General features: G+C 42.5%; 3 protein-coding genes across 7 annotated transcripts in view; 2 read left to right on the top strand and 1 right to left on the bottom strand.

Moving 5' to 3' along the window:
- ACCS (1-aminocyclopropane-1-carboxylate synthase homolog (inactive)) overlaps nt 1–45291 on the top strand; it is a 62334-nt gene extending 17043 nt beyond the window's left edge. The window contains exons 2-16 of one of the 4 annotated variants that reach the window (XM_049825796.1): nt 12300–12508; nt 28889–29502; nt 31042–31101; nt 33811–33881; nt 34433–34502; nt 35666–35732; nt 36191–36288; nt 36867–36944; nt 37962–38062; nt 38777–38866; nt 39924–39969; nt 40109–40250; nt 40878–41020; nt 41403–41556; nt 41782–45291. In XM_049825796.1, coding sequence (XP_049681753.1) covers nt 28906–29502; nt 31042–31101; nt 33811–33881; nt 34433–34502; nt 35666–35732; nt 36191–36288; nt 36867–36944; nt 37962–38062; nt 38777–38866; nt 39924–39969; nt 40109–40250; nt 40878–41020; nt 41403–41556; nt 41782–42080 — 2016 coding nt within the window. In that variant the 5' untranslated portion in view covers nt 12300–12508; nt 28889–28905 and the 3' untranslated portion in view covers nt 42081–45291. Of the gene's footprint in view, nt 1–12299; nt 12509–27026; nt 27739–27876; nt 27948–28888; nt 29503–31041; nt 31102–33810; nt 33882–34432; nt 34503–35665; nt 35733–36190; nt 36289–36866; nt 36945–37961; nt 38063–38776; nt 38867–39923; nt 39970–40108; nt 40251–40877; nt 41021–41402; nt 41557–41781 lie in introns of those variants that run through there. The other 3 variants (XM_049825795.1, XM_049825794.1, XM_049825797.1) reach the window with 3 other exon arrangements.
- A 4847-nt stretch (nt 45292–50138) lies between these two features.
- EXT2 (exostosin glycosyltransferase 2) lies at nt 50139–130177 on the top strand. Its single transcript, XM_049825295.1, has 14 exons — nt 50139–50249; nt 52115–52674; nt 52850–52939; nt 58011–58127; nt 62274–62469; nt 65825–65964; nt 66821–66914; nt 87749–87880; nt 99545–99734; nt 111668–111834; nt 118959–119102; nt 119650–119778; nt 120963–121045; nt 127338–130177. The coding sequence occupies exons 2-14, from the start codon at nt 52139–52141 to the stop codon at nt 127474–127476; spliced, it is 2157 nt and encodes a 718-aa protein (XP_049681252.1). The 5' UTR covers nt 50139–50249; nt 52115–52138; the 3' UTR covers nt 127477–130177.
- A 9806-nt stretch (nt 130178–139983) lies between these two features.
- ALX4 (ALX homeobox 4) overlaps nt 139984–143393 on the bottom strand; it is a 38838-nt gene continuing 35428 nt past the window's right edge. For both annotated transcript variants that reach the window (XM_049825893.1, XM_049825894.1), the window contains 2 exons: nt 142304–142432; nt 139984–140467 (listed from right to left, as the gene is read on the bottom strand). In XM_049825893.1, the coding sequence (XP_049681850.1) occupies nt 140144–140467; nt 142304–142432 (453 nt within the window). In that variant the 3' untranslated portion in view covers nt 139984–140143. The remainder of the gene's footprint in view (nt 140468–142303; nt 142433–143393) is intronic.

Raw genomic sequence — 143393 nt, 5'->3', positions numbered from 1 at the left:
TAAAATACAATGTATACTGAGGTTTACTTCCACACAGGCTCTAGAGGCTCATTCAGTGGAGACGAAGCGCAGAACATGTTTGGCCATTTCTAAAACTCTTTGCAAGAAAGAAAATTGTTTTACAGGCTCTGATAAGATATTGCTGTGTTTTGTCTCTACAGAACGAGTTTGAAGCTCAACAGCAACAAAAGAAATGTTAGTATTTTCTGTATTCAGGAGGTGTTGCTTTCTTGGGAATTTGGTCACAGGTACATTTAGTGCTTAAAAAAACCCTCCCAGCCTGGAGAACTGAAACCTCTGAGAAAGTTTGAGTGTTGCCTAAAGAGATCCTATGACCAATTCTCTGCAGTTTTATCCTATTACAGACTGAAATCAAAGCTGAGATATTATAACTCTAAAGCCATGGCATGTCTAGCACCTCCACTTCCAAGTGGCTTCACAGGATATTGAAATTATACTAGCTGTGGGATTCTTCGTTTCTCTGTGCAGCAATTCTGCTGCCCATAAGTAAACAGAGACTGAGATCTTAATGAGGTGAATTCCAAGAACTGCAATCCTGCAAGATAAATACAAAACTCACCCACATCCATCAGTATTTACCTTCTAGATGAAATCTCAGGTCAAGCTGGGAGAAAGGTGTGAAGGATTAAAGTCCTGACTAGGGACAGGCCAACTGGGTTTGAGTCAGCTGCTCTGCCATCAGTTTTATATGCACATTTGGGCAAACGGTTTTATTTCACCTATTCTTGGATCCTCATTTTCAAAGCGGTAGTACCTCTCTGTCTCACAGGACTGGGAATACAGTAGAGCTTGTGACGCACTTGGTCATTACTGGTTTGGAAGTACAATAAATTCACCTGTTCTCCTGATTATACAGGTGGCAAAGGCAACACAGGGAGTCGGCTTTGTCTGAGGCTGTACTAGAAGTGATGGACTAGTCAGTCTAGTCTGGGAACAGCATGTTTTTATGCCAGATCTCTGCTTTGGCCATCGTGTTGCTGTCTTTGCTATGCTTGGGTTTGCATCTGGGGTGCTGAGGAGTTCCACCTAGGGGAGTGTCTGGAGGTAAAAACCTCTAGTTTCTCTCCTTTTACCAGCTGCAGTTTTTTCTGGAAGTGTTTCAGATTAGCTCAGTCATTAGACTCCTTAATTCCTTCAAAAAAAGTTTGTTTTTGCTTTCATATACTGACAACATGCTGATGCTTGTCACTTGACTTGGCTGCATAGCACTTCCCATGACCCCAGTAAGATATTTTGGAAAGACTATTAAAACAAGCACAAACTGGCCCTGAAGGAGAGCATGTTCAGTAAGCGTGTGTTGCAAGCGCTTACGTCAAGGAAGCCAGAAAGCTGTGCAGAACTGTTCTCTCCCCAAAAGCCTTGTCATGACGTAATTTTCTGAGGTGCTGACTGCTGACACAAAAGGACCTTGATGCTGCTTATGCAAGATCTGGTTGGCCTTCCCTCTACTATTTGCAGCACCCTCGCTGATGCCACATATCGGTGGAACAGAGGAGGTTTTGCTCCCATCTCTTTGGGAGCATTGCACGTCTGCCTGGTACCGTGCAACTTAGGGATCTACCACACAGTTGATTTGCCGTGTTCAAAGGTTACTGACAAAGTCGCATGTGGTCAACAAAATGTGTGTCCTTTGGTCACTGGCCAAAGGAAAGAATAACTAATGCAAAGCAGTGCAAAACTGGAAATATGTGCATTTTTACCTCCATCTTGGCAGATTTTGTTTTCTTTTTTTTGCCAAAGACTGCAGTACCTGATTGCTCAAAATCACTGATTAGTTGAGGTAAAAATAAGCAGATTGTTTCAGCTATCTATGGCTGAAATGTAGTCCGACCTCTTTTTTGATGTGTCTGTAACAAGATGTTTCAGATTGTTCAGGCTGGGATCCTAAGAGGAACTGGCTACCAGTTACTACCGGGCTTTCCTGCCCACTCACTAGGGCAGGAGACCCTTTGGTGTGCGAGACCCACGTTGAAGCCTCCTTGTGCAAAGACTGATGCCCAGTTGCTTCAGTCACCGGGCCGTTGCGGTACGCCGTCTCCATTACGTGTTGCGACAGATACGGTAGGATGGCTTCAAAAGAGAAGCCTGAAAGACCTACGTAGCATATCCAATGGTTTGGTGATTGGGACTCTCTAATGGGAAGGGCAACAGGGGTGTAAGCAGAAAAAAGTACACCTTCTGGCTCACATACATGAGGTTTGAACTTGTGAATTCCTTCTACATCATGAACAACCAGTACCAGGGCTACTCTGCCCCAATTAGTAGGGCCCTCTAACCTTCTCTGCTGAAGCTGCTCTACTTCATTTCCAGTAACCCCTGAGGTCAGTGTAAGTGTGGTTCCATGACCAGCTGCTTAGTGCAGCCCACGAAGTACCACCTCCCTTCTGCAGCTCAGGGAACAGTCTCTGCTCCCTTGGGAATCCAGCCATTTTGTCTGATTCCTTTGGCTTTTGTAGAAAATGCCCCCCAAGGGAAATTATTTGTTTTCCACCTAATAAAACATTTCACTTAATCTGAAGCCAAATGTTTTCAATTTGCCAGATATTCCAAAACATGTCAGTCTCGGGGGGGACCTGCAACAACCCTTCCTTTTTATTTTTTTTATTTTTTTTTCCCTGTTCCATGACAGAACAAAATTAATTAATTAATGCCCCAGCCCACCTCCTCTCATGCTAACGGCAAGGCGGAGAAAATGTGGCAGCACTATCTCCCCTTCTCGGCACAGCCAGCCACGCGAAATACGCTCAGGCTGAGGGAAGCACTGTGTCTGGGGCAGGGGGGGAGCGATATGAGGGCACCCACCGACCCCAAGGGCTCGCTCATGTTTGAGAGGGTAAGTCACCCCTTCCCAGTGACAAAGTCCCCCAGCAAAACGAGAGGCGAGCGGTTCATGGGTTCAGGGCTGTCCTCAGGCAAAGGGGTGAATTTCACAACACCGTCTGTCCTTCGGGCACCTTCCTCTTCGCCCAGTGACAGCCAAAAAGTCTCAGTTCTCGCAGCCCAGGGCCGCTGAGGTGCTGCTGCTTGTGAGTTATCTGTCTTGCTCGAACAGTATCGGGGATCACAGGTCCTGCTGTCACGACAGCGACCTTCCTCCAGGCGCCAAAGAAAGCGTCCAAGGGACGCGGCGATGCCGTGGCCTCGGTTACTTTCCTCCCCCTGCAGCCGCTGCCGCTGGCTCTCTTGTCTCCCAGCAGCTCTGCCTGCAGGCGTGATGCCTGCGCGTTATGGGGATACCTTCACCTCCACCTCCAATGTCAAATCTGTGCTTTTACTCGTCGGTCTTTTCTCTCCTCATCTGTTATTCAGCCCGTGATAATGCCCCTATCCTCCTCACGAAGGCTAGATGGGGGGGAAGAAGGAACAAGCTGTCTTCTAGCAACGTAGGAACATAAAGCTGCAGCCGCAATTGCAGTTACCAAGAGCATAAAAGCCGTAATTTATTTGCCCGTGCACAGTCCCCATCCAGAGACAAAGCCTCTGCAAAGCCCTGCTGGCAACCGCCCCAGCCAGAGACATCTGCGCGGCACATCCCTACAGGGGTGTAGAGCGGAGGGGATGATACGTCTCTACTCTGCAATTAAGGCTCTCATTTTGTCATTTTTATTCCCTTCTTGTGGAAGCCGGCAAAGCTCTTTTTGCTTCTTCCCGTCTCCCAGCCCCACTGCTTTATGGCGCTCGGTCCCCCTCTGCGGAGCGGCTCCCACCGCGTCCCGCTGTCCCCAGCCCCTCTAGCAGGGCTGGGTGACCTGCCACCCTGCCCGCCTTCGGGTGAACGATGCACCTCTTGCTTTCCTAATCGCTGCTGCTCGGCACAGGTCCCTGCCACTGGGAAACCCCTGCGTGCAGCCCTGCTCTGAGGCGTGCTGCAAAGGCTTCAGTGTGTTTGTTTGCCTTTCCGTGCTTTTTGTTATTTTTTTAATTTTTTTTTTTTTTTTTTGATGAATCCTCTCTTTCGATGTCTGTGACTTAAAGTACCTGGCTGCAGGTCCCACGCTGTAATCAACTGCCTGCCCAGCTCTCCTCTCCCACCTAACGCTGTGCTGCCAGTGCTAAACTCTGAGCAGATGGACTGAACCGCTCAGCTGTTTGGGTATGCACGTAGGCTGCTTTCGGGATGTTACTGATCTGGTGCGATTCAAAGATTTCCCAGAGAAAGAATTCTGGACAGATCCTGGGAAGAAGTCAGATGTGCTGCACTTCACTGTCCCATTACACAGATGTGTATTACAGGTTTTCTCTCTTCTTACCTGAGAGATGGTGTTGTACGTCCTTCCTACTGCACTCGCATACAAAGATTATCTCCGAGCAGAGCTGTATTTCTCGGTGTCCTAAACGAGGAGTCACCAGGCAGAATGAGTCACTAGTGCAATTTTCCATAGTTTAATCTAAACTTTTAGAGCCTGATTTCATTATTGTTGCTTACACTGAGTGGTTTCTTCCTGCGTGCTGAAATCAGCAGGATTGCTTGTGTCGCTTGGGTGGAAGATTTTTGTAAAAAACACAGGTTGTTTTAGGTCAGGATTCAATTAGGGGAGTGAAGTACAGGACAAGTGCTGGGCAGGTAAACAGGATTGGTGATGAAAGATGCCTTCACGCAACCTTTCCTCTGTCATGTTTACTTTTATGTTACTTAAGCACTTGAGCTGTTTAGTAACTTCTGTGAGCTCCAGGCTGGAGCAGACGGGCTGGCATGGAGCGAGGCGGAGAGGTGGGATTCAGTGGGCAACTAAGAAATTCTTAGTCTCTTAGTCCTTTGTGGAGACATGCAGGTTTTTGAAGAGCAGGGAGTTGGATGCAGTGCTGTTCTTTACATTTTCTTTCCCCAAAAAACCTTGCTCAAGAAAAGGAATAACTTCCCCAGACCATCAGAGCTGAGTACTCAGAAAAAGCATTTAGGTCTTTGAAATTACCCAAGGACCTGACGTCCTTTCCTCACACACCATGAAACAGATCTCTGATGTTTCCCAGAATCACAAATCATTCCTTTTCCCTCCTGTCCCTTCTGCTAAAACAAACCCCATCCCTCTGCAGGATTTCTTAGTATCTTGGCCAGTCTAACTTGAAAAATACTCTTGTACTTAAGCTTTCAGACCTACTGTATTACATGATTTTTCTTTAGTCACGTCTGTCTTTTTTTTTTTTCTTTCTAGTTAAGTCCTCCTTGCATGCATAAAAAAATCTTCTGCTTATTTTTGCCGTATTTGCAGACTTAATAGCATATCTGTTTTGTCTCTCAGCCAAATGGCAGAGACAGCTCGGCTCTGACAGTCTAGCTCAGTCCTCTCTCTCCCGTTTGTTTTCCTTCTCTGAATTCCCACTTTGACAATGTCTTACTGGTAACGCACTACCCATAACTGAGCGAGAGTATCCCAGAGGACATCACCCACAGATGTTAACCAAAAGGATTGTCCCATCTCTCCTTCAAGACGTGATATATTTTCTCAGATTCTGTCCAAAAAATCTTTTGCAGCATAGCATCCCTTCCCCCACTACCACAGATTTGACTCTTTCAGGATTAGCTGAGGAGGGCTTTGACCCTGCCAGATCTAGGGCAAGAGACCCCCAGGGACAGCAAATCGGGTCCAAGACCCCCGCTGCACTCGTGCCAGAGTACTGGCAAGTCAGGTTGGCTACTGTGCTCCCCAGTGAGCTCTGTCCTACTTCTTTCCTTCCTTTATCCCTTTTTCTCTGTTCCTTTTCTCACGGCAAAAGCAGTTCAGCCCCTTTTTCTTGAGTTGGTAACTTTTTTTTTTAAATTCAGTTCAGTCTTCCCACGCTGCAGAGATTTTTTTCCATGCTGGCTGTGATATCGCTCTCTATGGAGACCTTTCTTTTCCTGTAACCCCTGAAAGTGTGGGTAACAACTATAGCATATATTCAAATATTTTGAGAAAGCATACGATAATAAAAAACCTAACATGGTTACCAGAGGCTTCAAGTTCTAATTTTCAAAGCAATTAGATAATAGAGTAGGTCAAGAATATGCTTGCCCCACTTTTTCACTTTCCACTTTCCTTATGTCCTATTTCTATAGCTTTTAATCCTCATAATAGCTAATCCTTTGGGAGTCAGGATGAATCCCTTGAAACTAGCTTACTTGGAAGGCCTGGAGGAGCTTTTCCCTTTGCAAGCACTAGCTTTACCTAACTGCATAATCTGAGTGTGTATTCTCTCTGGCAGCCTGTGTAACCCATAGGACCTCTCAGATCGTTATTTGTGGAGCTGTGTTTCAGATCGAAGGAGTCCTGGTTGTTAAGCTGAGGCACATGGGTGATGAATAAGAATTGCCCTTGCACGTCACCCCAGCTACTTAGAAGCACCGGCTGGTATTTTCTGTGAGGCAGTAGCAACGTGAAGGTGAAATCCAGAGCAGAGGAGAAGGGAAGGAGAGCAGGAGTTGAACAGAGGCTGGGTCCTGAAGAATAGCCTAGAAAAGCGAAAACGTTTCCCACCCCGTTCAGCGCAAAGCGAACGAGGGATGACGAGGGGGTTGAGCACGGGCGGCCGAGCTCCCCTTCCCAGCTCTATGGGTGGTACCTGGGACTTTGGCAGGTCCCCTGGGGACAGCACCTCTCACTGCCTCCTCTTCGGCTCTCTGTAGGCTCACTCGCAGCTGGAAAAGTCCCATGGGCTACTCGGGCTCCATCTGCTTTTCTGTTTATACCGCGATACGCTCCGCGGGGCCATACGTGCAATGCACCCATCGAAACACAGAGTCTCCGCGGAGCAAACGTCCCTTCGTGACTCGGCTACGCGGGATGGGCACAAAGCTGCTGCCTCCTGCCAGAACCTCCGTGGGCTCAGACGTCCCCTGAAAATGCAAAAAGCTCAGGCCAGGGGTTTGTTGTTGCCGTAGGTCTGAAAAACGTCTGTTCTTCTCAGTATCTGGTATCTTTGGGGATCTGACACAGAGCTGTGAAACCGTACGTGGTGCACCACCTTCTACAAGATTTACCAGGCTACAGAAAGCTTAAAGTCTTAGAGGAAAGGTCGCCCTCGCAGAGCGAGTGCCTTAGGCCAGGCAGGTCCCAGAGATGGGGCTGAGCTTGCCAAGCTCAAAGCCTCGTCCGGGGGCTTCGTTTGGCTTTGTTATCGCTCTGACGCAGTTGTATCTGGAAGGGGGCTTTGGGCAGGTCCTCCTTGCTCGTTCTTATCGAGATCGGGACTTTCAGGTGCCTGTCGGAACTGGGACCTGAAATTCCTGCCTTGTGACCCAGCCCACCCATGGAAATGGGAGCGAAATTCCCGACACCTCCGGCTGCCTGGATTTTCACTGAGTTCTCCCCCACAAAGTCCTCTGAGAAAAAAACCTGGCTCCGGATCTGTTCGCTCCGTACATTTTTTTTTTCCTCTCAAACCAGTCAGACTCGATCAAAGCCTAACACAGTTTGACGAAGCGTTTGTGAACTCGAGCAGACCTGGCCTTCGCTGCAGTTTCTAACAAAACCCCAAAGCAGCAGTGCCTCGCCTGGTTCCAGGCTGGGTTTCGCTCAGCTACTGGGATCAAAGCAGCCTAAACCAGTTGGGTTTAATTGCTACAGACGCCGCAGTCCGTGCAGTGGGACGTAAAGCGGAAAACAGGCTTTTGCCCCCTCGTGCTCTCGACAGACAAACAACGAGACGGGCCCGGTGTCTCCAAAGGGCAGAGGGTTTGGATGGGAGTCACGGGGAAGTTGCAAAGGGAATTCTGACGGAGCTGGGTTTGCACGGGGGCCAAGAGCATTCCTGGCGCAACGCTGTTGACGTCAGCGCCCCGTGCCTCGTTCGGCGTCGGATCCTCATTTGTATTTTCTCCTAAGCTCATACGGCCTGGCATCTGGTTTGTGCTTTTGTAACTGCAGCTGTTTGCTGGTCTGGATGCTTCAATAATTCCCCCGGTCCCTGGAAAACCCACCCGCGAGCCCATCTCTAGAGCTCTGTGATTGCTCTGTTAAACACACACTTCCCAGATTGGCTCCCTCTCCCCAGACTAATTCATCTGACTAATTATCCCCTTCGTCGGTGCTAGTTTGTTGTGAATGCAGAAATTTGGTCATTACAATTTGTTCTATTCTTGAAAATTCCAAAGTCGTTGAATAATGATGAATAGAAAAAGCCTTTTGTTAATTCAAATTCAGCGGTGAATAGTGGCAGCCCCTCTGATGGAGCTGGCATGTGAGGCTGTCTCTCCCGAAAACATGAGGCTGCAGCAGCAGAAATTCGGCCGCTTCAGCACAGGAATTGCCACTCTGGCTTAGACCAAGGGCTCATCGCTGTGCCCAGCCTTCGTTGCTTCAAAGGGCAGCATAAAATAGTATTAAAATGGACACTGGGTAGCACCGTGTTGGTAACCGTGTTTAACTATGGAGAGTACTTCTGCTGTTTGCGTAAATCTCCACTGGATTTTTTTGCATTCCCGCGAGCACTTCCTCTCAAGCAAGTTCTCAAGACAAGGGCCGTGTCTTTCCAATTCCTGCGGAGCCATCTGTGCTCTGCACACCGTAACTCAGAAGACTTTGCTTCAGCTCTATGTGTTTCACCCGTGAGTGGCAAGCTCTGTCCGTGCGTGGGACATTTTTACACTTGGAGCTTCTTTAACTGGGTGCTCTCTGGGTCTTACATTTTAAAGTGAGGTCATTAGGTGTGCCTAAACGATGTCTTCCACAGTTATGCCTATGTCTGCGCTCTCGTACCCCTGCTCACCTGCTTTCTTCCTCTTCTAAATGAACCACTTCTTTGGATCCCTCCCTCTGTTTTTATATGGATAATTTTCCAATCCTCCTAGTGCCTCCTTCGTCATTTTCTATTTTCTTTTGGCTGTTTCTTTTGAAAAAGAAAACTGAACACAGTTATTTCAAAGGATGGTCTACTATCATTCCTATAATTCTACTATATTTTCAGTATTTGTGATCTTTTCAGCATGCCTTAAGATTGGGTGGTTTTGACCACTGTTGAAACTTGAGCAATATTTTTACTGAATCACTAGTAAGTGGTTCAATTTTGGTTTTAAAACACCAGTAAAGGCAGTTTGCCTAGTCTCCCATTGCCCAGTTCTCTCTGCAAGTTAGGACCTTCTAGACTTTTATAGTTGCCTTTTCTTGATGTCAGGGGTAAATGATGCAAACCCTACTTCAGGTACTTCTATGCCAAAAATGGCTGCTTATGCCAGATTTCCACCTGCTGCATTTCTGCTGAAATGGCTATTTTTAATTTATCTGGATGAGCATTCCTATCCCAATATCACCTAATTATGGGGAAACTGAAGGAAATAATCAGCACCTATTTGTGCATCTCCGAGCACAACTCGTAGACATTTCTGCTTTCTAGAAGGAATACGGCTGCAGTGATATTTTGGTTTCATGGAAAGTAAGTTAGAGCTATAATTCCCTGAAAGAACGTAACACAATGACTCAAAGTCCATGAAAACACTGTTATCTTAGGACACCTCTGGAATGAAAGCAGATCCTTTTGCTTCTGTTATCTCCTTGACTCTTTCTTGAGGCCATAGCAATCAAGTTCTCACCTGGTGCTTAGTGGCAGATCTTAATCATGGTCTTAGGGGGCAGTTCTGTTCCACCCAGAAATCACCACTACAGCTGCCATCTCATTGACCACATCAGAAAGAAAAGTGAAGTTTGAAAGAGACATGGAGTTAATTGCCTTCTGATCTGTAGATGAAAGATTGCAACCTTTTCCACTTGCCTTAAACATTCTGGTTTAAAAGAGATCATTTTATTATTGAAGTAAATCTATTAGCTCTGGGACTTTTCTTGGTAGGTCTCTGTTAGGTTTCTTCTCCAATATTGTGTGAGATGCAAAGTGACTTTTTTACTCAAAATATTTGCTGTGGTTAACTGCAGAGAGGACTTGTGAATCCAGAATCAGCCAACAGTGGGAAAAAAGACCAGTGAGACGTGGTCATGCAGAAATGAAGAGAATTCCTGTGAAAGGAAGATTTCCCATAAAAGGCTGCACACTGGTACCTGCTTATTCCCATTTGTCTCCCTAGCAGGCCTGAGACTGTGTTGCAGCACACGCGTTTTCACATTCTTTTCTGTGTATCGTTTTCTCCTCTTCCTCCACCCCCTTCCCCCCATCTCTAATATTTGTGCTTGAGTTAAAGCTGTGCGCAGCGGGAAAAAGATTTGGGTTCCCCCCTCCTCTTCCCCTCTGAACTCTCATCTCTTATTTATGTCTGTAAATGTTTTGTTTTATTTGATGTACATTTGCCAGCAAAATGCTGGGCCGAGCTCCAGGCGGTCTCATTTCCCTCTTCCATCTTGAGACATTCCAGGCCTGAACAGCACGAGCTTGCACAGCTAAATATTTAGGAGAAAGCAATGAAGCTGTGTCACCAAAAAGCTCTGAATAGCTCTCAGAATAAAATCAGATTATTTAGTATGTGCAGAAAAAGATTTATCACACCTTTTCTACGCAAAGTCTTGGAGCAGACTGGGAAAGGCCTATCCTTAAACTATCAACCACTGTGATCAACATAGCACCTCACTTGAGTCTTGTATCAGAGGAAAGGTACCACCAGACCCGACTCCCTTCTAACCCCAGACCACCGAAAGATCACAGTGTGGTGGTGACTTCTCAATCCAGTAGTTTCCCAGACCCCTCCTAGTACAGATCAACTTCTTTCACCGAACATCAGCATCTTTGTGTTTCTTCTTGTTGTTCCTCTTTTAATCTTTAACTTCTTTCTATGAACATGGAGGGAAATTATGGCAAAGCACGCTTCACTTGGAGCACAGGCACCGTACTGCTCGTCTTTGCTGAGATAAACGTCACCTACTGCTATGCGTTCTGAATCTGGCACCGGTGACTCTGTCTGCAAAGGTTTCAGAGATTTCTAAACCTCTCTTAGAATTTGATGCAGAAGTTTGCCAGAGGGTACCACAACCCATAGGAATGATGCTCTTCAGCGGAGGAGTAAAGCAGACAGCTAGGACTGTTGCAGCTAACTTCGACAGAGGCTGTGAACCAGAGTGCAAAGTCTGAAAAGAGTACCAGAGGTCTGGAGTAGCTTCTGGACATTAGCGCTTGTATGAATCAAGCTCCAAGCCTTCAGGTTGGACGTGTCCATGGAAGCAGCTTTTTCTCCTCCATTGCCACGTGCCCTGGATGTGACGGCAGCAGAGGAAATGGAGAGCAAATGGGATTCTGGAGAAAGAGGTCCAATTTATCCTCAGTGATGCCAGAGTAACTCCACATGGAAGCTCCTTCGTGTCCAGATGAGCGAGACAAGACAAAGACGGGCTGGCTGCCTGTATACACCTGCCCTGCCTGGTAGTGACTAAACCATGCTGCATCTTCCAGTTGCCTCCTGCCCATCATAAAGGTATTTAACACTTCTCTGATCAAGTAAGGACAACACCGTATTTAATCAGTGGCCTGTCAGCTGTCACAAGCCCTTGGAGTGGTTTGGGAGAGGGAGGACAAACACTGCATGCCTGCTCCCAGCCTCTGCCCAAGACACACTCAGCAACATCGAGCGCTCCTGTTCTGTTTGGTTTTGGGTTACAAGTGAGTATTAAAACTGGCCTACTAGTTACACAGGCATACAACGTCTTTGCACCAGCCTAGTCCCGACATTTTACTCGTTAGCTCATCGATCCCATGGGAAACATCTGAAGCTTGGTCATAGGTGAACAAATATTCCCAGTGGATGAGAGGGAGGGAAAGGAGAGCTAAGCCAACAGATTGACTGAATGCAAATGGGAGAGAAAGTGAACCAGCTCTGCATTGCCAAAGTCTGGATTTTTCTATCAACCTTGTGACTGTTTTCGCTTTTCTTAATGCCCCAGCTCCATGGAGATCTGTGTTTATTTATTCATATTTAAATAATGCATTCCTAACTCTTGTGTTTGTAGCATGAAGCTAGAAGTGGAGTGAGTCTAAACATCCTGAAAACCCACCAAATTTCTTATTATTTCTCAAAAATCAGAGCTGGAAAAGGGGAAGTCAGGATGACTGGGTTTGAGTGTTATCTAATTCAATATACTGAAAATAAAAGCTTTGGTGGAAAACAGATGCTGGTTTTAATTTCTGGTTTTATTAACTGGAATGGGGGATACACAGACCTCAGGGAATTACGTATATTCCTGTATATTAATGTACACATTTTTGGTTTAACTGAGCAGCTGACAGAAAAAAAGCTATGAAAGCTGTAAATAAAACTTCTTTTCTTCCTCCCTTCTTGCAAATTGTTCTGTAAATAACTACGATTGGTTTTGGACCAGAGGCCAGACCTTGACCACTTAATCAGTGGATCACCTGTGCTTTTTCCCCAGCATCACTTGGGAGCATCTGGCGAGTTCTCCACGTGGGACAGGCACGTGGCTTGTACCTGGGTTTGCAAGGGAGACGGCAACCATCTCTCACTCTTCCTCCAACGCTTTGGAGCGCAAGAGAGCGCCTGGTGAGACAACACGGCTAAGAGGTGACTCCTGCTTTGGCACAGGAGGTCTTCCACACCAGCGCCTTCGGCTCCTGGAGACATGTAAGTGATAGACGACGCTGCCTCCTGGGTACCGAGCAACCCCTGCTATTTAGCAAAGCCCCTGCCTCAAAGGTTGGTAATGCAGATGGGATTTGGAGTAGCTACTATTATTAAAGCAGATTAATATGAGCTTAAACAGACTCCGGTGCTTTCTGAAAGAGGTATCCTTCTGCCTGCAGACAAAGAGGTTCGGAGTACGCTAATGAGGAGCGCCGGTTTGGAAATCTGTGCTGTCTCTCTGAACCTAACTATATTCTGATTTCTCTCTTTTTGCATATTTGAATTTAGCAAAGTTTAAGGAGTTCATGGAGGTAGAGGGAATGAAATCCCATCCATCAGACTGAAGCAGCCTGGGCACAGGCAGAACACGCTTCCATGTATGCTGCCTCTGCTTGCCAAAATATTTCTTGCTTCCAATTGGAAAGAGGCAGGTTTCCCTGTGGGACAAACAGCCTGCTTCAGCCATGACCTCTGGGCCAGTTACAGACTTAATGTTTTATTTCTGTGAGGTATTCATCATTTCTAAATAAGGGGCTTGAATGTAACTGATTTCCTCCATAAAAGTTACTGTAATTTTGGTCACTTCCGAACCAAAGCAGTTTCAGTCAAACTGAAAAACAAGAAAGCAGAGGGCAGAAAGATGGTGATAATGCACACATTTCAAAGAGGAGGTTTATGTGTGTCTTCCTTGATAATTACCCTGTTCGGTTGCAATGGATCCAAAATTGCAGAGGAGAAGGGGTGAAGGGACATGAACTAAATCTGGCCAGTAAGATAACTTTTTAAGGGTAGACTCACATTGGGGTTTGGTTAAAGCAAAGCCTCTTAAGGGTGGGGAAGATACTCTTGGAGTGTACAGTCAGATGATGACGGGACAGACGGAAAGGCTGAGAAATTGGGAATGTGATGTGAAGGCTCTTGTTTGTAAGCCTTTGATAGTACTGCAGGTGGGATCATGTTTCCTCTCTCCCACCTGGCCTTGATTTACAAAGGATGGAGGCTGCTACTACAGTCTTGGTTAGAGACACCTGATTCAAGCTCAAGCCAAGCAGCTCACATCTTTAATAGTGGTGATCTCCACCTCCTTTCCTGTGTCAGCTCGGGTGGTGATGGTCCTGGACACGTTCCAGTAGTCTGGGTGGGAGGTTTGGGTGGAACTGGCCTCCGCTCAGTTTCTGCTGCACAACTCCCATGGCACAAAAGCAGTTCCCTTTCTGCAGCCTTGCCAGATGCATTGAAGACTGAAATAGAAACTGAAAAAAATGTCTTTCACCTCTTGCAGTCACCCACCAGTTTCAAGCTGTGCAACCATAGCAGGGCAGCATGGGGAAAGTCTCCTTTGTCAACTGAGCATGACGTGCCCCTTCTGGCTGTATTCAGGGCATGAGTACCCTGACTCAGTTCACTGGCACTACACTTACCTACAGTTTTTTAAAAATTACTTACAAAACCAGAGCAGATTCTTTTGCTCCCACCATGTATCATACTTGGAAAATGATGTCAACACGTCAGCAGCAGAGGTTGACTTTCGGCAGGCTTGAGAGACCCTGCAAAGGGTGCTGGGCCTCAACTTGCCGGAGATTTATTAGCTTTGGAAAGAGGGGTCTCAAGTATTCCCTCAGGCTCTGGGATGGGAATTTGCTGTGACAGTCTCAGGTTAGGAGGTGATCTCTGCAGAAACCCTCTAGTCTTTGCAAATCTGACGTTAGGGGTTGGAAAATGTAGTTAGCATCGGCATTCTTCAAGGCACCCATATCTGATTGTTATTTTCATCTGGACCATTAAGTAGCTGAACAGCCTGTCACCTGAAGATCTAGAAGTATTTTCTTAAATGTTCTGAAGTGTTAATGCCTTAAATGTACACTTCTTTTGTCAAGTTCCCCAGAATGAATCACTGTTTAACAACAGCTCAGTAAACATCATACAGTTAAAATGACTGAACACAGTACAGTCTGAACTGAGATTGAGTTGTCAAAGAAAAGGTTTGCCAAAAACTGCAAAACAGGCTCTGTTCTTTTCCTTAATGTAATAACCCCCCTGTCAGCCTCGGAGGAATCGGATTTTCAGAAGAAATTTCGAGCAATAGCTGTGATTTCTGAATGTTCTCTTCCACCCCAGAAGGCTCACACCCAATGATTGATAACCAGTGTACATGCTGCTCTTTAAATACTGCAAGGAAGGCATGTGACCCTGGCCAAGGGCACAAGGACACGGCCTCTGATTGGGAAAACCTTGCAGGGGGGGTGTGTGATTCTCACACATGCTTTTCTGGGAGCTCCTTGATGCAATCTGAGTCTAATGAACACACCTGACAAAGTAAACAAACACAAAGGAGAGCACTTCCTCAGCCTTTTTGCCAGAGTTATAACTGCAGCTGTGCCCAGGTTCATAAGGCAAAAATCTGACTGACTGCCTGCCAGCTCATTTCTTTTTCTGCCAGCAAAGTCCACAGGTAAGAACAAAATATTAGTATCTTCTTCCAACTGTGTTTTGTTTCAGCTGTAAGGTATGGGAAATACTTTTGTTTGCTTTACACAATGGGTGTAGTTCATTTCTTGGGTGTCCTAGTTCTGGATAAATGATGCTGCTGTCGTTGTGGGGCGCTGAACTCGGAGAGGACAGACAGCATCTCTTTTTGGTACTTTTCCACACATGTTTTTTTTTTGACCTGTGACAAGTCACTGAATTGCTCCGTGCCTCTCTTTCTCAGATGTAAAGTGGGAGCAAGCTGTATGACTGTGTCGTAGGGTTACAGTCATAAACATGTAAGGCATTTGCCTATTCTAGAGTAGAAAACAAGATTGGGATGATCAACAGCTATATTTTTAAGAGTAGTTTTTTTTCCCTCTGCCAACTTTTTTGGAACTGGACCAGTGTAGTGGGATGACTCTTAGTCAGCTCACCGCTATTTGGCTGGTAGGGGAGAATATGCTGGATATTGGGATGGAGGAGCTGTATGTTGGACCAAACCAGCTCAGGACCATCGGATTTAATCGGCTTTGGGGCAGCCTCCTGAATGGGTCTGCACCACTGTAATGCCCTATGATGCTGGGAGTGAGAAGAAATAGTGGGGTCTGGCAGAGGTAATGAGGTCAGACCTGGCATTGCAGGGATGTGGTTGCTCTGCTTTGAGGACTGGGTTGGCTCAGGACCAGTGTCAGAGGGAACGGACCTCTGAAAGATTGGAGCTGGCTTTGTGTAGCACCGCTCAGCACATGGCGCAACCCTAGGATTGCTCAGGCTCTGCTTAAATACGTGTCTTAGTGTTCGCTTGATGAAGTCCAGGGTTGAGGGAACTGGCTAAGACAGCTGCATCAGTGTTAGGAATTATTTCTGAGATATCATGGGAAACGGATGACATCCCCAAATGTAGGAAAAAGATGCAGATAATGATGGTCTTTGAAGAAAGGAGAGAAAGAGGTGAAAAGAACTGGGTAGTAGTCACCCCAGTTCCAATTCCTGGAAAAAGTGGAACAAATGAGCCGTGCGTAAGCACATAGAAGATAACAAGGTGATAAATCGCAGGCATGCAGGCCTGTCAAGAAGAAATCCTATCAGAGCAGTCTGGCCTCTTTTTTCTGACAAAGTAACCAGCCAGGGAAGAAAAAGGAGATGTCCTATATTCCAAGTTGGGGAAGGTTTTCCATGCTCCTTCACATCATGCTCATAAGCCAGCCGTGGACACACACCCTAGGTGAAACTCGTGGAATATGGGTGCACAGCCCCATGGAAAAGCTTATTCACTGAACAGCCCTCGGAGCTTTGCATCAAACGGGGAGGGAGCAGTGAGGGGGCTGCAGGGTCTCTCCCCAGTCAGTCTTGTCATTAATGGCTTCGTAGGTGCAACAGAGATAATGTTTATCAAACGTGATGGCAATGTCATGCCGGGGGGCATGCAAGCACGCGGGAGAGCGGGGTTGGAATTCAAAGGGGTCTTCAGGCGCTGGAGGACCAAATGGAAAAATATTCGATAGGGACAGGCACAAAATAGGAATGAATAATCCACTGCACAAATACAAGGTAGGCAATGGCTTGCAGGACAGCAGGTAGGGAAGGTTTTAGTAGTTATAAGGGATGACAGAATGAATGTGTTTCAAATGCTTTGCTACCGTTAAGAGACCAACATTATCCTAGGACGAACAGACGTAAGTGTTCTCTCTGAAACAGTCTCTGTTCTCTGCTTAGCGCTGGTGGGGTTTTGGCTCGAGTGTTATGCTTAAGTGTGGATGCCAGATTTCCCAAAAGCTGTAGGTCGGTTTAAGAGAGTTGAGAGAAGAAAAACAAAAATAAACAGAAGTCCAGAGAAGACATTCTCAGCATTTTTTGAGTTTAAGAAGAGGCAGCTGTATGCTAATCTCTCAGCTTGCTGCAAAAGAAAGACGACAGTTTTCCGTGTCAGTGGTAGATAGGACAAGAGATCTCCCTTACAACGTTTATTGTAGCAGGGGAGATAGGGTTGGGCATTAGGAAGCCCTTCTCATGCCAAATGTGGTGAAGCACTGAATAGGTTACTGAGGGAGGCTGGGAGTCTTTTATAGGAGATTTCAAAAACATTTCAAAAACTTTGCATCTTCCAGGAATTATGTCGTCATAGTGCTGCCACAGGTAGAGATGGAAATAACAGAAGACAACAACAGAGAAGCCAGACAGTATAGCTGTGAAAACTAGACAAACCTTTGGGCAAATAAGTTTCTCTTCCAGTCTCAAGCTGTTGGTCGTCTTGCTGTGGGACAGACCAGAGACTGTCCCTGCCAGTCTGTGCCAGACAAGCAGCAGGGGCAGGAGAAATGGCTCAATAAGAAAAGAAAAGAGGAAAAGGGGTGCTTGGCAGCCCTTTTAGAAACAAAGGTAGCAGCAGCACCTGCACACTGTTGTTGACTGTTTCTGCCTTATTTTATTCTCCAAATACTAATGACAGGTTGCACAACTGTCAGGACAAGAGGATCCTCTCTCTGGCTTCAATTTAAGTGTCTGGGGGCCACCAGCTTTAAAGGGATTTCAGGTTCTGGGTCCATGTAGGAAATGGGAAGGATTTCCAGTCTTGGGAGAACTGACTTCCATGCCGGCCACTTCCATGTTTCTTTCCCTGACCAATAGTTTTTCATCCGTACACTACTCTGAAGGGAAGATAGACCCTTAACAGCATTGACAAATATCTCCTTAAAGGTATCAGATCCTTGTGCTATTCTAACTTCTGGTTATGTCTCCTTTCCAGATAGTAATCAATCCAATGTGGTTGTTTGAATTTTAATGTTAGCACAAAATTTCTGCTAGCCTTACTTAATTTATTTCAGGCAGCTCAGAAACCTCCCTGTTGTTCACTCCCTTGCACAGCCAGACAGCAATGATTTCCCCAGCCTGTTCTCAGGAAGTTTGCGTTAAAATAGTATTTAAAAATTGGAATTTCTTCTCCGGGCCGCATCAAGTTCAGATAAACATAGCATAGCTGGATGAGGCACCAAAGAGTTGTACAGCTAAGGCAGCTGGCGTTATGCAGTTCAGCAGGACTGATGTTGTCCCATAGAGTCTCAGGCTGTTTCCTGAGTGTGCTGGTAGTTACACAAGGACAATCAGTGTTCCTGGGAGCAATTACTGACTTTTTAAGGGCAGTATCACTCAAGCTTTTGCACAAGGTGGGGAGAATGAAGGAAGGAGAACAGAAAGGTCTCCAGCTCTCATGAACTGACTGCAAAGGAAAGCTTAAAAAAAAAAAAAATTATTAGCAGTTACTAAGAAAGAATAGACAGCCCTGACAATATGCGATGGTAACGTTCCCTTTTGAAGATTATACTTGGTTCAGCTAAGTAGAAGCTGAGCACAGCTGAGCTGGATGGGTACACTGATGCTGCCTTTGTAGCGCTCTGTTCTAGGCAAGCAGTGCTCTAAGTTTTGTGGCCTCAGCCTCAGACACAAGACTACCAGTAAATGTTAGCATCATTTGTTTTTCTCAGGCCTGGCAGAGCAGAAAAAAAGGTCAGGATGAGGACAAGGATCTGCTGTCAGTGCAGCGAGGCTGGAGCAGAATAGCTGCGGGGCTCTGGCACGTTAGGATTGAGTTGCACTGGCAGAGCCCTGTGAAAACCAAGGACAGCCGTGGCAGTGGGTGCTGCAAGCCAGCCTCTGTGGGAAAGTCGTCTTTGCATACGTGGTTTCCCACCCTATGTAAATACTTAATTTCTCCTGTAATTGCAAAAAAACCTACGCTGACACCCCCCCTGCTCTCCCGGTTAGAAAAGACTCGGTGTGAATGAACAGGTCTTGCTGGGGGCATATTAGAAGTATCTTGCTTGGCTTTTAGTCGTGCTACAGGAAACAAGATCCCAATTTCAGCTCATGTAGTTATTTCAGGCAGAAGCGGTGTAAACTTCTTACTATTATAAATGAAAATACAGAAGAAGCCTTACCCATGGTTTTATCTAGAAATTGAATCCCGACTGTTTTGTGTTTCAGACCAAACATGGAGGTCTCTGTGTCTATCTTTAGCATCAGATAAGAGACAGTTAGCCTGCTCTTTTCCTTGCCTTTGGCTTTTCTCTTTTAAGGTAAATGCTGACAGATCCTGAATACACCTTGTTTAAAACTAGAGGGACAAAAAACCTTATGGCAACTGAAGGGCACAGTCCAACCAGTCATGGAGAGGGAAATGGGTCGATGCCTAGTTTTGTTGGGTCATTACTTGGGGAATTTTATCTCTCGTATTTGCCTCAGTGATGCAATTTTGGTGTTTGCGTGTCCTGATTTTGCAGAGTAATATAGCAACACATATATGCCTGCAGTTGTTGCTCTGTTCCTGAGCATATTAGCTATTGTTTTAATAGCCCTTTCAGGATAAAGGGTAATACCATCAAAATGCATAACTTTCTGTGATAAAAACAGTAACCTTATCTTATCAAGCTGAGATTTTTGTGATCTGCAGATGTGAGTTTGGAGGCCACAAAAGGGGCTGAGGGGTTCTTGGCTCGGTGTCTGTGGGTTCTGAAATGACCCATGTCATTTTCTGGCAGCAGAGAGGGAGAAAACATTTGCACGGCTCCTCACAAAGAACTCGCAGTACAGACCAGAGCCAGCCCAAGAAGCAGCAATGGCCAAAACAGAAAGAAACCAGACGAATAAAAATGCATGACTGGCTAATATAAACAGCATGTCAAGAGGGAAGCAACTGTGAGAGCTCATTTTCCAGCTAGATCCAGTACCTCTTCTTTTCTTCTACTCTCTCCAATGTGTTTTTCCCCTGCAGTCCTCTTCCAGTGTCAGGGACTATGAAGAAGCTGCAAACAGAGGTCGCGTCATCAGCGGCCACAGTGTGTCCTTCGTGGTGAAACCTCTCAGGGTTTCATTCTCTAGGGCAATGCAAAGTCTGTGTTTGGAAAGGGAAGGTTTCGACCAGCCCTGCAAGGAAATTAAATGTACTTTTGAATCCGCAAGCGAAGAGTGCCCAGCAAGCCTTAGCAGAGGGATACTGCAATGTGAAGCACTGCAAGAACTTTCTCTACATATAGTATGACAAGGGTCAGTGTCATATGGAAAGTTAAATTTATTTGCCCTAATAGACACGCTGGGTTTGATTTCTTGTCCGGGGCATCAGCCACTGTTACTTCACCCTGAAGAAGAAAACACAAACCCTCCCTAGTTAACCGCTCATCAGTTTAGTAGAAGTGCAATCTGCTCCTGCCCTGAAATTTGTCATCATTTCATTTGTAGCACAGACACTTATTCAGTCATGACTTACAGAAATTCTATTATGGCAGCTGCATCAACAGGAATTTAGATATCTTTGAAGAAGAGAATTGGTCTCGCTTCATTTTAGTCCTGTCTAGGCCTGAAATTGCAGAAGTAGGCTTGGTACTAAGGATCTGGGTCCATTCCCATGCTTGAATCCCTCTCACATAGGAATTCAGACACACAGATTCACTTTATCTCTGTTTGTTATTAGTCACAGGGTTAGCCAGTACTTAAAACACCCCCAACCCAATCACTGCTTCCTGCTCCAGGGAGTACCATTAACTAGTTGCATGGGATGAGTAAGCAGGCCTGGCTCTTAGCACAGTAATTTGCACAGAAAGTAGGAAGAAAACAGTTTCTGGGTTGTTTGTGTGGATGTTATACTGACTGTGAGGGTGGAAAACACTCAGCACTTCTAATAGCTCCCTCTGCCCACAATGGGACAGGTCCTGTGGGTCTGCCCAGAGTTTTACAGAAAATGCAATGTGCTGTTTAATCAGTTACAAAATTGACACCTGGGGGGGGGGGGGGGGGGGGGGGGCGGAATCAGTCCCAGAAAAACTAGGGGCTTAATAACCAAACTCTTCTTTTCTTCTGCAGTTTTCCTTGTCCAGCTCTGCTTTACAAAAGGTTTTTGAAGACCGTCCTACTGCCCTCTGTGGGCTTTCCTGTAAAGTATCTTAAATAACCCTTTGGGCACGTGTTGGGAGCTCCTCGAACTTTTGCTTCTCTTCTCTCACGTTTATGTGCTGAAGCTTCTTATTAAAATGATGTCTTAATTTAACAAGGCCAACTGTACCCCCTCTGTGCCTGCCCATGCAGCGAGAAGCCTAAGGGAAGGCATCCATAATGGTTATGGGGGCTTGCTTGCTCTGAAAGCCAGTGTGTGCTGGGTGGACCCTGGCTGGACTCCAGGTGCCCACCAAAGCCTCACTCCCCACCCTCAGGTGGACAGGGGAGGGAAAATAGAACAAAGAGCTTGTGGGTCGAGATAAGGACAGGGAGAGATCACTCACCAATTACTGTCATGGGCAAAACAGACTCAGCTTGGGGAAATTAACTTAATTTATTGCCAATCAAATCAGAGCAGAATAATGAGAAGTAAACCCAAATCTTAGAACACCTTCCCCACACCCCTCCCTTCTTCCCAGGCTTAACTTTACTCCAAATTTTCTCTCCCTTTTCCCACCAGTGGCGCAGGGGGACAGGAATGGGAGTTGGGGCCAGTTCATCACACGTCGTCTCTGCCGCTCCTTCCTCCTCAGGGGCAGGACTCATCACACTCTTCCCCTGCTCCAGCGTGGGGTCCCTCCCACGGGAGACAGTCCTCCACGAACTGCTCCAACGTGGGTCCTTCCCACGGGCTGCAGTCCTTCAGGCACAGACTGCTCCAGCGTGGGTCCCCCGCGGGGTCACAAGTCCTGCCAGAAAACCTGCTCCAGCGTGGGCTCCTCTCTCCAGGGGTCTACAGGTCCTGCCAGGAGCCTGCTCCAGCATGGGCTTCCCACAGGGTCGCAGCCTCCTTTGGGCATCCCCCTGCTCCGGCGTGGGGTCCTCCCCGGGCTGCAGGTGGAGATCTGCTCCACCATGGACCTCCCTGGGCTGCAGGGGGACAGCCTGCCTCACCGGGGTCTTCATCACCACGGGCTGCAGGGGAATCTCTGCTCCGGCACCTGGAGCATCTCCTCCCCTCCTTCTGCACTGACCTGGGGGGCTGCGGGGTTCTTTCTCTTACATGTTCTCACGTCTTTCTCTGGCTGCAGTTTCTGTACTCACTGCAACTTTTTTTCCATCTTAAATATGTTCTCCCAGAGGCACTACCACCATCGCTGATGGGCTCAGCCTTGGCTGGCAGCGTGTCCGTCTCGGAGCCGGCTGGCACTGGCTCTGTTGGACTTGGGGAAGCTTCTGGCAGCTTCTCACAGAAGCCACCCCTGTAGCCCCCCTGCTACCAAAACTTGCCACGCAAACCCAATAGACTGTGAGATACAAACTTATTTCAAAGAACCAGGCAGAGATGGAAGAATTAGTAATGAGTTAGGAAGGAAGATCCTGGTACATGTGAGATCCTGCCTTAGTTTTGGTTTAGGTGCTTTATTTCAGTCATCATTTTGTGGTTTTCAGGGGCTGGGCTGAGGATTTTTGCAGGAGGATTGAATGGATTATCAGTATTACTAATAAGATTTATACATCAAAGACTCTTTGTGAAGCAGAAAGGGTGTTTTCCAGCACTTCTGTACAATGGTCAGTTTTTAAAGAATGTGAAAATAAATGCTACTTGATGGCTTCAGCTGCTCAGTGCCTCTTGGCAATGTGGGGAATGAGATGCAGAACTGACAGTGCCTGTGGGTTGTCTTCTGCACCACCTCTGGCCAGGGCATCCGCTTAGATCCAGAGAAACTAAGAGAATTAAGAGACTTTCAATTTGTTGTGGTTTGCCCAATAACACGGCAAAATCTCATATTAATTTATACTACCTACCAAACTAAGGAGATGTAAGAATGTTTTTGTTTCAGTGGTCTATTTGGACTTTAATTTCTAAGCTGCAATTATTGCAAAGAACTTTTATCAGCGTCATCTCTTAGGAACTAGACCTGAGTCTGCTCAACTCATCTGACTCCAGGTCAGTACAGAAAAAGGCATCAGATGGTTGTGGTTTTGGTCATGGTCCTGCTGGGCTTTAAGTAAAGCGCTGCCAGCAGCCACTACACATCCCAGGGAAGTAACCTTCCTCTGACCTACAGCATTGTAAGAGTCAAACCGTTCTCATTCAAACGGGGTTCGTTTACCCAGTGTGCAAGTCAATAACGCACAGAGTCCAGGTATTTTCAAATTAATTTCGTTGATGCGCGTGAATGGGTGCCTGTCTCAAGACAGCACACCTTTGTCTCAAAAATTCCTACATTTATATACTTAAGTAATAGGTATTCATTATTATTTCCCTTAATGATTGGCTCTTTCTTCTTCACCCCTCATGTAAATTAGTGCACAGACTCTGTCTTCTTCCTTCATTGTCTTCTTTTGAGTACGTGGTATCATTTAAGTAGGCGGTCAATGAGTCGGTGGTCGTGATCTTCCCTGGTAGAAATTACCTTTTACCTACATCTTACTCTGTCTTGGCAGTTCCAAGCGGTTCTTCAAGGTTTGTTGACCAGACCACAATCCATCACCTTTTCTGACTTAAACACAAAGCCCCATTTTCTAGTAGTTAGTTCCTAAACCCTAAATCATGTTTTGTTATTGTTTCCCTATTTTAAATATTAACTGATGGGGGCTGTACACGGGGCTTTAGCAGTTTCCTGGTTACTTCAGTCATATTATACATATTGATAGCAAAACCAGCATCCTTTTCCACGTCAGAGACTGTTGAAAAGAGTTGTGTTTTATTTGACTGCAGCAGAAACTTCCTTTTTCTGTTTTGGAGAGCCACGTACTGAACTTCTGGAAAACTTAACCCGTTAAATCTCTCGCTGACGCATTCCCGGCCTGCCGAGGTCCCTTTGCTTGCACGTCCTCCTTCCCACCCGTGGGTTTCCACCAAAAACCCAAAGTAGGTTGCAGACCCAGCGTGGCTTGCACCAGCTGGAAGAAGGTAGCCAGGGCTGGAGCACCCTCTGCAGGGACCTTTCTCCCATCACTGCACCCACTGTCGAGCTGCCTGCCCGGGCAGGAGGGCTGCCAGAAACACCTCCATCCCACCGCTGTCTCCTGCCGCAGAGTCGAGACGGGCTTGAGGCAAAAGGCCGGAGAGGTTTTGCTTTGCGAAGCTTCAGCTCGGGCTGCGTCAGCAGTGGGAACCGCTAAATGCCTGCTCGGCACTGGGAGGGGATGCGGATGGCTTGCTTTGGGAGAGGGGCAGGGAGCAGACTGATTGTAGAGACGCTAACCCACATGGCTGCTCATTAGTAGCCATCCTCTTTTGCAGCATGAAGGCCTCTCTAATTTTACAGCCTTTTTTTTTATTATTATTATTAAAAAAATAAAGCTGCTGTAGTTACAACAAAAGAATTTATTGTTACCATCTGACATTTAACTGAGTTGCAAGGCCTCCATTTGCTTTTGTGAAAGTATTCCCTACCAAAACCACTGTGATGCTTGTCACATTTCCCAGTTGAAGGCCTGATATTCAGTGGGGCCCTTCTGCTCCGCTTGCAAATGCGCTGTAAATAAACAGAATTTTCGGCTTCCAGGGCTCTCGTTTCAGTGCTGTCTGTGACCATGCCATTGAGCTAGACTCCAAATTTAATGAAAATTTCTTTTGAATAACATTGCTTACAGGTACTGGCAAGAGAGCACAGTCCCCTGCTCTGATGCTCTGCAATGTGTAGAGCTGGCTGACACTGTTGTCTAAGATTTACCTGATCGTTGACTAGTCACATCAATGACTTGGACACCTGTAATAAACTAAACTTAACAAAATAGTGAAGCTTAACACAATTTTTCAATGGGGTGTTTTCAGGGTCACGTGTCACGGCTTGTTAGAAAAGGAGTTGTGGCACGCGGTTTGTTCAGCGGAGGAATGCCCTCTAACTGCGGTGCTCGGCTGTCATCTGCCGAGATGAAACCAAGGCATGAAATTCTCTGAGAATAAGGATGGTACTCTGACAGCATTCGGTTTTGCTCTCCTGAGCTTGCTGCGTGAAGAGGAAAGGTAGAGAGGGTTTTTTGTCCAATGAGTTTTAAAAGAATTGGCCTGTCTTAGATACGTCAAATTGGGTGGCACCTACGCTTTTGTCATTAAAATAGGTGTACAAACCAGTTCAGAAAACAAAGTCTGCCTTTTTGGTTTGGCAAAGTGGCTTGCACTGTGCATGTTTCAACACTGTCACTTCTTGCACTTTGGGAAGACAGCCCCTGTTAGTCCTCTTTTCCAGCTGAATTGGAAAAGCAGCTCAAAGAGCTGGCAGCTCAAACAATTATCTCGGCAATAAAACAGCATGTGATATGTTTGTTCCTGATGCCATGCATGCCTGACACGTGACTGGAAGGGAAGCTCTTAATTTCATTTTAAAAAATGAACTTTCCACTTCATGTGACATAAAAAGGGGCAAACAACTGAACCGTGAACAACAGTTCAAGATTTATTATTATTGTTTTATACCACGAGTCTAGGTTCCATCCCTTTTAATGCTTGCGTTTTGAAAAAGTGGCTCTTTCTGAAGCCAGGGCATACGTCGAGTTACTTTTGAGGATGCTCTACTGCTGCCTGGCTAAGTTATGGCCCCCGGGTATACCAGGCTCCCGGGCTCCTTTGAAAAGCTTTTTAAAAAGACTGTTTCATGCTGCCTTTAATCTATTTATATTTACTATTAAACATCTATCATCAATGGCTCTCCTGATTGTTGCCCGGTCTTTGTGTGCTCCAGTACACAGTCAATGTAAATGTCCTTATATAATTAAGTCTGTATTTGTAGAAGGTAAAGCGCCGTTCCCAGGAAAAACCCTAGGAAAGTAAAAGCACATCTTTCTTACGGGGGTGTGGAGGTACAAACTCTAGTTAAGCAGACCGCTGGAAAAAATCTGAACTACGATCTGATCATAAGTTAAGAAAGGTAACGTCTTTTTTAAAGGTAAGCCTTCTCTTCTCCGCCATAGAGACAGTACTCAAAGTATTTCATGAGGTATAATGAAGATTTTTATTTCCATTTCACAGACTGAGAAATGAGTTATTAAAAATGAGTTATTAAAATCCAGCGGGAGGTTAATAAGAGCTGGATAAAAAAAACCCAGCGCTGCGACAAAGCAGCTCGTTTGATCTAAAAGGAAAATCGCCAACCTAGTACCTGCTTCACAACCTGTACGTCGGCCGCGAGAACGGCCACAGAGGATACGCACGCGTGGCGTCTGGTTCCATTTTTTTCTCCCCAATCGCTCTTTTTTTACGTTCACACTTGCCGCCTTAGGGCTCAGTCCTTGTCCTGCCGGGCTCAGGCCTGGACCGAAGTTTCCAAAACCGACGGGTGGGCCACGCTTGGTCCCGCGGTGGGCCAGGGAGACTCAAAATCCCGCAATGACAAAAATTCTGCGATGACAGATCCCCTGCGGGGAACCTGACCCGGTGCTGTGGAGGGGAAATCAGAAACCCTCCCCCCCGCCCAGGGCCGCGGCCGGGGCCGGTACAAGCACAGCCCGCCAAGCTCTTCACCCAGCCCGGCCCTGAGGAGCAGCTCTGCGGGGGCAGCTCGGCTTTTTTTTTTTTTTTTTTTTAATTTCTCCCCCCCATTCCACGCCCTCGGCGAGCTCCCGAGGGCTGCGTCCTGGCCCGGAGCCCGGGGTTGAGTGCGGGGGAAGGCGGTGCCGAGCCGTGCCTGGCGGTGCCGAGCGCCGTGAGGGGAAGGGCGGCGGGGGGGAGAGAAGGGAGCCCGGTCGGTTGGCCCGGACTAAAGTTATCCCGGAATAAGGGCCCGGCACGCATGTGCGTCACCCCGGATGTGAACATGCCGGCCCGGCTCCCCGCTAGCTCGCTCCGCCCGGTTCTAGCGGATGGGCTAAGCCGTGCCGTGCCGTGCCGAGTCCAGCCGGCGGCCGCCGCCGCTCTCGGGGCTGCGGGGAAGGGGAGGGGGGGGGGGGAGGCAGGGCAGAGCCGGCCCGGGCGCTTTCGAGGGCCAAGGTGCGAGACCCCCGTCCCGGCGGGGGGCCCGGCCCCCCGGGCGGGCCGGGGGCAGGTGGGCTGCCCCGGCCGGAGCGGGCCGGGCCCAGCGGCGGGCGGGATCCCCGGCGCAGCCCGCCCCGGCCTCCCCCGCGGGGCCGCCGCCGGGGCCGGGGCCGCCGCCGTCTCCCCCGGCCCTTCCCCGGCCCCCCTCGGAGGTCCGTGGCGGGGAGCCGGCCCCCGTCCCGCCGCAGGCAGGCGGCGGCGGGCCCGTCGGGAGCGATGGATTTTCGGGGGAAGAAGTACGAGCGCGGCAGTAACTGGTCGGACCCGGAGGTGGTGGAGCTGCTGCAGCTGTGGGCCGACGAGTCGGTGCAGCTGGAGCTGGAGAGCTGCCTGAGGAACCAGCACGTCTTCAACCGCATCGCCGAGGTGCTGCGGGAGAAGGGCATCCACCGGACGGGAGACCAGTGCCGGGAGAAGATCAAGAAGATGAAGCTGGAGTACCGGCGGATCAAGGACAACAGCAAGGCCCCGCGGGGCGGCCGGACGTGGAAGTTCTACGAGGTGATGGACCGGGTGCTGACCAGCCGGCCCGCCTTGGCCTACGGCTCGCTGAGCGGCAGCATGATGGCTCAGCAGGTGCTGCAGGGCAGCATGGTGGAGAGCTACCATCACCAGTTCGCCTCCTCGGCCCTGCCCTTTGGACACTCCCAGCACCCCGAACTGATGGAAATCAAATGTGAGGAGGTGAACTCTGATGAGCACTGCTTGACCCCAGAGCCCCCACCAGCCATGTCTTACCAGCAGGGCTCCCCTGAAGATCATGAGATGGAGAGAGCCTTCTTGGAGAGGGCCCAGAACGACTCTCCCATCTCCAGGGTGGAGATTCCCATTGAAACCAGTGTTTCACCTTCAGGTAGGGATAGCCTTTTACATTCCAGCATAAGGTTTCTGCCCGGTTTCCCAGAAAGAGAGATATATTTTTTTCTGGTGCAGAGATAGACACCTGGTTTTCGCACTGACGTTTGGATCCTTATTTTTCCACGTCCCAAAAAGCTTTAAAGTAGAAGGCTGGTATCTGCATTCATAGTCTTCCGGCCATTCCCGAAACGTATCTTGCTGCAGGTAAATAAAATCTAAAATTACCGTGCTAGGCTAAATGTCGTGTATGAAATCCAAAGGGCTGGCGTGTCTGCCATAAGATTTCTGCTAGATTTCTGCACGTAATGCTGACGGTACTCACCCTATCGGGGAAAAAAAAAAAAAAAAAAAAAAAAAAAATTGCATGCTTTTTGGTATCATTTGAGCATCACCAGGGCTGTCTGCAGTCCTCATGCTGAATTGTATCAGGAGACCCTCTTCTGCCATGGCTACGCTATAAACCTGCAGGTGAAACTTTTCTTGCGTTCTTTTAAAATATTTTCCGGATCTAATCTTTTAGGACGCTCGACAATGAAGAATACTTGGGAATAATCATTGCCTGGCCTCCTAAGCTATTCATTAGGACTTGGAAAGAAGATGTTTTTGAAAGTCACTGGCAGAAACAGCCTATCTGTTCGCAGGAGATGAGGCTCCTGCACTGAAAGTGCGGCTGGCTGTTGCTTGGCTGCCAGGAAGGGTACAGTGTGGAAATCCTGGGGATTTCGAACCGGTCTAGGACAGGCTGATGGAAGAGCACGCCGTGACGGGGAAGAAGAGAGACGATAACCAGTGTGAGCTTAGTGCCTGCGATAGGAAGAAGTGCTATGTCCTCTTCTCCGTGGTGGCTGTCTAGTTAGGCCAGCGGAGGGAACTGACGATCGCTCAGGTTAATTCGGAGGCTGAGTAAGGGGCTGGGGCTGGCAGCATAATGGGGTGCCCGATGCGTGAAGTTAAAAACAGACTTCAAAAAAACCTCACAGACTTCAAGATGTACCTGGCAGGTTTTTACTTTAGTTTTCCTGTAAAACCCTACAGTAGACTGAAGGGTGTTTCCTAGGAGGGGCAGGGGAAGGCAGCAAAGCATGTCCGTGCCACTGTACTTACTGCGCGTCTAATTTTTCTTCCTCGCTTTTATGTATTCACAGGTTTTAGTGAGCCCAACATGGCAAACTCATCACGGATCCAGAACGTGGTTCCCCGGCCTGGCTTCTCCGCCTTGCATCGGCTGAGAAAAAAGCGGAAAGGCCAGCGCGTGAAGGACCCGCTCGACGATCTCTTGCTGAAGACCCTGACATCTCAGCGGGCCATGGAAGAGCGCTTTCTGCAGATGGAGGAACGCCGATATCAGCGAGATTTGGACGTGGAGGAGCGTCGGATGCAACTGGAGCAGCGCCGGTTTGAACTGGAGCGGGAGCACGAGTTCCGCATGTTCAGTGTCTTTGCTCAGATGCTCAGCATCCTAAAGCAGAGCCATAGCGGCTCCTCCTCCTCCGTCGCGATGCCTCGGGGCGTGGACTTCAGCCAGGCACTGTCCGAAATTGCGGGAATGGGAGGAGGAGGGGGTAACCTGCAAGAGATGAGGGCTCGGCTGCTTACCGAGAGGAGGGTTGACATCCACGGCTTCTGTAACCCCAGCGACTTCCAGAGAAGCCCCTACCTCTCTGCTCGCGGCAACATTGCCAACATTTTTCGGGGCTCTACCGAGGAAGGGTACAAAGCTTATCATGCTGACAAGTATGATGAAGACAAGAACCCCAATGTGAGTGAGAACCTCAGCATGTTTTCCTGGCTTTCCTGCTAGGAAAAAAACTGCCTTAGAGGTTTGCTGACAGATACGCTAAAAGTGTGTGTGTGTTTGGGGGGGTTGATGTCACTAAGACATGGTGGGTCAAGCTGTTTGTTTGAGGAAGAGAAATAAAAGGTAGCGTTGCAGGTCCTCTATGTATCAAAGATGAATGCCCAGTCCAGCTCAGGTTTGCACACTCTTGTTTTCCCTGTCGGGGAAATAATAGCACTAGTAGACCTTGAAAGATATAAGAAATCTGCAGCAACAAACAGAGCTCCTGTTCCTCCTTTCACCTCATCACCTCTGTTGCGCTCTGAAGACCATCTCTGATTATCTGATTATATCTGATTATTGCAGGTGATGGGTGCAGGAGGTACAACAACTGAGTAGTAGACAGGGTTTTTTTAATACTACTTTTAACTAACACTCAGCACTTTTTCTCCCTGTTTATGCTGGGCTGCTCAGTTGTAAGTAGCTCATCATACCCCCCCTTGTGGCACAAAGGCCAAGTGTTAATTCTTCACGGCAGATTATTACTGAGTAACAAGTATGGTAAATATAGGTAATGATTTATATGTGGATTACTTTTAAATAGATCCTGCATTCAGATACTGAACTGCTTGAAACTTTAAAAATGTTTTATTATTAGCCCTGACTGTGGTCACATTGTGTTGGGAGGTGAAAACTAGATTTTTAAGATAGAAAACCACAGCGAAGTTTTTGATACAAGGTGCATTATGAGATGCAAACTGCCTCTTCTACAACCTGTTGTCTGTGCAGGAGGTAGCTTTTTAAAGAGATACCTAAAACTGGACTTGTACTTTAGTAATATCATAAATGTACAGTTGCTTAGATTTCTTTTCACATTTTAAAAAATTTAGTTACCCAACCTCTTCCAATAACGAAAATGTGCTAGTAGATTTGAACTCTTCAAGATCTGATGTAGTGCTGAATAAGCAGGGCCAAATCCTCAACCTGGAACTGTAGGGGCATCTCTCCAGAGTGGAAAATTTAGTGTTTTAACCACTTTTCATGATGACATTGTTATATGGTTTCCAAGCAAATCAGTGGAGTGGAATGGTAATGACTGATAAACAAATGCTTTCAGGTAAAGAAATGTATCCAAAGCCTTGTTTAAAACTGCTACAGAAGGGTAAACCTTGGTTTTCACAGAATTTTTTTTGGGGGGTTCTTCTGTAGTTAGATATATACCAGTGAGTGAATTCAAGGTTAAGTTGAACATATTCTGTAAAGAAGTATAAACCGCTAGTATGTATTCATTTACAGACAGTTTATTGACTAAGAAGCTGAGTGCCTGAGATATCTATGTGTGTGTGTATGTTTACATGTATATGTGTCTCGAGTTATATATGGTGAAGCCTATGCAACCTGTGTTTTGACTTGTCCTTGGTAGGGTTTTTGGAGGCAATTTAGTGAAGCGATAGCTGAGGTGATGTATGCATGTGTTTTTTGTGCCTTTAAACAATAAACTATTTCTTTTTCTATATATAGGGTATAATAAACTTTGGCACCAGTGAGAATAAACTGTGCTTTGACCTGATGTCTAAGCGGGTAAGTCCTGTTCCAAAAAGAAATACTGAATTTGCTGTGTAGTTCCTCCTCAGTGCTTGCACTTTCCTAGAGTTATTGCTGTTGCTTAGGTTTCTCTCGTAAATTTTTTTTGTCACGAAATTTTTATTTGTTGGAAGTCACTCTTCAATCCAGCTATTTGTACATTTATTTATGTTATTTTTCCAGGAGGGTAGGAACAAGGGTGTTTTTCTGTTCCTCTTCATGATGGGTTTCCCTTTGGGGATGTGCTTGGCTCAGAAAACTAAATGAAAATAAGATGCATTTTATTTTCTCCTGCTGACAGTAGTTGATTTGATAGGGAGGTTTTGAGATTAGTTTTGAACTCTTATTTAATTTCAAGGATCTTCACATCTGTCCATTATAAAGTCACACGATTTGGACACCCAGTTCTGAACTTACCTGAAATGTGCGAGGGTGGCGGCAACCGCAGGGAACGGTGGCAGCTCTTGAAATCGCTCAAAGTCAGACTGGGTCAGCTGCTACCTGCTCACTGTGTTCAGCTGCACCAGGGAGAGGCATGAAACACACGGCCCAACTCAAAAAGTAGAACAAGTCAAAAGAAAAGAACAGGACCGCGCTGTAGAGGAATGTTTCTTGATTTCCATTCAAATCACTGCCCAGGTGCAGCCCGCGAGGCAGGCAGGTGGCAGTTTCTCCTACCTGAAGTTGTCTGTGGGGAGGGAAGGTGGCTCAGGGTTGGAGAGTCGACCTCTGTCGTTTGAAGTTCATGGTTGCTCCCGTTCCACCAGTTCCCACCCTCAAAATGTTCCTTGTTTTATTTCTGCCTGCCACTCCACTGCCTTGGGGGGATGCTACCCCGCCGCTCCGCCTTCCAGCTAAAAGAACAGGTAAGGCAGAGCTGCTGCCTGCACGAAAAAAGGTGCCTTCTAGGCTGCGTAGGTGGCACCTTCTTTCCTTTGCTGTCCTTTCCCCTTAAAACTAACACCAAGCCTGCAGTAAGTAGTGCAGAGGGAGACGGTAGTCAGCTGCATCTTAATTAGCCTTGTTATGAAAATGAGTTAAGACTTCATCGACTATAGCGAGGTGAGCCATCACGCTTGTGGTAACAAGCTGAACAAAGACTGTTGCCAGCTTCAGTCATCGCAGCCTGGAGTTACAGTATGGATGCACTGAATGCAGCACCAGCTGGGATTGTAGGCAAATAATTTGTTGTGATTTGGGATGATAAAGACTTACTGTTTCCACTGAATAAAGTAATGTATCAGACTTCTGTCTTCAACTTTTGACCCTTTAAATTAGAGAATATTTTGTGGCGTGAGGTCTCAGATGGTCTTCCTTTCAGTTGGCCCGTCTGGTTTCCTTAGCCCTTAATGCATTACCTTTAAGGGTTCTCCTCTTTATTTTTGCATAGTCACTTTTGGCCAAGCCTGCTGATACCTTTTATGTTGCGTTCTCTAGAGGAGTTTAGGAGAGAGATCTAAGGAGGCACAGTTCTGTGCCACATAGGCTTCGAGAACATCTACAGCTGAATAAAGGAACTTTAATCCTGTAATATCAGGTTGTAATTCTGCATGGGATAAAGACAGTGTCTTTAAACTCTCGAGCTTGGCACCAGTTATTAAAACACCAATACAGAATGTTGTGGGTTTGTTATTACATGAGAAACTCACTGCATGTTGAATTTCCCTCCTCCCTTGCACTATTACCTACGTGTCGTGTCCCCCTACCCTCACCTTTTTTAATATTAACTCATAGATTTGGTTGCCATTAAATATTTGGAAGGTACATTGTACATAATATTTGTTTATTCCCTTTTTGTTTATGTAAAGTGTCCTCTTCTCTCTGCCTGTATCACCGCTGTGCTTTCCCTTGCAACTTCATAGAACTGGATTATGTGAAACCCTGATATTTACAACCTTGAAAATATTCAGATAAAAGCAGTGTGCATACTTTATCTAAATATAAACATTAAAAAGGGCTACACAGTTCAGGTGAATCTGTCTCTGAGATCAGAATGAACTCCTAATAAGGAACAAGGTGCCTGCCCTGGGGAGGAATTATCAAGAAGATAATTTCATTTTTCTCCTGTCTTTTGAAAGCTCCTGTTACACTTTAACACTTATCAAAACTTATCAGAATTCTAGATCTGAAAGAGCTGTAGTAGCTTGGAACCGAGACATAAATGAAAGCTAGACTTCATTAAAAAATTAATTTATTGAAAGTTTATTACAGAAAATACGTATCTGACTGTGATGAAAAATCCTTTCTATCTCTTTCTGACAGTCTAGATATGAGCTTTCACAATTGGGACTGACTTTCCAGCTGAAAGCTGTTATCCTCAGAGCTTGGGCGAAACACTCTTTGGGACTCTTTGCGTTGCTTCATTTGCTGAGAAAGTCTTCTGCAGGCATCTTGGTTACGGGCATCATGTGTATTGCCCTGTTCTGCATCCTTTTTGTAGATCTCTGTGCAGCAAGGTTTTGGCTGCAGTAACTTAGCAGAAGCCCGTATGCCACATAAAGTTATCGCTGATCAGTTTGCTGGTCCTTGCTTCTCCCAGCTGCATTAATTTTGATGGTCAGTGGCTTTCTCAATCCAGTTTTACAACTGTTGAAGTTGCACGTGTGTGTGTGTCTATGCAGGTATGTGCCTGTACATGGATCCCATCTATCTGCATGTTTCTGATATCAATGATTGTGCTTTTAATGGTTGTTCTTGTTATCCCAGCTGACACAGACCGATATGAATCTGATGGAGCCTCCACTGCTTCAGTACCCTGACTGGAAGGGACATATGTTGTAAGTCTTCTCTTTTCTGTAACGCTTCTCTTTTTGACTACTTGTCTGATAAGCAGAATGGATGAATACAGACTGCTTCTGCCACACTCTCTAGTTAAAACTTTTCTAGTCATTTAATAATTTTTTCCTTTGCAAAACTGTAAATTAGCTGCCCTACCAGTTCATCCAGTTAAAAATCCTTTTATGTGAGAGAAGGTGGAAATTTTCTAAAGCAAACACAGTTTTAAGAGCACTGATTACATTAACAAATCAGGTAACTCAAAACAGTTCTTTGAAACATAGTGAACACTTGGGGACTTTAATCCTCCTTTTCTGTGCCTTGATTAAATAAAACTCATCAGAAGTGTATGCACCATTATGGACATTGTCCGTGACACCTTTGCCGTATGTAAAAGTCATGTCTGTGGCATGGGCCTGAGCTATCCTGTTTTCTAGCTGTTTTCACCAGACTTTAATGTGCCCTGGCTTTATTTTCCTGAGATGTGGACCTGGGGAAGCCCAGCCTCTTGGAGAATAAGCTGAATCAATATTTGCTTTTGTGTCTTTCTCAGTTTACGGGAGGAAGTGGCTCGATTTTTGACCTATTACTGCAAGGCCCCTGCACCTCTTAAGGCAGAAAATGTGGGTAACCCACTTTCCATTGGTGTCTATTCTAATGTATTGCCATTTGTTGTCAAACACTTTCATCTTCTTTTTTTTTAAACAAATGATTTGGTAAGATGTCAGCCTTTATCGTGTAAATGAGATTGATTCATAGCCATTTCAGTAGCTTTTGATGCACACTTCAGCCAAAACACATGGGGTCTACTGTATATTTGCCTCATGCTTTACTTCTGTATGCCAACTTCTTATGCCAGTGCTCTCAGTGGGGCTTTATGTTTTCATCTCCTTATTCAGCTCTGGGACCTACTGTGCCTGTATCCCTCAGCCTTGACAAAGAGCGCCCGTTGTTTCAGTGGAGTTTAATTTTGTCCCATATTGCTGTTACACCTCAGGACAAAAATCTGTAATTGAGCCAAGAGTAGTTTTAGCCCACAAGAACGGACCTTTTCAGACTTTTTGGCAGTGTTGTAAGGAAGGGATCAGGACCCGAGTCTCTGCAGGACTTGCTGACTTGGGAGAGATGCAGGCTGGGCGCAGGAACCTGTGGAGATCAGGGACTCCTGACACTGTTGAGCACTGAAGGCAGCAGGAGCTAGTGCAGCCATTGCTTTTCTGGCTGCAATAATTCAGCAGAAGCCCATACTTCCCGCAAACTGAAGTTACCGCTGATCAGTTTGCTGATCATTGCTTCTCCGAGGCAGCAGATTCTGCCTGATATTTGGAGTGAAGCTCATAGGACCGTGAGCAGCTGTCTGCTAGAACCAGGAGTCAGACCTGCTCCTGTACAAGACAGTGGTTTCCACTTTTGCACTGAGTTGGCAGGAGGTTGGAGCTGCTGTTACCACAAAGAGATGATAACACAGATTAGCTGACGAAAAGTAGTTTGCTTTTCTAGCAGTTCAGAACTGCTCCCCAGTTTATTCCCTACTTAAAAGCCTACTCTTTTTCTAAATTGCTTATTAGAATCGCGAACAACAGCAGGACAAAGTGTCTCTCAAGCAAAGAACAGGATTAAAGTTACTTCCTAGTAGAAGTGGGATTTCAGAAGGAAAATTCAGGGAACATCCGTGCTAGAGAATTGGGAAGAAAATTTATTTCAGTGTTATGATTAGAAATTATTATTTTATAGTGTTGTCTTTCTATGGACAGATTTATCACTAGCCTCTCTCTTTCTTCTGTAGGTGATTGTTTTAAATGGTTGTGGCTCGCTATTTTCTGCGTTAGCTACAGTCCTTTGTGATCCAGGGGGTAAGTGGATGGTTGGAAGATGTTTCTAATGTTTATTTTTGCTGGAAAATAACGTGTTACTCTGTTTAAATATTGTTTGACAGCAGCAAAGTAGTGGAATTGTCATCAGCCTACTGCAAAGTTCTTGTTCCCTGCAGGATTATGCTGTGAAATTCATCATCTCCACGGTCTGCAGATGTCATGCATTCACGCTGGTGCCTTACCCTGTCTGCCTTCGCTGTTTTCGTGGTGCCCTGCTTTAGTTTGTTAGACTAAATGTGGGCTATGCTCATGTTTACCTGAGTTCTTGCAGAAGATTAAAGAATTAATGTAAAAATAAAGTGGAGGAAAAGGCAGTAACATGACAGTGTTTCCAGAGGGCACAGCTGTAAAAAAGCTTTCATGTTTAGCTGAAGTACATTAGAAGAGAGAGAATGACTGTGACCTGTTGATAACCAATTTTGTTTTCTCGGTTCCAGAAGCTGTTCTGATTGCTACTCCCTTTTATGGTGGTATTACCCAGAGTGTCTTCCTCTATGGTAATGTCAAGCTGGTGTATGCCTATTTAGACAGTAAGGTAAGATCTGAGTGAAGGGGATACCAACCTCTGTAGTTAAAAAATAATTGATACTGGAAAGTGCTGAGCTTTGGAAAATTCTGAAAGCAGTCCTCAGGACAAGGATAGGCTGCAGCCTGTGGACAGTTTCCCAATTTATTGCTGGGAAGCTGGGGACGTAATTTGCAAGAAAGTTGTTCACACCATAAGTCTGGATTCCGGTCTTGATCTTTTCTTGTATCTTACTCCCAATAACAGCTCTTGAGAGGTAAAAAATGGCCATTTTGAGCCTTGGAGACAGAAGTAGGTACTGTCCTAATAAAGATGGTCCTAGGGGTGGAAGAGGAGATAGAGATTTTGCATTGGTTTAGTTATTCAAGGATAGCCAGAGAGTTCTGTGTATGGCCATTCTATGATGAACAACTCTTTAATTTTCTAATTTTTTTTATTCATTCTCTCTGTAGTATAAAAGGATAAGGGTTGCTAGGTCATTATTGTTGGCTTTTTATTTTCTTCTGGGGTATATTTTTCAGAGGATTGGCTCAGGGCAGACTCTATTGAAATAACTTGGCCTTTTTTATCTTTGTGATGTCTTTCAGATTACTGGAACAAGCACTCGGCCTTTTCAACTTACAGTGGAAAAACTGGAAAAAGCCTTGCAGGATGCCCGGGCAGAGGTGAGTTTAGCTGACCTTCACATCACCAGTTAAGTCTACAATATGTTTGAGATGGCACATCCCAAAAGTGGCCTGCAGATCAAAACATTTCCAAAACCTAGCACCTGGCTCTCTGGTTGTCCCTGTAGACCACCTGAGATTAGGCTGCTTGCAAACTCAGGGGCAGTCTTAGGGGGACTCCCCTGGTGTCACATCTGTCCAATTTTGGTCACAGCAGACAGGATAAACCGGGAGTACCAGACCATTCACAAAGCACTGGAACCCCTTCATATCACAAAAAAAACGTACTTGGGCATGCACTGAAAAGTAGGGACTACCTACCCAGGGTTTTTCCTTCAGGAAGGCCAGCTGAGTTACCCCAAAACTGACTGCTCTACACAGCAGTGCAGATGAATTCACTAAGAACACCGAGAGTTTTTGCAGGAGGGAGAGAGGTGCAAATCTAGAGGATAAATGCAGATGGGTATCACCTTTCTGAAGAGTTAGTCTGGAAGTTTTGACGTTGTCCTGAGCCCTATATATGTTTAGCTGCATCTTTAGATCATTAGCAGCTCTGACATCTTCATCCCAGTGTGCTCTAAATGAGAACAGTTTGTGTCCACATAGCTCAAATTCCTATCTTTCTTGCCTCATTCATGGGCAATCTTCAGTAATTTGTTATTTCCCGATTACTGATACAGCTCAGAGAAAGTTCTCTTCCATGCTGAGAACGTGTGAGAGCATCTTTGTCATTAATTGGTTGACCAGATAGCAGTGGTTGTGGCAGACACCCTCTTCAAAATCATAGATTCATTCTATAATATTTTCCTCAGTTGACTTTGCAAGTGATATAATTGTAAAAAAAAAAATCTTAATTTGTGGCTAAAATTCTTCTCATACAAATCTAACCTCTGAGGTGAAAAGTCACGGTGGAAGCTTCAGGGGAATGTTGCGTCACACTCGCTGCTCAAGTAGAGGGACGAAAAATTTATCCCACGATGGGCACTCGCTTAATACTGCATTATTTGTGTTCTGCAGGGTGTCACTGTAAGGGCCTTAATTCTTCTGAATCCCCAAAATCCCCTTGGCGACATCTACTCCTTGTCAGAGCTACGGGATTACCTGGAATTTGCTAAAAGGTATGTCAGTTTGGGAGACTGAGGCATCCTGAGTCAGATACGGCTTCCAGAATCTGGTGGACTACTCGCTGTCCCTGAATTTATCTGTGAATATCTTTTGAGTCAGGCAAACAGTCTATTCTTCACACACAGCAGTGGGCTTAAGGGAGGGGAGAGGGGAGTGCTGGGGACAAGGGAACATGGACTATGCAGTCATCTGGAGTGGCAAAGCGACTTGCATCAAGGAACGCAAGTTTGTTTGTTGGCAGTCCGAGCAAACACTATGGTGCTGTGCTTCCCCAGTAGGAAGCTGAGTTCCTTTCCTCTCAGTTTCTCTGTATGTGCAAAGACAAATAAATATGTGAATATGGGTTCCCAGCTTCATCATGGATCACAGATACTCTCTGAGATTCAGAATCTGTGAGATTCTGAGTGGACGATGATACAACTTATGCTAGATGGGTAGTACATACAGGAATTAATTTTCACTAGTGCATTGGAAATGACTGAATTTTTATCTTGTTATATGGTTGCAGTGGGTGACAGTTGGATATATCTCAAATCACTTCAATGTACACATAGTAGACCTTCGGAGTTGTGATAAAAATGCTTTACTTCTGCAAAATTTGGTGTCCCTCTTGTGTGTATAAAGCGAGTCTTTGCAGGCCTGAATTTATCTCTGCTTCTAAACCAGAAGCAGCCTTCTTTTGTAATCTCCATTTTGTCCTTTTGCAGACATGAATTGCATGTGATAGTAGATGAGATCTACATGCTGTCAGTTTTTGATGAATCAGCCACGTTTCACAGTGTCCTAGGCATGGACAGGTAAAATCAGCTCCTACTTCCCTGGCCATCTTCCAGTGACAGTTCAACATGATGCCTTGCTGAGAACTTGTGACTGGAAGTTAAGTCATGAGCAAGCAAATTCTGAATCTGCCTTACGCTGATTTCTTTTTTATTTTTTTTGTAATTTCTGAATGGCAAACACAGTTTGTCAAGTGCAATCTAGCAAGTAAAAAATGGTAGTTAGTTTTCTGTTGTGGTACACTTTTCAATGTGTGCTTTGGTATTTGCTTGTGACAGTGCCCAAAACTAGAAACAGATGTTTCACTTGTTCAGAGCGAGGCTTTTCTTCCTACATAAATATTGGTACCTCTTCCCCTTGTTTCTGTTGATGCCTGTGAAGACTTTCTGTTGCTGTTTACTTTCTGTTTTGTTTTGTGGTTGGTTTTTTTTTTGTACAGTAGTCATGGATCACAGTGTTCTTACAGACTGGAGAATGGGTTTTATTAGGTATTGATCTAATGAGATGAAAAACTTTTCAAATCTTATCTTATAAAAATATGGTGTGGTTTTTTGTTGTATTTTTTTTTTTTAATTTCTAGTTTTCACCAGTGGTGCGCGCTCTCTTTTTGTGCTCAATTGTAAGGAAATAAAATACACTTGGTTAAGTGTTAGCCCAGTGTTGCTGGGCTTGAAGGTACAACATTGCAAAAGAAGAACTTTATCTCCTTCTGCAAAATATTGGTGTTTGAAAGAAACAAAATTACTTTTAATTCTTGGCAAATACATTGGCACAAGCCTCATTTCTAGCATTATACGTACAAGCTTCATACGTGCAGGAAATCTGCGTGTGAAATATAGCACTTGCAAGTATCTGTATATCTGAAATATTTTAAATTTGTGTCTGAAACTAGTTCCAGGGAGTTCCTAGCTTCTAAAGCTAGGTCGGATTTGAATTTTCCCTACTTGACTGATGTTCCGTGCTGCACTGTCTGTCATTGTGTAATGCTGCCTCTCTGTTTCTGCAATGCTGCACTGGTGATCCAAAAGCTTCAGCACCTATGATACTAACTGCCCATCTGCATCCTTCTACATACAGATTGCCTGATCCACAGCGGACTCATGTGATGTGGGGAATAAGCAAGGTGAGTGCTGGTTGCCATCGTGCTGAGATTCCTGGCTGGTGGGGTTGGCCTGGTGTCCTCATGCTGGAAGGAATAAGGCAGTAGTAATAGGATCCTGGTCTTCCTGTGTAATAAAGCAGTCTCCCTGTGTCTTCTGCAGGATTTTGCTGTCTCTGGGATTCGTTTTGGTACTTTATATACAGAGAACCAAGACGTTGCTAATGCGGTGGCTTCTTTGTGTTATTTCCACGGGGTTTGTGGACCTGTCCAGCACAAGGTTGCGCAGCTGCTTAGAGACAGAGGTGAGTCAGTAGCTCCATGAATGATCCTCTGCCGTTCTGTGTGTCTTGGTACCTGGGGGATGCCCTCTCCTTACTTTCCCAAGTGGTCTCCTGTTTGTACAGCTTAATTGACAGTCTTCTGTAATTCTGAAGCTGCCCATGTCACATGAGGCTGAGAGCTCTACAGAAAAGGACCACTTCTGCAGAGCTCCTGATCAGCAGAATTAGAGGAGCAGCTTTGACAAGTGTGATAGCTATTTGTATAGAAATAACCAATGTTGTGTAGAACCAGCTGAGCAGAAACAAATAATACAAGCTTTCTTCCCTCGTACAAGTGGGATGAGGGAAATGGAAATGGATTTCTAGCTTTGTCCTGGATGGAGTGCTAACAGTCCACATCAACTAAGAGCTATGAATGTAGGGGAGCATCCTCAGGATGGTCAAGAAGATACTCTTCTGCACAGACATGAAACTGCTAAATAGTTCTTGCCCCTCTTTTTGCTATTTGAGGAAACAGAAAACAAAAAAACGGAGTTGAAGGGTCAAATGGAAAAAGGCACTGTGAGTGTTTTAGAAACTTGAACAGATCTGAATTCTTTCTCAGTTTGTGATTTTATTTTTTTTTCTTTATCTTCTCCTTCTGGTCAGACTGGATCAGCCAGGTGTACCTGAGGGCCAACCATGCCCGCTTAAAAGCTGCCCATACATATGTGACAGATGAGCTGAAGACACTTGGGGTTCCTTTTCTCAACCGCAATGCAGGCTTCTTTGTCTGGATTGATTTCCGAAAGGTTGGTAGTCTTAGGAAGGGAGGCTTGTCCTGGACTTAGGGCAGGCACATGGTGCAACTGTGTCTAGAGGAAAGTTTAATGTTGTGATAAGCATTTTGTTTTAACAAATCTCTTGTCTGATCAGCAGAGGGAAGGGCTGCCTGCTATTTCTGTCCGTTCTTTTCCTTTCGTCTGTCTGTGCATTTCCCTCCTTGCAGGAATCTTACTTCTCTCAAGCCACTTTCCTCCCCATTTCTTCCTTTATATCACTACTGCTGTACTTCAGAGGTAAAAGGTGTCTCCCCTGGCCTTTGCAGACCTCATGGGAATCATAAATTCATGAGGATCTCAGTGATTTAGCCTAAATGTTACTAACCTCTGGCCCTTCTGCTGACTCTCCTAGTACCTTAGGACAGGCACATTTGAGGAGGAGATGCTGCTCTGGAGGCGTTTTCTGGATAACAAGGTCCTCCTGTCCTGTGGTAAAGCCTTTGAATGTAGTGAACCCGGATGGTTCCGCATCATCTTTGCTGACAAGACCCACCGGCTACAGTTAGGTGAGTAATGTTTTCTTCTGTTTTTCCTTCCACCAGAATTTCTGCAGCACTGTTTCCTCCTTTGCTTAATCCTAAAATTATCCTATTATTATTATTGTTATTATACTTGTCTTCTCTGTTTTTCCTCCCTTTCCTTCCATCCTCCAAATTTTTCTGAATCTGACTGATTTGGGGACATTTGTGGCTTAAACTAATCCAGTAGTGTTTCTCCTTGTACCACGACAGGTATGCAACGGATCCGCAAGGTTTTAGAAGAGCGGGAGCAGGAGATACTGGCTGAGGAGAAGGAGCGGCCTTGTCAGTCAGATCAGGATGGCAAAGCAGATAGCACAGATGAAGTCATTTTTGTGTCCCGCCACCAGGAACCTACCTGTGCCAGTAGCTCCAACCTTGGTGACCTCATTGGCCTCCTGCAGCAACAGATGCGTTCATCTGACTGGCTACAGAAAAATACAGCCGAGCAGTTTGCACAGGAAAAGCCAGAGATCTACGATGTGTTCAGCAAACTGGTGGGGAAGCAGTAGGGGTCAGTGTGCCTTCAGGGGGGTTTCCTGAACAGTGACTGACCCTGGGCCCCTAACAGCTCAGCAGTGACTTCCAGCAAATAATATATTTTCTGTATAGCAAGAAGATCACTTTGTAAAACCCCTCCTCCCCCCCCCCCCCCCGTTTGAGATCTCTAATTTGTATTATATAGGTGCATTTCTTGGACTGGGGTGAGGGTAGGGAATGGTGGGGGTCTTGTTCGCCTGCTGCCCCCTGTCCTGCGGCATCATTGTATTTTGTATTTCATTTCTAATGAATATGCTCTTAACTCTCTTATAAGGTCCTGTGGTGTCATTTTTTATGCTTCTTATTTCATGCTTTCCAGGAAGACAGAGACTTGAGATTGGTAAAATGTGTAAAGTTTCCCTTTTTCCTGAATGATGAGCAGATGTAACTACCATTTTGGGGCCAGAAGATGCCTGCTTTTGCGAAGAGGTGTTTTGGGGAGATAGAGCAGTGTCAGCCCTAACTTAGCCTCAGCTAATGGTAAATAAGCACGAGTACGGGCTCATCTGCATGGGTGAGGCTCTTAGGACTGTGGTCATCTAGTCTGAGTTCCGTAAAGCTTTTCATTTTGAGTTGGTTTCCAGCGTAACCTCAGGTCAGACAGTATCCACACCCTCGGTTGGCGAAATGCCTGTTTTTGTTTCTATCCTTCTTTTTTGTATTTGTATAAATAAACAGCATCCATTGGCCTCTTGGCACAGCGTCCACAAAAGACCTAAGGACGGAGAGGCGATTGAAAGTAGGTATTCTTTCTGCAGCCTTCCTATTCCTGGAAGTCCATCCCTTCTGGTTAGCAGTGAGGTGTATTGGCAGGACAATGTAGAGAATGCTGCTTCTGCCACTGTGCTAGGTGTACCTACTTTAAGCCCACAGGCTTCCAAGGTGACACCTTCCACCATTATCAGGGTAATTAAGGCAATTTTTTAGCTATGGTTGCCAATTTGCAGGGTAATTTTTTGACTAAACAGTATTTTTCAGTCTCCTCTCCGTCCTCTCTTTTCTGTTTTAAAAGACACTGCTTCCTGTAGGATGGTGATAAAGTATTTCAGTTGGAAAGCTTCTTCTACAGATACAAAGCTCTTTAATTTCTGGTATGGTAAAATTTTTGGTATCTTAAAGAAATTTAAGCTGTTTTTTCTGCATACATATTAATCCGGAGTTCAAGGAAATTGCTGATGAAAACTGAATGGAAGTGTGCCTTTCTCCTCCGGTAACTTGTTCTGATAGTAACCAAGTTTCATCCTGGTGGCATTATGGAATCTCTATATAATAAGTTAGAGAGGTGAAGGATAAAATTTAGGCTAAAGTCTGTGCTATCAAAGCAGTTGGAATTTGCTGATCACAAGTGAAGAACTGTCTTCTACTCTTCTGATCAATTCTCCAATATGAAATTGGAAAGGCAGGAAAAAAATTCTTGGTCCCATGGAATACATGCATCTTGCTTAGATTTCTTCTTTGTAGATCATTTAGGAGAAAGGTAGTATTGAGAATGAACAGGAAATTCAGATTATTCCTTGGTTCAACCTTCAGGTAAAACAGCTTTCATTTTGCAGTTACTTTGTGAGGTGGGATGTCAGTGATTGATGGCTCACAGCGGTACCATTGTGGCTCTGTTGGTTTTGTTCTTGGGCATTGTTGATTTGGGCAGATGGGCATGTCATAATGAGTGGCAAAAGCGTATTTCTGTATCGTAAACCAAATTACCAGGGCATAGCTAGCAAATAATTAATGCAACTGCACTTTGGTGAGGTGACGGTGGAGAATTGCCTGGACGGTGAGAAGGAAAGTCTGACCAGTGGCGGAGGAGAAGATGGTGCTGCTTGTGGTGGCTGTTAGAAGTAACTGGTCCCTCTTGCAGATGCCAGCGATGAGGCAAGGTTGGTGAGGTGATTCGTAGGATGAGTATAGGGGATAGTTATAAGCATCATATTTGCTTATTTGTTTGGCATTTGTCTGTATACAATATTTTTAAGTACATTCTTTGATTATTATAATTTATTTTCCATTTGCTCTTGGGTGTCCACAAAGAAAGCTATAGCACAAGACACGTCTCCTTGATGAAATGGGAGATAAGATGTACAGCCAAAACACAAAAGGACTTACTGGTTTGCCCCCTCTTATTTATGTATCCCAAGGAGGGTCTGAGCAACCAAATTTAGGGAGAAAGCTCTTTGAAATGAAGAACTGGTTAAGACTGTGTTAGTTGAAGTGGTATTTCAGGGGATTCCTGTAACAAACTCAACCCATTAATTACTCCCGACTTTCTTTTCTTTTGGTGTTCTGGTCACTCCTATGGTTGGAGTATGTTAATATACAATAGTAACAATTAATTTAATATGTTTTTCACCCATAGATGTTTACTGCTCAGAAAGTGGGTATATTGTACTGTCTCTGTGTGGAAGCAGCTGGTAAAGCACACCTCTCTTTAGGAATAAAGAGTGTAATACACTTTCAAAATCCTCACAGCTAATATAATATGGCCCAAAGTCACTTCCATCTGAGCTTGCTGTAACTCAAAATCACAGGACAGACACACACTTTGTTGCATGGAATATTTTCCATGTTTTTTTTTCAGGTTTAACACCTGCCTGAGGAGCTCTCCACTGAGGAATGTTAGCTTGGTCACAGAAAATCAGAATATGACTGGAAATGAGACTAGAGAGAAATGTGATGTTACAAGTCTGCTGTTGGAATAAGGAACATTTGTTTTGAGTGTATAAACCCCGTAAATTTTGAAAATGATATTTACTGGTTGAAAAGAATTGGTAAACGTTTAGAAACTCACGTGTATATGTATACAGAAATTGACTCTTATTTGCTGCCAGAGTACCCTGACAGAAAAAACACAGGCTCTGCCTGTACAAATTGTTCTTTCTGCTACCTCCATGTTACGTGTTCTCTCTTCTCGCTATTTCTCATCAGTGTTATTAATGGCCTTTTTTTTTTCCTGTGAGGCAAATCTCTACAGGAAAAAAAAAAAATATAGAGAAATTATTAAGGACTGTCCCCCTGCATGTCCTTCTTTTACCTGTTTGTCAAGCAATAGGCAAACACAGCAGTACCTGAAATGATGAAGCCAGTCAGATCTATATTTTTTGAAATTGCTGCATTTCATCTATAATAAGAAATGCTGTCAAGATGAGTATAACACTGTGCCTTCTTTGCTTGTGTCCATTGTAATTAAACAAGATGATAAAATCCACTTTGCATACAATTTTTGTGTTCAGGTTGTATCATTCATTTGAGCATAGAGAGGATCCTAGATGATCTCATGGTCTTTGCCATGTTCCAGTCTTTTTCCCGATTTTTCCCCAATTCTCTCTCTGTTCCAGATAAACGTACAGCTTTTTTTAGTTTAGAGGTGGGAATTTCCTGTACAGCACTGCTCTTGGTCATAGAAACTTCCCTAACAGACATTTTGGGTCTATCCTTGATGTGTCTATGTTTGGGGGGGGGGGGGGGGGGGGGGAAGAATCTGTGAATCTCCAAATTATTAACCTGTGTCACAGTGTGCAGTTAAGCGAACAGCATAGGTAGGGCCCGCTCTAGATAAATATTTATGAAGATCATGCATGCTGAAGGGACGGCTCTGTGAAGATGAGTTTTCCCTTACAGAAACTGAATAGGTCCCAAGCAAGATATTGGTAAGGGAAAATATTTACTAATAATAGTTCTCTACCTTAACTGAAGAAGGGCAGCTGCTCAAATGTACTGTATGATAGATATTTTTCTAAATAAATGCTAAATACCTTAATTGTTGTCTTTCTCTATTAGAATGCATCCAACAGAGCATACAGCCGGGCTGACTGCTGTGTGCTCCCCCCATCCCTGTAACCACCCAGTTTCTTAAAACCGGCCTTGGGGTCAAATTATCATTTATATTGACAATTTCTCTGCAGTACTCCTCCAGTTACTTGGTTACAGAATCCCTCTGTTGCTTTCGTGCTGCTGGCAGAGGGATGATTTCATTTCATCAGAGAGATGGTAGCACACAAGAGCTGGATAAAAAAACCTTCTCATGGAGGAAGCTGCATGAATCACACCCCCCGAAAATTTCTGCATCTGAAGTATCAGGCGTGCAAAAGGGTAAAATTGCTTTTGCGCTTTTAATTGCATATGCAGCTGTTTTTGTAAGACTGACTGACCTCACAGGGGATTGTTTTGGTTCTTTCTGAAGCAGTTCAGACTGCATCATGAAGAACAGGGCAAGGTAACCTACAAGGATATATATATATACCAAAAGATGTGTATTCCATCCGAGAAAATCAGAGTGGCAAGATACACTCATTCTTCATTCCAATTAATGCTTTATTTATTACCAACTTACATAAAACACTGGCAACGGACCAATGCCAAGATCCTAGATTATCTGCAGCTGACAAATGTACTAAAGAGTCTGAGATGGTTATAAATACTCTACTTTTTGTCCTCAGTTTGCCAGGATTGGTTATTTTTAGCAAATAGCCAGTCGACCTTATCAAAATGAAGAATCAAAAATAGTCTGGAAAAACACTGCAAGGAAAGGCTATTTTTAGCTCTCTGTCTATTCCCTGCTGCTATCCAGCAAGGTCTGATGGCACAGCTCATGCACGAGCGCTTAGTTATTCTAGGCGAATGCTTGTCATGACCTGTTCTTTCCCTGAATACCTCACTGCAGAAAGCATTCAATTGATTAAAGATTAATGCATCTGCAAACCGTGGCAACTGAAAGCTTTAAGGAGGGGGGAACGTACACTGACAGAGTGTTTCTATCTGCATGTTTCTGCAACATTATGGTTTCTTTGAAGGGAACACTTGCCTAACTGAATCTCTTCATGTCTCACATCCTTCAGTGGGAGCTACAGCAGCAGACCTCCGAAGTGTACTTACATTTCTTTCTCCTTTCGATGCAGGAAGGCAGTAGAGGACATAGAGTCACAGACATCAGGCAGATCACTGTACTGACCAGCGCCATCAGTCACAAACCAGGAGCACTAGAGGTGTACGATGGACTGTCTCGAGAGATAAAACCATGCAACTGGCTGCTAGATACAGTTTATTGATCGGACTAGTTATAAACTCAACTGATTTAACGAGGGTATCATTTGGTTGTAAACCATAAACCAAAATAGTGAATCAAGGCAATGACCCGGCTGTTGCATTATCCTGCTTTCTCTTATACTAGAAGCTCTTTCATTTAGTCCAGTACCTTACCTATTGGTAGTAGCCATTAACAAATTTTTCAGAAGAAAAACCTGAGCTATGCTTTTTAGTTATGCAATGCCATAGGTTGAAAATAATGTGGAAAAGATGTCCCCAAGCCATTAGTTTTCCCCTTCATATTTGCTTTTTAAAACTACCTCCTTTTATTGTAAAGGCGTTTTCAGAATGTGCTGCTTCCAGCACTGATTGCGTAAGGTGCACCATAATCTCACATGCAGCTGCTTTACGTGTGTGGGGAGACACAGTAGAAGGCGTCTCTCTGAGCATTTCTTTCTCTTCTGTATACTGATCATCCCAGCAGAAAATACACAATGCTGTATGCAACAGCAGGCAAATGTATGGCATGATGGTAAAGCCCCTAAAAGACAAATTCCCAGATGATCCCCCTCCAAAGAGTCATGTAAGGCGGGACATAAAAGGGCAAAGCAAAGAGAGGTAAAATAGCTGATTTCTCTTGTGCATTTATAAAAATTGATAGCCTGTTATCCAGATGCTGATGAATATTTTTACAAGCTATAAATGGCAACCTGGAGTCTAAAAATAGATGCTGCGCTGCAGACTTGTCTGGCTTAGCTACATCACTAGAATATAAACAGGCTCCCTGATGTGGTTTCAGGGAAATCTCTATCAAAACAGACTGCATCCTCAATTTTTCTTGCTATTTTGAAATAAAATAGCTGATGCTGCTTGCATTTCTTTAATTCTAGCTTTTAATAAAATTGCACTGCTTTCCAAATTTTCCTACAGGGATGAAACGATCATCAAGCCTCCGTGAATATTTCAGCTACAATTGATTCAATGAACTTTCTTCTCCCTGGCAGAGCAGGGAGGCAGAGGAAGCGCCTGTGGGCACCGCATGGGCTGGCACAGGCTGCGTTCGGCGGTCCCCAGCTCCCCCCCCCCCCAGCTGCACGTGGACCAGCCAGTGTCCCTGTCACGCGAGGCGGCTGCAGACCCCTCTCCCCGGCTCCATCACATCCAGGCACGGCTCACGCTGATGAGTCCCGTGGCTGCGGAGATCCAGTGCTCATCCCAGCAGCCCCAGCATGTGAATGGTGCCCCTTCTGATTCACAAAATCAACCATGGTCCATTCACCCTCCAGAAGGAGAGTTCCTGCCTCTGATTTATGAACGGGGCAGCTCGCAGCAATTTCAAGCTGGTGGGTTAAAACCAGAAACATGATATGCTCTGACAAACCCTAGTAACTTGTGCTAGGGAGGAGGAAAGAGCCATTACCAGCGCTCAGAAAGGATGCTTTAAGATCTATGCGTCCTTTCTGTTGTTGGCTTTGAATGTCACGGACAGGATGAAGAAGGTAGCAGCGAGTCTGAGGAGAATGCTACATCACCTGCTATGCAACGTGTGCGAGAAGAGCTTGAGAGAAAGCACTGCAGTGACAGCGTTTCGCCTTTCTTGTGGGAGTACTGAGCTGTCTCTGTGCGTGCATGAGGACGGCTTTGCAGAAAGCGGTTTTTCCCAAGGGCAGGTGAAGTGAAAGAGGACTAACCCATTGCTGACAGTCAAGACTGCTTAAGGACACTGTACTTTGCGAGACAGACTCAGTTTAGAGTAGGGACAGGTACAAACACCCCATCCTTTCACAAACACACATTATAGGATAGTACACCATCACCTCACCATTGCACGTGAGCTACAAATATGTAAAAATGGATACAAGAAAAACTGAAGAGGGGAATAATACACTTCAGGCCAGCAAAAGCTGTCACTCTGAGATACACGTGGTAAGAGTCTTTTAAACAACCAAGGACTACAGGCCAGGACCAGAGCTGGCCTGCCTTGTATCCCAGGTAGCAGACCAGGGATGCTTCTGGCCCAGAAATTGGGCAACTGAAGTGGCTGCAGCAGGAGAAGTTAGCGTGGCAGGACGTCGCTGAGCTCTGGTAGCTCCATGGCTATTTCAATGTTCCCTGGAAACCTGAGGCTTTACAAAACCGAGGACTTGCTCCTCAGACAGCCCGTACCTGTCCTCAGACTGGCAGGAGAGGCGAGCTGGTAAACAGGTGAGAACGGTTTACAGGCGAGAGATGTTACTCTTGAGAAAGGTGTGGGTTTGGGGTTTTTTTTTCCCCTCACTTAAGTAGCGTGATCCAGCAGGTTGGAAGTGACACACGACCCAAAAGGCCTTGGTTGATGAGAAAGCCCAGAACACCTTTGGAAAGGCACACAGAAATGGAAGAAAGCGAGCCAGGAATGCAAATGTACGGAAAAGCTGGGCGGCGCAGGGCTCATCGGCACAAATTCTGTACACCCGGACAAACGCTCACGTCGTCCCTGCGCCCTTTCTGACTGGAACAACATCCCTTCGGCGGGGAGAGGCCTTCCCAAATCCCGCAGCCGGCCTGCAGTCGCTGGGGTGGGGCTGAAGCTGGCACCGATTTGGAAGGAAAGTCACCCGGCAGCCGAGAAAACTCCCCGGACTGTACGGAAGGCCTCGGAGGGGACCCAGGGCCAAGAGCCCTCACGGGGACCCGGCCGCCATGGCTGTGGAGGCAGGGACGTGAGGTAGGGGAGGAGGAGAGGGCACGGCTTCGGCCTGGAAGCGTTTGCTGCTGGAAATGTTTGCCGTTTGGAGGTACTGAGGGTGTTTTTCCCCCTAAAAAAGGGCTAAAGTCACGGGTAAATTCATAAAGGGCGTTAAACCCACTTTGCCCAACCCGCCCCCGAACTGTCCCCTCCTGCCCGTTCCGCCCTCCCGCCGCCAGGGGGCGCCCTTGGCGCTGGCGCAGTCGGACGGCGACGCTCTTCGGCCGCGGCGCCGGTGGGGCAGCGCGCATGCGCAGGCCTGGCCCCTGCCAGGCCCGGTGGCGGTGGCGGCGGTGGCGGCGGCGGCGGGCGAAGCGGCCGGCCTGCCCCGCTCCGTGGGGCCGGCAGCGAGCTGGCGGTGCGGGCGGTGGGGCCTGAGCGACTGCGGGCGGAGGTGAGTCTGGGCGGTGCGGGGTTCGGCTCGCCTTGAGCCGGTGCCGTGTGGAGGGGGAGACCGGGCCGGACCGGGCCCTCACGGGCCTTGGCGGCCGTTCCGTCCGCGGGTGGGACTTTATCCTGTAGGATAAAAGCCGCGGGTGCCGCCTCCGTTACTTTTTCTTTTTTTTTTTGCCCCCTCTTTGGCTGCCGTGTCTTATCCCTCTTACTTGTAATACTCCAAGTGCTGGTAGACCTTGTCTTGTGCCCGCAGGTTGCCCGAGTGGGTTTTGTGCCGTGTAAAAGTGATTTATCGGTTCCACAGGTGGAGAGTTACGTTTCATTGAGGTTCAGCCCCCCCCCCCCCCCCCCCGGCTTAGGTCTAGACAGCTTTGCTGTGTGACTCAAACGCTTGCTGCAAATGTGTAATCTTTGTCGTAACGCGAGTGGTTCTGGCGCTGTATCTGGAAGGAGGAATAACGTGGTTAACAATCAGAAGCGTATGGAAAGTTTGAAGTTATAAAACTGATAGTAATGTAGCATTTCGGTATCTGTCCTGATAACAGTGTCACGTGCGTGTTGCCCTGTACAGCAGGCTTTAAAAGCTCTCTCCGGAATCAGAATGTGAATTGATGAGAGCAACCACTAAAAGTGGAATATTTATTAGTGTCTGAGATTATTTTTGTGCGGCTGTAAGTACAGTCAGTTCACGCGTTAGACACCACATCCTAACAGTCTTTTGTTAAGAACTGCCAAATAAACATAACCTGATTTGTCATAAAGACCATTTAATGCCTTATTGATACTTCTTTTCTTCGTATTTGTTGTCTACTGTACTGTCAGACTTTCTTCTTCCTCACAAAGCAAGAAAACATCCCATTTGCCCAAAAGGAAAACACATAATTATACCATCCACATTCTTCTTCAGGAACAACATGCTTACTACATTTAAAAAGCTCCCACTGTGCAGAGTTCAGGTTGGATTTATTTATTATGGAAGCTTTAGTTGAAAACCTAAACAGGCTTTTGTATGCAACAAGTAGCTGATTCTTCAATCTGTAGTAGTTATTATAAATTGCCTCTTGCTGGAACCACAATTCAGTGTGTAAAAACTTGTAAGAAACATCAAAGATGACAGTAGTTATGTGACTCTTTGTGACACTTTATATTATACTATGGTTTTCACTACAAGTGTTATTCAGACTGCAGTGAACTATTATTTTAGTGCTTTTCTTAATGTGGCTGCAGTGGCAGCTCACAGAACGCTTTTTTGCCCCAAAAGGCATATTGACAAAGATGACAAATTAATTCCTTTTTCTTGCCAGAAGTAGTTGAGCATCATTCTGGCAGGTTTTGGGGGGGCTCCTGTAAAATTCAGTTTGAAAGCACCTTTACATTTGAAGGAGTATCATGATCCTAAGTTCTGTGTGATGCCCTGCTACAAGCCCTTCGTGGGGTATCCAGGTTGTTTCTCTTCACTTGTAGATAAGTGTTTTATTTTTTTATTAGTGTTCACTATGAATACACTTAGACATAGATGGAATGGCACCTACGAGGACTCACTACTTTTGTAGTGTTTGAAATTTCTTCCTCCCCTCACTGCCCAAGCCATGTCCTTTTTTCTCATGTGTGGTTGTTAACTGACCAACATCATTTCATCACAGCCAGGCCCAGCAGATCAGGCTGATGTAGTCCTTGCCAAGTGGTGGTCCCACTTGGCTTCTTACGTTTTGGCGGCACATGTGAGCATCTGAAGAAATTTTACTGTAATCTGCCAAGGCAAAAACGTGTCTTGAAGGTGTTAACTGGATGTTTCTCTGCGTTGTGATAACTAGGTATCTCTTCCACAGTTCATCCTAAAATGTCTCTCTCTCTGTTTTGTAGAGACAAGAGATAATTGATTCCATTATGTGTGCGTCGGCCAAATATAACACCCGGGGTCCAGCCCTCATCCCAAGGATGAAAACCAAGCATCGCATCTACTACATCACTCTCTTTTCCATAGTTCTGCTTGGCCTAATTGCCACAGGAATGTTCCAGTTCTGGCCTCACTCCATTGAGTCATCCAGTGACTGGACCGTTGAAAAACGCAGTGTCCATGATGTGCCTGTAGTCAAGCTTCCTGCTGATAGCCCCATTCCTGAGCGGGGAGACCTCAGCTGCAGGATGCACACCTGCTTTGATGTCTATCGATGTGGCTTCAATCCCAAAAACAAAATCAAGGTATACATCTACTCACTGAAAAAGTATGTGGATGAATACGGAACCTCGGTGAGCAACACCATTTCCAGGGAATACAATGAGCTGCTAACTGCCATCTCTGACAGTGAATTCTACACTGATGATGTCAACCGGGCCTGCCTTTTTGTGCCATCCATAGATGTCCTCAATCAGAATGCGCTCCGTATCAAGGAGACAGCTCAGGCTTTGGCACAGTTATCCAGGTACTTACTGAAACTTCAGTATGTGAATTTAAAGAACACAAAGTGGAAAAAACTAAGGTTAATGCAGGAGGGGAGGATGCAGTGAGTCAATGCCAGAGCTAGGCTTTGACAGAACTTATTATCCATATGTAAAGAACACCTTTCTAATTGTTGTCTGTTTCTTCGTTTGCCTTAGGTGGGATCGAGGCACAAATCACTTGCTCTTCAATATGCTGCCTGGAGGGCCACCAGATTATAATACTGCCCTAGATGTTCCTAGAGACAGGTATGCGTTTTGCTGTGTTTGAACGCACAGATCTGGGTTTAAATGCCACTGAAGAAGCAACAAGCTCAGAAGTGCAGCTGATAGCAAAGGACGTGCTCCTTAACCTTAACAAAGCCGGAATATGACTTCCTCTCTTCTCAAAAAAGGGAAGTAGAGAAGTCCCTGTCTTCTATAGGACAAGTGTTTGCTCCTGAAATCTGATGGTTTAGCCCCATCCTTAATTTTACACGGGATGTGGCTGACAGCGTTTGCTCTTAGCTGTTGGACTTGCTGTAAGGATGGAGAATCTTGAGGTTAGAAGTGTATCTTGTGTGTTACTGAACCTGAACGCTTTACAGAATGTCCCATTTGATGCAAATTAGAAGTTCAAAGATGCAAGTTTTTGATAGAAGTCAGGTGCCTCAAGGGTATTTTAAAGCAGCTGCTCTACTAGACAAAACTATGGTGAATTTCATGAGTTTTCATTAGCTTAACAATTACACTGTATTAGTAATTGGTCAAATGCTCTTAGTTGTTCTCTGGCAAGTGTGTTTTGAAAATATTTGCCAGAAACTTAAAAGGTGTGAATCCTGAGCTCAATTTTCACTTGCAGAATAGTTTACTTTTGGAAGAGGAAAGGAGGTTGTAAGGCAAAGAAAATTGGAATAAGACACACTTATTTAGCTTAGATACTGTTACTGAATATGTTTCTACTAGATTTGCCTATATGTGCTTAGTTCTGCTGAGTTAGGTCCTGTAACCAGTCCCTCTCTTGAAGGTCAAGGTTAACTTTCTTCTGCCAAATGTCAACAAAATCTTGCCTGATATAAGGGATCTTTGCTAAGATGTTTGTGTATGGAGTATATCTTGATTTCTTTGCACCAAAGACGATTTAAAACATCCTTCAACGCCAGAACAGAACATGTGTTTTCTGGACATGTTCAAAGAGTAAGTTTACTCATTGTAATTAAATCACTGACTGTGAAGTAAGGCTTTAGTTTTTTACTTCTCTGTGAAATATGTTATATGCATGTGGGTTAGCCTGAAGAGGGCAGTCAAGCATCATTCTTACATAGCCAAACCTGTTAATTTGTTAGTAAATACTTGTATTTGTTATCTTAAGATTTATACTTCTTAAGGGGGATTTTCCTTTGGCAATGCTCTGTTTAATGGCATGAACTGCTCTGGGACTGTGTGTTTGTAGATGCATATGTCTATCGAAGAAGTAGGTTTATTAATTGAATGCAGTAGATTTCTTACACTGCACAACTGTTTTTTAATTTAATTTTTCTGTGTCATTTATATCAAATGTCCATTATATTTGGCCTTATGTGTCTTGGCTTAGTATGCAGGAAATGTATTATTTTGGTAGGTGTTTGTTCTAAGCGTTTGTCATGCTAACATGGAAAGCCAAGTGATGTGAATAACAAAAAAAATCAAATCTTTTTTGGCATACTGCTGTTGTCATAGCTTGCCAAACTGACTCTCCCTGCAGCTGTACGATCACTATCTGTAATACATAAGAGAGGCAATAACAGTGCTTGGGACAGAAAAAAGGTGGAACCTCCTTTTTGTAGGCAGTCAACAGTTAGACTGTATTCAGTGTAGTACGGAACCTGTACTACAGGTCACAGGTGTGAGGACAAGGGGTCTATGAAAAAGTCAGTAGTGTGGACCTAGTCCTGGAAGGGCCTGAGTGGTGCAGTATGAGGTTACAGTATGATTTTGGAGACCTCTGGAGATGTTCATTCATGCCCAACAGAACAAGCAACCTGAGTGTGTTTTCTTAATTTGAGAATGTCCACACATTACAGAATGGGTAGTTAACAAAGTGTGAAGGACAGTTGTTTGCAGCATCACAGGGTGAGAGCCTGCAGTCCAAAATAAAGGTACGTTGGCAAGTTCAATTGGTTTTGAATGACTGGCCTCAACTGTACCAGTACAGCTCCAAAAAGACTGGATTTGTGAGATTTTGTGGATCACTTGTGAAATACACAGGTAATATTTGTGAAATTTGCACAGGGAGTGTGCCCTGCCTTCTCTATTCGGCATATTATCAGAGATCATACATAGTTGAACAGTAGTGGATCATGAGGTTTGCTAGAGTTGTATTCTATTGATTTGCTGCAGAATATTAATCCAGGTAAAATAAGACCTTATACACAAAGGGGAGTTCAGTTATATTTTTATGTCTGGAAAAGTCTTTAGCTGAATTACCTCACTAAGGGGTTGTTTGTTTATTAAATCTTTAAATCCAATTTCCAAAGACAATGTGAAAGCTCTTTATTCCATTATTTCAAAGATGGAAGTCTGCCTTCTGGGGATGGAGGCAATGTTGCTGGTATTAGCTGCCATGACATATGTAATCTCCTGCAATAAAACTTTAAAAATAAGCTCTTTATTATTTGTTAATAAGTGCTACTGAATTTGGTACAATAATGAGGATGAAAGGATTTCTTTTGCAAAGCTATTCTGTAGCTGTAGAATTGAACATATGAACTAAGATAATTTTTCGTTCTGCTTCAGTTGATGAATTGGGTTTCAGAGACTTGTGAAGTTTGGCAGCAAGCTGATGATGATGGCAGCTGGGCAGAAACATTTAGAGTACAGACCAGTTAGGGCACTTCTGGAGAGAAAGAAGGATCAATATCTGAAAAGTGGTGAGAAGTTGCTCAGGAACAGGCTTATTCCTCACTGATCAGTGCAATTTAAAGATTATTTGTCTTGAGTACATTAGGAGTTAATATCTCCCTTACTGCACTAGACAATGAAAATCTGAGTGGCATTATTTAACTGGTGTTGGTTCCCTGTGGGTTTATTTAGGTAAAAGTCTGCATGACACACACCTGCTTTCTCAAGGCTGATGAGGTGCTGTCATGTTTTCACCGGATCCAATTAAAACAATCTGGTTGTAGTTTCCCAATTGGGGCGGGGGGTGTGTGTGTGTGTTAAAAAAAGAGGAGGGGGATATGAAGTGCAAGAAAAGCAACACCCAAGCCAGTTTTTTTCTCCCTGCTTGTAACTGAGTTAATATGGGTAAGATAGGAACATGCAGCTTCAAGGGTGAGACCTAGTCATAACAGCATTGTACATGTCACCAAGGGGGGGGAGGGGGGACGCATTGGAAAGGAACCCAAAATAATCACTTGATTTGGAACAGAAATTCTCACTCAGCACGTATGTGATTTATCATCCTGTTCTCGAGTTGATTTCTGCTCCCACCATAGTTTGTGTTCTGACTGAAGAGTAACAAAGGGCAAGTTGTTTTGCTTTTGTAATTGTCGTCAAGCTGAATGCATCTCTAATCTAGATCCTCTAATCCAGAGCCTGGGATTTTCAAAGAGTTTCTTAAACAACACTTAGGACTGCTTGCTTGACTACTTGGGTGAAGTCACATTTATGGCAAAGTGTGTTTGTGGTGTTTGAACACTGAATAACTGTGCTGCAGGTCAGAGCAGGAAGTGAAGTATCCCATGGGACATCTGATGGGGGTTAGAACAGGCAGTACGTACTGGTGTTTATCCGGGGTGTCAAGTTCTGATGGGAAAAAATGGATAGGTCTTGGATGATAATTAGGTATAACGATCATCTGTTGTATAACAGCTGTGGAAAAAACTGCTTCTCTAAGCACTATACTAAGGATTTCATTCAGTGATATCTGAAAATGAGAATATCAGCTAACGGATTGTCAGTGCCTCCTCCAGTCTCACCTTGACATTTTGTTCTGATGTGTCTGTTCTGATTACTGATGAGACATGTGCCTCCTTGGATCTGAACTGTGACAGTATGCAAGCTTGTGATAATAAGGCTTTTGGCTGTAATCATAGCTGCTACAATGGGTACAGCTCCTCAAGATCCTTTCTGCAGTGCCTGGTGTAGTGGTGTATTTGTGTTCTGCTTCTTTCCACAGAGAAGGAGAGAAACTGGAATTGGTGAAATACTTTTCTCCAAACTACTTTGTATGGTACCATAAGCAGACCCAGCATCCCTGATGGAATTTAAAGCATAGCACACCCTGCTGTTTGGTGACAAAGGACTGAAAGTTTGATCAGCTGTTTGAGAAGTCTCACTAAAGCAGCAGAATATGAGCTTCTTTCATGGTGCCACCTGGTCACTGAAAAAGAAATGGCAACTGAAAAGCTGATGTCCTTTACTAGCATATTTCAAAGCAGCCTGATTTGGGATAGGAGATAGTAACAAACCCTTTTTTTCTGGCATTGTGAATGATCCATTGCTTTCGTCTGTACACAGTGTTCTTTTCTGTTTCGTAAAGCTCTTCTGTGTGGCAAAAGGTTGTCCCATATAGGAAAAGCCACAGACAATAGGGGTCATCCTGTTGGGAGGTTGAATTACATCTTCATTTATCAATCTTTGATGATTCCCGTGCTTTCTAGCACATAGTGTCCCAAGCAGCCTCTACTGTTGGAAGTTAGTTTCAGAACATACAGAGTTCTTGTCAAGTTTTCTGTTTATAGCATTTTTTGTGTAATATAAAAATGAAATAAATTTCACTAGTTTGTATGATCACTTTGAAAATACAGTTGCAAATAGCTCCATTTTATTTTCTAGCCTGAGAAGTCCAGAGTCACTGTAAGCTGACAAAATACTATGTTACTGTACCTGGACTTGTATCTCAGATGTAGTTTGTCTCTACACTTTGAGAGCTGTGCTATACCCTATTTTAGTGCAGGCATTGAGGAATATGTTAACTAGTATAAATAATTAAGAATGTATTTATTTAAATTAAAATTGTCTTAGGACATGTAAGCTTGCAAAAATGCAAAATTGTCATGATGACTGCTGTAGATTAAATTTCCCTATATGAAGACAAAAATGGTCCATTCCTCAGTGATCATATGCAATTGTAAGCATTCCGTTGATGACTAGATTCAATCTGGCAGTAAGCCCAGTTCACGAAAACTGAAGTGAACCGGGAAAATGCATGAAAAATGCCACTGACAAAAGCTGATGGAAAAACTTATCTCGGAGCATGCATCTTCTCGATGTTCCGGTAATGACAATCAGTAAATCGTGCTCCGAGTTTGAATGGTGTACATACTCTGTTTAAAGTCTCTTTCTTGTATTTTTTCAGAGCTCTGCTGGCTGGTGGAGGCTTCTCCACATGGACTTACCGGCAAGGCTACGATGTCAGTATTCCTGTTTACAGCCCATTGTCGGGGGAAGTGGATCTGCCAGAAAGAGGACCAGGGTAAAGCAATTTCCGTGAATTGGGTGAAGTATATTCAATATCATGTTTAAAATTGATGCTGATAAAAAATAAATATAGCTACTAACTTGTTGGTGGGCTTGGGTGATTTTGGAAGAGTTGCTTTTAATAGCTCTTGCTATTAAAATATATGATGGTTCCAATGCTAATGGCCGTGGCACATCTGCCAGTGTGTGGTTTAGCTGCGAACTGAGGATTTTTTTGGAGTGATTCTGTTTTTCCCACTCTTGAAAGTGAACTGTGAAATATGACAGCATGACGGTGTTTCTAGTAGAATTAAATTCAATATTTCCAGTGAGCTAAGATATTTTGGATATAAAGAAAAGTAGTTGTTAAAACGTTTGGTTTCTTTAAAGTGTAAGTAAAACAGGGCAGTAATTCAAAGCACTATAGATTCCTGTTGTGGTTTAAGCCCAGCCAGCAACTAGGCACCATGCAGCCGCTTGCTTACTTCCCTCTCCCCACCCAGTGGGATGAGGAGGAGAATCAGGGGGAAAAAAAAAAGTAAAACTCGTGGGTTGAGGTAAGAACAATTTAATAACTAAAGTAAAATAAAATGTAATACTAACAATAATAATAAAATATAATAATTGTAATGAAAAGGAATATAATAAAATAAAAAAAAAAAAGAAAAAAGAAAAACCCAACCAAAAAAACCCCAACAAACCAACACGACAAGTGATGCACAATGCAGTTGCTCACCACCTGCTGACTGATGCCTGGGCAGCGATCTCCCCCTCCCCGCCAACTCCCCCCAGTTTATTTACTGAGCATGATGTTCTATGGTATGGAATATCACTTTGGGTAGTTCGGGTCAGCTGTCCTGGCCATGCTCCCTCCCAGGTTCTTGTACACCTGTTTAATGGCAGAGCATGGGAAACTGAAAAATCCTTAACTTCAGATAAGTGCTGTTTGGTGACAATTAAAACATCAGCGTGTTATCAACATTATTCTCAGACTAAATCCAAAACATGCTGTACCAGCTAGTAGGAAGAAAATGAACTCTATCCCAGCCGAAACCAGGACAATTCCCTAATAAATGATTACTTCAGACAATTTATTTTAGGATACATAAAAGCAAAGTAATGGTAAAAGATCGCTATTGCAATGATAAAAGTGTGCTATACCTCCATTGTGACTTTAAAGAGCTAGAAAGGATCATGGGGATCAACACAAGTGCCTCAGGTAGTATCAGCCAGTGCAAACTTTGAATGAGTAACAGGAAAATAGGAGTGAGGATGTCATCTTTACTTCTGTATATCTTACGGATACATTCTTCGTAAATCAGTTTAGACGTTTTTCTGGTTCTGAAGCCTTTCCAAAATGACATCGAGAGTTTGGAGCAGGAGAAGCCTGTAAATACAGCTCTGAAGGGAAGAAGTTCTTGCAGAATGAATCTTAAGGAGGTTAGTGTGGTTGGCTCGTGAAAAAGAAGGAGAGCTGATTTCATTATGGCAATAGTTACATCCAGAGCTTAGAATACTGATTCTATTTTTTTCTTTTTTAATGGAGTAAGATATAAACACAAACAACCCCCCCAACCTTGTAGCTGGAAGTAAAGCAAGACAAGTGGGAAATAAAGCACTAATTTTAACAGAGCATGTAATTAGCCATTAAAATGAACTACCCTGGAAAGTGGTGGTTTTTCTAATCCATTCATGTCTTCAGAGCAAGAGTACATAGAAGTCTGAAGACATGTTTTAATTGGTTATGGAAGACTGCTCTTTTAATATTTCATAAGCCTCTTAATTACACAGCTGAAAATGTTTCACTGTAGCAAGGTCTTATCTCTGTTATGGTTTGAAAGATGGGCAGACTGAGGCAATGGGGGTAAATGACATGTCCACTGATTGTGAAGATCAAGTTCAGAAATGCAGAAACTTTAGGTCCTTTTTTCTGGCAGCATCTTGTAGGGAATAGGAATTTATTAAAGTTGAAAACCGATTGAAAGGGTGCTGCCACCATTGGACACAAAAAGTTATTGTACTTTGGCTTCAACTGTCTTCTCTGGTAATGGGAATGCTCTTGCTGTTGCTGTGGGCTGCTCTAAGTAAGATACCACAATTACAGGACAAACTTGTGCAATAGTGGTTTGCTTTGCTCACACCCTTTACGTTCCTGCTTATGATGCTCCTGGACCAGGCCAATGTAGGGGCATCTGGTTGCATCCCAATCGATTCTTCATAGATCTCAAGTATTATTACAGTCTGACACAGAGTGAAGGCGTGCTTTGTATTTCTGTCTGGAAAGCATGAATGTGATGATAGGCTTCAGCATGTATAGAACCAATTGTAAAGAGAGATGCAGTCATATTGTTCATGTCCATGTAGTCAGCTAAATGCTATGTCTGGTTTTAGGTCGGATAAGAGGAACTGTTGTGTGGGAACTGATGCAATGCATGAGTCTGCGTTCAGTGAAGGTGTTGGAGCTTCCATGTTCTCATAGTTCTGGGTTTTGGTTGGTTTTTTTTTTGGTGAGGAACAGACTGTCGTCTCCGGAGTACCATCTAGTGGCCAGTTAGCATTACTAATTGAAACACATTCGCAGGTTCCATTGCTTTGTGCGGGAGGAGTGTGACAATGAAGCGATGCTAAGAATTTGGGCTTACTTGGGATAAATTATTATATTCCACTGCACTAGTGTGTTATTTCCTGGGTGCTGGGATGTACTTTCTTTTGTAGCAAGATTTGATAGCTAGATTTTGAGTGTCATAGGATAATGACAGTTTCAAGGCAAAAATTGGTTTTAAACATATACATAAACAAACCTGCATAATTTTTAGCTGGTTATGGGCATTTATTATTACTCATCTGCAGCAGTACTTCCTTTTTTTTGAGGCAAATCCTTTTTTTATTCCACTTAACAGAGCTGAACTGAGGGGTTTTGATTTACTCTCCTTTTTAGTCAGTTTGTTTAAAATGTTTTAAATCTACCTCTGCTAGAAATATATATTCTGTAGAGCTGCTGGTAGCAAGTTGGTAGCGGCTGGAGGCTTGGGAAAAAGAATGTTAAAAAAAATTCTATGCAAGTCTCATCTGTGAATTGGAGCAACAAAAGTGACTGGCATGAGAATGAGTAGAAGAGGTGAGAAGAGCAGCAGGAGAGGTCTGACTTTATAAAGTGTGTGTTTGTATGTGTTTTCAGAGCTGTAAATTAAAGATAGCATCACATGGAGTAGAACTGGAATCCTAAGCGCAGGCCTCGTGTTTCCTGTGTTCTTTTGGCAGCGTGAGGGCAGGCACTCGCTGTGTGTTCCTTTCACTGGGGAGCGGTGGAGCAGTCTGACTTAGCTGACCTGTTTAAAATGAAACCAAAGTAGATGAGAATGAGTATAACAATTACACGACATACTATTTTCCAACATAAACCTACCTTTTTAAAGCAGTGAGCACCTAATTTGAGACTGTATTCCTGTGTATTTTACCTCCAATGTTAATTAATGTCTTGCAACATTTCAGTATTAGGGCACATTTGAAATATTCATGGTTTTGGAACATGATAGGAGTTGAGAGTGAATGGGATAATGGGCCTTCAACTTTGTCCTGGAAATGTTGCCTTTAAGGTGCCCAAAAGGGACAGAACTGAATCACAGCTAATGAGATGAGCTTGTCCTGCTACTGCTGTTGCTGTATCAAGACTAAATAAGCACAGGGTAGCTGAGTTGTCAGTTCAACATCTTTTTTCAGTTAAAATTGATGAGAAAATATATGGGAGGAGAAACTAGCAACAGCATTCAGTGTCCTATCTACTTTGTTATGGTACACAAACACCAAACAAAAGAATAAACAATCCTGGCATCAGAAGCAAGCTGTTTTAATATGTAACTAAATAATGTTTATTTCAGTTTATAATAGAGGTTATAATGCAAGTGCCTATTCTAATGTAGTAAGCACTCTTTCCAAGTACAGATTTATTCAAAGTTGTAAATAATGCTGAGCCACTTACTATCCAAGATTTAATTGTATTACATCATTACCCTTTCCAGCCTTGTCTGAAAATACAGCCTTGGCAGTGTCTCCACATTCAGTTAATCTTGCTCTGCTTTTCCAGGGTGGAAGTAAATGTGTTCTAGAGTGGCTTGGAAGTAAAGTCACAGTGCTGTCAGCTAACCTTGCTGTGGTTTTTCAGTCCTCGCAGGTATTTCATTCTGTCATCTCAAATGGCTCTGCACCCAGAATACCGGTCGGAGTTGGAAGCTCTTCAGGCTGAGAATGGGGAATCAGTGTTGATCCTAGACAAATGTACAAATCTGTCAGATGGGGTCCCTGCTGTTCGCAAACGCTGTCACAAGAATCAAGTCTTTGATTATCCTCAAGTGCTTCAGGTAAGGCTGTCTTTCCTGCAAACTTCTCTTCCCCTTGGTGACTGTCTTAGCTTTGGGGCTATTCCTGTTTAGCACTGGTAGGGTACTTCCTTGTATTTAGTTAACTTGCAGCTATGTTTTGAAACTGCATAATTTGTTATGTTAGCTTGACTATTATATCCTAACTTTATTCTTCTTTTTAAGAGGGCCAAGAACTATGTACTCAAACTGATATGCAGATTACGCTGCAATTTGAAAACACTGCTAATGTATAACAACTTTATGAGGTTGGTCATGGTGGTCTTCTAGTAACACATGACAATGTCATGTAAACTTAAAAAATGATACAAAGATACTGGCAAATCCAGCAGCAGTGGGGGGAGAAACTTTTGGAGCCCAGACAGAATTGCTCACTTTACAACTGGGGAAGAACATTGGAATCTGTGCCCTCCAGAATAACTGGCAAAATGACCTTCAGCAGGCATGAATTGGAATTGATTTCTCACATATGACAGTCCAGGCCTTACTAGATGAAGCTTGGGGCAGAGGATGGCTTTGTCAATTGGAGGGAAGATTAAAAGGAACTTTAAAGACCTTATGCATGGATTTATTTGGGGACAAAAAGAGAGTGCTACGTTTAAGGAGAATTGGTCAGATTATATTTTTTTTGTATGCAGCTTAGTAGTTAAACCCTACAAAATTATCTGTATAGATGTGACAGACTGAGCTAGAAGACTTGTCAGCATGCAGCTATGAAAACATCTAGGTGAAATGTGTTTCATGGCCTTGGCCCAACTTCCAGAGGCCTTTTGATGTATCAGTGAAGATAAAGCTAGATAGCGTTCTCAGACCCCTGTGTCTCTTGGCAATTCACTAACAGAGAGGTGCTTTGGCATGCACTGCGGTGAAGTGAGTTATGCTACAGGCCACTGTGCTCTGTCTGTGGCCACCAGCACATAATCTGTCTTTGAACTTCAGCAAATGATGATAAAATAACAAACAAGCTGAGGAAAGGCAAAGTTTCCACCCCTCCTGTTATGTTTTGTAGGAAATATGTTTAAAATTCCTTGTGAAGGAGAGGGAGAGGGAGGAAAGGGTCACACTGAGTCCTAAACTTTCAGCCAAAAGGGAAAAAAAAAATGTTTGCTTTATTTCCTTAAATACAGACTGGATTGCTCAAGGACAGCAAGTCAGGGAATCTATATCTATATCTTGCTATATATGATTTTATAACTCAGAAGAGAGCTGGCACATGCCGAGATTGTTAAAATACTTTCCTTTGCAGAGCCCTGCATCTCCCTTTGGAATGTCTGGCTGATAACAGTGGTGATGCGAGGAGATGTATTTATAGTAACCTTTGTCTAGACAGGAAAAATGGTTATCTGGCCAGATGAGCATGTGTGTCCACATCTGGGCTTCTTTTTTTTTTTTTTTCTCTCCCAGACCTTACTAGAGTCTCTTCCACCTGCTGCTGTGTAATCTAGCAAGTCAATGGTTAAAATGTGTGTTCATTCTTTCCACAACTTCCATTCCCCAAACCCTTCTTTTCCATGTCTTCTGGTCTGAGAGTGGGGGAAGGGGGACTACGATCACAGTTCATCCTTTTCACTGCTGCCTTTATAGACTTCCTACTAGATAGGCTTTTGGGCTTCTGGGTTACTAATGCTTCCTGTTTGCAGTCTTGGTTGTCATTTTCAAGCCTTTTAGTACACTATGGGTATGAACACAAGTCTTATGATTGCATTAGGAAACAAGTGAAGAGCCAGCAAACCCCCCTGTATTTCCTAATTCCATTTTGATGTTTTGCTGTCCTGCTGAGCCTCCTGGCTCTTTCTCCTCAGGCCACAGAATGCAAGCTGGACAGATGTTTTCTTATCCGTGGGAGTCCCTGTATCAACTTTATAATTTTTCTTTCTTAAACTTAGGGATAATACTGACTTGGGCTTTTTCCTTGTTTGTGTAGCTAAACTCTACAAGCATTTATTTTGCGATCTTGAATCTGTAGCAAGATTCCTCAGTGACAGTGAGAACCAAAGTCCCTATTTACAGGGTGAGTGCAGCATAGTCAAGAAGTCTTCTCTGCTGCAGTTTGAACTCATGGCTTTTTGTCTTGTGTGTTGTGGACATAAGTGGATTTTATTCTTCCTTTTTGCAACAGCTTTTTATATCATTGAAGCTTCCTTTAGCCATCTTCTTCTTGCCCTCACCCCTTCAGAATAAGTAGTACTGATATAGGCAATCTTTCCTTGTAGATCATACTTTCAAGGTAAGTAATCATCCTGGTTTTTTACCCCTGGAAGTGCATTGCCCTATACTGAACACACTGCTATGAGGTCTTTTATTACTGAGAAGTGAGTGATTCCTTCAGGTCTTTTAGATTGTGCTTCTTTTTGCATTCTAATACAACCTATGGTTTGCTTTTTAAACAGCTGCTTCGTGAATACCCTTTCTTTTCCTGTCCTTTTGTATTAAATGTCCTCTTCTGCAAAGTGCAAAACCTAGCCAGTTACTTCATGCTTTATATTTGTGCAGTTGATTATTTTATCTAAGTGTTGAGCCCTATACTTATCAGTATTTTTTAGTCAATTTATCCATATCATGTCAAACTGTAATCCCATTATCCATCATGCTTGCTAATCCTACAAAATCATAGGTATTGTCAGATCTAATAAGTATGGTCTTAATTCTGCTCCTTGGTTAACTACATTGAATACCGTTGCACCCAGGAAAGATTTGGTCATGACTGTTTTGCCTGTGAGCCACCAGTAACTGCTTTGTACTTAGAGTTCTGTAACTATAATTTATGTAACTATAAAGCCTATGAGGGCTTTATCTAGCCCATGATTTCTTAATTTGCCTATGATAATGCTGTCAAAGACGATGTCAGATGCCTTTTAAAGTTGAGATATGAAATCTATTACTTTTCTGCTATCCATAGAGCTGGATTGCGCTATAATGGAAGAGAATTGTTGGCTTCATACAGTTTGTACCCATTAAGTTCATGTTAATTGTTGCTCATCTTGTTATGCCAGACTTTCAAAATGTTTAACTTACTTTTTCCCTTGAATTTTCTCAATTCGAATTCTGAGGTTTGGCCATTAAAATAAAGCATAGAATAGTCCCATTAGCTGATTTCTCATCTCCCCAGCTGTGATATTTTTGAGCCTCTGGAAGATAAAGTTGCGTAATTATTTTGAATTAGCTACTAATTCAGAATACATTGGTTGCACGGAGCAAGCCTGCTTTCCTTTTGGCTTGTTTTTTTACGAGGGAGGGCAGGAAAGCATAATGCATACATACAGACATACACACACACTACAAATCTAACATTTCCTTTTTTTTCCTCATCTGTGTTTTGGATACCATTTGTTGACAGGAGTCTACGTTCTGTGTCGTTCTACGTGGAGCCCGCTTGGGACAGGGTGTGCTAAGTGATGTTCTTCAAGCTGGCTGTGTCCCAGTGATCATTGCTGACTCCTACATTCTACCTTTCTCTGAGGTTCTGGACTGGAAGAGGTCTGTACCCTCACTATTGTTCATCGAACCACTGCATAAGAGACTTCGTTGCATTCAGTGATTTGAATAAATGTGTGATAAGTCAAGTGTATTGGGCGTTACAGGGAATACAGAGTAAGATACGTGCAATCTTTGTCCTTGATATATTATGCATCAAAAATAGGAGAGGAAAACAAAGAGGCAGAGATGACAGAGTATTAGGTTATCCTGCAGCCAATGATATTTTTTCTAAAACAGACTTGCTTTATTATCTTGTGCTTGAATTCCGTGAGGACTGGTCTGCATTCAGGCTCTTTTAAGAAAAGTATGTGCTAAAAATGCTAAATTCTCTACGTTGTGTCATGATTCCTAAGTTCATCTGAGACTGAAAGGTATAATTATTTTGTAGCTGAGTACACTGTGTTAAGAGCTTAGATTATTTTTCCATGCACGCACTATGCCCAGTTACATGATCGTAGGATAATACGTACAAAAATTACTAGTTTGTATACATAGCTCTGCATATGCTATTACTGTTTGGTCATTCCAAAAATCTCGGCTGACAGCAAGTCAGTGGCAATTCAGAGATGAGAATTCAGGATTTCTGGGTCTCTGTGCTTCCATATTTATTAGGTTGTCTGTACAGATCAGTCCGCAGACTTCTGTGGCATTATCTGTGGACAGACTGGCTGGTGTTGTGAAGAAACTGCTACAGAATAATTAATTACACTGAGAGAAGACTATTTCTTTCTGCTAATATGTTCTTAATGTGTCTTATTAGAATAGGACAAGATTCTGGGTTGGAAAAGCTGTTGACATCTTTTAATGTAGAGCTTTTCTTCTCATTTTACCATTTGTTTTGTGTTTTTGCTTATAGGGCCTCTGTTGTCATCCCTGAAGAAAAGATGCCTGAAATGTACAGTATTCTGCAAAGTGTCCCCCAGCGACAGATTGAAGAAATGCAAAGACAGGTAAAATCATGTACTGTATTTAAATTACTTCATTTACGATTGGAGTGTAGGTTCATACACCTGCCTTACTGTGAAATCTGTTGGAATGCAGAAGCATCCATTATCCTCATGTTAATGTTTGGATTATTCAACCCTCTTCTTTCTTTATGCTAAACATACTCATTCAATCACTACTTTTCAATGTTGTGCAGCTAAATGTGTTGAACAGTAGTGGTTGATCAGTACTACATTACCCATCAGGTCAGGAATTTCAGAACATTGCATATGATTGCGATTGCTGAAGAACACTTCAATAGGCAGACTTCAGTTACTCAGAGTGGATTTTCTCTAACCTACTACGTTAATGTACATGCTGTTGTGAAATATATTATAGGAACTTTAGCATCTACAGTGATCAAAGCCTCCCCATCCTGGCTTGCAGGAGATCTCCTGAAATGTGAAATTGAGGTTTTGACTATCTGCTTTTTCATATAAAGATCATGTGGTGTTTGCCATGAGTGCAGACTGTCAGTTTCTACCAATGTAGTCAAACTCCACTTTCATTAATTTCACTTTTTCTTGTGTCTCCTCTGCTTTCTTAGTGCACCCTGGGATAGAAGCTCTCCCTGAATGCAGGTGGACTCCCTACTCATATATATTAACATGTTTCTTTTTTTCTACATGTTACTTAAATTGTATTAAAGAAGTTCAAGGGTATGTCTTTATCTCAAGAGAAGCTTTGGTTTGTAGATAAATTTTAATTGCTCAAAATGTGAGGGAAGCATCAAGTGCAAAAAGTTTCAAATATTTTAACTAAGTTGACAGTTCCTCTGAGAGGGAAATTTTACTTCCTTGGTGACTGGAAGAGCTGAGGTCATGAACTGTGCAAACTTGTGAATGAAGTCTGTGTGGGCTGAGTATATAGTCAAAAGGAAGTGTCTTCTAGTTCACTCCACTTGATGCCAATTCCTGGTTTTTAATAGCTTTGCTGTTACGGACACTATCATCATCAGTTGCTCTAATTCTAGAGCTCACACATAAGGTGCAAACTGAACAGATGAGGACTGTTAGCTGTGTGAGGATTTCCACAAACTGTGAAGAGTTCTGTTGTCAGATTAGGGGGTAGGATTCAACCACGTTGGTCTTTTGGTGGTTGGACTATGTAGATGACATTTTTGGACCAGCAAAGTAGTAAGACGTTAACATGTATGTGAACTTGTATCTAGGATCTTTCATCCTTGTCACCTTGTTGTACCTGAACATATGTTGTTATATGGTAGGGAGATGACTGTTATCGTTGTTTTTCCTGATGAGGAGCTGGGAAAGTAAGAGCTACGTATGTAGGGAAAAAGTAAGCTATCTGATCTTAGGTGACTTTTAAAGACACATAGGATTTCTGTAGTTGAATTTCTACAAGAATTGTGAAGGCATATTTCTGAAATTGCCTTACACAACCTTAGTGGCAAAGTCATCTTTTGTGTGGTCCTTGTAAAAAGTGACCCTCGGCATGGTTTTTCACGGTGTAGCGGACAACACTCTAGTTATTTCTACCTAGACAGTACTAAAAGCTGCACAGTGTATATTAATACTGGATATGTGTGAAAAAGTAGACTCTCAGATTTAGTGGTAAATGTCTTTTCATGCCTGAACTCTGTTGCCAGCTTCACTTCATTCTCTGTACAGTCTGCAAATATCTCAGCAGCCATCAGGGGTCTCCTTTCTCTTTAGTCCCTTCACACAAATGAACCGTTTTGGTGGGGTCCACTGGCAGCACCAAGTTGCCAGCAGGAATGGCAGGTGAAAAAGTAGCTTTGCTATTACAGCTCCTAGAAACATGATTTTGCTTTATTTTCTTTTTTTCTCTGACATGAATGTAGAGATGTTAACACTAGGGAGTTTTGCCTAACAAAGCTTTAAAACTGACATTAATGGTCTGTTAAAGTATGCATTGATTTTCTTGTCCATTTTACTAATATCATAAAATAATCATTTCAGGATAGTGTTCTCTTTCTACGGAGAATGCACTTGACATTATGGACAGCTTAAATAGTAATTTTAAAGTATGAAATCAGGAAACAACACTAGTTTGTTAAAAACAAACAAAAAAAACCCTCAACATGAAACAAACCAACACCCCCATTCCTTAATTCAGATTATCTTTAAGTTTTATATCTATATATATCTGTAACTCCGTAAAATTACGTTAAAATAGAAGATATTTTAATACCCAGAATGCAGTTCTAGTCTGTGTCTGGAGTTAATTTTGTTGGATTATAGACTGTTTGTGGTAGTCTTTGTCACTGGGTCCAAAGCATCACTGAACATATTGGAACCTGTGATTCTATTGACTGAAGGTGGGAAATATGTTTTTTTCTAAAGCTTACTCTCCCATCTTGATGCTTTTGTTGAGGATATAGTTGTGTGCTTTGGTAGTAAGAGTGTCAGGATGAAGTCACAAGGTCTGTCTTTCTCTTGTCTTTGTGAATTTATTTCTGTCTGCATATTGAGGTTACCTAAACATGTTATCCATACATTTCATGTCCTATCAACCTTATTTACAAGGTAAAGTCCCAATGTAAGCATCTGTGAAATTCCCTTGCTGATACATGGTACTATGTTCTAGCTATCTGATAGGGTGAAAAAGTACTTAGGGACAGATACTGTGTGGACTACCAGTAACCTGATTGCTTTTCCTCATTGATAAATATGCACTAATATTCCACCTGTGCTACAGATTTTTGTTTCCTTCTTACTCATCAGTCTCACAGTAGGGAGCAGCTGCACACTTGCTGTCTTTCAATTTAAATGGTTTGAGAAAGTATCGTAGGACTTTTTGGCTAGACAAAATGTCTTCCCAGTTTTTTTCAGTGCCTTCACTTCAGTGACAATACAGGAGCTAATGAATAAAGATTCACAAAAGAAGGCTGAAGTGATGATAGGAGAAGAGAGAATTTGAAGTTGGAATGAACCTTTTGAGGAGGGTGGTGCTAAGGTAGTTTGGAAGCGAAGTGAATTTGTCCTATGTGCTCTGTTTTGCTTCTTGGGCTAGGAACTACTAAAATGACACTCAGCTAATACCCATGTGTAGAATGGATCTGCAAATGAACTGAAGTGATTTATACATGTTTTCAGATGTGATTTATAGCAGTTGTTTAGTCTGCTTAGCCATGGAAGGGCAACAAAAGTGTCAAAATATTCTAGTTTTGCAAGTAACCCAAATTTCTTGATAATTTTTAAACTGCTTCCTTTTGCTGCTTGAAATTCAAGGGCTAGTAACACTTGATATACAATATTTTGATACTTGTTTTTTGTCAGGTGGAAGAGCACTGACTGAAACTGGTCTTGTGGTATGTTTGGGTTTTTTTCCAGTCCATTCTAGTTTTCACTAGCATTGCTCTTATCGAGATGGAAACAAAGATAGTTAGATCACAATGATCATGTTCGTTCTTGCTTGTACATTGTGAAACACTTGGAGTTTGATATAACAGTTACAAAAAGATTGGTCCATAACTGATGTTAAAATGACGCAAAAGTGATCTTTGCAAAGACCTTTCATTAAAATTGATATGAAAATTGTTTTACAACATCTCACTGTTTTCCTTGCAGTTAGGATGTGTTAAGGTTTTATTTCAAAAACTGTTTTTGTTGCACATAAAATTCCACTAGGGGAGACAATACGTTGATAAAGACTTGTAAAACATGCTTTGCCAGTACCTGCCAATTAATGTACTTTTTCAGTAAATTAAGAAACTAGTTGACATGTTCTGACATGAGTATGGTTGAGATCATCCTCGTTTTAGCCAAACAGAACAAATCCTTGCTCTAAATCTCTCCTGGTTTTTAGTAGGATGAATACCTATCAGACTTTCTGGGTCTGATAACCTTTGTGGGATTGGAGCCTTGCTGTCTGACTACTTTGGTTTCAGTGGTTGTCTTGGTTATGACATTCCGATCCTTAGTTGGAAAACCTCATAATTAAAACAAATTTAATTGTAAATGTTAGCTTGCCAGTTTTCTTTGTTGATTAGGTACTCTTTTTGCAGTATTTTATTGCAGTTGATTCTCTGGAGATCATGCACCAAGATTTTTATTTTTTTATATATATATATATCACACACACATGTATATATGTATAATTTTTTTCAAGTTGAAACATTGTCTGCTTTTAATGAGTAAAATTTTATCTGTGCTTAATTTTTGCTTTGTTTCTGGAAATACTTCTAGCCATACATCTGCGGGAGAAGAGAGGAAGGCTCTTAAAGAGAAGTCATTACATTTAAAATATATAAGAACCCCTGTTTGAAAATATTTTCTTATAGTTTGTACAGTGATCATGAGCATCACACAGTACTGTCATGAAAACGATGAAATAGGTGCTTTAGCTTTGGAGTCATCATTTGCTAGGATCTACAGCTGGTGTAACCTGGGCTGCGATTTCCTATAGTACAACTTCATTTTGCTCAGTTTTGTGAGACAGTACATGGTATGGACCAGGAAAGAGGTTTATTGGTTTGAGCAGAGTTGGAGTGTGTGAAATCAGAATTAATTTCTACTGTCCTGATTCTGTTGAGGTCTCTGGAGAGTAGCCGTATTAACTTACACTTTTATTGTTCAAACTTGCAGAACATTATGCCCTCAACAGTTCCTGGTTCACAAAAGGGAATAGTTTCTGTGCTCATAGCCTAGTCTACGCTGTTGTGAAAAATTGTTACATATTTTCAATACTAGGTGTACAGCCTATGTCCATGAGAACTGGAGACTAACATATGATAGCTTTTATAAACTCCAGCATATTGACCATCAAAAAGAGCCTCTGCTAGTTGAGCTGCTAAAATTAGTAGTGGTCTGGGTGAAACTTATGCATCTCCGAGATTGCTGTCTTGTCTGTTTTCTACAGTAATGTTGTCGTTCTCATTTTCTTTGAAGCTTCCTTGAACCATCCCCCTCTCACAAATAGTTCCATATGGAGTCTGAAACACTGGCAGAAGTGCCCAGAGGCAAGTTGATAAGCAGTTCAGCTGCACAGCTACTGATCCAGCAGACTTGATGCTGCATCCTTATGCTTTCATTTTTCTCTGCACTGCAAACTAGCACGCAGATAACAGCAAAGTTCTAGAAGTGGAGGGGCAAGAAACAGAAGTAAATGTAATGGACCTATATGATAGTGAAATGTGAAATTTTGTCTTGCTCCTGAAGAAGAGTGAAATAGGTAAAGATAAAAAAACAAAACAAAACTTTGCTGGTGTCTGTTTATCCCATGCCTTGTATAGTTTCCCTCTAAACAGAGTTTTTCTAATGTTTTGCTTTGAAAGCCTGCTAATGTCTAGAAACATATTTTACCACTGTAGTTGATACATAAATGCCTTTAATTTGTATGAAAGTTTTCCTCAACTTATATCTGAGCCTCTGCGCCTTTTTTCCCTTCTTTTTGTGAGATGAATCTGTCTATCTGAATATACAGACATTTTGGAAATATTTTTCCTCACTAAGTATCAACATACTTGGAAGTCTTTTAACACAGATAGGCTCATTAAGGCATAGGAGCAGAATATGAAAGTACTATGCAATGGGAATAGAAGAGTTATTCCTCTGTTTATTTAGGCATTCTTTCTCACTGAATGGATTTTAGGTAAAGAGTTTATTTTCAAAAGAAGGCTTTGTGTGCCTGTTCCTTTTTGACTTTATAACACTCCCCACCTCCTAAAAATAAAACTTTTGAATTAATATCTAGTCTAGAAGACTGAGTAACTTTGTGTGCCCTAATGGTACAAGAATGAAGAGTTAGTGTTCTTGAGTGCAGGAATTCTTTTCATCCTGATTTCCTAGGGAAACAAGGGTATGATCACGTGCAATGTGCATGCTGATTTCTGTTACTGCCCAATTTCAACCAAGCTTACGGAGAGGTGGAGATATTGTAGATAAATACCATAAAATTAGGTAGCTGTGTAGAAGGTAAGCACCCCTGAACAGCATAGTTTACTAAGGGAAAATTTGCAGCTCAAGCTAACAGTAATAGAAAAACCCCTTGCAGTTACCCCTTATGAATGATTCTGCTTTGGGAAAGGTTTTATTTGGAACTGGCACATCTTAGGCCAAAGAAATTCAGATATAGCATGACCAAATGATAAAGTGACAAATGAAATGCAGTACACAAAGAAAGGGGTATATATGCAATTTATACAGCCTTCTCATGGGCAATGATGGCCTCTCGGCTAGCTGCAGTCACTTGGAAAAGAGTTCTTAGACTATAATAAATAGTTGTGTGAAAATATGAATTCCATGGTCAGTTGTGGTCAAAAAAAGTAATATAAAGAATTTTTAAAAAAGAGGTAGAGAACAAAATGGAAAATACTATGCCACTGCATAAATCTATTGTATATCTGCACCCTGAATACAGTCCAAAGTTATGGTTGTCCCATCTTAAAAAGGATATAATAGAACAAGGGTGATCAAAGGTTTCACGACAAGAGTGATTAAATAGCCTAACACTCTTCATCTTGAAAATGAATGATTGGGAATAAGATGAGAAGCAAGAATATAATACAGAACCATAAAATAAGAAGGCCATGAAGAAAGTGAATGGATATTGCCGTACATTGTTTGATACAATTTCATTTGATGTTTCCTAGAACTTGTATTATTGGGAACCTGGTCTAAAAAAAATAAAAAAGGAGATGATCTTTTCCCAGAACTAGTAGGTAGTCTGTGGGGCTTGCTGCTTCAGCATTTTCTGTGAGTGAAGGGTTTTTAGTGGCGTAAAGGCTGAATGAAGAAATCCAGAGAAGGAAAATCTCTCGGAGATGAATGCAAAGATAGACCTCCTGTCTTAGAAGTTCCTAAGTTGCAGAATTCTGGAAGCTGGAGAGTACTTTGGGGAAGTGGTGGATTATGCTTGCTCTGTCTGTGTGGGGCAGTTCCTAAGGTACCTGCTGTGGACCATTGTCAGAGACTGAATACAGAAGCAGAAGGCCATTTGGTCAGACCTGGTGCGGTCACAGCGATGCAACTTCAGGACTCGGGTTTGCAGGAGACCTTGGTATTACAATGCCGTGTGGAATAACCTTGTCAGATCATCAGTGGGTTTTTTAAATGCATCTTAACTTAACTGGCTGCCAAACGCTTCTGTGAGGGAATATTGACTGTGATGTATAGTTTCCTTCTTTGTATGAATGGATAGTTCACCTTCCTGAAGCCCCACAAGATACTCTCTCAAATAGTGGCCATACAGCATTCTTGATTTTTATTAATTAAAGTTTTAGATAATCACAACCTCTTGTCTTTTCAGCTGGTATGGACAATTAAAAGCTAAAAAGGGATGTAAATACAGTTTATAAAAACGTGGATAGAAAACATGTAGTTTGCAATGTTTGTTCCCACAGTCGTAATACCTGGACAAGCTTATTGTGGTTTTTCTAGTGCATGTCCCGTGAGCCTCAGCCCTGACCTGAAGAAAAGTTCAGACTCTGGGTCAAACAGAGCTGAAGACACATGCATAAATCAATGACTTGTTTTAGTGCCACGTTAAAACAACATGAGTGGCTGGCTTTTCTGACCCCTCCTCCCTTTCATTTAATGTGCTTCTTTGGCTCTTCTTTAAAGAGGGCTCTGTAGAGTAATTTCAACTCTTATCAGCTTGCTGACAGCTATATGAGCCTTTCTGCTGGCTCCAGGCAATCATTGCTGGTGTGTGAAACATCCCATTCTTACAGTGAAACGGTTCTGGATAGAGTTAAAGCAAATGGGTGGTGTAGTTTTCCTGTGGGTGGTGCAGCTCACATAAGAGATGGGATTTAGTTCTTGTTAGCCAATTAAACAGAACTTCATTTCAATATCTGGACACGGGAAGCTCTTTGAGCACAGTTAGAATTTTACAGGTCCTTTTAATGAGAATATTCAACTTCCAGCTGCAGTTCTTTCCCTGACAGGGGACAGCTTCTGTCTCGGGGTTCTTTAGACTCATCATTATCAAATTTAAATGAACTTTCATCTGTCTGCCATTTGTAGCATTTTAAGGAGTGTGATTGGAGAGGCTAACCCTGCTTTAATCCTCCCAGAGTGCTTCAGTAGAGCTGCGGGTCCCCCATAAATGTCAAGGCTGGACAATTTGCCATCTTATCAGATGCACTGAAGTTAGTTCCAGCCCTCTCACCCCTCCCCCAGAGGAAAGATTTGTTGCTGCAAACAGCAAAGGAAAGACAAAACTTTTTCCTGGCTTACTGCCAGTATCACCAAGGGAGTTGTAGAATCCTTGGCATTTATATATGAGACTTTCATTGCTCCCCCCTCCCCTCCTCATTTGTTGCGGAGAGTATCCTTATCCTAGATTTTTTTTTTTTTTCCTCCCCTGTTGTCTGTCCTGCCCTGTTGCTTTCCAGAGTGAAGAAAACTGTTTCCATGCTTGTATTACAGAGTGGTCTTCATGGCATCTCTGAGAAAGAGCTCAGAAATTTGAGAGCAATCAGCACCTCAATGAATAATTTTCATAGGATGCAGTTGGGCTGCCTTTGTATCTGGGTTTGCAGCCTCTAAACAACAAAAGGTTAAACTTCAACTGTAAAAGGGAAATTATGCTATTTTAAGACTATTGTTTTTCGGTTTTTTTAAGAGTCTGTATGTTGTTGCAAAGTGGGCTTTTGGTACTTACACTTTGCAGATTGCTGTACACAGCTTGAATAGACTGCAGATAAACCCAGATGATCCAAAAATTGGAAAGACATGTACTTTTAGAAGGCATATTTGAAAATATTCTGTCATGCACATGAAGCAGTTAGCTGCAGATAAATGGATGATTAAGCATCTCTCCTGGTGTTACACTCATTCTTTGTTACTCTCTGATCTCTGCTGCTGCTTAGTCTGTACCACATCACATTTCTTTATCAAATTCACTTGCTCCACTTGCCCTTTCATTATTGAAAGTGTTACAACTTTAGCATTTACCTATATAGTATAAATAACACTGCTTTACTGTAGTAATTTGCATGTGAGTATATTAAATAGTAGTAGTAAATACAACTTGGTATTGTATCCAGTTTACTGATGAGTGGATAGAGGCATAAATAACTTGTACAAGGTCAAATTATAATATTAGAAGTGGAATTTAGAAGTCCTGGATCCTGTTTTAATGACTACATCAAATGTATCCTACCACACAGTAGAAACATTTGGCTTTTAAGTTACAAAGGTTTTACAGGTCCTATAGAAACAATCTGCTGCCAGGTAATCTTTAGATGGCTTTTCCTTTAATTTTTGTAAATTGTGCAGATATATCTAACAGTTTCTTAGGTGCCTGTTTATAGGAGAACTATGTATCTGTTACAAGTGAAAAAGTGGGCTGTGCTAGGAATATACTGTAATGCCCTTTGGCTTGCAAATGGTGTAACTTGTATCTGGGGGTTGGCTCCTTCCTTTCCTCTCCGCTCTTCCTTTTTTTTTTTTTCTTTTTTTCTCCTTTTTCCATTAGCTGACAAATTTGAATACTCTTTAGAAACAAAAATGGCACCTGGCAGATATTCTGTCCTGGTGGCTTAAATCTGTACAGATGCTCTGGAGAGGAGTATTACAGAGGGTGTGCATATTCCAGGATACTGATAGTGGAGTAGGGAATCAGGGATAGAAGTTCTTAGGTTATGGTTAAGCTTAAGAAATACAGTTTCCTGCAACCGGACTCAGCTGGTAATGGAATTCTGGTCCCAGGGGGTCCACAGAATACTTCATCTCTGTTCCCCCACATGCCACAGTCTACCATAGAATGCTTCTCAACACTGTAGCAAACAAAAGCAAAAAATACCAATGGTGGCTGTTGAGGCATTGGGAAAAACTTTCTGGATCCTGAATCTGGTGATTAGGTTAAGCATGAGCACGAATGCAACACACATTAACCTACTGTCTAAAATGCTTCAGTAAGCTAGCCAGCACCAAGCCCAGGCTCTGTGCTTTTCCTCACCACTTGTTTTTTTCGTGATCTGTTACTACCTGTGTTTAGTAGCCAGTGCTTCAGGGAATTTCCTGAGATGTGAGTTCTGTCTATTGCAGAGGCCATGTTTTTTATATATATATATATATATATATATCAAGGGGGAAGGGAAAACAACTCCTTCCTCATGTGTTTAATTGTTCAGGTGAAGCAAAAGATTAATACAGAATAAATATACAAATGCTGGTCAATGATGTACTTGCCATCTTTTTTGGGGTAGCAAGGACTTCTTAATAAGCTTTAAAGTTTATCTTTGAGATTGCTTCTCTTTTTTACAAAATTTGGCTTCATGCATTAAAGAATATTCCCCTTCAGCATGCTGTTTCAGATGTTTTCTAAGAAGAAGTAAATAACTCTTGTTGATGTTTATCAATTATTTTGTCCATGTAAAACTATTTTCAATCCTGTTCTGTTGCAGTGTGACCATCACATAGTATTATCACAACCAGCAATTATTAATCACCTTACCTATTTCATCAGACAGCCATATAGCCATGCACAGTTTGAGTCATAAAGGATGAGGTATTTTTACATAGCTTGAGCTAAGATCAGTTATTTTTAAGGTGTGGAGTTAAAAAGCAGCACCATGTCTTAAACTGAATTTTTCCCATAGATATGGGGGAAAAAACCCCCACATGATTGCCAGTCCTTCAGCTTTTATCCTTTTAGAAGTCAGTAAAGTATATCTGTATTCAAGCAATGCTGGGAGTAATGTCTGTGGTTACAATTGTCCAATGTTGAGAACTGTGTGTATGGTGGTATATGTATGTTTATGCTTATATAAAACAGAGCTATATAGCTTACAGGAAACTGAGCAAAACATGTCTTCATCAAAAGGGCAGGTTCTTCCTGGTATAGGGCTTATGCTCTGAAATTGAGGTATGCGCTGATTTTTGACCGCTATAATATGGTGGTAACCCTACCTAGATTACTTTTTTTCTTGCTTCAAAAAGCTGTCCTTTCATGTGTGTGATTGGCACTGGGCTTGCTTTGTGTTTAGCTTCTCTAATCAAGGGAATTTAAGCTTCTATTCTCCCAGCATTAGTACAGCAGTCATGGGAAATCTCAAACAAGACAGATCTTGTTGCAGCAGTTGACACAAATAAAGGCAGTTGTGCTTTTATTTATTTATTTTTGATGCTGGATGCTGATTAAAAGTTTCCAAGCATCCTTTAGCCATGTTATAAAGCCAACCGGCAGAGAGCAGGGCAGCTGCTGAGGAGGGGAGACGCTGGTGGACATAGGACAAGATCACAGTGGGAAGCATCAGTGTGTGTAACTCAGAAAGCTGGGAAAGGTGTAAACAGATCCCCAATTTATCTGTAGAGTGGGCTCTCCAAACACTGTTTTATTGGCCAGTGGCTCCTGCTTTACTAACCTCTAACCTCTGCTATACTCAGAGGTGCTGCCCACCAGCCAGCCTTGTCTTTGAACCCCCCTTGGCTCCTGCCACCTCAAAGGCTTGCAGTCAGATTCCTGTGTTTTGCTTGGGACCTCACCTCTCAGCAGGATGTCTGCAGCGGGGAAAACCGATCTACCCTGAGAACATAGACATATTTGAAGGCAATACCCCTGGGACTAGAAACCTATTGCTTTCAGTTTCAGGAGCTGTCCATCATTTGTCAAGAAATGTGGCTAAAAGTGCCCCCCACCCCCCAACTTGTGGTCATATAGTAGTTGAATGTTCCCTGCAATTACATACACATATTTGTTTTCTATTATTTTCTGGACTGCTGTTGAATCAACGATAGCGTAAGTCTAGCTCACTGTAGGTCTGTTTTCATGTGGTTAACAGGGAATGTGCAGAGGACAAACTTATAAAAAAGATGGTATAGATCCAAGTAATTTTGACTGCTCCTCAGGTTAAGCGTGCCTGCCCCTTCACAGTAACAGCCTGGTGAAATTGGAGTAATTAGGGAGCCCTACAAACTCCTGGAAACTGGAGGGAAAGAGTGGGCTATTTTTTGTGACTTTACATCGTTATCAGTGATGATTATGTCGATATGAGTATCTGGAAGCCAGAGTAGGATCTCTATTACTGTCTTACAGCTGTGTTATTTCCGTGGTGTCAACACATGTCATTTGGCTGTAAATAGGAAGATGGAACTAAAGGCTCTTTGGGAGCAAAGGGAATGCAGTAAATGGTAGCCATTTTTACGTTATGTGTTTTTCAAGCTCCAAGTGCTTTATGAAACTTTGCTTTTTTTTCCTCATCCTGCTCCTTTTTTTGCTGTCTCTGTCTCCATGCTTTGCGACAGTATTCCCAGCCATGGCCAAGAACAGGGTGGTTCCTTGCTGCTCATAGTGTTGATACCTATTTGTTGGCTCCATAACTGAAATGTATTTTGGCGGTGGATTTGTAGGGTGCCAGGGCAGCAAGTCAGGTTTCCTGGCTGATGCAATGTTGCCTTCTGCAACAGAGTTGTGGAGTTGACATACTTATTAATCAAAGAAGCAAGTTTGAGGTGCAGAAATATATGGAGGGAGGGGAGAATGCCAGTGCTAAGTGGTATTTTTATCTATTCAAGTCTTGTGTTCTTGTTACTTTTAAAACTAAGTTACTATCACTAGGACAAGAAATAGCAGAAATCTGTATTTTTAGGGGTCAAGATAATGCAGGATTTCAAACCCATATTAAAATGTTGCCGTTTCTTGAGAGAGAATGCGAACTATGCTGTTAAAAATAGCTGCTTCTGTGTTGTATGTTTAAGCCAGATTTTAAGCAGAACAAGGCTCTTGTTCATAACAGAAGATGAAAACCTTTAAAAAACCCACCACCAAACAAAACCAAAAGAACACCCTAAAACAAACAAACAAAAAAAACCCCTGCAAATTATTTGAAAGTATGGAAGCAAGACTCCAAAATGTTAACTAACAGATAACGGTTTCAAAGAACCATTCTCCTATATGCATAGTATGTGGTGTTGTACATATGGATTACTATAACTGATATAAGTGATTCTTTTCAAAGCACTTAAAGATGAGAATCTGAGGAGGACTGCGGTGCAAGAAGCTTGAGGTTAATACCTGAGCTTGCACTAACTTTTTCCTTTACCCTTAGTTCTTATGAGTCAGCATTTGTCGAGTAGTATACAGCAGTAAAACTGAGAGCCAGTAGAAGTTACCCCCACGTGGCTGGTATCTGAAGAGTAGGACTAGCATTTTGAACTCTGACCTCTGTCCCCTTATGAATCGGCAGCTTCAAAAAGAAAAAGGAAGAAAAAGAAGTTTGGATGGTGGAAAGAGTTTTCACTCTCCGTTGTATCTGAAGTAGGCAAATGTGCTTGTTTCATGGCTGAAATTACTACAGTGGAGAATGTTAAGCCAGGTGATTAAATCTGCCCACTGCTTTACTTTTGAAGAGGTATTTTTTGAGACTGAATTACAATTAAAACCAGCACCACAAAATGTCTATCTAGAATATCTTTCTTAAAATGTAGGACACTATTGTTTTGCTTGCTCATCCTGCAGAAGTGTCGTGTAAGTAAGGAAAATTCCTCTATAGGCCGCTCACGTAAGTTGTATGAGTTAAATAGATGAATATTTTCAGGGCTTTACTTGGGAATCATGCATAGCTCAGAAACAAGAGCTGCAAGATGGAATGAAAATTCAGAAACAGTATTAGAAGAACATTGTCATGTTCCATTGGAAGCAAACCTTAGCTAAACTGGAAACAGCTGTATGTACCCTGTGTTGTTCTGCTCATTCCTCTTCTCATCTGGAGAAACTTCTGGTTTGAGCTTTGGGAAAACCAATGTTGAATTATAGATTGGTCTTCATCTTAATCATCAGACAACCCCAAAAGTGCTATCCACATTTTTTAGCCTTAAAAGTGGCATGCTGATGTCATGAGCATTCTTTATACAAATGTCTGCACTACTGCTTTCCTTGGATAGGTCCCTGTTGACAAATAGACACAACACAACCAACTTAGGTCAAGTTTGAAAGGTGCTTTTAATCTGATCTTCTATAAAACCTGAAAATAATTCAGAAAGCTTTTCAGTTTTAGCCAAGTTAGCACAATTTTGCCAGTGTTGCATTAATTTAATGGATTAACTCTTAAGATTCCTACATAGTAGTCTGTGTATGGGGACAAAGAATCTGATTTTTACTTTCAGATTGCTCTTATGTTTTTTCCATAGCCTGAAACACATGAATTATTTTTTAAAAAATGTACCCTACATTCTTGGTTAATGGTTTGACCATTCATGGTTAATTGGTTGGACTCTGATCCTGAAGGTCTTTTCCAGCCTAAATGGTTCTATGATTCTTGTTTGTTCTCATTTCAAATTTTTTTTGCCTTTCTGGGAAAATGAGAAGGCCCTCAGATCATTTTTTTAGTATAGGGCTTTAAGGGAAAGAAAGATCATGGCCCACAGCTGGTCACTTACTCTGTCTTCTCATGCTCCCTTAAGAGGAGAACAGATTGTTCAGGGGGTATTTTAAGGTACCAGAGCTCTAAATTTCTCTCTGAATGAAGCTTCCCGCCCCCCCTGCCCCCCGCCCCGATTACAGAGAGAAGATTGGGCCAGCCAGCTTTTAGGTGTGTTGAACTTGATTGTGTAATATTGCTAAGGGTGCTAAACCAAATAAGCTTTTTTTTTTTAACCCAAATTCTTATCACTTTCTAGAAATAACAAATTGCTGTCTAATTCTTAATAGTATAAAGTTTTCTGAGGGTTTCTCGTAAGCCTATGTAAAGAAACAAAGATGGCACTGGTTTTAGCTGACCCAGCTGGTATCTTTGCTGAAGAACTGCATACTAAAAGTAATATCTGTGATCAGCAAGGAAGTTGTTGGAACAGGGAACCAGCTGTAGAAACAGGAAGGCAGTCCAGAAAGAGGGGGCAGATTGCAATTCATAGGCAGAAAAATGTGGGAATTTGGGGTTATCGGGTCCTCAGTCTGAACCCAAAATTTGTCTTGGGAAACTTTCTATAAAATGCTTGTTCCTCCAAAAGAGGAACTTTACGCTCTTTTCAGTCCCATTTTACCTGGAGGTGGGAGGTGGGAGAGTAGGGAGCTTGACTGCTCAGGCTTGCTATCTGATTATTTTAGATCATCAGCTGTGCTCATATGCATCTTTGGTATGGGGCAAATTATAATAATTCAGTTTATCTTGAACCTCAGTAGCCTATCTAATCCTATTGCACAATGGAAAGAGGTTTGGGGGGATTGCCTGTGACAAATTATAGTAGTTTGCTTGATGGGCAATAACTTGTTAGGTCTCAGTAACTTAAAAAACATTATATTATGGTATCACATGCAACTTAAGAGCCTGAAGGTCTTAGTGGACAAACTTCCACGCCCAGAGCTGTTAGATACACAGCAGAGCTGTAGGTATTTCTTATATCTTTTATATATCTGTTGAAGGTACACATTTTAGCAAAGGATTGCCACAGTCAGTTACTTTGGTAGCATTGGTTAGTTAAATATTAGTTTCAGTAGTTTAAGGTTTATTTTTACAAATAATAAGAGAGGATAAAGTTAAATTTTTTTCTGTTCTTCTATCCACCCCAAAATTTGAAACGTCTAGAATGGTTAAGTCTTACAATGTCTGTGTGAGGTGAATATTGCACATACTTCTGAGAGGCTGAAGTAGAAGCAAGAATCAAATGGACGTCAAGCATTTATCTGGAAATAAGTAACAGAACCAGGATTAAAAGTAAGATCAGCAAGCTTCCAGGCCAGTGCTGCTGCAGCAGCTAGGCCGCGCTTTTTTCTTTGGCCAGACTTCCCTAACCTAGCTGGTTGGGGTAGAAACCAGAACACCAACAGCCGTCAAGAAGGGAAAGCATTTAAGTAGAGTCACCCCAGCCAGTGTGAAAATGGTTATATTTCAAGGCCTCATAAACCTTTTCAAGGCATTTTGGAAACACTGATCTCCTGCAGTGGGGCAAAATCTTACAGCATCATGGCGCCTGCCCTAAAAGCTGAGAGAAGTGGTGGTTTATGGGCAGTTAACTTTTACTACTCTTTTGCGAATCTTGTTTTCTTCCCCTTTTGCTAACTTTACCAACTCCCACCAAATCATGGGCTGTGAAAAGACAGGAGGTTAGAAAGTTCCTTTCATGAACTGTTTTCCCCTTGATCTAAATGTTACAGAAAGTATTCTTTTCCTTGCCTCATGCCCAGTGTTTTTCTTTCCACAAACTAATGAAAAGATTTACATTGATCTGTCTTGCACTCTACACTGGAGCACCATTAGTGGCATTAACACTAGAACTTACAAACATTATATGAATGGACTTTGTAACCTGATGCTATGCTGGGTTGTAAAGAGCTTATAAAGAGATGCTAGGCCCCCAAGTGTGTTTATTTCTAAGGAAAATAACACCTTACCTAAATAAATGTTACTTTCTGTGAGTCGGCTGCCCTATTGCTGTGTGCTGCTGCTTGTTGTCTCTTATGAAAATAACTGCAAATGCTTCCGTCCCAAGCTCTTGCCTCTATGAGTATATGCTGAATATTGTCAGTTTAGTTTGTTCATAGTGCACCTGAAAAAAATCCTGGAACTGAAAACAAGTGGAATTTGAACTTCTGATTTGGATGCTTGCTTACTTGGTTGACGGAACACCGAATTTCCTATACTGTCTCCAGTTTTGAGGGAGAAAACTACAGAAAGTTTCTAAACTTTTTCTTCTGTCTTACAGATATTGCTAGTGTTCCTCAAAGTGTGCATATGTATTTGTAAAGATAAAGTAACACCTCTACATTATGTTAAGCAACTCTAGCCTTTGCAGAAAAAAGTGGTGGTTTTTCATGGCAGAGCTAACGAGGATGCAGCAGTTGAAACTGGGGTATAGAGGAAGGACGAGAAACAACTTAGAGCTACCTACTGGCATGCCCACGTTTGTGACCTTGGTCTGCAGAGCTCACCCCTTGGAGAGAAGGGATCGTTTAGTCTCTGATTCCTTCAGTCTTCGGCTTTCACAGTGAGGCCATCTTGGTTTTGTATAATTTTCTGCAGAAATTGAATTCAGGTGAATTCATTTCATGCAGAATCTATTGTATTTGTAAGAGATTCCAGTCACTTCCAACCCATTGAGCAACCCAATAATACCATGTATTTCTCATTGTCAGTCAAGTCATTCAGTACTCTACGTTTGACTCTTTCACATGTTGGTAAAACTCTTAAAGTAATGTTTTTCTGTCTTTCACCTTGGATCTATCCTAGATTTTCTATTTATCTGGAAATTTAGAAGGAGGAGAGAAGGTGTGTTTCTTAAATACCTGTTTGCAATTCCTGGTAAGCCATACACCCAGAACAAGATCCCATAGGTTAACATATGTTCATCTGTGTTGTTTTGGCAGTTGTACAAAGAATGATCTCTATTTACAATTTATATTGCCTGTGACCTAAGCAATATTTAGGTGTATACAAAGTTAACATTCTCTCTACAAGTCTGTGGTCCACATAGTGTGTTTCCTTAAAAAATTCTGAAACCTCATCAAGCAGACTAATAGCGTACTAGAAGTGAATTTCAGTTCAAGTTGAAAGGAAGGGTAGCTTGGCGATATCGTAGTTGTAGACTGTTTATAATCAATGCTATGTGGAAGACAAGATCTGTAATTATGGACCATTTATTTCAAGATCCTGAAAGACTTTCGGGTAGCTCTAGTATGTTACAACTGCAATACCTTACAAACATTACCCAGTGTATTAAAGCTACTCTCGAGTATACAACCATTAGTCTTCTGAATTCATAGATACGGAAAAGAGAAGTGGACAGCTCAGAAAGACTATGTAAGAATACAAAGAAAGTTGGCATAGGATTCAGGAAGAGATCTCTCACTCTCTCTCTTTTGTTCTTGTTGTTTCTCTCTCCTGTATCCCAAACGTGTTCATGGGGTATCCCTCCTAGATATTTGTTACATCCCAACATAAGCTTTTCAACCACACCAAGTAGGGCAGAAAATACATTTCAAATGGAATCGCCATACATCTTCCCAATAGAAAACTTTCCCAAAATGTTTAGTAACTTAGCATGCTGAGCAGCAGACACTAGCAAGCCATGTTAATCAGTTCTGCTTTATAAAAGCAAACAAGGTGGGGAGGAAGTAATGAGACCCTGAAACATCTGTTTGGAGACTTTGAATCCCCTTAGAAGGTTTTGAGTTCTGCCTTAAAGAAACACAACTCCAAAAAATTACAACCAACTGTGGGAACATTTTCTAGCTCTTTACAAAAAAAAAATTATATAAATATTAGTCTATAAAAAGTAAATTCCCTCTGCCCTCTTCTCCAGTTTTGCTTCTGGTATAAAGGTGTAATCTTGCCTGACATTGCAAACATTCTTTCAGTAAAGAGAAGCTAGATCAGATCCATCCTAGTTTTGCCAAAGGAGGAAAAAGAGCTTTGATTGTTACAAAACTAGAGAATCATAGATATTACAGTATTAATAAACACTCTTAGAACAGCATAGGAATGCTGTCATTTAATAACAGTTTAATACATAGTCTTGTGTGTATTTCACACAATTAATAGGTACTTAATTGCTTTATAAAGTTATATGTTAAAAGGCAACATAAAATAATTTCTCCTTCCCACTTAGTGCTGCTTATAGCAGTGGTCCTAAACTGGTATCTATTGTGAAAATGAAATTTGAAATCTGTGTTCTTACCCTTGTTTATTTAGGATACTTCAATAGAGAGGTTCACTGTTCTGGTCAATTTTAATTCTTAATCTACTTCTGGTTTTCTTTTTAAATCAGTTGAGTTCTGGATCACGTATTTTTTCTTAAAAAATGGGTCATAGGGAAAGGAGTATTTAAGTCTTTGCTTAGCGTGTGGTGTTTGCTTTATTTAGTGCCTTCCTGGTATTTTAGGAAGGCAGACATTATTTATTCTTACCTGTTTATGTAATTCTTTTGCTTTTACAGTTGGACGTAATATTTGTTTTGTTCTATGTTCTTGGTAATTGGCCTGTTATCCAGCTGTTAAGTCCTACCAGGGAGAGAAATAAGGAGAGGGAAGTGATTCTGTTCTAGAGTGAAATTGCTTTGCACTGTCTCTGGATGGCAAGCTCCAGAGAAGTGTAATTTTTGGACATACTCATCAGTCTCCTTAATAAAATTTTGAAATACTTTGTAATAGTAAGGTTTATGGTTGTTAATGTTCTCTCACAGTAAAAGTAGTGCCCCAGAGAGCACTTCTCTCTTTCCTAGTTTGCTTTTTTAATTGTAGCATGGATTTTTCATCTTAAATACTTAACAGAACTATTCTGAAGAACCTGTTTTACAAACTGTCCACACAGAGTAGAGTTTTAGGGCCAGTGTTTCAGCAACAGGTCCTTAGTTCTGAATCTCATAGCTTACACTTGGAGTAAAGTTCATTTGGGTAGCATGTGCATGAATATGTGCAAGTTTGCTTGTGAATTTGCACTTTCCCTACTTGTAATCTTTCCTGGACACTGCTATTTAGCCTAGGAATGCTCTAGCATGAAGTCTACTTGTAGGAAAGACTGTCTTCTGTTAAAAAGTAATGACCTGCAGAGTAAGGCATACTGGCAACTTGTTAACAACAGCTAAACGAGAGTTATTTTTAGTTCATCTTAAAGTCTATACCTCCAAAAGTTTGGTATTCTTTCAGTAACTTAGTATTCTAAATAATATTATTTAATATTCTCATAGCATGTGATTAAAATGAGCCTGTCTGTAGAGCCTTTCTGCTATTTAAGGAATCCATAGCAAGAGTAAAATAGCACTTCCCCAAATTTGTGTGTTGTTTTCAGTTGTATTCTGGCTCTGAACGCTTCTTAAGCTTCCAATTATCAAAAAAAGTCTTTTGTTTTAATTGTTCTACAACCTTAGATGCAAACGCATACTCTCATAGTTGATACTGAACCATAGAGAGACTGCAAATTAAATTACCTTCTGGACACTTAAAGGTGCTGGAATTTCCTGAAGAAAAATTAGGTTGAAAAAATTAACATCTCTTGGGCAAAACACCTGAACTACATTTATTGGCAATGTGTGTTTCCTTCTGGGTTGGATGGGGTCCTACAGGATCATTTGATGGTTCTAGGCATTTAAAAAGTAAGAGAGTCAGATAAGTCAATGTTTTCACTTCCAAAACTCTGCTTTTCTTCCAGCATTTGTGTCTTACATAGAAACTGGGACAAGATTAAAACTTGCCATACAGGACATTAGCTTAAAAACGACTCACCTGTGAAATTCAGTGCATCTGTGTATAAGAAAATCACATGCTTCATTTCAGTGTTTTTACACTGCCTGTGTTGTAAATTAGCCTAGATTAATGACTGTAAGAAGCTGGCATATGCATGTATGTTTATGTAAAAATCTTAATATTTACTTGTATAAATAATTTTTGGGTTTGGGAAGGTATTGGTTTGGTAGGGTTCATAAGTACTGAAATTCTCTAGCTGATCAGATGTCTCTAGTATGGATATTAAAAGGTGACTTTTAAGTTCCACCTTTTAGGTTACATGCTCTTTTCTGGCTGTTTAGCTGCATTGTGGATTCCTCTGCCTTGGAAAAACTGAGTATAACAGCAATTTCTTCTCTTCTATGGTCAAACTGCTTTTGACATTTTTCAAGAGGAAAACATGATGAAAGTGTGAAAGTAACTGATTCCTTCAAGTATTCTCATTCTGTTTAATCACTTGCAAAGTAATGCTGCTGCTTCTTTTTATTGGCTGTAAATCCTGTTTTCTTTTTTTTTGGTGGGGGGGGGGGGGGGGGAGGTTGAGTTTGAAGCCTTCAGGCTCTGTGGAAATACGCTAGCTACAATAAACATGCCTCTTAATTTAATTTCCACCTGACATGTAGACTGCATGGAACAGATTGTGCATGGCAAGCCAAAATTGATTATTAAGCACTGGATCTGTGCAATGTGAAAGTGAACTTCATTCTCTTTACAGGCAAGGTGGTTCTGGGAAGCATATTTTCGATCAATGAAAGCAATTGCTCTTGCTACTCTTCAGATTATCAATGACAGAATTTATCCCTATGCTGCCATTTCTTATGAAGAATGGAATGATCCCCCAGCTGTGGTAAGTAAATTCGTTTGATTTACTCATAAAACAAATTGTGGGTTTGGTTTTTTTTTTGCTCGTATAAAAGGTATGTGCTATGAAACTTGGTAATAATTCTGTGTATGTGTGTTTCTGTGTGTATGTGTTGTGTTGGTAACTCGCACAGATGAAGCTAATATATTTTATGACAACTGGCAAAATAACTAGCAGTTCATTTTATGTCCTGGCAGTGAAATGCGAACTTTTAACTTTTGCTATTGCACACACTAAATTGCTTGCTTGTTTATATATTTATTTATTTTTCATGCATGCATACACACACACTTCTTTATTTCTGTTAAATTTAGTGTGAGTTTAGTGGTCTTAAAAATGAATAGCTGTAGTGGAAATAGCTGGTGGAAGTCCTGAGGATCTTAAACAATCTGCAAGGCTCTTTCATGTAATTCTGATGAAATAGCTAATTATTCCTATGCCTACAATTTTCTCCATGTTATTTCTATGTAATTTCTCTTCTACAGAAACTAATGATCAAAGTTTTGCTGGGTTTTTTTCCTTTAAAAAAAAAGTTTCACTGGTTGAACCCACCTCTGTTAAGAAGAAACACTGGAGTATTAATTAACCTTCTGCACCAAGCAGCTGGTTCTGATTTTTTACTATATAAAAGCCTGCAGATGATTTTCACTCATAATCAGTTAATTTTCTATGTGTCAAAATATAAAAAATAGTTTTGTTTTACTAATAAAACCAAACTTGTTAACTGTCTCACTTTATGATGGTTTAGAGAGAGTTTCTCTGAAAGCTGGGTAGGAGTGCTCAGGAGTGTGTTTTACTTTAAACTCTTCAGGCTGATAGAGTATGAACAGTTGCTGACAAAGAGTTAGAAGCTCATTGCTGGCTTTCTGAAGATGATTTTTCCATTGCCTAGCCAAAGGCATTAGTAATTTAGTGTTGTCATTGCCTAGAGAGCAAGCATGGCACTTGGCAATATTTAAGGAGGAAATTAAGCTGCACAAGAAGTAAGTGTGTACTCTGCAAGAAGGGGATCAGAACATCTTAACACCTTCAGATTATGCTAACAAACAAGGACCTTGCAACATCTAGGAAAACGAAGAAAATGGCTTTAGGATTACTCAGTCTTTAAAGGGGACACAAAAACATCTCCTGGATTGTCTCCCATACTGGAAACCTATCTATTTCTGGGGAAGCTAATCTTACTCTGAGCAACAAGCAAGCTCTTTTTTTTTTTCTTTCTTTTTTTAAAATATATACTTGGAAACAATATTTATGTTAGTCATTGAACCTAGAGTTTCTTAAGCAGAAGGTTTATGACCACAGACATGGCAACATACAGAACAGAACTCTGAAACTGTGGAGGAACACATAACAGCAATACCGTGCTAGGGCAGTACAAGGAGTAGGCAGGAATATTGTATCAATGTGCAATTGCAAAGAAAAGTTAGAAGGTTGACTGCAGTTAGACAGGCTGGAATTTGTCCAGGACGTTGGAGTTAACACCTCGTATTGTGGTGCTCTCATGCCATGAATGGTCAGTTCCTTGGTGGTTTTATGTCTCAGTTGAAAGAATTTGATGTTTATCCTAGTCTATGAAAATTGCTTAATATGTGCATGAATTCATTTCTTGCCTCAATATGAAACAGAAATATCAATAAAAGTTCCTTTATGGGCTGTGTAAGCTCCATATTAGCCAGCAACACAGAGTGCTTGTGACCTTTTCTCAGAGGGTCAGTTAAAGAAAATAGAATTCAGATCAGGAATTGTTTAAGAGCAGTTAAATTTGTAGAATAGCAGTACACAATCCTGTGAGATCTTCAGCTGGGGATTTTGATGGCTACTCTGTGCATGTATGAAAATTTCCCTCCATGAGGCTTTTATTTCTTTTTTCCTATTTTTTCTTTTTTTTTTTTCTTTTAAGCCACCTAATACTGTTTGGTTTTGACCATTGTTCTTTCATTCGAAGTTCTTTCTTGTTCTTTCATTGGAAGCAAATAAACGGAGCCTTCTCCAATATATCTGATATTTTTTTTCTTGTTCTGTGAATATATGTTATCTCTTCGAGGTGAGAGCATATTACAGTTGCAGTCTACAGGGGAGCATATTTTTCAGGACTCAGCTAATTTCTAACTTCAGCAAATTTAGAAGGTGGTGATATATACAGTATCTGCTAGTAGTTTTAATAATAGTTATTGTAATGTTGGGTTTTTTTTTAAAATAATTGTGCTAGTCGGAATTCCACAGTTGGTGTCTGCCTGTCAGGGGAATAATGACCCGATTGAGCCTGAGTATGTTTTTCATCTAAGCTTGTGTCTAACGTCCACTCAGCACTGTTAGAATTTCTAGTAAGCCCGGATGAAACATTATAGTTGGAAAGCGAGTACATATATATGTACGCTTGAGGTAGCAGAAGATCGCAACTGTATCCTCTAACTCTGATAAGAAGACAAAATAACTAAAGATGACTTGAATGGGTTCCTCATTTACAAGAAAATTGCCATATTCTTCTCTAAATAAACTCCAAGATGGAAGTGTTTAAAGCAAATTATTTCTGGTTGGCCCCAGGGCCAGGATATAGGTAACTTAAAATGAAGCACCTGCAAGTTAATGTTAATCCCACAGTGAAATGTGCAAGTAACTGGGTGTCATAAGATCTTACGTTACTGACTAGAGCTGTACCTCCAGAACTTGCCATATGTATTCCACCTTCAAACTCAGCTGGCTCAACATCCAGTTCCTCTACCTCGCTTGTTGTTCCTTGTGATGTTGTGGTCGGTAAGGTTTAAATGCGGTGCTCTTCTATACACTCTTGCTCCTGTGAGGTGGTTTAGATAGGAATGTGAGGTTACAGAAAAAATATGTAGAAGCTGGAGGCAGATTAACAGAAGGTGCAGAGGTGCAATCACCATTTTAAGGCAAGGGGCTTACTGCAGTTAGCCAGATATTTCTTTAATCAGTACAAGGCTGTTAACAGAGCTCAGATCCCTGTGCTTCGAATAGCGAGGTTTTGAAAATGAAAGCATGGATTTTCCTACGGAATATTTCTACAGAAAATGCCAACTGTAATGGGTTTATGAGCTTGCTAGAACAAATACGCCTTTCTAACAGAAAGAAAAGCTTTCTGTCTGCGCAAGATCATCATGCGGAGGAGAATCCTTAGCTAGAAAAAAAATCCTTGGCCATTGTTGCTACCTACCTGTCTCCTTGGTTTAAGGTTTCTTTTTTCTGGTGTGCTTATAGGGGTTAATTTTGCTTAGTACGTCACTAGGATCCTGAGAAGTAACAGCAAAATAGAGTTCAGTAAAATGTCCTGGTTGCTAATTGTTTTGCTGCTCCATTGTTACAGTTGCTTCAGGTGTTAAATAAAGCACTAAAAACGTTATTTTTACTTTGCCAATTAGGATAGCTCATAACTCTCCAAGGTGCACGTTTTACTCTGCATTTTGTTTAGCTATTGCAGCCTCATGAGTTTGCTTCCAGTTTTAAGATTCATCAGCTGGTTTCAGTTCATTTCCTATGATTTTGTGTAGTACTGCCTTTTATTATTTTGACTACAGAACAGTAGAATTGAATCTATTTTGAGTTAGCAAACATTTAACAGATTACAGCCTGTAAGTATGCTAGATAAAACGGATTTTTTTAAGGGCCTCAAATATTCCATTAAGTGAATTTGTAACAACAGCACCTATGAAGAGAAATTGCATCTTTAACAAAAGGTTGCCTCAAGTTTGATGTCACTTGCAAAGTAGGACTGGTAGGGACTTATGGATATTTTCTGAAGATTTTCTCTGCTTTATTTTTGAACTTTGTACTTCAAATTAGGAATTGGGACATATCTGCAAGCATAATAATGATTACATTCTCTTTTCAGCAAAATATGATTTTTGTATGAGGGGATGGCTGTTATCTTGGACAGTCACCATGAAAGTGATATTCGTGCATTCAAAATCAGTGAGGCATGCTCATGGCTAGATCTCCATGTAGATTAGCTTTTTTCCTGTTCCCCAGAAATTTCTCAAGTCTCAACACAAAGAAACACCAGCCCACCTCGTGTTGAGTCTGTAGTTTCCCAAACACTGTAAACCACTATAAGCAGGTACTGTTGTCAAAAGCAGCAGTCCTGTACTCTTCTTCAGCTGGATGACGATTTCTGTCTCTGTGTGCTACCTTCTTTTTGAATTTTCTAATTCACTTGTGGTGAATTAACGGAATTAATTTTCCTCATTTAAAACTTGCCCAGCAAAAGAAAAGAAAAAAGGTGTGGGGGGAAACGGGAAGGTGGCTGGAAGGCTGGGTTTTTGTGTTAGTTTGGCTTATATTGGCTCAAAATATTAGTGAGACTGTTGCCTGAATATCTTCACAGTGTGGATACAGCAGCAGTACAGGAGGGTGTTTTCCAGCAGGAGGGAGTATAAGGTACGCAGAAGATAAATGCATATGCAGTTAATTCCATACTTTGTACATTACACTGAGGAAGCGATCCAAGCAGTTTTATGTGTTTGTATGGGTTGACTGAAGACTGTTGGCCTTTTCTAAAGAAAAAAATGTTATAAAGTGGATTATTTTCTTACTTGTCCACTATCCCTTTGAGGAAGTGGAAGACTAGTAGCGTATAACATGCTAATATGTTAGGGAATAGGACTTTCAGTAAAAATACATTACAAGATATTTCCTCCTTTTAATGAAGAGGGGCAAATGATGTTTTTGGGGCCTGAAATTCCTGGACCACTTCAGTCCTTTATGTCTCAGACAGTCTTTTGCTGCAAGCATGGGATTTTAATGCCTTTTGTATTTCTTGGCCCAGCCATTATCCATTAGGCAGGGGCAATCAGTTACGTTCAAGTAAACCAGAAAATGACCACTTCTATGGTGTGCATTCTGATGGTTACCAGTTTGGGCTGGATTAGAACTAATGATCTGGGTTTGAGAAGTGATCTGTTACCTTCAATTAAGTACTTCGTTATGCTCTAATAGAGGTAAATTACTTTTTCACTTGTGCTTCTTTGTAGATTATTTAAATTCTCTTCTTACTTTGCCTTATACCTCACTAACATATATGGGTTTCTGAAAAATGAGTAAGATAGGGTTTTTCCGGATTGCTTCAGTTGCTTTTGTTGAAATTCTTTCAAGCCTGTTTATAATGTAGACCTATAAAACATTAGAGGTTGGGTTTTTTTTTTTTTGTCAGGGGCTGCTTTTGAGCTATGACCTTGGATGATACAGACCACAGTTTAAAAATCACTTGAGAATATCACTATGCCAAACAATAAACATATCAGATTTCATTTATCCCAGCGAGGTGGAAAACAGCACCATCATTTGGTGTAAACTAAAATAGCTAAATTAACTTAGTGCAAAAAGTGCCATTAATTAAGCAAAGCCTAAGTAGGATGCTCATTTGCAGAATACTTTGTGGGCTTCTGCCAATTACCAGGCAGTTGACACTCATTAAACAATTAAACCATTTCTGTGCTCTTTGACTAGTATTTTACAGCCCTCAGTCTTCAGATAATGCCACTGTTATAACTATACTTCCATTCTAGTACCTTTCCTCATCTTCAAAGCATTAAGCAAATATTAACATACACTTTTTAATCTACCTGTAAATGAGATCAAGCTAGCACTTTTCTGGGCAATGCACATCGTTGGTTTTTTTCCATTGAACAATATTAGGTTTCTCTTCCTGCTGTATTTCCAGCTACATTGTGTGATAGTGTGAATCAGCTGTGTGAAATTTGGCTTTATTTACTATGTTAGAAGTTAGGTATTCTTTCTTATACTACATAAATTTCGGTTTATTGATATGTTTTGCCAGTGTTGATATTATGGACAAGTTGAGTATACCACATGTATTCAGCTATAAATATTGATATTTTTGTGTGTGTGTGAAACATGATTTAACAGTAGGTTCTTTAACTTACCTGCCTAGAGATCAGGATTCTTCTCTCACACAGTGATAGATAACCTCACAGTTATCCTATGTTGTGTGGTTAGTATCTAGTGTGTAGGTTTATTTCCATTGTAAATGATACCCTTTGAGGCATGAACAACAAATTTTTTGATTTGGCTGACAGAATTGGAATATTTCACTTGAGTAACATTTTAGTTCTTAAGACTACACCTAACCATTTAATACTGTTGGGTTTTATTTTCTCTAAGGGCTTTTTGCTTTGTCTTTAGCTTAGAAGTAGACACCTAAACACACAAGTGAGAGACACGCTTTTAATATTAGCAGAACTGGTTTTGAGATGCACCCAAATAAAAATTGTGCTCCTCAAAGGCAAGGGTCTCATCAGTGTTGCTCTTACCTTGTTTGTTGCACTGCCTGGTGCCTCCTGTGGCTTCCTAACTGTGCAGCTTTATTGTATGTAGTGGGAGTCATTACAAAAACCAAAACAAACTTTGTTGTTGCTTTGGGTTCCACTAGTCATCTTCTCAGTACTCCCTGTCTTTTCTGGCTTTGGGAGCATGAAAGGTATGTTAAGCTCCATTTTCCCAATTCAGATTATGTCATACCCTGGTTTTTTGGGGTCAGGAGCTGCTATGTTGACTTACAGGGGAAAAAAAACCCCAACCAAACAAAAAAACACAGGAAAAACTTGAATCCTTTTCCTGGTTCTCTTTCAAATCTGGTTCTTTCAAATTGTTTGAATATTCTTATTAGGGTTATAATGTTTTAATATTCTTATAATATTCTTGTTATTCTTATTCTTATGAAAGAATGGCAAGAAAATTGATGGAGGGATTCCAAAAAGCTTAAGTATTGTGGCAGCTATAAATATGAACTCAGTTCTTGATGATTCTCTTCTTCTCACTGCAAATCTATTTCTTTGACACATTATTGAAATTAAGATGAGCCTGAAGCTGAGGTTTTTATATCAAAGAATGTGTTCAGCCAATAGTTTCTGTCAGAAGGGCTCAGACACATGATTAGATTTAAGGGGCTAAACAAAAAAAAAAGATGCTGAATAACTTAGTGTTATAGTTATGTGATATATTTTGGCAATCAAAATTCATGATTCATGACAGTATCAGATTTCATCACTCAAGAAGGAATAGGTAGAAACTCCTGTGTGTCTTGTGGCTAAAATTTTTTTTGAGGAGGGTTTATAATCTTCATCAAAACATGAAATGGTGGCCACTGCAACTTGGCTTGTGATTCTGCAGTGTGAGCACTATGGTTGGCTCTGGAGAATTGGAGAGGGTTAATTCCTTTGGTTTTGCCCTATGACCACTTGAGGATGGGAAGCACGATGAAATACTTTCTCAAAGTATTCCATAGAAACTTATCATGAATAATTGGAGCAAAATAGAATAAATCAAGGGGGTTTTTTTGGTCTGGTAATCCATAATTGAAACCACATTGAGGTTAGATTGATATTCAGAACAACCCAGCTGAAAAAGCCTTACCCACAGAGGCAGGGGATATATCTCTGTTTTCCTTAGATGTATAAAAGAACTGCTTAAGCTACTGTTTAAGTTCAACACACTGTTGTCCTTACCTCTGTGCTTTTAAAAGACAGTGAGTTGTTGTTGTTGTTCAAACTGTATGGTTTCACTAGTCTGTGGTTACAACAAGCCAGTCTAGCTGTTGAAACTAAAATACACAGGGAAGAAAGCCCACTCTCTTGTTTATGGGAGCAGTGAAATTTTATTCTTCTAAAGTGCTGTTGCTGAGTTTTCCCACTAAGTGATAGCTGGGAAGTTCTTGACCATCTTCTGTAATCTGGACATCTTACACAGTCTTGTTTTCCTAGAGACCATTCTGTGATGCAGTTTATAATGTGTCTGCTGTGTCTTCCTTCAAGTCTCTTTCAGTGGTACTCAGTGTGCACCCAAATAAGAAGTTTTAGGGTAGGATCCCGTCTTAGTTATGCCTAGTATTTCACCTATACCTTTGAGGCTCTGTAGCATTTATTATGATAGTCCGGTTGCATTCATTGATGTCCTGAAGCTCCCATCTATCTCACTTCTGTATCCTGCTAAGGACAGTCTGTTTAAAACTTCTCTGCTGACTTGAACCTGAAGACTCTACATCGAGTCCAACCTTAAGCATCCCACATAATGAGAATTCAACTCCTTTCATACCTTGTCCTTAATGTATTAACTTCTCCTAAAATAGAATAAAGTTGGTTTTAATGACCAAGAGGGAGGGCAATATTTGATGTATCTCTAGTAAAGGAAGGTGCCTTACTTGTAAGGCATTATTACACATGCACACTTGTGGAAAGCATGCATAGGACAGCTGCAGCAGTCTGAATCCTTCCCTGTATACATACCCATTCCTGAATTCTCCTCTCTCCCCTGCTTCAGTCTGTTCCTAAGTTCTCGCTGTCATTCGGGTCCCACTACTTTGGATTTTCATGTGAACCGCAATGAGCTGTCAGACAGCTGAGACTGTGAGACTTAAATGAATGAGATTACTCTTAGGAAACTGGCATTTGAACTTGATCCTTTTTGCCCATAAAGATGATTCACAGCAAACAACCTATTAATCTGAGATTAATTATGCTGGCTCTTCTAATGATATTAGCTGGGAGAGTGAGAGTGAAGGGTTGTCTTATCCATAGCGGAGTGTCAGCACTTTGTCAAAGAAAGGTGATGGATGATCAATCCACTGTTGCCGTTTGCTCTTCTCTCTGAGAGTGAAAGTTCCTGTGAATTTCCATCAAGAATATTAATAAAAATGGGACAGGAGCAAATGTTCCTTCACCACTTGGTCTCTTGAGCAGTGACTGGGAGAACCCATCCCTATGTCATTATCCATTTCATGCTTTGCTGCCATAATGGAGATTTAATTAGGTTGCCGTTGAATTAATTGCCTGTATGGTTTGCTTTTCCCAAGCAGAAATCTGGAAGACTTTAGCAAATTATGGAGGCTTGAATTTGCCCGATTTCCTGCAGAAAGTGGGGTCAATAGGTCTCAGACTGTAGACACACTCTTCAGGCAGGCAGCAGGGGGTTGGCTCTTAATGGCACTTGAGAGATGCTTAATTGCCTTTTTGAAATGTTTTTCTCAAATGAAAGGCATGGTTCTCCCATCCATTAGTGTGTGTCTGTGGGCTTTTCCCTCCCTCCATCATCCTTCAGTAGATGCATGAACAAAAACGCCTCCAAAGTTGCCTTATTTTTCCTAAGTTATAACCAGCAGGGGAGAATTTTCATGCCTTTCTGAAAGTAGTAAAAGTTGGAATTCAAGTAATGTATGTAAAACTTAGGTTTTTAAGAGAAAGCATGATAATTTTTTAGGCACATATGCATGTGCTCGCACACCTGCATCTGTATTTTTTTCTGTAAGTACCTAAAATAGTCTTAGATGATAGAAAAGAATCCTTTTCCAAGGATATAATAGCAAGTGATTTGTTAGGAAGTGCTGTGGCCAGAGAGAAAGAGTTGCTAGAAAAACTTCAAGTGAGAGCCATTAATTTAGTTGGCAATACTCACCCATAAGTAGTAACTACAGCATTGTCTGTAGATTACCAGTTATTTCTTCTCATGGGGCAGAAACATAAGATTTTCTTGGCACTCTACTAAAACCTCTGCTTCAAGTATTAATGAAAAGAGGTTTCTGAAAGTTGTTTTAAGAAGCCGCTCTTCATTACAAGGGTCATTTGGGTAATAGCAGTCTTGGGGTGGGGGTTGTGTGGAAATGAGTCTGTAAAGCTTTAATGAGATGGATTATGCTCTGGTAACATTTAGATTGTGATTTGCTGTAGGAATTACTGAAGCTGGAGCAAAATCAGAGGGCTGTCCCATCTGCCACCAGTTGTCTTGTAGAATTAGCAGAATTATGTATAAAAGCTTTAATTTTAGAAAATGTAATAATCTGAAAGCAGATTTTTCTCTGCACGTATCAGTTGCTAAGGTAATGGATATATATTTTCTGAATTACTGAGCATAGTCCTCTGCTATCACAGGTAGTCATGTCCCTTTCATGAACCAAAGTTCCATATTATATACTGCTACCATTTCTACATTATCCTATTACTCCTGTTGGGTAAAAACTAGAACTTGATGCTTTCCATTAGGAGCCTCACAAACAGTTTATGTCGAATGCTACTTGTACCAGACCTGATAAAGTATGTGTAGCTGAAGATTAGTTCATCTTTCCACTATGTCAGGAAGTCTACTAAAAGGTATTACTCCTACTGACAGTTTCTTGCCTGGAACGTACCCTTAGACCATCCTGGATAAAACAGTGTGCCAATGCTGTGCTTAACTTTAAGTGTCTCTTTTCTAGATCACATATTTATTCCCTCTTCAGTGTTGATGTGTTCATAGAAGGAAATCATATTCACATCATATTTTTTTTCTCCTTTACCAAAATGGTCAAAATGTTATGATGTCTTTTAGTAAATAGGCTCTCTATTCTCCTCATCCTTGAAGTTATTCTAGTTAGAGGTGTCTAACCACTAAATATGAGGAAGGTGATAGTTGGGTGTATAAAGTAACCCAAAGACTAAATAAGGAAATGGAAAATTGCAAAGTTTATTTCCTGCAAATATGAGCTGGTAACTGTGAGTCTGTAAAACTTGCTTTCCTCCTGACAGAAGCAGGTTTATGGTATGAGTTTAGCTGGAGATTCTTGCAGTATTTCTGTAAACTGCTGGCAGTTACTAACGTCTTATGAGTGTTCATAGTTTTTACAGGCTAGGATTCAAGACTTCCTTGAAAAACAGCATCACTCAGTTTGTGCTTTCCCAACTCTCCTTTTCACCTCGTCCCAAAAGGTCTTGTTTTTCCCTTTGCTTCTCTGTCCAACCCCTGCTTGGAACGTCAGCTGGAATGGAAAAGTTGAGACTGAAATGCTGGCGCTTTCAGTCCTGTCAAATGGTCCCTTCACTGCCTCCTCCCCCACGTTGTCAGCTCCAAAGGAGGTTGGCACGTTCAGTGAGAATTTGGTTGTCTGTCTTGTCTTTTGCCAGCTGAGCTGGCTTCCTTGTGCTGACAGTGTATTGAAGTAAGACCTTTAAAGTCTTAAAAGGGATGCCCTAGTTAAAATTCATAAGGAGTAGGTAATGCTCTGAAATTCATCTTTGCATCTCATGCCTTTTTTTTTTTTTTTTTAATGGAATAGGAGGGGTTTTTTCAGCGTTGGATGAACGGGGTTTTGTGGAAGCTAGTACATGATTCCTCTTAGTGCCTGCTTTTGCCTTTTTTGCTTGGGTACACATTTTATGCCAGGTTTATGTTTTTGCTGCTTTGGTTTTGTTATTGTTAACTCTCTTTCACTTCTGAAACTGTAGTGCTGATTAAGTTTCTTTTTGTTTATTGAGTCCTGACTATAAATACAAATGGCTTGAAATAGCGATTAGTAAATGAGAATTGAGTTGTGTTAGCTGGGTTCAAAATTCACTTTGGCCTTCCTTCTCCACAAAGCTACCTGCCTCTTCCACTTTATTTTTTACCTGAAACCCCTCTTGCTTGCAACGATACAACTAGACAGAAATGAAAATTGCATTAAGAAAGAGATTGGAATAAAAGTTTTGAGAAATTGCTGAAGTTCACTGTTGCCAGAATTGGAGAGTCGGCCTGCCTGATCTGAGCAAATTCAAAATCTGACAGCTAGGTCCTGGCTATGTGACTTACTCCCTACCATAATAATTACTTCCTACTGTGCTAAGTCACTTTAATTGAATTGTTTTCCTGTTTTCTTGTTTTCCTTCACAGAAATGGAGCAGTGTGAGCAACCCACTCTTCCTTCCACTGATCCCACCTCAGTCCCAAGGTTTCACAGCCATAGTTCTGACCTATGACCGGGTGGAGAGCCTTTTCCGAGTCATCACAGAGGTGTCCAAAGTGCCTAGTCTATCCAAATTATTAGTTGTCTGGAACAACCAGAATAAGAATCCACCGGAAGGTAAGACCCCATGGTAGGTGTGGTGGGGGAGGGTGAAACTGGGGGTAGCATGCCTATTTGCACCTGTTACAGAATGACTTCTCTTCTGCTTCATTAATATGGCTTCGAAAAGTATTTCACGGTTACTTTCAAAATAATAAATTTGGAAATTTTTTGTGGCAATATTTTTGAAAGTGAAATGAGAAAAGCCAAAGTAGATTAAAAGACAAAAGCATACCAGTGGTTGTGCTGCTAATCTTCTGAATCAAAGGTAACAGGTGCAATAGTTACAGGAACATTTCTGTCCTTATCTTTATTTTGGGGAGTGGTAAGGAGAGACCCATCCTTGATTTGTCAATGCTTGGTTTTATTTCTCTGTAGACACTCTCTCATCACAGTGAATACTACTTCTGCTAGACAGTTTTCTAGGGCAAATGTGGTTCATAGCAGCAGAGTAGTTTGCTTGGAGCTATAAAATAAGTGAATATTTTGGCTAATGAAATGAAGACTTGGGACATTTTGGGTGTCTGAAAAGGAGTTCCCACACCACCAGAATATCTTGTGAAAATGCTACAGCTAGCCCAGTAAGACAAGACATAAGTGCCTTTTAAAAAAATGTTTCCATTTCCAACACTTATGATACTATGTTGCTTTTTATAGTCTTTATGAGTGAGTCTGGTGAAGTCTGCATGATACTTTAAATTTTTTGAATTCATGGTTATTGTAAAACGAGGGCACATTCACAGACCTTTTCCCAAATGATTTAAATGAGTACATTTTTGGAAGAAGATTTGGTTTCAAAAGTATATTAATGATTCCAGTGTGAACTCAGTGCTGTAAATCTCTGAACTAATTTGTTTAATTTTCAGTAGCGGAGGTGTGCTTTGCTGGCATGGCATCTGCTGGCCTGGCATGCTGCCGTACTGTATCCCCTCGTGCCAGGACCTCAGTCTCAGGCTGCTCAGTCCTCACAGCTTGCTGCCTACGTTTTCAAACCCAAGATCCTAATGCCATGTTTCTCTGTCTCCTTCCCTGTAATGCCACTGCATGCCCTGTGGCTGCTCCGTCTCCCACCGGCTCCCTTTTTTTCCCAGCCCTGGGCTGTCTGCCTCCCAAGACCATGTTGCTCTTACTCTTCTCCCAGGTCCTCAGCTAGAAGCATAGGTCCTGACATTGGTGAGTTCCTTTACGAAATCATGGAGTAAATGGGAGAGCCAGGAGACATCATTGCCCCATGTAAAGGAAGATAGCTAGGCTTGGCCTGTGGTAATGCTCTCCAGCGCCAGACAGCCACTCCAACGCTGCTCATTTTATTTCCATGCTTATTGCTTCCTAGGATGAACTTCTTCCAAGTTCTGAATGCTAGTACTAAAATCCTGAGCAAGGTTCTGGGCAATTAAAGCTTCCTTTTCTCATCTTGATTAAATACTGTAGATATAGTAGGTGTAAATGAGGTTGTTTGCCGTATTGTTGCGTGTATGAATCTGTCATTCTCATCTGAAAATGTCGTGATTTTGTGGGACAAGAAATGTTGCCTTCTAGGAATACGTGTTCAAAAAAACCACTATATTGTGGATTCTTCTGTCTCCTGTAGTGAATGTGAAGTGTGTCGTTAGGACTCCTTGCTTTGTAGTTCTCTTTTCAGAGGCTTCAGCTGCTGCAGCTTGCCACTCTTCAAAGTTACCTATTCTGCATAGCAGCAAGATACAATGTAAAAATGAATACCTGGCCGCTTGTCTCAATTTACCATCTTCTAACAGCTTCTCAGAGCCAAGCTTTTGCTACCATTCACTTGGCTCATTTGCCATTTTGGCAACTAGCTCCAGTTGAAAGCGGAGTAGTAGCTTTACTGTTTGCTTTAAAAAGTGTTCTGTAATACTGCTGTGCTGAACGTGGTTTATTAAAAGTTTTGCAGTCCTTTAGAGTGAAAAGTGTTGTGTGTAAATTGATGATAACTGAAATTTTTGCAGTAAGAAGTTTTTTTTTCTAAAAGTGAAAATGCTTAGTGTTATATGAGCACTGAATGCAGGTGGATTTAACCCAAGTGGATTGTTTCCACATTTCGCTTGAATGAGTCTGAGATACAGGAGAGTTGAAGCAAATAAATCATTAGAATGGTCTTTTTTGTTAAATCATTCGATTAATCTTGCATTTAGAAATTCTTGAAAATTAAAGTGTGTTTAATTTTTTCTGCCTCGATTACCACTAAGTCATAAACTAGTTTCAAAAAAATAGAAAGGAAAAAAAGCTTTTGCGTGTAAAGCTTAAAATTGTGGATTTGAGAGCACAGCTGAAAGCATAGGCAGTTTTGCCCTTATATTAGCCTAAGCATTGCACTGAAGCAAATAACTGTTTGTTTGTAGTGTCCTTTGTCCCTTTATTGCTGTTATAACCATTGTAATCTCTTGGCCTATGGCTAGAGAGAGGTCAGTTTGATTAAATTAACTTGTTTTATTCCAGATCCATGCAGGGCATTCCACTTGGCTCTTCAGCCAGTCTCTCGTTCAGTCTGTCTATTAGTGATCCTAATCCTTGGACTTCAAAGCTTCTGCTGTTTATAGCCTGTTAAAGCCAGGAAGTTTCTGATGGATTAGAGCAAGGAATGAGTTTGAAGTTTGTAATGTGCACCACTGTCACTGATAAAGTCTAGTTTATTACCCTACAGTAGTATCTGCACTTTTATGGCTATTCACTTTTAATTGGTCGTAGTAAAGCTGAGGTGCTTAACCTCCTAGAGCATCAAGTGCTGTATTTCCTGGTCCTTTCCATGTAAGGGACACATTTTGGTACAGAAGCAGCTCCTGGCTTTTGTTGTTGCAATCCTTTGTGGTTTGTTTTGGTTTTCATTTGTTAAGTGGGAGGGCTGGGTGAAGGACATCCAAGTTGTCTTCCTTAGTGATTATGTGCAGTAAATTGAAAATTGAATTTAGGTCTCCTGAGATGTAGCTGGGATAGTGCCACACAAATGTGACATGTAGCTGCTCCTATCTTTCCTCTGTCAACACCAGAAAAATATTATAACTGAAAGTGTCATTGCTATCAAAGCAATATGTATTGGAAATAGAGAGAATCTGTCCCTCAGAATGGAAAGTTTTGAAATACATGCAAATTCTAAAATTAACACGGTTTTTAATGAATGCTTATATACTTGTAATAATGCCTTTACATAATGAAACTCAGCAAACTCAGGACTTAAAAGGAAAACAGAATAAAAATGAAATACTGTGTTCTTAATGTTGTACAAAATCTAAGATGCTGCACCCCTCAACAAATGCAACACTCCGTAAGATAAAAATCCTTTTTTGCTTGTCCTCAGCATTTAGTAAAGTTTGAGTGAAAAGATATATTTGTCAGCATGACCTGTAAATGAACTAACGGTGATATTTGTCAGACGAATGACGAGGCCGTATTGTGATCACTCTGCCATCAGTACTACTGAGCATCCTTCAGTGCAGGTAAGAGGCTGTAGCTGATCTCGGCTGCTGCGCTGTGGAATGGTTACAGGTGTGGGAAGCGTACAAGGTGTGTGGAAAACAAACTCCTTGCAAATCTAGGTCTGTCGGCGCAGATGCAGCTCTGATCTGACTGTCAAATTTTTTTGTCACATTGGCTGCTAGTAAATAAAGTAAGCAGCTAAGAGGGCTACGGATTAATTGAACACTTGACTGGAAAGTTTTCATGCGAATAGCATGCAAAAGTATAAAGTTGGAGAAAAAGTAGCTACATGTATATGGGCTAGAAATCAGTAGCAATTTAAAGACTGGTTTTCCCTTTGTCCTATGAGTTTGCAAGGACCACTCTCGTAACTTGAAATGTTTGAGAGCTGCATGTGCAAGTCTGAGCTCATCGCTGCATTTCACTTAGAATCAGTGAAAAGAAACAAGCACCTCCATCTAGCCTGCATTAGGTATTTATTTTAGGGTAAACTAAATCATCCCTCCAGATGTACCCTTTTTTCGTCCACTGAGTATGAAGGAAACACAAGGTGACTAGTACAAGCTTAAATGACTGATCTTTATACACCTGTCTGCTCTGAGTTCCTACTTGTTTTGCCATACTGGTACCTGAACACAGTGAAGGAGAAGGACACGCAGGCTGTCTCACAAGGTTCTTGAGAAATAAGCAAAAATTAAGGAGCACTAAAAATGTTTCACTTATTTTTCTTGGGCAGATAGTTGTTGTAGCTGGGACACTGACGAGACACAACTTCTGCCTGCTGAATGGGAGCAACTCATTTCTTACTGTTCCTCAGTTTCCATGTCTGTAAAATGAATACAACAATATTGTTTTAGATAAAATGCTTGAGACCTATAGTTTAAAACTGCTATGTAAGCAGCATTGTTCATGGCATTATTATTAGGTAGATGCTGAAATTTCTAATTAGAAGGTTAATGTCTACTTTGAAATCAAAGTAAAATATAAATAATAAAGGAAACTGCTTTTTATAGATTTAATTTAATCTGAGTACCTTCAAAACATTTATAAATATGTATGTGTCCTGACTATATAAGCAGTAGATTAACTGGTTATTCCCATTTTATAGCTTTAGAAACTGGGGTACTCAGAGGTGAAGTCTTCACCGTCACTCAGTAATTCAGCTTCAGGGCAAGGGACTGATTCAAGAAGGTCCTGTGCTTTGGCCTTTATTTTGCTTAGTTGAACATACTGCCTTCTCATACTTTCTATTTGAGAGGTATCATAGACATAGGTATGTGTAAAGGGGTAGAAGCTTTACTGTGTATTTTGCAGTCATTGCTGAATCTGTGCGCCAAAGTAGGAACACTGTGCTTTGGGTGAGACTGGAAAGCAAGGGTCTAATCTTTTGGTTTTGAACTCAGAATATGAGCAGTGTCTTAGGAAAAAAAATACAACTACAACAGATGAATCTGAGCAACACAGATGTCTTGGGCAAACATTTTGAAGTTCTCAGAGTGCTTATGATGGTAAAAATGTTGGATCTTGTATGTGAAATAGCAGAGAGAAAATACCACATAGGATGATGATTTTAATCTGGAACCTTGAAACTTTATAGAAACATCTTGCTCATCTTAAGTGCTCTCTGGATTTAAGGGAAGTGATCTCTGCTCTGTGTCTTTGGCTGAGTTTTGCATATATTCTCAGCCATACAGAGTATGCTAGAAGCCTGTCAACCCAACTGTAATGTCAGCAGGCCCATGACTGCATGTATAATATTAGTAAAAAAATTAAAAGCTTTGAAATATTACAAGCAAAAAAACGATATTTTTTTTCTCATTTACTTTGCATCTATTAAAATAAACATTGTGGTCCAAGTGCCTGCTGCTGGGAATATTTGCGTAGACAGGATGTTTTTTCATCTTCTCCATCAGCCAAATACTTTTGCCCTTTCGTTTGTATTTGTCTAAATTGCTAGTTCTGAAATGCAAGAAGATAGTCTGTGATAGAAATTTCCACCAACATTTCATCACACTTGTTTCAGACAATTGAAAAAAAACATATTGTCTACCACATAAATGGTATAAAAATGTATTAATGCATTACTGTTAGTAAATATGCAACAAGCTACAAATCGTGTGTGGTAGCTTGATTCCTTTTTAGCTTCAGTTTTATAAAAATGAAAAGTGTATTTTAAAGAATGTGTACTTTCTGTGTAGTTGTATCAGTAGTGGTTCCTGGAGCTAAGTTGCTGATAAACTTGGAATAAGATACAGACTATAAGGCTCATGGGTATTACTGCAATAACCGTCTTTGGTTTTCAATTTGATACTATTAATGGACAGCATTGATACAGAACACTGGGGATAAGGAACCTGAGTATCCTATGGGTTACTGTATCTTAAACTGTTAACTTTAAAAAAAAAAAAAACAACAATAAAAAAAAAAATCTTCAGTGGCAGGGTTTTTTGCATACCATGCCTTTAATAGTCAGCACTGGTAAGAATGTTTTTCTGAACTTCTCTTTAGGTTTTGAATTAATTTGGCTTCTTCACAAGAGACTTAATGCCATTTTCCTTGATTAGCTAGAAAACTAATTCATGATGGTTTTAGTCTTCCATGGATCATCTTACAAACATTTTGCAATGTTATTTCCCAAGGAAGTCTAGAAATCTAGCTCAACAAACCCAGCCTAGCAAAACTGGGCTCTAAATGTCCTAGAAACCAATATTCTGTTATATATAAGAGGAATTCTCTGCATTACTGTAGACGAATATAAACATTGTAATGTAAGTAGAAAGCACCTGTTTTGAACAGATAGTCCTAAGTTGAAGCAGTTGAAATGTCTGGACAGACTTCTTCAGTCAGCCATTACTGAAGGAATTCTGGTAATAAATAGATGTAACATGCTTGATGTTGTTTCTGGCAGTTTTTTGAAACTTCAGATTCCAGCTAAGTTCTGCCATTCAGTCTTTGAGATGGAAAAAGTACTTGTTAAGCTTCCATCATCCATGTTCAATTAGTTGAATTCATACAGACTACTATAGACCAATTCGAATAAGCATCAAATAAAAGATTTTTATAAAAGATCAGGTATGAGAGTTGAGTGTCTTGTATAGGATTCTGTGCAACTGCAGGTACATACAGAGGAGCTTGTTTAGGGGTGTTTTCTGCCAGATTTTTGATCTTAGTCTACCTTGCACAACTTCTGGAAAGGTTTTTCCTTTTTATAGTTCCAAGTGGGCTCCATAGAAGCTGTGGGAAGTCTGAGCTTAATATGAATCAATACTCTGGTGCCAGGTTATCGGTAGTCATGAGATATTCCTAGCTGTTGTTACTGAGGAAGTAAAACAGGAGAAGCATGTTTGTAAGAGCATCTTTGTATAAGTCATCAAAATGCCATTATTTTAGTCAATAAGTGGATCTTATTTTCATTTTAATTTGTCATAGTGCTCTTAATACTGGCAAGGATTCAGCTCTTGCCACCAAGAGTGTACACTGCATTTCCAGCTCCTCCTCATTATCCTTACCTGCTGCTTCCAATTGCAAATGCAACAAACCATCTGCATTCAAGTATCACGTGCTATTTTTGAACTTGATACTACTTAGAATGGGTGTCCCAAAAATACTGGTTAGCTCTGTACAGCAGCCGTATTGATTCTCACTTTCCCTAGGCTGAATGTTGAAACTGGGAATGGATGATTAATGATTGGAGCAAGTCATTTCCTATATAAATACACTTCTGTCTGCTGACTAGGTAGATAATGCATCTGCTGCCGAGGACCCCTTCAGATGCTATTAACTTCCCAGTTTCTCAGAAGCAAGGATACAGAGAGTGATGCTATTTAACAACATGACAGTGCCATTTCTCTTTGAAAAGAGATAATACACTCCATAGAAATATTACTCACTATTATTTTTAATAATCCCTCTTTTATGTATGATGTAAGAGTTCGTTTAGAGCTGAGAAACAGGGCTGGATTTCAGACTAAGAATTCATTTTTATACATAAGCATTTTGCAAGCTTATGTTACTTACATTTTTTTGTTACAAACATCTGATGGCAAGCCTAGGGAGATGTAGAAAGTGAAGGGTTTTTTTGGTGTGAGAGGGTATTCCTTTAGGTTATAATGAAGTTGCCTCTCATGATTGTCCTCCCTTCTCTTCCTTATGTCTTTCATGTAATTCACTGGGAGTTGTAGCTGAGAAGTGCCTATTTAGAGGATGGGGGGGTTTTGCTGCTCTTCTGTATGTGAGTGTTTTAAATGGAAATGTAATTACAGCACTTTTTTGACCCTGCAGTTTGTGGAAGTCATCTTGAAATCATGCTTGAAAAATTTGCTGTGAGATGCGGACTTTCAGCACTTAATGGTGAGATTGTGGGCTGGCCAGAAATACAGCCATGTATGTGGTTGTTAGGGATTGTAAACCCATTAGAAGTGGAAGCTGCATTTGGCAAAGTTGAGAAACTGCTGATTTTGTGTTTAGAAGACCACATGCTGTTTTCTGTGGGCAGCTCCTGCAATCAGTGCATCAGTAGTCCTAAATAGCACAAAGTGCCAAGAATGTCCTGAGTCTTGTTGCCAAAGAGCAAGTGTAAGTGTTATTCAAACACTCTTCTCTTGTAATTATTTCAGTATGATGTGCAATAGGAGGTGCCCATCATTCTCTTCACTCTCCATATATACGTGGACTTTTATACGCTCCAGAGAGCTTTACTTTCATATTTTACCTCTGTCTTTTCCTGCATCACAGAAAGTCCTCGCTGGTTTTAAAAGAAGTAAGAATAATTCCCAGTCCAAGCATGCATTTTTACTTTTGTGTGCTTAAAGGTTCTCATGCCGTCTCGTAGGACTTTATCTACCTTCCTCTTGGACTTCTTTTACCTTTGTCATACTCTGTTAAATGATGCAGTGCCCTCTTACTGTAAGAATAAAGCATGTGCTTTTACCTTGGTTATAATAAAGTCTACTAAACTGAGAATTTTCCCCATATATGTTTTGCTAGTGCTCAGGTTTCTCATAATTTCCCAAGCAGTATCTGAAATTTCAGAGCGTGATGTTACAGAAGTGGCAGACCCCATCTCTGACTTCCCTTTACGCCACGTTTCTCCTATGTGTAAAAAAGAAAAGTACAAATACTCTTGAGATCTTTTGAAATAAATATAGACAGTGTTAACCTTCCTGATGGATTCTAAAACTTTGACTTCTGAAGTAGCTGTTGTCTTTTTTTTTTTTTTTTTGACTATATATTTCTTTTGGAGTTCCTGCAGCAGGGCTAATTTTGAATACTTGGGTCTCTGAGTGGAGCCTGCTGTCCTTTGCAATAGTCGTTTTTGCCCAGGCTGCCAAAGTGGTTACCCAGGTGTCATTGTGTCATGACATCTACCATGGGCTTCCATCTCTGCAGGTACAGCAACCTTCAGTATCAGATCAGATTCTAGGCAGCAAGTAGTCTTATGCTTTCTTTCATTTTGCGTGCTGCAGGGTAACTGGTACCCTAATATCTTATTCAGAGTTTCTCCAAACTGCTGGTATTTTCTGTTCGTGAATTTACGTCCAAATTCAGAAACTTTTGTATTATGTTTCTCAAAGCACAAATATTTTCCAGTAACATACCTCTTTTGAGAATTCGTCGTTCTGAGAGTTTCCAAGACCTTAGTAAATCATGTGGATTTAACAGGATTTGCTGACATACGAGATGCGTGCTGATTATAATTAGATTACACCTTCATTTTTCATACTTTTCATTACTTTTTCTTCTGTTACCATATTTTTGTGCAAGTGGCATGTCTGTTAGTAAGCTATCAAACAGTTGATTTTCCAAAGAGCTAGCTTAAAGCATCCATGCTTGCTTGCTTTTCTGAATTACTATTTTTCAATCCTAGTGACTTTTCAGTTTCAATTTTTGTTTCAGTGTATTCGTGCACTGAAATAAGATCTTTGTTGCAATTTGGTTGTCTTTTTTTTTTTTTTTGTGTAGCAGATGTGAAAGGAAGAAAAGCCAGAACAAAAGAGTACTTAACATGTATAAAATGTAAACTTTGTTGATATTTATAAATACAAATTTACAAATGCATACATACCTATGGCAATTCTGATTGCTACTGAAGCATTTGTGACAGTAGGGTATTTTCCGGGTCTAGCAGGCTGCTTAAAATTATTCAATACCAATGCTGGGATTATAACTGGATAATTATAGGCAATTAGCCTAAGGTCTTTAAGTAGCTTGCAAATGTTAAACAGTCTACAGTCTTTATGAGGCCATTATATGTGTCTTTGAGGTATCTGTAACTGTCTTATAAACATGGATACTTCCATGTTGTAGGGTAAACCAGAAAGCAGTGAGTTGACTTGAGAGTACTAATTTGCAATGGACGGGTCCAGTTGTTCAATGTTACTGTCTCCTGAGGTTAGGATAACTAGTAAGATGAAAATTTGGAATTTTAGCGGTGTCCTACTGAAATCATTGTTTCAGATTATGGTCCAAGCAGGGGATTTCAAAGACCTTACAATGCTGAGAATAAAATGAGCTCATTGCACTATAATTGGAATCCGTGGCTTTTGAAGATTTTTGTTGTGGTCCCAAGGCATTTGCTGTATCTCCTCAGCTGCTGGCTGACTGTGACTTCCATTGGAGCCCATCCGTAACGTGGTTGAATCCTTCCAACTGGCCACTAATCAGTATCACAAGCCACTCAGGTGTGCACTGGTGTTTGAGCTGATGCCTCTTGCCTTCTACTAGAAGGAAAAGAGGTGAGTAAAACTGGACAAGAACCTGCATAATGTCAAATACAGGCCATGGTCTACAAGACCACCCAGATAAAGGTGGATGTTACAGTCACTTTTTCAATCTCACAGGAAAAATCTCGGGGTAGGAGACTGAATACAAATTTTGCCAGTAAATGTAACTGTCTATTTCTTCTCCTTTCTTTTGGCCACCCAAGCGTGCCAATCCTTCTTTCTAAAATACAGCTCCAAGAAAAACTGACTTTTGAAGACTTTTACTGCGGTTTGGAAAAACTGCTTTGTTTTCCTAGTGAAGTAGTGTTTGGACTCTGTCTTTAAGCAGTGTACAGCTCTGTGTTTTATTTGAGTGTAGTGTGAGCTGTTAAATCTGAGAGGCCCAGTGGCGATGAGGACGTGGACACTCGTTCCTGGGAGCAAGTTTTACTTGTACACGTTGGAATGAAGCCGCTCCTCTCCTTCTCTGGTAGTAACTATATTCCTAGTGCAACAGACTGACAGTGGAAAGAAGGCAAAGCTGTCTTGGAAGCAGACCTGATTTTGGATTATTATGGAACTGGAAGTGTGTATGCATAATTGTTTCATGTTGTAACCCATTTATTTTTTTTTGTTGTCTCTCATCCAACATTCTTCAGATCCTTCTGCTGAGAATACTTCCAGAATTTGATTATATATTGTTGTTTACAAACTAAAACCATTTTCTCAGGTTAGGATTTCCCTTATCTCGCCCCTTACAGTGGCTTTTTCTATTGACACCTGTTTTACCTTCCTCTCTTCATTCTCATAACACACAAGCAAGGATCTTATTTCCTTGTGCTATTTTCTGAATTTCTGTATTCGCATCCCATGGCCTACTAGTTTACATTCAAGCTTCCTATTCTCATCCCGATGACAGTCAACAATCTCACTGTTCATAGAGTTTGAGGCAGAAGGGGCAGTAAGATCGTCTGGGTTGACCTGTAAGTCATGAGTCACCACGTTACCTTTCCTTTCAATCCGGTAACTTCTAACTGGAGTGCATCTTCTATAATAATACCCAGTCTTGTTGAAAGACAAGATGTACAGAATCAGCTGCTGTCCTTGTTAAATTCTTCCAGAGGTTAACCACTGTTACTATTAAAAATGTCTGCCTTAGTCATACTTTGAATTTGCCTGGCTTCAGATTCTAGTCATTGGTTTTTGTTATGTCTTTCTCCAGTTGGTTGAAGATATGTGGCATTTTTCTTCCTGTGTAGGTAATTGTACGTGTTACAATTTTCATTACAATTACATTACTGTCAACAGTGATTAACATTTTAGGTGTATCTAGATTTTTAATTGATACAATAAAATCTGTTTTTCTCAGCACTTGATAGAACTAACATTCTTTTCCAAATTCTTTATGACCCTAGACTTGCAGTCAGTGATTGTATACTGTTGCTTCAAATTCTTTTAAATAGCTGCAGTTGAGTAAAATATCTGTTCTTGCTGTGGGTCCTAAACGAATACATAGTATCACTGACTCTTGTTACGCGATTATTGCAGACTGCTGTTTTGGGCAAGCTATCCCCCTTATAGCTGTCTGTGAAGCTCTCCATAGAGAGCAAAAGAGGGAAATGTAGCTGAACTTCTGTCTCTCACCTTCTTATGCTTATGTGTTTGCCTAACTGAAAGTCGGGTGTAAATTTGCCATTAAGAAGCTTTTGTTTAAGATGTGAAGGAAAAAGGAGTAAAGAGAAGCTAAGACAGATGTGCAGACTCATTCAGAAGGAAAGTATAATATTGAATTCCATTTCTTTTAATTTTTCTCTCTAGAGTCCCTCTGGCCAAAGATTCGTGTTCCCCTGAAAGTTGTTAGGACTGCAGAAAACAAACTTAGTAACCGTTTCTTCCCCTATGATGAGATTGAAACAGAAGCAGTGTTGGCTATTGATGATGATATCATTATGCTAACATCAGATGAACTCCAGTTTGGTTATGAGGTAAGAGAATTGTTTTTTTCCTGTCTCTTAGGCTGTCCGCTCCAACATTGCACGTGTGTATAAAGTAGAGGAAGCACTGCACAGTCTGCTGATTCAGATTGTTGCATCTCTCCTTACCGTAACAGTTCAATGCTGACTGAAATATTTTTACAGGTAGTCATTACTTTATGGAAAAGAATGCCAGAAAATTTTTGGTAACTGGCACAGCAATGCCACAAGACTCCAGAAAATGTTGTGTAATTGGTGTAAAGGAGGCAGTCTGGGGACTGGATTGCATTCTTAACAGTTTCAGACGGTTTTCAGACAAATCAGAAGTGCTATCCAAGTTAATGTGTCTTGATGGACAAGACAAGTTTCAGAGATTAAGTGTTGGGAACAGAGGAGGCCTCTTGAGGACATGCCGAAGTAAGGTGGAGCGCAATGAAAAGAGGAACTGAAGAATGTCAGGGAGGGGACATAAGTATCATAGGCTTGAAATGGCAAAGCTTCAACAGCTGGTGCTGTAATGAGGGTATCAACAAAAAGAAAGTTTGTCCAAATCAGTTACCCATGGCAGTACAAAGAGGTGACAGTCTTCATAGGCATTTGAGTTGTTTGTTAAAAAGTGCACTTCCTTAAAGCAACACTTGTCTTCCTTCCAAAATTTTGGGCTGAATGAGTTAAACTTTGTCGTCCATTTGTGTTTGAGTATATGACACAGTCCATAATCTGACATTACTGTTATGTGTGTATTTAAGACAAACATGCTACATTTGTAAATAAATCAGAGACATTAGAAAAATGTAATATCGTATTTTAAGAAAGGTTTGAATCATGTGGTCATACCTGTCCCTGCAATATCAAGAGCAAAACAACACTGGGCTTCATACACGAGAGCTAGAACACGAAACTATTGCCTAAATTGAGTGAAATAATGAAAGCCACTTTTCTAAAGGGTAGAAAACAGACTAGATGTGATAGTTGTCTCATTTTTAACAATCCCATGTGTAGTTGTTAACACCAGAAGATATTTTGTAAGAGACGTTGGAAGTATTTCTTTAATGTGTATACTTATGTGGTAAAATACAGCTCTTTCTCCCTCTCAAGTGAAAGAGACTGTTAGCAAGCAACGAGCTTTGGACTCAAGAAATGACTTGTGGTAATATAGGTATGCTGATGTAATAACAAAGATGTTAAGTAGTGGAGACAGAGGTTTAATCTATCATGTGTGTCTCCAGAAAGGAAATACTTCCCTTGCCAGGTTAAGAGTAATGGGGTAGTACATGAAGTGTGAAAGATGGAATGAAGAGAAGACAACTAAAGGAAGGGGGTTTTTTGGCCACATATGCCTCTCTGTACTCCGTTGTCTACACTGAATGTTTCAAGCACTGCACTGCAACAGCAGAGCAATCAAGTGTTGGCAGTTCTGCAAGCTGACTTACTTTTGTCTGTGTTGGTGCTTATAACTACTAGTTTTGAGGGTGAACTGACAGGATGAAAGATAACAAATCCATAATGTGCATGCTGTGTAAATCCTGTCTCCATTTGCAGTTTGATTTTCATTTTCATCGAGCTGTCTCTAAGTAAATAAAAATAAGTCTTATAAAAACCTAAGTGACTGTGTAAGTAGTTCCAAATGAATCTCTGCTACTGGCGAAGCAGTCTTGGAGGGCTTCAAAGCAGAGATTCAAACTGCAGCTGAGTTTCAGCTGTGTCAGCCAGAAGTTGTGAGAAGTAGAACTGCAGGGCTCGTGTGTCTGAAGCGTTAATTTAAATATCCTCAGTGGAGAATTATCTGTATCTTCACGTATATGGAGTCTGGTCACTTAGGCAGGAAAGGGTTATCCTCATGAAAAAAAAATGGGGCAAAGAAAATTTGACGTGAATTCCCCTGTAGTCAGTGTGATTAGGTGGCAGTTGGGACTTAAAACTGTTCACCCCAGGTCTAGCTGTTGGACTGTGCTGGCTAATTTATTGGCCTTCTGTGGACCATATGCATTGGTTGCAGGGACTATCTGGGTAACAGTCCTTATATTCAGTGTGTGAATGTAACTGCTTGGACACGAGATTGTTTAGTCTGGCAGACTAAAAACTATTGCTTTTGCAGTTTTTGCAGTTTTTTGCATTTTATTATAAATCCTCTTCCTTTTTGATTCTGGGAATTCAGCTTACTACACAGCCCCATCGATGGAAAATTAAAATGCCTTACTGAGCAGATAGTTGAGACAAACCCCTGGGTAGTTTGAATACTTATATTTTGAGATAGCTCCCCTCCCCCCCTAAAATAAACGAATAGAAATGTCTTTGAATACAGAAGCACAGCCTATTATTTTATAAATACACAATTTTCCTCATATAGGTTGATGTAGATCCTACTCTCTGGCACAGAAATCAGGGGCTGAAGATTGATCTTTCCTGTCCCTGAGTGTCTGTGACTTGCTTGACAGGCCTGAGCTGGCTCCCAGATGTTTAAATTGTCCTCAGCCTGTGATAATTTATTTATCTGTTTATGCGTGTTACCAGAAAAGTATCTCTCAAGCTCTTGACTCATTTGCAGGGGAATCCAGAGGGAACAGTAGCAGCATATAATGTTACTAGAACATTTTCTTTTAAAAGTATGTCTGCTTCTGCTTTGGTCATAAGAAGGGCTGGAAACGTGACATTCAGTAATTTTCTTTTCTCCTCCTGACATCCTTGAGACTTTACATTTAAACATGTGGCAAACCCCCCCCTGTCACAGACTTGTCTGAATGTATAGAGCAAGCCTAAAAAAAACCAGAAAACTTTGATCTCTGTACACTTTCAGCCATAAAAAATTATAGTAACACTCAAAGTGTCAGACATTTTTTTACTTGTTAAAAGTGAACTATTATGGTACAGTGATTTATGACATTGCGTAAATCTATTGGAGCAAGCAGAAAAATAGTCCCTGTGTGCTGCTGTATTAAGGTAGCAGAAGAATAGTCATGACATTCTGACTTTGAAAAAAGTATTTCTGTTAAGTTACATGATGAAATCACAGGCGTGACTTGGGGTGCTGGAAAAAAAACCTGTTTAGGGCTAGACAACTTTCCCCGCTTACCAATCTTTGTTGTTCACAAAGGGAGTATCAGAGAGACCCAAGAAAAGGAGCAAGTATTTAGATTATCATAATCTTAAAAAATTACAGTAGATCCATTGGCTGCTCCTGAAGGGTTTAGTGTTTGAATATGAGACTGAAAGCACACGTTGTAGTGTTCCCCCCTTTGCATCTCAGCTGGCCTTGGGGCAGATGGCTTAGCATTTCTATCACCCTGAAAAGCAGGGATAACAGTTTCCAAGTATGAAGTTCGTAAAGATTTCTTATTATGTACTCATGCAGCACTTTGTCCTTACAAAGACAAAGTATTTTTATTACAGCCATAATAAAAATAATCTAAATTGGGATTATTGCTCTGAGTCCATGGGTTTTGTTCATAGAAAATATTGGTTTGTGCATTGCTAAGTTTGTGTTTTTCCTATTGGAAGCTTTTTGCCTTCTGCTAGTAGAAGATCATATTCTGTCTCAGAGCTGTTTTTCACTGCTTCATGTCTCTGGCATTCTTTAAAAAAAAAAAAAATCAACTCTGAATTGCATATTTCACTAGGCTAAAATCATCGTAAAGTTTGAGTGCCTTCTTTAGAAGAATTCTTTCATACCCACTTTGACTGTTAAAAGTGTATTTTTCAGCATTCCTTTGTAGGAGGAATTATATAATTCTGCTTACCAAAAGACTTATCCATGGCTAACTGCTGGCCATAATCAAAGCTCTTCTTCAAATGGAAGTTATTTTCCAAATTGTGTGCATGTGAAGCATCGCTTATCTTTTAATGGGCTTTGTGTTTACATTTTGCTTTGGTATTTTTGTAATAGCACAAGCCATCCCTTTGAGGACTGGAGGAGAATGAAGAGTGGATGGGGCTCTGGGAGGAGAGAAGAAATACTGATTGGTTGGGTTTTCTTTCAATTGTAGAGGATAGCCAGTGTTTCATTCTTACAATGTTGCCATGGTAGCTTTGGAAATGCTGATTATTTTTCTGTTTATTAAATTAAAAAAAATTTTAGTTGTAATTAGCCAGTTCCTGAAGTTGCATGTCACTTAATATAGTCTAATAAATTAAATGCATAAATGTTGGAGTATATTCTGGAAAAAGAAGTGCTTCTCTGTCCTTCTGGAGAATGAGTTGTGGCAGCTGTTCTGGTGGTACAGCGAAACAGCACAGAATAGTTGAGGCTAGGAGGCAGAAAGTACTGTGGAGAGGTGAGACTGGAGGGTGTTTTAGGTAGGCTGTATATGTCACTTGAGGAACTCGAGTCGGAAAAAAAATTACTATCATTTTTTCGTGGTGTCTCTCTACAAGATTTTTGGTGAAACTACCAAGTCAGAACTTCTATTTGACCTTTCATCTGGGAGATGCTTTGTCCAAAAATATTTATCTTCAGGGCTGTCTAGCAGAGTCATTGGAATAGTGTTGTCCACAAAGAAGCATACCTCCTCTTCACTTGGCAATATGTTTTTCCTTGGATGTGTCCCTTACCGCTATTAAATCAGGCTATCCTTCTTTAGTCTGAGAAACCTAATAAGATCACTGGCTAAAATGGAATGTAGGAAACAGACTAATAAATTATAGGCAACCATCAAACAAGAAAATGGACGGTAGTACAAAATAGAGTAGTATAAGAATCATTACCACTATTTTTGTTCTGAAAGCTTCCTTATAAGCAGTAGCTGTATATATTAATTTTGGCACGAAACATATGTATGGATTTGGGCAATGAGCTGGATGCAGCTATTTGGAGCCTTTCCAGGAATTACCATTGAATGAGCTAGTGATGAACATTATGAAAAAGCCAAGCTTCTCAACTGACTTTGATAGCATTACTTTTAAAAGGAATCTTTGTTTAAAGCAACCAAGTTATTTTTTAGATGCATCGAACCGACAATTTTCAGAGGCCAGAATCAGGGTAGGGTTGAGCCTTGCAGTGATACAAAGAAATCTGTATAAGTAAACGTGCATTATAGGTGGCTTTAATTTTATGTCGTTTGGACTCTTGAAGATGACACTGAGGGCAAAAACTAGAAGGGATATGAATCTACGGTTCTATGTTGTGAAGGCACTGAAGTCCCTTGGGAAGCAGGAGCTGAGTTTAATCTTTCTTTCAGCTGCCTTTAATACACATGCCATTCTCTCTACAAAAATTCTTAGCCCAGTACGGTGCAGATCTGTAGTGCTCTGTCAAATCCCTTGAGCCTCAGTAGCTTATGTGGTAGTGCCTTTCAACAGCTGGGAGACGGGCATTTTAATAGTCAGGTTTAAAAAAGTGATGAAGTTAAATCATTAATTTTTTGAGTCCTAGTGAGGGAGGAATAAGATTTTGGAAGAGGGAGTGGCCATATCTTGGTTTTGTGTTCTTTACTAATATTTTTGACATCATGTCAAAACAGGTATCACAACCCCTCACTGGCTTGCCTGCGAAAAATCTGTTATTTTTATAATTAGCTGATGGCACCAACTTGCAACAACGTCCTATGAATTCTCTTCCTTGAGTTCCAAATCATCTCTGCTTTCAAGAGCTCTCTATGTTGGAGTGTTGTCCTATCTAAATACTATCCCGGTACTTGTGCCCTAGAACTGTCTAGAAAGATTGATTTCTGGATAAAGTACAAGTCAGGGAGTCAGAAGATCTGGTTCCCATTCTTGTTTCCTGTATAATTTTTGGCAGGTTTCCTCATCTGTACGTTTGAAATAATAACTGCTCTCATCATGGGATTCTGAAGCTATATTAACTGACAGCAATAAAATGTGTTGAGATGTATAGATGAAAAGGTATATAGTAATGCAGAATCACAAAAATTTAGATACAGAAGCAGTAACTTTAAGCTGATTGTTTTATCATATTTACTTTGACAAAATACTTGCGTGGAGTCCTTATAGTCCAGGCCTCCCATCTGAAACATACTGGCATATAAAAAGTGCCCAAAGTGAACTGCTGATAAGGTGAGGTTGGCAGGATGGTGAAATTCCAGGTAACACTTTCTCTACTGCAAACTCAACGGTAGGGTTCCCTTGCCTTTTGTACAGAGAAAAGAGGTTTGCTAGTGAAGTGATCGTTGGGAGATTTATGAGATATTTTCTTGTTGTAGTTGATCTTGCATACACAATGAATTTCGTGTGTGTGTGTTTGTTTATACACTACCAACCTGAAACAGAAATTCTTGTGACCTAACAGTGTGTGTTGGAGAGTCAAGACTCGTATTCTCCCAACAAACCTAGCAGTTATTTGGATTAAAGGACAAGTAATTTGAGTAATTTGTCTGCAAATAATGCAGATAAATACTAACTTCATTACTGATCCGCAAAAAGACAAACCGTGTGTTTAGCAAGCAAATAGCGTTCAGACCCTTCTAAATAATTATAATCCTTTCTCCCTTTTTTCCTAACGCAAAAATTGTCCATTATTTAATGTGGCCAGCAGTGTGGAGAACTGGGGTTGCGTTAATGATGCCCTTCTCCTTGTTCTTGTCTACTGTGTTTGATCCTGTAGTCAGCTACAAAATAATGTATGGAGTGACAGTGATGGTATCTTGATTGTATCCAGCTGTCTGGAACAAGTCAAGGGCAAAGAGGCCTTCCATGTAGCTGTAGATCCATCCAGCACCCACTAAAGAATACCAGAAATATTAAAATCTAAGCCTGTTCCTATCAAAGGAAGCAGGTTGGTTAGATCCAAAGCCAGCTGTGAAAGTAGTTAGGTTGTAGCCATATCTGCTGAAGTTAACATCAAAAGTTCCGTTTTAATCATGCTTGGGTTTAGTTAGCGTTAAAATCTTTTTGAATAGTCAGTTGTATTTCTCTACAACAAGGAAGTTAATATTGCTTTAGTGGCCTTTTGCTCTGGGGTATGGCTTACCTGAATTGTAGGGTCCTTCCAAAGCAAGCTTGGGCTTTTCCCATACTTCTTCCAGGCAGCTTCCTATTCCAAGAATTGGGACTTAGAAGAATTGAAGTGATCTTTGCACCACTGTAAGGCTACCCTCCCAAAGCAAGATGTGTTGCATCCGCACATTTGCGTTTGCTTGCTGTGCGGACCTAGTCAGCAGTGTGTCATGTCTCTCTCTCTTCAGGTTTGGCGTGAGTTCCCCGACAGGTTGGTTGGATATCCAGGCCGCCTGCATCTTTGGGACCATGAGATGAACAAATGGAAATATGAATCGGAATGGACCAATGAAGTCTCAATGGTGCTCACTGGAGCAGCTTTTTATCACAAGGTAATATACAACTTGTAGTATACTAAGGTACAACATGAACCTTTTTTAAAGAGCTGTATGTGTGTCTGTCATTGTTCTGTGAGTGTTTTGTGGTGCCATGATTATGTTTTCTACAACAATCGGGGAGCCGATTGCAAACTTTCCCTAAGCTTCTCAGTTGCTGTGAAAACAACTGAATTGTCTCTGCCTGTAAAATAAAACCATTACTTTCATGAACTTACGGAAGAACTCTTGCCAGTTTGCATGCCCTGTAACTAACTACGTAGCAAATTTTGCAGTGAATGTGGCCTTGTAGCTGGCTGTGTAAGAAAAGAAAACCAATTGTAAAGAAATTTGTATGCTGGTCAGGAAAGGAGTAATTATGCAATTACTCTCCCCAAAATTTTTTTTCTATCTGCTAAAGTTGTCCTTGGCTGAAGGCAGTATCACAGTTTGCCCATAATCCATCCTTAGCTGCCTGCTGTTCAGCGGCTGAAATATTTAGAGTCTTATAGTTACTGCATCTGTATTTCAAATTATCTTCTCTCTCTCTCCCTCTATCCTGCAGTATTTCAACTACCTTTACACCTACAAAATGCCTGGAGACATCAAGAATTGGGTGGATGCTCATATGAATTGTGAAGATATTGCCATGAATTTTCTAGTGGCGAATGTCACTGGCAAATCCGTCATTAAGGTGGGACTTTTCTGCAGTTTAGCTTTACAAAGTTTAGAAACATGATGTACGTACTCATATAAATTTATTTAGTAGGCTTCAACATATTACTTTATCTTCCTTTTTCTCTTATTTACCCCTGGTATGGTGTCTTGTTCTCCTTTTCTACCATGGAAGGTAGAAAACTTTCATGCTAACTGGGAAGAATTGGTTTTTACCAGTTGTTTCTGGTGGTTATTTTAGCCATCTAGATGAGGTATAAAAAAGGTAGTTTAAATGGTAGCTATATATATGTGTGTGTATCTATACACACCCGCATACATATATTTTAACTATTTGAGATCACTAGAGGAAAGAAATTGCCAACTGTCCACAGCTCGCTCTGTCACAGCCTGGCAACAGCTGATTTATAGGAATGTTAATTGCAAGAATGTTAATTGCAAGATCAGCTTTAAATGAACTTTTTATCCCTGAATTAATTTCCTGACATGTTTCGACACGTTTTCAGGTCTGGACATTCACTCTGTACATTCATTTCAAAGCGTGTCAACTTGGAATGAGATTTAGAGGCCACCAGGCGTTACTTCAATTAGCAGGGTCCGTTTTCCCATTTGTCCATCATCATTTATTGGGACTGGTGGCTGCGTTTCCTAGAAAAGTCTTTAGAAGATAAAGTGTGTGTTTTTGGTGAAAAAGTTTTTGAGCTGTACGAGGGCACAGCAGAGTAATTTGGCACCTCTGTGCAATTCGGAGAGTCTTGCAGAGTTCGCCAGTCAGCTATTTACTGGAGTGAGCAAAAGAGCGTCTGTTGGATTAATGTTACGGTGAAGTATGGGAAGCTATATTTCATCGCTGTTATGGCTGCAAGAACAAATGGTGTTTATACAGGGACCTTGGCAGTGAGAAAACAGTCATTAAACAGGAATTAAGGAGCTTGTCATCGCCACTTCTTTTCAGTTACAGAAGGAAAAACCCCTCCAAGCCGTTTTTATTGGGCCCCTGTGAATTTTGCAGTCAGCCGGGCCAGATGGAACTGAATGGAGGAATGGAGTGGCTTTTTTTTTTTTTTTTTTTTTACCCCCCCCTTTTTGAGACAGCTCAGCTTACACTGCAGGCGTGTTCAGAGGTATTGCGCTGCTCTCTGTGCAAGGAGATTAATGTCCCTTCTGTTGATATTTGATGATATCTGGCGTGCCTTTCTGCAGGTGACCCCACGAAAGAAGTTCAAATGTCCAGAATGCACAGCAATTGATGGGTTATCACTGGACCAGACACACATGGTGGAAAGGTGAGTGACCACCCTTTATTCCTCTGATTGCCTCGTTCTGATCCCTAGAATCTTACCCTGTGTCTCATTAAATTAGGATCAAAACCGCTCACTGATTGTATTTCTGTACATTACTGATTTTGAAAGAATGTTGCATGGATTTGATCAGCATAAGTCATTCCTACAATGGATGATGTGACACTGAAAAGCGGACTACTACAAGAAAGGACTTTAGAAGGGCACAATTTTTAGCAGCTTTGCTTTAAAGCCTGTAGGACACATGTGAAATTCAGGTTGTTGGCAGTACCTTCAGTAATACCACATTTCTGTTTTACCGTGGAGTATCAGCTGTAATGTGTATGAGATTTATTTTTTTTAAACCAGACAGTTGCTAGCTTACCAAAGAGTAACAAGGATATAGGTTATTAATAACGTTATTTGAATTTTTTTTTTACATTGTCTTTCCTCCAAAGATTGTGAAGCACTTTGCTTCCACTAATGAAGGGCCTGCGCAATTGCATGTCACTTTTTTTAACAATGGCAGCATTATTATATTTTTGTGAGAATTTAATTTTGAAATGAAGTATGTATTTGGAAGGGCAGTGAATATTTAGAGTGAAATACTGAAAGTTGGTAAGTATAAGAGTTGCATTCCCTGCTTTACAGTAAAATGGCTTCCCAACCTTGACCAAGATATTAAACTTTCCTCTGCCTTGGCTTCTGAACACGTAAAACAAGGGAAAGTTTCTTCATTTTACAAAGCTGTTCAACGCCCATGCTTGAAAAGGGATATCTGGCAATAAATGTACATTCTAGTTATTGGGTGGAATTAACCTGCAATCTAGGAATGACAAAGGCATTTCACCTTGGGCTTCTTGGGCTGTTGCATCTCTCCTGCAAACTTTGGGAAAAGTAATTTGCAGCCATAGAATTGATGAGGTAGGTAAACAGGGGTAGCCATAGTGCTGGAAGAGACCACCAGAAGAGGTTACAAAATAAAATCTGACCTGCATTTAAAATAGGCCATTTCAGATGTGCACTGAGAGACATAACGTGGTTATCATACCAGTAATCATCTTAATAGTGAGCTTTTTTCTGTCCTTCTCTGAAGTACTCAGCAAATTTAAAGTGTTGGATCCATTTACTGGCCTTTAGCAATGTAAATGATATTTATGTATTGTAATACATGCAATGAATTAATGCAAAACTGCTTAGTAGGTTGGGGGCTTATTTACAAGAAGAGGGCATACATGTGTCTGATGTGTAAAAACACATTAGACAACACAGGCAAACACATTTATAGTTTGGCTAATTGATTATTAACCAAGCATCATACCAGGTATTTAAGAGCATAACCGCCAAGGTTAGGGACTAAGTATTTAGACTGGATGTATAATAAGGCTGGGTTAAAAAAAAGGAGTATGCAAGTTGGAAGTAAAACATACCACATTAAGACGGTAAAAATTACTCTGCAGAAAATTTCTTAAGGAAGGGGCTGGAAGCTTTTTAGATCTGAAATTTTAGCTGAAGGGGAAGCACGAGAGGTTGCCCTGTGTCTAGCAATTCTGCACTGGCTTACCTGAAGCCAGCTGAGCTTTCCTATGATCATACTAGTAGCGTTACAGCACATAGGAATTTTGGTTGTGAGCTAGGTTCTTATTAAGGTAAACACTATAAAAACAGAAGATGAAAAAGAGCTTTTTGCTCCGAAGTGCATTAGGATGCAGGGTAAAGGTCAGGTTTCCATGTCTATAGCGATTCTTGTATCCTCAGAGTAAAGTATCATTGACAGTTTATTGAGAACACGTTTAAACTGTTGCTCTGCTTCTCCGTAGATTCCAACAGTGGAGATAACGGGGCTGTGGGAAATGTTAGATTGACTGCAAATGCACATACTTTTATTTGCCCAGCCAAAGGAGTATATGCTGGGATAGATAGAGTCTGAGTGCATGAGAAAATCTGGGGGGATATACAGTTTGGGTGTATTCAGGCTTCATTTTGAAGATCAGTAATATAATGAAACTATGTGCTACACCTAATACCCTCTCGCCCTGCATTGTTGTTATCTATCTTCAATATAAGGGAGTTATATGAAAACCTGAAAGGGTTATCTTTTTTCAATCTTCTAAGCTAGCTATTCATTTTAAGTGGATAGTAAATGATAGCAACTCCTAGAGCAAATTTTCCTAACTTAGCAGTAAGGCTCTTATGGCTCTTATATATATGTATGTGTGTTTATGTATACGCACACTAGCTATTTTCAGGGTCAGGAGAGAAGCTGAATGGAAAAAGTGCATGCATCAGGGAATCCTTGTCATATTATAAAAGAATAACTTTACAGTGTTGGGTGCCGAGAACAATACCTGGGGTATCAGGCAAAGAGCCATTATCAGCTTCACTTGCAGCTTCCCAAAGTGCCTGACTTCTCGGTTTTTAGCATTCAGAAATAGTGAGCAGGTAGTCTGAGCTAATTACTTGCCCGGATATCCAGGGATCAACCTTCTGTTTGTGAAACAAACAGTTTATCAGGGTTGTCATGGGCATGCACAATGTTCAGTGTCAGGTTTCTGGTTCAGAAATAGCAGAGAGATGCCCAGCAACTGCCTCATGATTGTTTTGTAAGTGTGAAAGGTTTGAGAAGTCAGTTGTGGAGATCTGTCTAGGAAGGACGTGTAACTAACCAGTTCTGTTGGGCCTTTTGACACTTCCAGCAGAGCCAAAGGAAAGATGGTACAGTTAAACTCCGTCTCTTATTAAGAGATTATTTTTTTTTTACCAATACTGAAGGATATTTACAGCGAGTTGTAGGAAAGCCACCACATCTATTCTTCCTGCTGTGTAATTTCTCTGAGATAAATGAAAGACTTCAGTCCACAGGGTTATCAAGCTCCATCATTAAAATACATGAGCTAAAGAAAGCTTTGAACCAAGAATCCCCTTCTTGCCCTAGGTTAGCCTTTACATCAGGTCACAGAAGAAGCCGTAGGAGGATCTCATAATCCCTGTATTTACAGGTGCTGTTTAAGTAGCAACAAGTTTTCTGCCTTTAGCATCTTTGCATCTGGCTCTCAAAAATGGAGAACTCTGTAAAACGCAGCCTAGAGGGCAACTGCCCGTGCAGTAAATACAACAAAGGGCTGAGCTGCTTCTGCAGCAACATTAACAGCAGTGTCTTATGTAGGACATGTAAGTATTTGTTACAGTCAAAATGGGAAGCCGTTCCCTTAAGAGGCAAACTGACCAGGTGACAGTTGGCCAAAGGCTGCAGGTGCAGAGTTACCCTACCAAAAAATATTTGGGTTGTAAGGGAGAGGAAACTGATTAAGAGAGACTTTAACAGACATGAAGTTCATCCAGTCTGCTAGGGGCAACAGGGCTCTCAATTTCTGAGTTCACACAATCTTAATTCTTTGTTGAACACAACTGCATGTTGTCGGCAGAGCGAGGAAAACAAAGAGAGTAATTCTTGGAAGCAGACGTATGTCTGTTAGTACGAATTTGCAAAAAACTATCAACGCAGCCAAGAAAAACACCTTCCCTCTGTATTAAGATGACATGTTACATTCTCTTGGCTACCCAGCTATCAGCTTTGAATGTTTAATGTTCTAGGTATCCTTTCTGGTTTATATTGCCCAAAAGTGGCAAAGGCTTTGGAATTCAAGTGATTTGGTTGAGTGCAGGAGATGAAATTTTTGGAAAGAGGCGACTTTCCTTTGAACACATTTTGTGGCTTGTGTATGATGTTTCGTTCATCTAAAAAAGCCTGTTTCTGATCTTTGAATTTGATATTTCCTGAGGACTAGCTTTTCCGATTCAGCCAGAGTGATTAGAACATACTGATTTTTTTCCATTTTTCTTTTTTTTTCATTTCTTTAACAATGAAATGGTTTCTTGGTGGTTAAAGATACTGTACTGGTATGCTTGAATGGTCTTGCCACCAGCATAAGTTTGGCTGTAGAAGGGTTCAATCTTGATATTTTCTCATAAGACCTCATCTTTGATTTGGGAGTATAATCGCTGGAGGAAAGAGGTCAATTTTGTCTCCACTAGCCATTTAGTTTTGTCTTTTGCTCTGAGGGTGCCGCTTAGTTCTGGCTGTGACAGTGGCTGATCCGATGTGGACACCTGCCTACCAGGCAGCAGGCTGAGATAACTAATTCATTTCACACCGGCCACCCAGCAGCTGTTACATTACAATGTCTTTCAGTCATTACTGGCAGGGGCAGGATTTGAACCAGTAGACTAGAAGTATTCTGGTATTCCAGAAACCAGTGAGGGCCAGCAGCTGTGCAAACTTCTCACATGCACATCTCCCAGTGCATCTACCTCCTCGCCTGTGAAGTTTGTGGGTTTCCTGCCACGAGACTTCTCCAATACACGCAACTTGGATTACAGTTAGCCACGTTTCTCAGAAGTAACAGATGATTTGGAAGTCTGACCTTCTCTGAAAATCAGATCTGTTTTAAGGTATCTCATGTTGGACATCTCATGGAGGCAAGAGAAACTGCTTAGTGTTCCTGGAGAAAACGCTCAGTTCCTGCTCTCCGTGCTACTGTAACCTTTCTGTGCCCAGGGCCCAAAGCTCACCCTCCCAGTGGATCACCTCATTATTGCAGATGTTGAACAGCTACTTGGGTCTCTTTGCTTCAGTCCTCACTGGTGGCTCCTTTGCTGTTTCAGACCTGTGCTACCCTGGAGCAAATAGTGCTTGTCCCGGGTCTAGAGGTTGCTTCCCACTGCACACAGTTTCCTCTTACACTCTGAATTCCTTTTCATTTGTTTCCTAGGCCAAAGATTTGAATCTGGAGGTAGGAAGAAGTATGAGGAGATGAGAAGATAGGAGGAAGTGAAATATCTGCATTTACCTGTATAAATACTTTATTCAAGTATCACCCCATATGAAGTAGTTTTCTGGCACTTTTCTGGGGCCAGAAAATGGCCTGAAATATGACCATTGCTTGAAACAGCTATGTAGAAACGTAGCACTTAAACAACCTGGGCTTTGTGTTTTCCAGTCATTTACTCTAGTTAAGGAGGGAGCTATGGGATGGCTCAGAGGCTGAGGAATTGATTTTGAAAACCAGTCTTGCTGTCCCATCTACTTCAAAAGAGTGTTTGGGGCAGTGTTGAGCAGTCCCCATCACAAAACTGTCACACTCAGTTGGTGTGATTGACCGGGTCTGTTGAGGAAAATTATCCTGGAGCCGTAGCGACCCCCTAACCCTTCGAAGGGGTCGGGAGAGGGTGCAGTGGTTGGAGAGCGCAAGTCCTGCTCTGGGACCGCCTGCAGCACGTCAGCCCCTGTAGCTGAGTCAAAGTACTCATTTCTTTTTTGTCTTCCCTTTTGAGCGGCAAAAGAAACGTGACCTGTTTTCTTGGAGCTGTCTCTGTTATGTGTTGGGGACGGTTGTCACGATTCTTGGTGTGTGAAGTTCTTAAAAGCTATTTTATAAAGTGCGTCGCTAATGTTAGCTGGGCACTGGCTGAGGTGAGATGAGCCAAGTTTTCCCTGCCTTGCTTCCACAGGTACTGTGCCTTTCAGTGAAAGAGTTAAAGGAGCGATGTAAGGTTAAACATCTGTTTGCTTGTTTTTTGAAGCACATGGTTGTTTCCTTCCACAGCATTACTGACACCTGAGATTATTAAAACTGAAAGAGTCATCAATGGTCCAATCTCTTTTGTGCTAATGTCATGCCTTACTGCTTAATATCTCTTTATTTAGACAAGGAAAATACACTAGTTGGTTTCATTTTGTAGTTTTAATTCAGCTTCACTTTTAAGTTACAGTACAATCAGCGCTACCTATACGCTGAGGCATGTTTATTTTTGTGGGAAAAGATAGAGCTTCTGAAGAAGCCTGAAAAAAGGCTTTTTTTTTTTTTTTTTTTCCAGAACTCCGTTTTCACAAAGGCTTGGTTTTTGCAAAACCTTCGTTATGAGCCAAATTGACCCAACAGTGGCCCTTTAAGAGACATGTTGGCAGTTAATCTGTTCTGGTTTACAGCATGTACATTGCTTTAAGAATGACTGGAATTCTAGGGGGAGGGAGAAGGGAAGCTTTGACCTCCATGTGCACATGTGCTGCTGCCAGCATCCCCTTGCTCGTCTCTGTGATTAAATGGATAAATCAAAGAACACCAGCTTCTTTTCAGTTCTCTCTGCAGCGAGGCTCTCTTTTTATTTATTAGTAGCCAGCATGGCTGAAATACTTCCAAGTGCAAGAGGGAAGGTTTCTACCAGTTATGTTGGTGTGGGAGCTGGTAGCCAGCCCAGTTGTTGGGGTTCTTAATTACACTGCTTTCCCTTTCACCAGATCTGAATGCATCAATAAGTTTGCCTCTGTCTTTGGGACCATGCCTCTAAAAGTGGTGGAGCACCGTGCTGACCCTGTCCTGTACAAAGATGACTTTCCTGAGAAACTGAAGAGCTTTCCCAATATCGGCAGCTTGTAAAGGTAGCTGTGAGACAAACCCGAGTGATGAAAATGACAGCTGAAAAGGTGCTATGAGGAATAATATAAGACCCTGAAGAAAAAAATTGCTAGAAAGTGGGTTACATCTGAGGGAGATGGGAATTAATGTTGTATTCCGGTATGTTGTCTTCCCTTTGCGTTGCACAAAGAGGTAACGGAAAGCTGAACAACTGCTTCTCTGTTGCTCACAGAGGACTGAGCAACCCATTTCATGGGTCCTCCCAGAAATGCCAAACACACACTTTTCTCTAAAGGAGCCTGTGCACCTGGAAGAATAAAGCAGAATCTCGCTCTCTGTGGTCTGACTGGCATGACTGACCTCTTCTATCAAATGTGCTGAAGCTCTCTGGTTTGTTACGCATCCATCCATTCAAAGCAGCTGTCTGCAATGTATAGCTGCTCTCTTTTGGGAGGAGCTTATTGCCTGTGCGGTTGGTGGGCCTCTGTCTTTTGATCTTAATTGTTGGCTTAAGTAACTGTGTAACAAACATTTTCTTCTGCATAGTGAGACAAATGTTTATTTTTTACAATGTCAACAACAAAAATCTGTGTGCTGTCACATGATTTAAAGGGCAAAGCATTTTGTGTTACTTAAATTATTTTATTGCGAATTGAGACACACAGCAGCTGGGAGGACAGTCTCCTTCAAAGCAGAGACCTGCAGGACAGAACTCCAATTGCTGCACCTCTTCTTCCTGCGTAAATCTCAGGTTTTCTGCTGCATCGGTGCAAAAGACTGTGACTCTACATCAAAACTAGTTGTATTATACAGAAAAAGATCTATCTTTCAGTCTTATTATATTTTTTATTTTCATTTTCAAAACAGCGGTCAGGTTACAGTTTTACATTGTAGCCGTACATAGGAACAACAGCTATGAAATTAAGTTTTTTGCAGCTGAATCCTCTTCAGCAAGCAGCGTGTTGTAGTATTGATTTGTAAACCGCTTAAATTTACAGAAATTCCCAGTTACAGCTTCAATGTGCAGGGATGTACAAGACACTGTTAACGCACACTTACAAACTCCTGTAAATTACCATTCTTGGGAAAACTGTTGGGTCTTTGCTTGTAATTTAAGGAACCCATTGCCACAGGCTGCCACTGAAATATATAGCTTAGGAAGGCTTTTGGAGAAGCTTTATGTTTCTTATGAGCATTGGAATTGCTTCTCAATACTGAAATTAACCTGAATTAGAAAACTAAATGCAACCAAATTAGAAATAAAATTGCCTGGACTGTTACTGTTTCCCTTTGATATTAAAGGTGATCCCAAGTCGGGCTGAGAAAGGAATCTCTCTTCCAGCTCCACTGATAAAATGTATGTTACCAGATAAGGGTGATTTCACTGTCTTTTGAAACCTCCATTGCTGCCAGTTACAGAGACATCCTACTTGACGGGCTGTTTTTCTGTTACACTGCAAGCAACCTTATTCCTCAGATTTTGCCAAACCCCAAACAATAGGACAAGTGTTAGGCATCACGGTTCACCCCCTCTCCTAAGCTGGATACGCAGCAATGACAGAAACCAAATGAAAGTCAGGCTAGAAACAGGAAACATCTGCTCCTATTTGTCTCACCCCCACTAAGACTTATCTTATTGCCCAATGCAGTGGATGTGCTGTGAATGAAAATCATATTGGAACAATAGCTCTGAGGGGATGCTTCACTTCATAACTCCCCTGGGATGTGCCTGTAAACTGTATCGTTCAGTTCTCTGGGAACGTTTAATTACTACTAAATGTTTTGGGCTGCAGTCTTTTTTTTTGTTCCTAAGTTGCTGTGGGAAGGGGCTGTTGGGGAGCTAGGAGGGTAGCTGTTGCAGTGACAACAACTTCTGTCTGCACAGTGGGTATCACAAGATAGAGAGGAAGGTTTGTCGCTCACTGTTTCGCCTGTGCACCCTCTCGGGTTCATTGACATGAACTTTCTTTCTCAGTCTTCCTGTTGATTTATGTCCCGGTGATTGAGCGTCAGGAGATACCGGTGTATTTCCCCCGAGAATTTTGCCTTGAAAGAGTAGCTGTGACAGTGCAGTAGTCACTTCAGTTTTGGCTGTTCTTTTGGGGTTGGTCTCAGCTTGGCAGGCCTTAGCAGTTTAACTGAGTGACAACAACTTTCTTATGCAGACTTGTGAAGCTGCTGTGATTTCTCGGTTCTTTCTCAGTAAGCCAGTAAAAAGTGCACGTTTTGCACAGAGTGTTAAAAGACACGGAGGATTTGAAATAGTTGGTGCAATGGTTTTAGCTGGGGGCTACCTAACCAACCCTCCTAGGCTCATCTGTAGTCTCAGGTCAGTAAAAAAGCAACAGGTCTTTGTACCTGCATCCTAAAACATCTGAGTGGATTGCCCTTCCACAAAATGCCCAGTGACCCCTATTAACCATGTTTTGTCCTTTGGTGTTTTAGTTGCTTTTATAGGGCCACCTCATTTAGGTGGTGATTTGTCTCTGATTTGTGGCGTGGAGAAAATTGGGCAGTTGACTGTAAAAAATATTTGTAAAATGGCCTTCTTCCCCTCTACGTTTATAACTGTGATGTTCTTGATGCAGAATCTGTAAGGGTAAGATGTATGTGTACGTCTGACTTGGAATGGGTTTGTTGTCAATCTTTAAGATCATTTTTAACTTTGTATATATGTTATTAAAAAAAAAATTAATGTTGGTATATTAAAAAGTAAATCCAAGGAGAGTTTGTTGTATTTCACTTCTGGAGCAGCACAAGGAAACATGAATGCATTTAGAAGGGAGGATTGCACTGACAGGCTGTTTTGCTACATAAATCTGTGTTAAACTTGAATATCCACAGTGTATTTTAGAAAGATCTGTCAATATTTTGTCTTTCCTGTAACTGGAGTTGGATGGTTGTCTTTGAAGTAGAAGTTTGCTCTGCACGAATTCATCCCAGTCACCTTTTTGGGGAGAGTAGTTGTTACTCTAATTTTCTGCCAAGATTTGACAGTAGCATTCATCTTGGAGAAATAGGGAACAGATCCTTTTCTCTTTTTGTGAAGAGAGACAGCAAATGTTAAAGAATTGTGCTTCTGAGAAAAGAGCTTTGGCTGAGTCACTGAGATTGTGGAATCCAGTGTGGTGGCAGCTCTTTGTTTCCAGAAGCGTTGCAGCACTGTCCCTGCAGAACATGCGGCAAAAAGGCAGCGTGTGTGCATGGCACACCTTGCTACTTGCGCATAGCAGTGCGATGTGCCGCAGTGTTTGCCCTGCCAGTCGTGGTGAGTCTTAAGGATACGTTTTTAGCATCACCCACTCTCCCTATAATGTGTTGACTCTTTCCTTCCTCACGGCTCCACTCTCTCATTACAGGACGTGCCAATTCAAGCCCTAATGTTCTGAATTACTCTCTCTCGCCGTCTCCAGCTCCTGCTTTTGAACCTGCTGCCATCCATGATGCTTCTGCCGGTGCGGTTCAAATATGCTTTACTGCAGCAACTCGTTTATCCCTGTCAATTATCAGTTCAAGGGCCTTTTAAACTCAAGGGCCTTGGAGACACAGATACCAAAATAATTGCAAGCTGGGATTTAAGTGATGCTCAGTACTTCTGACTCATTTTGGTTTTAGGCTGTGTTGGTGAGTGTTGAGCACTCTGGAAAAATGCTATACTGAGACACATGAAAATGGATTTAGGTGGGTGATTTTGATGTGAAAAATACCTTTGAGGTTTGGCATGAATGTCCTCCATAATGAATGTCTGGTACCCTGGGTACTTCTCACAAGTAGAGCATCTTTTGATCAGGAAAGATCTCAGAATAGTTAATTGGTACTGCATAAATCTTCTGTCCAATCCTTTCACATGGAAGCTGCTGTCGTAACAGGGCTACAGCACAATACAGGAAAGAAAAACTAAAAGTGGCGGTGCTGATGAGAAAATGGATTTTAAATGCCCAAGCCAGAGATCAGACGGTGAGTATGAATTTTTTGGTCATTCTTAAAGACTTGCATTTTAAAATTTTACTAGGACTGCTGCAAAGCATGTTATTTTGTAAACTGAAATGTAAACTACAGGTAGTTCTTGCAATCATGGGTAGTCTCCTCCGTGTACTTAAAGCAAGAAAAAAAAACATTCTGCAAAGTTGTGTTAGATTAAATATATGCTAGAAAGCAAGCATCCAATTGGTCCAATTGCTAACTTTAGTCTGATCCTGAAGAGCTGGGAAGAGCAGAGCAAATCCTAGGCAAGTGTTCCACCTATATTGTGTTTTCTTTTTCATTTTTAGCCCGGAAAAAATAATGTCTGTCAAGAACTGCCAGAAAACTCTGAACACGGTATTCTTTGCATCTTTCTGTAGGATCTGAAAGTTATCCCGTGAGCAGGTAGTCACTTCAGACCTCTTGCTAACATTGGTATGTAGACAGAGATGGCATTTGCTTAGCAGAAAAATCAGCTAGAACACTTTTGTTTTACTGTTGAGTCGTGGATCCTTCAGCTGTATCTCATGCTGTTGGGAGTGCATGTAGGATGGTGTAAGTTCTTTTTATGATGCCTGCTGCTGCTGTATCTGAGCACAATAAATTGAGCTTCTCGGTCCTCCTTCTTGGGTACGATCAGCCTCTTACCTGTAACTGCAGATAAGGAAATGAGGAGAAGCTGTCATATACCCAAGGCATTAGGAGCTGGGTGCGTAAAACCAGGATTGAACGCCAGTATCCCAAGGCTGTGTTTTAGCAGAACAGCCGTGCTTTTGTCTGAACTATTGTTTGTTTGGAGCTTTGGGTAGCTCAATACCAATGTAGAGGACCGTTAGCCTTGACTTTCAGTGTCAGCATGATTCAGCCTGCCCTGGCTTGAAGCCATTTAGTGACATTCCCGATGAACTCTGTGTAATTTCAGCCTGATGGAAATGGCTGTAATACAGTCCCACCTCTACTGATCTTCAGGATTCCCCTGTCTGCAGCTTCTTGTGGTTGCTTTGAAAGGGAGTTATGTTTCCCATTAAAGGATAACAGCGACAATTGAAGCAATTAAGTGGAGTGGCATGGAGCTAGCAGCGCGCAGGGAGTTTTCCGACTGAAAACAGTGCAGCTCAAAGGTTCTCTCTGCAAGGTTGCCTGTTTGCTGTCTTCATTTGTCTGGAAAAGGATCCAGTAATTCTCCTTCAAATTTCCTTTACTCGCTCTAAATGCCTGTTTACTTGCATAAATAGGAAGTGTTCCTGCTCCAGACAAGCATGACAACCCTGCAGTGACTGTGGACTGAGATCAATGCAAGTTGGTCATGATTTTGTTACATCTCTGAACTTGAATCGGTGCTCGGTACCAGACCGTATGCAGGGGGGAAGACAACAGGTAAGGTGGGCAAGGGGAGAACCAGAACCAGGTGTCTGTAAAGAGAAATAATCCATGTTGTGACTACTTCTACAGAGTCGTAAGAAAAAGAAAATACCAGCTTAATTATTAAGTCACATCTGTTGGATTTTTAACCTGAATTTTAGTTGGTGGGGAACTGGAAAAAAGATGAAAACTGCACCATTTGACCAACAAAGGTGTGAAAAACTTGGAATACACAGACCCGCATGAGGTTTTTCATGTGTGATTGAGAGGTGTCGTTGCTGTTGCACCCTGTGCTTTTAAGGATGAAGCTTATCTCTTCCGCCTCCCACCCCCATTCTATGCAGCAATGGGAACCTGTAAACTAAAACCCAAAGTTTGGGACTGACTGAAAAGTGCCACTTAGGTGTATCCACTTGCCCAGCGTGAACATCTCGTGTTCGTCCGGTAGATAAGCCCATAGTCCCTTGGAAAGATACCTGAGGTTTTCAGGCCAAAGGCTCCGTATTCCCTTCTGTGTGTCCGTATAGCCATACACTCAAGAAAAACACTGGACTGGCCATTTGAAAACTTAGGGGTCCTTCTCTTGTGAAACCTTTCTTTCAAAGGGAGGGCCAGGTCTCGGCTGGGTGCTAGGCACAGTTAGTGCTGGGTGCCTTCAGCTGAGGACTGACAGGAACGATACCCCCTTTGCCACACTTCATTCAAACAGGCAGAGGAAAAGGTCTGAAGCAGAAAGGACTGTAAAATGAGATCCAGGAATTCAGCAAGGCTACAGCAAAAGGAGCAGATTGCTAACTTGGAGCATCTGTCTTTGCCCCGTGAGTAAGTTACGAACTGAAAAGCAAGAGAAAGTGGAAGATCCTTTCACAAATAATAAACACTTGTTTGTCTCAGATTAAATGCAACACCTTTACATGTGGGCTCCAGCTGGCCATAAGTAGATGCACCTTGCATGGCTGTTGCCTTCCTTGCCAATGAGAAGGTTATTGTACATCCATCTGCTTAAAGGTTAATAACCTGCTTTTAAAAAGAGGAAGAAAAAAGACAAATCTCTTTAGTTTACAGGAAGAAAAAATTGTTTTTCATTAAAACTGCCCGAACTTTGCCCTGCCTCAAAGTCACATTCTCCAGCAGAGAAGGAACGCGTTAACCTAGGTGCTGTAGCCACATCTCCCGGAGAGAAATTTTTCAATGTTTTTAAACAACTCCTGTAATGCCAGTAGGAAAGTGCAGCTTCAAGAAAAGAATGCACGTTTCTAATCTGGGTCCTGCCACTATCGAGAGTTTACGGAGAGACTTTTTAGCTCTTTGGCAACTTTCAGGCCAGGAGCAATTTCTGATGTAAACCCATGCAACAAGGATGTTGCTGAAACTGGCTTTAGGCTCTCAACAGTCTGAATTCTGCCAACATCTGGAGAGTCTGGCTTTGAGTGCTTGGGGAGGGAAGGAATTTTTCTCCCACAAGTGAGAGGAATGGATAAGCTTGCAACAGCACCTGCATTATCCATTTCTTTGCGAGATGGAAAACAGCCATGCTCCATCTGAACCTAGCTGATGCTCCCAGCCAACTGATGGGAAGGCCAGAAGGGCTCGGTGGGTCTTGGTGGGTTGTCGACAGCTGCTGGGCACCTTCTCGGCTCTCCCTGAACACAAAGGGCACTTTCCAGTTCACCCAGCATCTGGTTGCAGGGCCTTGGGCTCTTACTGGTGCCGGTGCTGGTGGGTCCGTGGAGTCTGAAGGAACTGGGGTCACAGCTGCGTCGATTGATGGTGCGAAAGCAGCAGAAAGGGCCCTCCCAGAACCCAATTTCCCCCATGTTGCGATGGGGCGAGAGACGTGCCCTGGGCACCCGTGGGGTCGAGACAAACTCCCCCCTCGGTGCGGAGAGAAATGAAGCCCAGAGGGCTCAGCCTGCCCTGCAGCCCCAGCGAGCAGCGTCTGGCTGCCGGCAGGCACCTCTGGCAGAGCCGCGGCGGAGGAGAGGGTGGCCGACGCTTGGAGACCTCTGCCAAAGCTGAGCTGGGAGGGGCGGGAGCGTGGCTGGACCTGCGGGAATGTGGGAGAAAGGAGCGCTTTCAGGGAGGAAGGTCCCTCCACTGCCAGCTTCAGGTGTTTTCTCTTTGGACTTCAGGAGATCTTGGGCCGCAGCGCCCCGAGCGTGACCGTGCCGTGTAAAAGCAGTGATGCCGTAGCCGGGTGGCTGAAGCTCCCTGGCTCCGTGGCATCTTGTTGCCAAGTCACTTCTCCTTGCGTCAGCCGTGACGGATTACCTGCTGCCTTGTTACGGACCGCTTGGGAAGGGCTGGGAGACCCGCAGGAGCCCTCCAAGGCTTAAGCTCTGCCAGACGCAGCAGCTCTCGCGCGGTAAGCAAGGGCAAGCATCCTCCTCCCTTCCCTGCGGCCACGGTGCCCTCTGCGCTGGTTGGTGATGCCGAGCGATGCCAAACCGCGCTCTCGGAGGCAGAGGCCCTCGTTAGCCGGGAGCTGGCTGGCAGGACGTTCCCGCGCCTGGCCGCTGGCTGTTAACCATCTCTTTGTACTGGGAGAGGCAGCGGCCCGTGAGCTGCCACCTGTTGTTAATCTACCCCCGGCTAATCCATTCTGCACTGCGTCAGCAGTTCAAAAGGGCACTGTTAGTATTTTTTGCCAACTTCAATTAACGTGAGATTTTGGAGGCCCCTCTGATCACATTTCATCTGTCATGAGTCAGGAACAAACCAGCCAGATTGCAGTTGAGAGGAGAGAAGAGAAGGAGTTTATTGCAAACCAAAACAACAACAACAGTGTTTGTGCCCCCTCGGCCAGGGCGGCTGGGAAGCAGGGTCCTTCCCAGCGATGCCACTCCTTTCAAAAACTGGAAAAATAAAAATTGGTGCCCAGAAATTGCAGCCCCCCCTTAACCTCCCCCTCCCCCCCCCCCCCCCCCAAAAAAAAACAAAAAAAAAAAAAAGCTGCAAGTGCAATAACTTACTTTTACTTCAGAAAAAGTTAAAAAGAACCAAGCTGCAAGACTGTTTGTTCTTTTTTAATATTCCACTGTAATGAACTGGTAATACATAGCTGCATAGGCAATAACATTGCATGGCACAAACCTCACATGGCAACATTTTTAATGATTTTTTTTATTCTTTTTTTCCTGAACTTTTTAAAAACTTTTTTATTTTTTTTTAATATGTTCTACCCCAGGCTGTTAAGCTAAAGAAAAAAAAAAGTTTGCGTTTATACAAGGTTACAATATTTTACAACAAAAAAAACAATAATATTGATTGAGGTTTGTTTTCTTTCTTTCTCCCAGTCTCTCTTTCAAACACTGCACACCTAAACCGATATATTATTATACATTGAAAACTGTCCTTCAAAATCAGTAGTATAAAAGTCCTAGCTCTACCTACCTACCTAGCTATGTGGGGGGAGTGGGGAACCATGTTACCAGCAAAGAGTTAAGGGGGTGCAAGGCCGCTCCGTCGCCTCCTCCCAGCTCCCTTTGGGAAGCTGCGAAGGGCTGAATGACTTTCCATCCGATTCCGCCCCTCCTTCCCATTCGGGTTTAATTTCTCCTTGGGTCTGTTTGCTTTTTGCCGTGTCAGTCAGAGCAGCAAAATAAACACGGGGCTCTGCCTCCGCTTGATTATTTTTCAAACCTTTCCCGGGAAACTACCTTTTTGCCTTTGTTTGTTTGGAGAGTGTTTTACAACACGCTGCCCGGTCTGGGTGTACTCTGGGAATTGGGGAAACGCACCTCCACCGCCGGAGAAACCCAGCCCGGCTCGGCACCGCGTCCCCGTGGCAGGTAAAGCGACACGTGCCGCAGCTCTGCGACATCACGGGTGACGCGGCGTCTTCCCCTAACGCCCTGCCCGTGTTCCCGGCTCAGGCCAGGCACGTTCCGGCAGGGATGCGTGCTCCGGTTGGGATGCACGCTGCCTCGCGCGCTGCCGTGGGCTCTGGAGGAGAAGGGAGGCTGGTTCTCCTTCACCTTGCTGTCGGTCCTTTTCCCCGCAGGACCTGCCCGGTTAGGTGCTGGGGCAGCGAGACCTGAACGGATTAACGCGTTCAAGAGAAGGCAGTCGGAGCCCCTTTCCGTGAGCTCGTTCGGGCACAGCAGCTCTGAAAAGTTTGGACCCAGCAAGCCCAAACCTGGTTCGCTACTGGTTTGCAGTTGCTACCAAAGCGCTAACTACAGCTCGTAGGCAAAGAAGTGTCTCCGAGTGGTACCCGACCGCTTTTAAACCGGGAACCCATCCTGCTCTCGCTAGGTACATCCTCGTGCTCTCAAAGCTCTGGGATGGGTCTGGGCAACATAAAGCAGCTCCCTTGTAGGGTACCCGCTGCACGGCCAGGACTGCTTGGGAGAAACATTTTGCTATCTCCGTGAGGCCGGAGAGGGCAGCTGGGTGCTGCACCCACAGAGGATGCCACCAGAGGTATGGTGGGGTTTGGGGTGGCTGGGGCTTGTGAGACATTTTGGTGGTGGCCGGGGACGACGAAGCTTGCAGCTTCGAAGGTAAGTCCGAGCCAGGGAATCGCAACTCAACGTATGGACAGGAGTGAAATACTAAATAGGAAATAAATAGAGAAGAAAGTCATAAATAGAGTTGAAAGGTATTCAAATAATAATAATAATAATTAAAAAAGGCATCATCGTGGTAACTTGAGATTGCAAGAACAGCACTGACCCTGTGACCCTTAAGAAATGCAGTAGCCGCAGGTTGGCTAGATTAAGGTACATATATATATATATATATAAAAGTATATATATATATTTATACAGTTTCTTGTTAATTTAACAGCTAGTTTAAAAAAACCCTTTTAAATTAATTTTAAAAAATGTGTGTAAATACGGATGCACGTAGCTTCAAAACTGCCCAAACAGCTGCTTTCGGAGGCTTCTGCGGGGAGCACCTTCCAGCGTGACCCACAGGCGTGGGCGCCGGGGGCCGTGCCGGTACGGCGGCAGCACCCGAAGAGGGGAGGCAGAGCCCGGCGAGCGATGGGGGTGCTCCGGGAAACAACATCCCCCCCCTCCGCCTCGCCTCGTGATGTTTTCAGGCAGGCTTAGGGCCAGCGGCGTTTAAAATAGGTTGAGCGAGTCCAACGTGTGCTTTGCACGTGGATTTGAAGGTGAGAGAAAGCGGGAGCTCTGTAAATGCCAAGACTGCTGCCAGGAGACTGTCCTCTCTAACAAGACAAGGGATACGGCACTTAATCCTCTGGGCTCTTAAAACAGCTTGGGTGAAATCCTGGCCCCGTGGAAGTCCGTGAGGAAAAGCTACCCTTTAACTTCAGTAGGGAATGCAGCTAAGCTCTTCGATAGCTACGACCCTCCCCGTGGCTTCTGGGGCAGCCGGCGGGGGTGATGTCCACCTCCGGCTGGTCGGCGTGATCCCGACTGGTTCAGCCGTCGGCGTCGCTTAATTTAGCACCTAAGCCATCGTGCCCGATGGCGTGGCTGAACGTTTAGGCTGGGACAGAAGTCCTGGCTGCTTGTGATGGGGGAGGCCCTGGTCGTACCCACGGTGTGGTTAAATGCGTGCTGGTTCCCTGTGAGTACCAGGGAAGGCATCTCTTAGCGTTTCTGAGGAGAGAAAAGACAGTGCTGCTGGTCTTTTCCTATTCCAATAAATATATACTACATTTGGTCTAGCAATGGTGTATAGTTTAGGTAGCGTATGGCAGTCTAGGCACTATAGAAATACTTGTACGTCATGTTAACCTGAAACCTGACATTTGGTTGTAGCTTATTTGGAGCCTTTTCCAAGACCTCTAAATACTCCTGGACCCTGAACTACACGATCCCCTAACACTGAGCATGAGGAGGGAGAGCAGGGTGACACACAAATTTTTATGGGAGTAAAATCTTGTAGTTCCCTTGCGAATCTTAGAGACGGCTGTCCCAGCTCAAGCTCAGCCTGCAATAGCCACGCCGTGTGGGTGATAGCGCTCAGCCGACCTTCAGCTTCTCCTTGGTGATAATTCAGTGGGGTAAAAGGATGTTCAAAAATTATTCCTAGAGCTACAAGACCATTGAAAAGCTTGTAAAAGATTTAGCCTTGCAAAGGAGACCTTACTTAACAGTTAGCGCTCTGCAGGTAAGAGCGCTGGGAGGGAAAAGAGGGGAGGCACGTGGGCTCGGACAAACCAGGCAAATTCTGGTGTCTCTTGCCTCCTCTGCAAGGCGAAGAGGATCCGAGCTGGCTGGAGATGGGGCAGCATCGCCTCGTCCAGCCTTGGGTTCCTTCCCAGCCTGCTCCGTGGTCCATCCCCTCGCATGGAGATGCCCCCAGTGGCTGCATGGAGCGGGGTCCTGGGGCGGAGGGCTGCAGGGAGAGGCTGTCATTGCACGTTTTTGACCCCGGGACGATGTGTCTGGGGAATTTGATGGCCTCACACAACCGTGGCTGCACGTTAGCGCTTTGAGCTGTTTCTCAGAGCGGTCTCTCTGAGGGCCCGTGGATTTACACGGCAACTGCGCTCCCCTCCTGTAACTGCTGGCTCTACATTGAGGATAGTAATTCCCGACCGAGCGAAAGCCAGGGGAAACCTTTTGCTGCCCCACCGCGCGCCTGAGCCTCAACGTTGACCACGGCAAAGCGAGCCGTGCTGGGCAGCTATCGTCTGCTGGGGGTGTTATCTCCGGCTGGGCGACCGGAGGGCTGGCAAAGACTCCCAACCGTGCTGCGTTGGGAAGAGAGGCGTTCCCTTTGCGGGCAGCTACGGCTCTGGGCTTCATCTCAGATGGCAAGACGGGGAGGAAGGAGGGTAGAAGGAGATGGGCTAACGTTTGCCTTCTTTCTAGCCTCGGGTCTCTTCCCAGCCCTGTTCCCGACTCAGCTGGGGGAAGTCATGGCTCCTGCTAAGAGGACGGGAGCAGCCTGAGAGGTGGCTCTTTGCTGGTGCCAGAGTCCCCATCCAGTCCCCTGCCCAGGGCAGAACAGATCTGAGCAACACTGTCGACAAATTGGGGGGTGGGATGGGAGAAACCACTGAAATGCCAGCGGGCTCTTGCTCTTTGGAAAGACAGATCTGGTGTCAGAAAAAGGAGCGGGGAGAAAAAAAATGCCCAGGTTAGTGGGGAGGCGGCAGCGAGAGGGGACGCATCCCATCCCAGATCTCACTGGAAGAGGTGCTGCTCCGCAGCCTCCCTCTCCCCACCTGCTCCGACGAAGCCAGAAGCTGCCGCGTTCGCGCTGGAAACACTCCACTTACGTTAACATATGTACTTTATACGCCTAGGGTAGCTAAAAGTGCTGCATTCAGATCCCCGAGGAGGCAACTGCTGTCTGGAGTCCAAGCGGATGGATTTATTCGGCTGTCCCCGTGTGCTCTCTCCGTTTCTCGCGGGCGCTGGGCTGGAAACCCATGTCATGTCGCCCAGGAGATAGCGGCGCTGTGCTCCTTCGCTTTCATCCTCAGGGCAGCGATGCTGGAGGTCTTGCGGTCCGGTTCGCTGTTCAGCTCGTAGCCGTTGAGGCCGGGGCTCATCCCGGCCGTGCCGAAGAGGCCGCCCATGTGAGTCTGTCCCACGTGGCTGCCGGGACCGGAGACGCCAAGAAACTCGGAGACGCCGCCGGCCGCGTGGGGATGAGCATGGGGGGACATGCAGGAGGGCACCGTCTCGCAGGGGACGACGCAGGCGGGCACGGGGGAGGCGGCTCCGTTGTTGCCGATCCAGGAGGGGTTCTGGATCTGGAGGGAGGAGGGGGTGGGAAAAGAAGCGTCAGGGTTGCTCCGTGCGGGACGTGGCCGGCGGCTGGCCTGCCCTGCGTGATGCGATATGCTGGGCCCCGGAGCCAGCAGATCTGCTCCAAAATCTGTGTGCCAGCCTGGAGAGGGATAGGGAGCGCGGGAGACTAACTCCCAGGGAACAGGACCTCCTCTGCCACAGTGTCTCTCTGTTGTTTTGGTTTTTTTGGGTTTTTTTGGCCCCGCGAGCACTTTGTGGAGCAGGGATGCTCTGGGCGCAGAAATCCCGGCGCCGCCCACGGTGTTTCCACGGGGCTACCCGTGACAGAGGGAACAGGCAGAAAGCGATGCCGCGAGACTGCCCATCCACCCTCCTGCCCCAGAGAGAGCTTTTTTATGCCCGTCGGAGGTGAGCTGCCTTCAGCCTCCAGCACGGGCAGTTTCCTTGTCTCTCACCCTCGAGCGGCCATCTGGGCTCCTGAAGCATCACTCATAAAAAGATATTGCAGAAGAAGAGAGGGGGGCTGAGTATTTGCCAACAGGAGTAGGTGTGCTGCGGCGGAGCGGGGGGACGGGGGCACGTAGGATGAAAGTGAGGAGGAGGAGGCAAGCGGCTGGCCGGAGCGAGAGAGCAAAAGGCCCTTCATCCCACCGCTCCCCCTTGGGCTCGCTCTGATCTCTTACCTCTTGGAAATTGCTTTTCGTTTTTTTGATCTCTAGGGCTTGGGAGAGGAGGGTAGTATGGAAGGAAGGAGCAGTCTAAGTTACAAAGGCAAGAGAAGGGAGTGCCGAAAAGGCTGCTGAGAGTGTCCTCTGCTTGAAAAGTTGCTTTGGCATCTCTCAGCTGTTTCATAAGGACTTCTCGTTCGGTTCGGGAGGGGGGATGCCAAGCAGGAGAGAGGTCAAACGCCCTCGGCTTGGCTGCAGGGGAGCTTTGGTGTGACGCTGGCTGGGGAGGGAGGGAAGGACTCCCAACAGATCTGCGAGGACAAGTCAAGTTCAGAGCATCACGCCTGCGGAACTGCGCCCTCGAGAAAATTCTGGGTGGCGGGAAGAGGAGTCGGCAGGACGGAGGGAGTGCTTTGCGGGGCCCTCGAGCCGTGGTGACAAGTTTCCCAGGACAAGAACCTAAGGTAGGGAGGCAGCCGTGTCACCTGCCTCCCGGGCCAGGGCAGGAATGGTTTCAACGGTCCCCGGCAGCAGCCCCAGATACTTCAGCAAGGCTGCTCCCACCCTTCCTTTGGAGCAGAAACCCACAAGTCCCTTGGGAAGCATCCCCAGACGTCACCGAGTGTGCTGCGGGTACCGCAGCCCATTGCTGGGAGACAGCTGTGGGAATTTGCCAGGGGAAAAAATACTTTTGTCCAACCGCCTAAAAAAGGGGCATGGAAACCTAGGCATGGCAACAAGAAGCCTTCCTGGGAACTGCCGGTTTTTAGGCGTGAAACAGCCTTTTGGAGCTTTTCCAAACCAGTTAGTGAGCGGTAGCACATATGATGGGAGAAGGACAGTGCAATAGGATGGGCTGAGCAAGGCGACCTGTGCCCCAAGGGTGGCTGCACCGTGTCACGCAACGCCGGGCTTGGTGCCGGCTTTAGGGATGGCTGCTCCGGGCCAGGACACGAGGCAGCCAGGCAGGACACCCGGCTCAATAACTCCTGGCCCTTCAGTGCTTAGAAATACAGCCCCGACCCCGGCGATCTCGGAGCCTTGCAGGTGGCTGAACCCAAGAAGCGAAGCGTTGCTTGGGGAGGGCAGTGGGGGGGACTGGGAGCAGAGGTGGTGTCTCCAGTAGGCACTGGGACAGACGGACCAGGGTTGGGGTTGGGATGCGCTCACCTGGGCGTAGTTCTCAGCACGGGTGAGCAAGGGCAGCTCGTAGGCGGTGGAGAAGTGAGTCCGGACCTGCTGCATCTGACCGAACCGCTCCCGCTTGCGCCATTTCGCTCGCCGGTTCTGAAACCACACCTGGGGAGAGGGGGACCGGGGAGAGGGGGGGGGGACAACTGTGAACAAGGGGAGGTGCTGGCAGTAACTGGGAGCCTGGCAGCCCCCCGGGGAGCCCACCGGCAAGCGGGGCTTTACCGAGTGGGTGGTTGTGCGTGGGACGGGGTGCTGCTCCGCACGCAAGCCCTGCGGGGGAGAAGCGGTCCTGCCCCGCATCCCTGGGGGGATCTGGGACCAGCACCCCGGGCAAAAGGCGATGCCCATCTTTTGGTGTCCTGCCTGTCTGGGGACGTTCGCAGCTCTCGCCTCCCACGGTCTGGTTTGCCCTGGGAATAGCCCATCTCCCTCACACCCCCAAATCGGCGTTACCCAGGCGCTGCCTGTGGATCTTTTGCCGTCAGCCGGTCCCGGACAAGAAGTGCGAATATGTCCATGTGTGCTGCTGCCGGGCTGAAACCAGCAGTGCTGGGGCTTTCCCCAAGCCTAATTCTGGCTATGACGATGCCGTTGGCTAAGAGCTTGCATTTCTCACTGAACTCTCAGTCTTATTTTTTCTTAACTGTGACAAAAAGTAAAAAGCTAACACCCCTTCCCTCTTTAACTGCAGGAAAGGACAAGTGCCCTTCTACGGCACTGCGTGTCCTTTGCTTTACACCGAGTTTTCTTTGCAGGCTTTGCAGCTCTCTGCTTCACAGTGCTGCTCAGATCCCTTCGAGGCAGACGAAAGACCAAAACTCTGTTTCTGCTCTTATTTTTACTGGCTTGACATCAGTGTGGATTATTGCACTGTTGTCAGCACCATTGCTCCTGATTTGCATCAGCCTAAGAGAGATCAGAGCCTGGCCCAGTGTCTTCAAAGCCTCTTGAAGCTTGTGAGTCAGGGAAACACATCAATCAAGAGCCGCTTTGAAGGCACTGAGAGATGCAGGCAATCACCAGGGGCTGGGTTGTGCAGGTCACGCCAGTGCATGAAAGGAGCAGT

Source organism: Accipiter gentilis, chromosome 22, assembly GCF_929443795.1.
Source record: "Accipiter gentilis chromosome 22, bAccGen1.1, whole genome shotgun sequence".
Taxonomy (NCBI): Eukaryota; Metazoa; Chordata; class Aves; order Accipitriformes; family Accipitridae; genus Astur; species Astur gentilis.
This window is presented reverse-complemented; position numbering and strand designations above follow the sequence as displayed.

Bases quoted from the DNA above. Each gene is read 5' to 3' on its own strand.
- EXT2 (XM_049825295.1), top strand. From the start codon at position 52,139: ATGTGTGCGTCGGCCAAATATAACACCCGGGGTCCAGCCCTCATCCCA. The intron at 52,940-58,010 runs GTATGCGTTTTG...GTATTTTTTCAG, and splicing joins CTAGATGTTCCTAGAGACAG to AGCTCTGCTGGCTGGTGGAG. The intron at 119,103-119,649 runs GTAATATACAAC...TCTATCCTGCAG, and splicing joins GAGCAGCTTTTTATCACAAG to TATTTCAACTACCTTTACAC.